This window comes from Phyllobates terribilis, unplaced genomic scaffold (assembly GCF_046119375.1).
Source record: "Phyllobates terribilis strain yellow unplaced genomic scaffold, ASM4611937v1 Scaffold_1__5_contigs__length_1240528914, whole genome shotgun sequence".
In the NCBI taxonomy this organism is placed as follows: Eukaryota; Metazoa; Chordata; class Amphibia; order Anura; family Dendrobatidae; genus Phyllobates; species Phyllobates terribilis.
Window position 1 is genome coordinate 796,598,521 of NW_027362761.1, and position 144,179 is coordinate 796,742,699.

Consider the following 144,179-nt stretch of genomic DNA (forward strand, 5'->3'; position numbering starts at 1 on the left):
ATTTCATTTTAAGGCATGTTCAGGCAAGCATATAAAAAAAATAATCTGATTTTTATTCAGAAAACTCGGATGATTTTTTTAAAATCAATATTGTCTTCCATATTTCAGCCGCAGTTTAAAATGTACATGATCAAATACAGTTTCCTAGATTAATAAAAGCAAAGTATCACTATAAATTGGATGCAATATAGATGTTCCATATGGGATCCGATTTTTTTTTTTTGCACACCTATAGACTTGGCTGCAGTTACACTGAAAGATAATCGTCAACGAGCATTCTCAAAAACGCTTGTTTCATGGTAATCTTACAGTGTAAACAGGCGGCTGATTAATGAGCAAAACACTCATTCATCAGAAGAAATGATCGCAAAAAAGAAACGTTCGTGTACGCCTATGTGCACTATTACAGATTACATCATTTAGATTTTTACCTATGCATTTTGTGGATTGATTGTGATCTATGCTTTTCTTCTTTGTCCTTTTTAGGTCTGTTATGGATCTCCATGCCATGTTTCACATACATGAGAAGAGTGCAGAGGAAAAACTATTACAGCAAGAATCCAATCCCAACCAGAAGCACAGAGAACGCATTTTTAGACCGCGGATATCCCTTTTTGGATTAAACGAAGAAGAAGTTAGATCTAGGTATCGCTTTAGTACTGAGGTTATCCTTGAGTTATATGAACAGATTCAACAAGATATAGAGCCAAACTGTGAAAGAAATCATGCCGTACCAGGAATGGTGAAACTGCTTAGTGCTCTACATTACTTTTCTTCTGCGTCGTTTCAGGGCACAGTGTCCGCTCTCTCTGGCATATCCCAGCCTAGTTTCAGCCGCCATTTAACACAGGTCCTAAAGGCCATAAACAAGTTGACGCCACATTATATTGTTTTCCCGTCAGATAAAGCAGCTATACAAACAGTGAAGGATGGCTTTTATAAAATGTCATCTTTTCCTAAAGTCATGGGAATCATTGACTGTACACATGTTGCTCTGTCACCTCCAACAGAAGATATCTACAGAAACAGTAAGAATTTCCACTCCCTAAATGTCCAGATGGTATGTGACTCTGACATGAGGATTCTTAATTTGGTAGCAGGGTACCCTGGATCCACCCATGATTCCTATATTCTAAAACATTCCAGTTTGCATACAATTTTGGCTTCCGGAAACCTTCCTGAGGGTTGGATTTTGGGTGAGTAGACTTCATTTTCAAAGTTCACCTTTAAATAATATTGAAAGATAAGGTTGAACATTTTGTAGAGGCAAAATGATTTCATTATCTCCATCACGTCTGGTACCCACATATGAAGCCAAAGCTCCTGAGATGAAAGGAGACATGATCTTTGTAATAAATTTGTCCCACTGTGATAGAGGGTGGAATCTTCCTGGTCCTCTAAACACTTTGAGACAAGTAGTTGTCTCCCCACTTCTACTCCATGCTTACAGAAAGCACTGATTTTTGTAGTATAATTGTCTAATGAGATTCTAAAGTAGCTGAAATTGTAGCTTCCCTGGTCAGTTTTAACTAGAATGAGTATTAAAGCAGATCTGTCAGGACCTCTCAATATCACAATACATTATCTACTTGCAGATCACTCATATACTTCTGGGTGGTCCACATTCTACACTGCAGTGATGTTCTAAAACGTTACTACATCGAAGAGCAGCTGCACAAGATCCTAAAGCTGCAGTAATGGGGAGGTGGCTGTCAGGCACAGCCAGACGCCCCAGAGAAGGCAAAGAAGATTTATTACGGTCTCTGCCTTTCCAATCGCTGTAAATATAGCGCTGAGCAAGCACTATGTATTGAGGATGGGAAGGACTGACCGCACTTCCTCCTATGGACACCATGATCATGTGGTCGCTGGGTTTAGGGAGAGAATAGGAGCTGCTGGGTCCTAACAGACCCTGTTTAGCTATGCAGGAGGCTGAATTTACCCTGTAACTGGGGCTAAAGTACCAGCCACAGTTACAGGGGAAATAGGATAAAAAATAAATTCTAAAAAGTATTTAAATGTTAAAATGCCCCTCAAAGCTCTTATGACAAGACACAAATGTGTGAAATAAATGAAAAAATAAATGCCTAAATAAAAAGCAGGAAACAAATAATTTCAAAACAGCTGTTGCCAATCCAATTTGCTGTTACTAGCCCATAAAAAGGGTCCTATATATAAAATAATTGCTTTCAAAAGGGGAACAAAATTTAAAATGTATGTCAGTGGCACTTTGTGGGGATAAAAAATGTGAATAACTGACATATTTCCTTTCCACCCGTATCTGCAAAGAAAAAAAAAAAGGAGTATGAAATAAGGCCTCGTGTATCATGGGGAAAAAAGTGCAAAAATCATTTACATATCTAAAAGAGAAACGTTTTTACAACTCAAACCACATGTACGGAAAAACTGAAAACTGTGCCTGGTCTGGAACAGGGGGGGAAATGATCAAACTATCTTAAATCTGATGAGACGGGTGTACGTCCTATGAAGGTCCACATCAGAATGGCTCCACAAGCTTGATATTGACATGACTCTAAAATGATATAGCTCATGAATCCAAGTGTATTCGGCCTCCACACTGATCGGCAGCACAGCAGTGTAAGGCCTCTTTCACAAGTACTTATATTTCCGTTACTGGGAAAACCAGTACTGAAGATATGTGTTTTATACGTGTGCCGCATCATTATCAGGTCTCCTTCGCTTAAGTGTGAAGGAGGTCTAAACCAGGGAAGTACTGCTGACACCATGCATGCTGTATTGGGAAAGAATGATCTCATTAAAGCTACGTTCACATTTGTATGTCCGTTTGCAGACCTCTAACGTATGCTTTATACAGTGCCTACAAGTATAATTAGAAAAATAGCCCAAATACTATAAATTGAGCGTAGGCAAGGGAAAATAATCCCCCCCAACACCCTCAAATACCGACTCCAAGGCAACATTTTTTTACTAAGAGAAAAACAGAGTCATCATGGTTTTTTAGAAAGAGACACATATTTTATTAACAATCAGTTAAGACCAATCTTATAATCAGAAAAACAAAAGAAAATTGATAAAGAACAAGTGAAAAGGCAAGGTGGACAATGAATTATCCACATAAGCCCAAACGGACCTGCCCCAATATTAGATGCTATAATCAGAAGTAAGCACAACTCTTGTAGCTAAAAATAAGAGGGGATTTCTCCACGAGAAAATGGAAAACCCGCTGCACTTAGAATTTCCAACCAATACGATTAAAATAGCATAAATGATGGACCAATAATTTATCTCAATGGAATAACAAGATTGAGGGACTGTCATTAAATTTAAACGCCTAGTGGCGCCCTATAGTATAATGAAAAACAGGCATCAAAGACAGACCCATCAATTAAGGTGCAGCGTGCATATTAATGTAAACTGTAGAGTTGGACAAATAGAAAAGCATCTCCACATATTTCCTCCCATCCCCCAAACGCCCACTCCTACAAAATAAAAGGAGGGGAGAGTGACCTCTTAGACATTTCAACATAAAGTGCCATAAAGGGCATGACACTCAAATAAACAATGAGGGAGATGTTACTCTTACCAGGGGTGGTGGTGGTGGTGGGCAGTCAAATGGGCTCTGGGACAAATAGTACGTCCCCCGACGCGCGTTTCGCGGCGATTACGGCCGCTTTCTCAAGGGGCAGTGCAGATAGAGAGGAACAAGCACCCTTTTTAAATCATTAGTGCCGGTCACGTGAGTGATCACGTGACCGGTCACATGTGTGATGGGGGCATGCACTGGTGCCCTAGCGACGCGACACCGGCGCATGCGCCCGCCGTAACCCGCGCCAGGCCACGCCCCCAAGCCGTCAAGACATCATCGCGCACGCGCGGGCACGCCGCTCATAGAGCGGAGGTGCCCGACCGTGCGCGGACGTCATAATGACAGCCGGAGGCGCGCCCACCAGCAGGGAGGCCGGCGCATGCGCACCACGTCCCAGGGCAGCAGTGCATACAACAAAGTAAATGTACACAAGAACCAAGGAAGGCAAGGCAGGAATTAAACAGGAAATTTCCTATCATGACACCATATCCATGACAATCTATCCATCAGGCCCTTTTCTTTGTCTTTTTCCATATTTCTGTCATCCCATCCTTAATTTCTATGGAGCATCTGCATCACATAATCATATTGAAATAAATGAAGATTGATCCGATAGGGTGCTAAGAGAGGAGTTATATGGTTATCTAAAAGAAAACTGAGAAATGTATACAGTTAAAAACACAAAATCGATTTAAAACCAAACAAAAAAAGAAAAACATGAAGACAGATATAACCCCAGACAAACATATATATCCCTCGAACACATATATGAGTGATCTGCCATGTATGTCTGAATGCAGTTTTTTTTCCAGTTTAGATGTATACATCCAACAGAATGTGCTGTATAAACATGAACCTAGCCTAATGACCATACTGGCCCCATGCAGTTTGTTGTAAGCCAGTGTGAACAAGGCAGTAAAGTGTGGCTATCTGCAAGCTTCTCCTAGGACTTGTTTTATAGGACGATATATGTGTGAAATGGATTTGTATACACTTTTAATGGATAAATAAAAAAAGTTGTTGTTTTCATGCTAGATCTAGATTTTGATTTTAATCTACCTATATACAGTCAATGGTCTCTCGTATAGGAGCATAAATCAGCCCCTATAAATGCACGTTAGGGCTCATTGAGACAAGGACCAATGCTTTTGATAGGACTGTTCAGGTGACAGTATATTCTGTGTGAAAAAAAAAAATCGCAGCATTATTCTCTTCCATATATCTGATAAGACTTTCCTATACAAGTCAAGTGCAAAAAATCCTGTTCGGATCATTTCTATAGCTTCCAATTTTTACAGATGCATTGCCTTTATTAACATAGAAAACAGTATTTGGTCATGTCCATTTTAAAAAGTGTTGATGTATAAATACGGATGTTATACAGATGTAAAAACCAAACACACTGATACAATGTGGATGGAAATTGGATATGCTCACCTGACCTTGGCCTTAAAGGGATTATCCACTACTAGGACATCCCCTTCTTGATCTGAATGTTTGGCCCCGATAAAATAAAAAAGCCTATACTCACCTCCTGTGCTGGTGCTGTTCCAGCGGTGCCGGTACTCACATTCCCGGGCCCCCATGCTGTTGTTATGACAAGTGAGCCCGGCGCCCAATCAGCTCTGGCATCACTGTCCCAGTCTCTTGTCGAATTGAAAATGGAGTGGAAATCCGTGCTGCAGCTGATCTCTAACTTCCTCTTCATGTTCAATTTGTCCAAAGGCGGAGAAAGTGACGCCAGCGCTGATTGGGTGCCGGGCTCACGTGTCACAACAACCGCACGAGAGCCCCGGGACCGCGAGTGCTGACACCGCTGGAAAGGAGCCGGCGCAGGAGGAGAATATAGGCTTTATTTATTTTATTGGGGCCAAGCGTGGGGTATGAGAAGGGGTTGTCCAAGTAGTGGACAACTTCTTTGATAGATGATGATCGCAGCTAAGTAATGACTCAAAATTCAAAGGCAATGTAGAGTTGCATTGCTACAATAGACAAAAACACGAAGCGACTTTATACCATCTCGTACTTTACCATGCTGATCTTTTTTTACATCGACTGCATATGTTTTACAAATGATGTTTATTTCACAGGCGATGATGCGTATCCATTGACCGAGTGGCTGTTGACACCAATTAAAGACCCTAAAACCAAAGTAGAAAAACAGTACAACACTGCCCACAAGTCCGCTTACTCAGCCATCGCACGCACTTTTGGGTCGCTGAAAAGTCGCTTCCGATGTCTTGATCGATCTGGTGGTGTCCTCCAGTATTCTCCAGAAAAAGGAGCGCAGATTATCCTGGCGTGCTGCATTCTGCATAACTTGGCTGTCAGTCGGAAACTAGATGTTGATATCGTGGATGATCTGGAAACGCCGCCTCCGATGCCGCCAGTCGCAAAAGATGAAAACACACAAGCCGGAAAACAGACCAGAACTAAAGTCATGAACAGATACTTCACATGTAAGATTCCCTCATATGTACAGATGGTATGTGCAGACTAGGCCTAGTGCACAGGGCAGCATGCAAATTCTAACATTTTATGTATTTTAGCATGTACATTTACCTATGGAAAGAAGAGGACCAGACAGGGGAGTATTGGTCACGAACCAAAACTAATACTCGCCGTTTGGTCCCCTTCTTTACGCCATCACGCGCTGCATCTCCACCATTTCTAGCCACATCCAGACTTTGACGTGGCAACCTTGTGACAGGTAGTAACACCTGAGTCTTGGATGTGGCTACAGGCCTATAGTGAAAGCTGTGTATGGACTATTTTATCCATTCATTGGACAATGCAGTTAATGCTCTGATCATAGATATGTCCAGATCTATCCTAGACAAGAAACAGCAAGTCCTAGGCAGTAGTTCATACATTTTTACACACAAGCTTACAAGGGGACATCTGCTCATTTAATACAAGAGTAGCTCTATTTTGTGTCTTTAAAGGGAACCTGTCACCATGAAAATGCAAACCAATATGCAGGCCCCATGTTACAGAGCAGGAGCTGAGCAGATTGAGGAGTATTTTCTCACAAAACTATACAGTATAATCTGTGTTTTGTACATTTAAACCTCTGCTCTTTCTGGGATTTTTGGGTCCTATCAGTGATTGACAGCTTTCTTTGTATATTAATGCATACAGAGACTGCTGTAAGTCACTGATGGGACCGCCCACTGGACCGAGAATACCAGAAGGAGTAGAGGATTAAATTAATAAAACACAGGTTATACTGAATTTTTTCTCACAAAACTAAAATATCAATATACTCAGCTCCTGCTCTATAACATGGTGCCTGCAGATGGGACTGCATTTTCATGGTGACAGGTTCCCTTTAAACTATGTGATCTCTTCTTTTGTGAAATAAATGTTGTTCTAGAATAATAGTGACGTCAAATATTAAATAATTTCAATAATGTTTAATTTTTTTTTCAGGAAATGTAAAGGTGGTGATCTCCAGTATTCCTTATGAAAAAATTATGGTTGTCTACACTCTCCACCTGCAGTCCATGTACCTTCAGCGTCTTGTATTTGACTCCATCCTATATAGATCCTGTACATCCAACAACATATTAGTTTAGATCTATAGAAAATGGAATCATCACTCACTTGCCCCCTCTTAAAGGGAATCGGTCAGCAAGTTTTGCTATGTCAACTGAGAGCAGCATAAATAGGAAAAGAGACCCTGATTCCAGCAATGTATCACTTACTGGTCTGCTTGTTGTTTCAATAAAAATCAGCGTTTTAGCATCAGGAAATCACTAGAGGATTAGTTGTCTTATGCTATTTAGTCCTCCTGCTGTGTAGTCACGCCCCTACCACTGATTAGCAGCTTTCTGCCTACGCATAGTGTACACAAAGAGCTGACAAGTGGTGTGGATGGGGGTTATACAAAGCTCAGCATTCAGAGAACTGGTAAATCTGCAGCAAAGAAAACAGTGATTGTATCAATACTACAGCAAGCAGTAATATCGCTGGAATTAGCGTCTCAGCCTTATCATGCTGCTCTCAGATTACATAACAAAAAACTGCTGTCAGATCCCCTTTAACATTTACGTGAATAGATCTCTATCTTGTAATACTCAAGCTTGGCTAAACTGCTATTTATTTCGTATTTTAGTGACTTAAGAAAATATTATTTTAAGGAAATTATTTAGCAGATCACCATTCCTATTCCAGATCTTCACTTTAGATCATATTCTATTTCTACAGCAGAGAACTAAAGCACTTGTCTTCCTGAAGCTTGGCTGCTGAGATTACTTCCCAGGCATTGTAGAGCCTATGTAGCCCAGTATTGTCATAAATGAATTGTTGAATGGAGGGATGGATAGTATTATTAGCCAGATTTTTCTTAAGATAGATGTGCCAGATCTCCTTTGCACATTGCTGAACTTCTGTACGCCAATGCACAGGCTTATTGTTCCAAGATGTTGTTTGTCACTCTTATCTTCACTTTTAGTAATGTAGTGAGTTCAGTTATGACCATTACAGTGTTCGAGTAGTGTACTTTACACCTCAGTGTATGTAGGATTTAGCCTAGACCTAATAGAGGTAGTCAACACTTGTACATAAAGTTGTCAAAAAAAAAAAAAAAAAATGAAAACTTGCCTTTTCTTTTTAATACATGGTTAAGAGGGTGCAATGTAAAAAAAATGTGAAAAACATTTTTCTCCAACAGTGGCATTCTTGGACCTCCGTGTGAAACAATATGCTGCCTCGAGTTGGTTGTGCAAGAGCTACCTGCCATATCCAACAAGACTACTGCACACTTCCAGTCCATCCACAATCACGCATGCACAACTGACAAACATTGGTCCGAATGCATCCCGTAGACAGCACACTGACCAAACACAAGCATCTGAACCCTGCCTTAGGCCAAGTTCATGAACTGAGTGAATTCTTGGGTCAGTCACACCTGCAAATTTCAGCCAGGTGGGTGCCATTCTGCAAAATTGAAACTGGTCCTCTCCTATACACAAAACAGATGAGACTGCATGCTAAATTGGCACTTGTGGAGACTTTTGTGCACACAGATCAAAATTATGCCTGTCTGAACTGAACCTAACAGCCATGAGCACCTACACATTTTTATACAGCTTCTTGCACTGTGGCTCTCATGGTCAAACTGACATACATTAAAGGGACTGTCAGCACAGGATGACTGTTCAAACTAAGTCCCGCCGCTCGGTGCTTCACGGCACGGCCAAATACTTAAATACACCTTACCACCTAGTTTTTTGCTTCTATCTCCACCCCTCATCTTTGATTGACAGCTCTGGCTTTATAGGGCCAGAGAAGGGGGGAGATAGATGGAAACTAAGCCAATGGGAAGGTGTATATAAATGTTTGGCCCCGCCATGGAGCACCGAGCACCTGTACTTGGTTTGATCAGTCATTCTGTGCTGACAGAGTCCCTTTAAGGTCATATTAGGACCTCAGCTTGCTGTCCATATTACAGTTACAAGTTATTGGCCAATTACAGGCCAAGTCACACACGCATACAGGATTACAGCACTAGATCTGAGGTTGGGCTAGGACCTCAGGGGGCATTACAGCTGGATGGATGAGGCGGACGGAAGCATGGACACCCCATTATGTGATATCCATTCATAAAGAACATGTTTAGGAGAGTGAAGGTTGCATAACAGGCGGTTTATGCATTGAACACTTAGGCTATATATGCATCCTACACTCATGTTGGTTTTGCATCTGCTTCTCTGCCATGAAGTTTCTGCTTTCATTCATTGCATAGGATGATCTGTGTGAATGAATGAGAAAAAGGCCCAGGGAAGCATAAGAGGTGTTAAACGGCCATTGCCTCTTGTGGGTACAACTCCCTTCCCTGCTAGAACTTGTTAACCCTGGATACGTCTGATGGATATGCATGAATAAAGACAGAGGCAACTAGATGGTGACTGAATGACACAGGTTGTAGCATGACAAAATGTCATCATCAAAACTGGTACTGCTTCTGCATCAATGTTTGAGCTTGTCACTTTAAGTATATGTCACATTGTTAGTGGCACATTTGCTATATCTGTTTTATTGTTGCAATGCATCTAAATATATCAAGCAACTTTATATAAAAACTCATTTTGTGATTCTTTTCCTACACAGACCTATTCTGTCTCCATGGTTACAGACTACAAACAAATTCTGCGTAGTCAGAGCCGGCAGTCATTTGGTGAAATCTGTTCAGACTTCCATTATAGTCCAGAATCACAACTATTATTAATATAAACTTGCAAGACAAGCAACTACCATCTTAGGTAATAATCATTCTAAGGCCACGGCCCCACTATCAGTATTTGGTCAGTATTTTTTCTCAGGAGTGGGAGCCAAAACCAGGTGAGGAGCAAGTGAACCAATTCTGCATTGATCACCCACTCCTGGCTTTGGCTTCCACTCCTGAGAAAAAAATACTGACCGAATACTGATAGTGGGGCCGTGGCCTTACTCTCGTTTCCCATGCACATATTTTGGATCTCTGCCTCCGCTCCCTTGCATCTTGTCTATGGTTCATTAGTTCTGGCCCTGGTGTATCAGACATAGAGCCATCAACACCAAAAATTGCTAATGTGACAATAGCCTTAATCAGAAAATGTCTCGTTAGATTCTATATTATATATGCTCCAGACGTACAAAATGCAGAAATAAAAAGTCAACTAACAAACAGGAGCAACATTTATTGATTCCAGCATTAACATGGTTGATTTTGTTATAACCAAATACCACAAAACTGTAAGAGGTTAATAAATGGCACCTTTCAATGTATTTTAGATTTATGATCAGCCTAAGAGGACTAGGACAGAAGCAAAAAACAGGCTTATAAATAAGGATGGAGTGTATGTGTGAGATTCAGTTCCCAGTAGACAAAATATTGCTCTCGAAATCACTACTCCTGGTCAAGGCACAAAACAACTTCAGCGTAGTGTGACCAATTCCTCTGAAGAAGTTGGGTGAATGGCAACTGTGTTATCAAAGTCTTTTTTGGTGGCTCCCATTTTGATAGCGACTGCAAATCCTTGCAACATCTCATCACATCCCAGTCCTTGCATGTGAAGCCCTACCACCTAAATGACAAAAAGCAAGTGTAAAGCTTGTATATAAGGCAGGGAATGTATTTGTGATAGATCAATGCTGGTACTGACAGCCAGCATGGGAGGTCTGTCTACTATGTTATCTGGAACAGAAATAATGTCCGTCAGGCCACGTTCACACACACGTATTTTGTATCGGAGTGTGGTCTGTGAATAAACTGACATCACAAAGACAGCAATGCTGTGCAGATGAGCGATTTCTATCACATACCGTAAAAAAATAAAAAAATTTGTTCTATCAGATGAGACTCACCCATTCAAGTCAATGGGTGTGCAAACAAAATCGGATCCCTTACGGATCAACCATATAGCACCCGATTTTAATGGATACATTGCAATTCTTTTGATCAGAAACTGCATTTGGTCTCGTAAATTGTAATAACTGCTGGTATATAAAAACAGATTGCATATGGATGATAATTCAGTTTATTTTTTCTGGATGAAACTAGTATGATTTCTTATATGCTCGTGTGAACTTGGCCTTAGAAGGACTTTCAAGACTACTGCAGGAAATCCAAAAAAATCAATCAAGAAGTTAAAGCCCCAAGCTCACCTTTTCCTCTTTGTCGACGCACACCAGCTTCATGACACATTTTGTTTTCCTTCTGGTTACAGCATGATACATTGGTGAAAAAGAAGTTGTATATATCTTTACATTTTCCCTACCCTTGGCTTTCACGGCTTCCTCTATAAAAAACAAAACAAAAAAACACATTCCAAGATATGCATTGTGCATTGATCTTCAAAGTTTATTAAACATGGGATTCATGGATCACAGTTTCTACTATCCTCGTTAGGGTTTTCTCACACGAGCAATGATTTTCTCATACAAGATTATGGTAATGATACTCGGCTCAATTTCTAATCCTGTTTGATCAGTGTCTGTTAACGGTGATCTGATTCTCGCACTCCGTTCAGCGTGCGATTTGCAAAATCAGACCAATTTTCTCAGATGTCAGAAAATACTGTGGTATGACCCTAGCCTAACAGACTAATATATCAGCCCCAGTTACAGAGGAAAATCAGCAATAATAATAATAAAAAAATGTGTATTAAAGGCTACATTCACACATCCATGTCTATTTTAAAAAGGACAGTTTTTCTCTCATATGTATTGCATTAATTTTTTTCACATCAGTTTAAAAAAAATTGAAGCTGGCAGATTGTCTGAACTCGTAATTTTTCCACTTATGCTTAAAAATGGATCAGTGAATGAACGAAACACAAATGGAACTAAGAAGTACAAAGTAGGTCGTCTAGGTTTCATCCACTTTATACGGATCCCCAAAGACGTTAATGGCCGTGTCTGATCGGCAAAGCGGACGAGGGGTCAGTGTGTAAAAAAAAATATAATATTTTATTTATACACACACAGCTGAAAAAAATAAAGGGAACACTCAAATAACACATCCTAGATCTGAATGAATGAAATATTCTCATTGAATACTTTGTTCTGTACAAAGTTTAATGTGCTGACAACAAAATCACACAAAAATCATCAATGGAAATCAAATTTATTAACCAATGGAGGCCTGGATTTGGAGCCACCCCCAAAATTAAAGTGGAAAAACACACTACAGGCTGATCCAACTTTGATGTAATGTCCTTAAAACAAGTCAAAATGAGGCTCAGTATTGTGTGTGGCCTCCACGTGCCTGTATGACCTTCCTACAACACCTGGGCATGCTCCTGATGAGGTTGCGGATGGTCTCCTGTGGGATCTCCTCCCAGACCTGGACTAAAACATCCGCCAACTCCTGGACAATCTGTGGTGCAGTCTGTTGGTGGATGGAGCGAGACATAATGTCCCAGATGTGCTCAATCGGATTCAGGTCTGGGGAATGGGCGGGCCAGTCCATAACTTCAATGCCTTCATCTTGCAGGAACTGCTGGCACACTCCAGCCACATGAGGTATGGCATTGTCCTGCATTAGGAGGAACCCAGGGCCAACCGCACCAGCATATGGTCTCACAAGGGGTCTGAGGATCTCATCTCGGTACCTAATGGCAGTCAGGCTACCTCTGGCGAGCACATGGAGGGCTGTGCGGCCCTCCGAAGAAATGCCACTTCACACCATTACTGACCCACTGCCAAACCGGTCATGAAGGATGTTGCAGGCAGATCGCTCTCATACCACCCTCCTGGAGTCGGTTTCTAACAGTTTGTGCAGACACATGCACATTTGTGGCCTGCTGGAGGTCATTTTGCAGGGCTCTGGCAGTGCTCCTCCTGTTCCTCCTTGCACAAAGGTGGGGGTAGCAGTCCTGCTGCTGGGTTGTTGCCCTCCTACGGCCCCCTCCACGTCTCCTGGTGTACTGGCCTGTCTCCTGGTAGCGCCTCCAGCCTCTGGACACTACGCTGACAGACACAGCAAACCTTCTTGCCACAGCTCGCATTGATGTGCCATCCTGGATGAGCTGCACTACCTGAGCAACTTCTGTGGGTTGTAGAGTCCGTCTCATGCTACCACGAGTTTGAAAGCACAAGCAACATTCAAAAGTGACCAAAACATCAGCCAGAAAGCATTGGTACTGAGATGTGGTCTGTGGTCCCCACCTGCAGAACCACTCCTTTATTGAGGGTGTCTTGATAATTGCCAATAATTTCCATCTATTGTCTATTCCATTTGCACAACAGCATGTGAAATTGATAGTCAATCAGTGTTGCTTCCTAAGTGGACAGTTTGATTTCACAGAAGTTTGATTTACTTGCAGTTATATTCTGTTGTTTAAGTGTTCCCTTTATTTTTTTGAGCAGTGTATATACACAGATTTTAAATCTTACTTTGCTTACTTAGAAATGTGTCCAAACATATCAAGAAAGAAGTGGCAAAAATTGAATAACTGAACAAGAAAATAGTATAAGAGCTCTTAAAGGGAACCAGTCATGTCAAAAAATGCTACTAACTTGCAGATATGGGGGTAATCTGCAGGTTAATAGTGTTCTAAAGCCATGCAGCCACTGCACTAAGAGACCGGCTACCGAGAGGAAATTAACTTTATTCATCCCGGGAGCCTCCAGCTTTCAGTCACAATAACGTGGCTGGTGCGGCTTCAGTCACAGGCTTAATATATAGTGAGAAGTGGCTATAACCATGCCCAGGCATTGACTGACAAACGGCTCAGCACTGATGCAGAGTAGGCTGTCAGTCCGTGTCGGGTGCGGTTGCAGCCACCGCTCTCTGTATACTGAGCGGTGACAGAAGCTGCGCCTCTATGACTGAAAGCCAGAGGCTGAAGGGAAGAATAAGGTTAATTTCCTCCCAGTAGCTGGGCTCTCAGTGCGGCGGCCACACGCCTTTAGAACACTGTTAACCAACAGATTAACCCCATATCTGCAGGTTTATAGTTTTTTATTTTCTTTACTTGCCAGGTTCCCTTAAAAAACTGCATGCATGGATAAAAAAAAATATGCATAGTCATGATCGAATAAAAATGGCTCTGTCTTGAATGGGTTAATATGAACAGTACACAGTAAGCTCCCCCTAGTGGTGACGCCAAGCAGATGGCATTTTATAATTATTTTGACATTATAGATAAGACAAGGCAGCATGTTATGGAACAGAAGGAGCTGAATGTAAATGTAAATATATATTTGTGTGGGAAAAATTCTGTTTAACTATAATCCAATGATAAACCTCACACTAACTAGTCCAGGGGGCGGGTTCAGGAAACGTGCAGAATAGAGATAGTGTCAATCATTGAGAAAGGCCCACCCTCAAGGGACTTAACTTAAAGCACTTCTCACCTTCTGTGAGTCCCACAGTTCCTATAGGGGGGTGGCTGAAGACCACTGTTGGAATGTTGTTATAGTCAAGCTTGGAATCTTCCTGGCCTTCAAACAATCGGTGGGCCAGTCTTCTTCCTGCTGCGATGGCGACTACAGCACAGAATAGAAGAGAGCTAAGTACGAATAGAAAACCATACAGCAATAACCATATTAAGTTGCACTCCAGGGATTTTTTATTATCTATACCCTTAGCCATAGTTATTAATGTGCATAGTGCAAGTATTAACCCCTTTTCACCACGGCCAATTTTCATTTTACCCTTCCTTTATTCCAAACGCTATAACTTTTTTATTTTTCCGTCCATATAGCCATAGAGGGCTTGTTTTTTACCGGACTCGTAGTTTTGAATGGCCCCATGCACTGTAAATTTTTTTTTTCATAATGTGCTGAAATTGTGAAAAATAAACCTGCAGTTTTGGAATTATTTTTATGACCTTATGTGGTAAAAAATGACCTGGTAACATAATTCATCACGTCAGTACGATTTGTACCGGGATTATTTTTTTTTTATTATTTTAGTCATAAGAAAAAAAGTTTTCTTGTTTGTGAGGCCACTTTTTGAAACTTAACTTTTTTATATTTATGTCGATGGAGCTGTGTGAAGACTTGTTTTTTTGCGGGGCAAGCAGATGTTTTTAAGGATACCATTTTGGGGTAGATACAAGGATTTGATCGCTTCGGAATGCATTTTTAATCAGCATTAAAGCAACCAAAAAGAACAAAAAAAAAAAAAAACCACCAAATACTAGCAGTTTGAATTTTTATCTCTAATTAACCCCATAAAAACCCTAAATTTATATTTTGACAGATTTAACTTTTATGGTCTAAGAAATATTACATATTTGTATTTTTTTCTTTCCTTTTGTTTATAAAGGGTAAGAACAAGGGCGATTTCACGGATAGCTGTAGACTTAAAAGAGTTCAGTTAAAAATAAGTCAATACTGACTTTATTTCACTTTTTTTTTTTTTTACCTGGTGTCAAAAGTGCTCTACCACACACATCACCGACAGCATAAATTCCTTTCCGGCTGGTGTTCTGGAACTCATCTACCACAATGTGGGCTTTCTCATCTAACTCAAGGCCCTGAAAGAAGTCAAAGTGTTGACAAGGATTTGTGTGAGAAAAAAAAAAGTTTATATAAACTTTACAAAAGAACATGAAGTATCTTCAGATAGGAAAATTCATTTGTGCCACTGACCAAATAGGAGTGTATAAATCTTCATTATCACACAGATGGCATAGGGAGTACAAATGAAGAGCACAAAGTCATATACTTCTACTGGGCGAGTGCCATTCACTCAATTTTCCTATATGAAGTGATTTCTAAGACTGTCTATAGCTGGGCTCCACTGAAGATATCTAGATGATCCTTTGCTGTATATCACTGTCCAAATACCACGAGACGTGCCGGCAAATTTTGCTCTAAAATTGCTAAAATGAAGTAAATCAGATAACAGCAAATTCAACAAAACACTATAAAAACCCTAGTCATACATAAATATTCATCTATTGTACATATCCCTCTAGTCTCTTCTTCACTGCCGATTATGGTTATACTTATGTAGATATACATAATGGGATGTAGTAGGATTTTTCTATATTCATAAAATTCTAGAACATTTTCAATTCTAAAAAAAAAAAATACTTTTTTATATGTATCTTCTAGGCTCTACAGTCAGATGACAATATTACCAGTTTCTCCAGGTTCAGATCTTCTGTGTTGGGGTCTCTTCCAATTGCCCACAGCAGACAGTCAACGTCCTGGATAGTTCGCACGGTTGGTTTTCGCCCTGGCACAGAGCATTGTACATTGATGTGTAGACCCGAGCTTGTCTTCTTAACGGACTTGACCTGTAGTTTCACCAAACCATCAGATACAATGGAAGTGTAAGATAGTCATCAGCAATAACTCATATATACTCTGATCATGGGAGGTCCTGCTGATGGGACTGTCACCAGTGTAAATCATCATTTTGCCTATACTTAACCCATCCAAATGGATAAACAGTCCATGCAATAAAGTAATCCATTCACAGTGAGTTGGTGTGGCCATGATAGATGGGGACTGAATAAACCCCACCCAAGTATTACCTTAACCCATTCATGATAGGAAAATTTTCCATTATTTTTGCGCTTGTTTTCCACCTTGTTAGTATGAGGGCTTCATTTTTTCCCAAAAAGCGGGGAAAAAAAAAATTCCAACTGTGGCAAATTGATAAAGAAAAAAACGCGCAGAGTTTTTTTAGTTCTGTTTTTACGGTGTTCATTGTACGGTAAAAAATAACCTGGCAGTATGATTCTTCAGGTCAGAACAAGTACAGTGATAAGGTCTATAAAAGTAAGGTTTTTTTTTAATCTCTCTTTTAGTGGCCAATAACAAAAAAAAAAAAAAAATTGTGCAGTCATTTTTGACGCTTTGTTTTCTGTCAATGGAGCTGTGTAAGTGATTTTTTGCACACTGAGCTTACATTTTTATTGACCCCACTTTGTCGTACATATGATGTTTTAATAGATTTTTATCGCATTTTTTGTAGCTGGTGCAGCCACCAAATAAAGCGGTTCTTGAGTCTTGAATATTTTTTTCCTGTCACCCATGACAACACGAGAGAGGGGATCCGCCCTTCAAGGACAGGAAACCTTCAAGATAAAAAGGGCGGCGCCTCTCTCCGAGGCGGCGACAGCAGCAAGTTCATCTTACCTGGGCCGGTCGGTTGTGGCAGGGCACAGTCTCTGCTGCGGCCAGTCCCGTGGGTCCTGGAAGCGCCGCGGAGGGCGCCGACATGTGGTCTCCCTGCGTGCGGGCGGGGGTTTGCAGCACCTACACAGCATGGTAACCGGGAAACACCGCGTCCCGCATGTGGCGTCACGGGGCGCGACCGGAAGTGACAAAACCGGAATGACGCGCCAGGACCCCTGACCCCCGGATGTAATTTTCGGGGGAGGTACCGGAAAATGCAGGAATGCCGGCCGATGATCTCCCTGGCACAATGAGGGTACTTAAGGGTAGATCACTGGCCAGGCAGGGGCACAGTGCACCGTAATGGCCTCACAGCAGCCCACCCCACTGCATCAGCAGCAAGAGCAGCAGTCCATGCTGCAGCTGCAGCAGCCCGAGGAGATTGAGCAGCCGCTGCAGCCTCGGCGCCAGAGGCGCACCCAGGAGCAGCATCCATCGCAGAGCAGGAGCAGTGGGCGTTCTGGGACACACAGCACCAAGGGTTCAAGATCCAGCTGGCACAGCTCCTGCAGGATCGATGACTCCGCGGTCTCCCAGGGAGAAGTATCAGATACCGCCCTGTCTCCCGTTCCGGTACCCTGTTTTTATCTACTGGGTAGTGAGTGAGCTACATGAAAGTCGACGTATTAATGTAGACTTTTTCCTGTTTTGTCTCTCTCTCTCCTTCCTCCTTTATATGGTCAGGATGTCCCTAAGAAATGTATGGAGAAATCCAAGTACAGAGTATGTGCCCTGTGTGAAAGGGGTCTGACTAAAGACTGGCCCAAAAAATTATGTCAGCCATGTATTGAGGAAACAATTTCGGAGGGAACCCCAGATTTTGCTTCAAATCTAAAAACCCTTATTAGGTCTGAGGTAGAAAAATCATTAAAATAGTTTTCCCAAGCAAAACAAGCATCCCAGACCCATAGAGCAAAAACCCCACCCACCCTGTCAGACTCTGAATCCGACGAGGGAATGCTGGATGACTCCACTGACTGTTCCTCTTCGGATAGCGAGGCAGGCACAGGTCATTGTTTTCCCCTGGAAAGTGTGGATAGCTTAGTAAAAGCCGTCAGGTCCACAATGGGGTTAGTTGACCAGAAGGCAAAAAAAAAAATAATAATAATCAGTACAGGATATTATGTTCGGCTGCTTGGATCGGAAAATACAGAGTTTTCCCCGATTAATGATACGGTGCAGGGACTTATCAAGAAGGAGTGGAATAGGCCGGAGAAAAAGGGTCCCCTTCCATCCTCCTTCAAAAGGAAATATCCCTTTAATGAGGAAGATACCGCTTCCTGGAATATAGCCCCGAAGCTGGATGTTGCGGTATCCAAAGCTTCTAGAAGATCTTCTCTCCCTTTTGAAGACACAGGGATGCTGAAGGACCCACTGGACTGGAAGGTAGATACCTTCATTAAGGGTACTTGGGAGTCATCAGCAGGGGCATTGAAACCAGCCATAGCAGCAACCTGTACCGCAAGATCCCTTATGGTTTGGTTAGACAGGTTAGAAGACCAGGTTAAGAACAACGAGTCACAGGATTCCATTCTGGCCTCTCTACCAGTATTGAAAGGAGCAGCGGCCTTCTTATCGGACGCCTCTGCGGATTCCACCAGATTAGCAGCAAGATCTGCGGCCCAGTCTAATGCCGGCCGTAGAGCAGTCTGGCAGAAATGTTGCTCATGGGATATACAAACGAAAGGAAAGCCATGTTCTCTTCCGTGTGAAGGAGGTTTTCTTTTTGGTGCCTCTCTTGACAATTCTGGAGAAAGCAGGTGACAACAAAAAAGGATTTCCTAAATCTTCCTTCTCAACTTTTAAGCAGTTCTTTCGGAGGAAGAAATTTGGCCGCAGAAGGACATCCACAGAACAATCTAGATGAGTGGATCGTTCCAGGAAAGGGAAAGGGTTTTTGTTCGGCGGGCCCAGGATAGTCGCAAACCGCCAAAATGACACTCTATCCCAGGTGGCAGGGAGGCTCTCTCTCTTCCTTCCAGCCTGGGAAAGGATCTCTTCCAGCAAGGGGATCCTCAATTTAGTAAAATCAGGTTTAAAACTGGAATTTCTGAGGAACCCATCAGAGAAGTTTATCCCGACTGCCTTAAGATCCTCTCTACCACAACAGCGGGCACTGGAGGAAGAGATTTCAGGTCTCCTGCAGAAGAATGTCTTGCGGGAGGTATCACCACAAGAGGAAAGAAGAGGGTTCTATTCCCCCTTATTCCTTATAAAGAAGCCCGACAATTCATACAGAGTCATCCTCAACTTGAAAGGCCTGAACAAATTCCTGAACATTCCATCATTGAAGATGGAAACAATAAAATCAACGATAAGCCTTCTATTTCCCAGCTGCTACATGGCAGTGTTGGACCTAAAGGATGCGTATTACCATGTGTCAATCCATCACGACTTTCAAAAATACCTCAGAGTAGCCATAACTGTACAGGGAGTCGTCAAGCACTTCCAGTACAGAGCTCTTCCCTTCGGCCTAGCAGTGGCGCCCCGCATATTCACAAAACTTATAGCGGAGGTTACGGCTCATCTCAGGGAGGAAAACAGATTGATCATTCCGTACCTGGACGACTTCCTAATAGTGGACAAAACTCACAATCACTGCCTGGCCAGTGGATCAGGTGTGCACCATCTTAAAAAACTTAGGATGGTGTTTAAACCTAGAAAAATCAAAGCTGATCCCGCATACAACTCAGATCTTTTTAGGCCTTACTTTGGATTCGGTTCGACAGGAATTCCGCCTGCCCGAGCAGAAAAGAGAAAATAAAAAAAATTTAGTTTCGACAGCCATAACAGACCCAGTAATGACTCTCAGGGGGGCCATGTTTCTGCTGGGGTCCCTCACCTCCTGCATCCCAGCAGTATGCTGGGCCCAATTTCATTCAAGAGTATTACAATGGGACTCCTAAAGAACAAAATCATCCTCAGGGGGCATCTGGAGGGCAGGTTAACACTCCCACAAAATGTAATTCAGTCTCTGTATTGGCATCCCCTGGGTTCCCCAATTTACCAGAGTGATTACTACGGACGTCAGCCCCAGGGGGTGGAGGGCACACCTAGACAACCAGCCGATACAGGGGACTTGGTCAGAGGAGGAGAGTCTGGAGTCTTCCAACATGTGGGAACTACGAGCAGTAGAGAAGGCACTAATCAGCTTCTTACCCCTTCTACGAGGACATCACATAAAAATTCTGTCCGACAACCAGGTCACGGTGGCATATGTGAACTACCAGGGGGGAACTCGCTCAAAATCACTAATGCAAGTTGCGGGGAGGATATTTTCTTTAGTGGAAGGAAAAGTTCTCTCTTTAAAAGGCCCTGCATATCAGAGGAGAGGACAACACGAAAGGCAGACTTTCTAAGTCGCAGGCTATTATTAGGGAGAATGGACTCTAAATCACTCAATCTTCCGTCAACTAGTGGCCATGTGGGGGCCTCCAGAGGTCGACCTGTTTGCGACTCGTCAGAACAGCAAATTAAAAAAGTTCTGCTCGCTGAATCCCACGGAAAACCCTTTAGTAGTAGACGCCTTCCAGTGCAGATGGGATTTCAGTCTGGCCTATGCCTTTCCCCCCAACGTGCCTAATTCCATCAGTGTTGAGGAAGATCCGGGAGGATCAGGCTCAAGTGGTCCTCATAGCCCCCTTCTGGCCCAAGAGACCATGGTTCTTTTTGCTAAGGAGCATGTCAATCACGAACCCCTGGATCCTTCCAGAGATTCCCGACCTTCTTGCTCAAGGTCCTATATTCCATCCTCAAGTGAAAGGATTGCACTTAGCGGCCTGGAACTTGAGAGGTCGTTGCTAGAGGGTCGGGGTTTCTCATCGAATCTAGTTACTACTCTTCTAGGTAGTAGGAAACCAATCACTACTAAAATTTACAGTAGAGTCTGGAAGAAGTTCTTGTCATCTCAGGGATTCTCCCTGGGGGGGGGGGGGGGGGGTTCCCATAACAGCCATCTTGGTATTTCTTCAAAAAGGGCTAGAAAAAGGCCTAGCGGTTAGCACCTTAAAAGGTCCAAATCTCTGCCTTAGGGGCCTTGTATAATTATAATCCGGCCGGTAACAAATGGATTTCCAGGTTCGTGAGGGCATGCAGTAGGGCCAATCCAGCCCCTATAATAAGGGTCCCTTCTTGGGATTTAAACTTCGTGCTAAACGCGTTAACAGGTTCTCCCTTTGTTCCCCTTAGCTCAGGGTCCATAAAATTACTCACCCTAAAAAGAATACTTCTGGAGGCCTTAACATCAGCACCAAGGGTGAGTTATAGGCTTTGTCTGCAGATCCACCTTTTACCTTAGTACTAGACGATAGGGTGGTTTTCAGACCAGACCCTGCTTTCCTACCTAAGATTGTTTCTAAGTTTCATATGTCTCAGGAGAAAGCCCTACCATCCTTCTGTCCTGAAACAAAAAATAGCAAGGAGGAAAGATTTCATACCTTGGATGTCAGGAGATGCCTTATACATTATTTAGCATCCACAAGCTCATGGAGGAAGCATAGGGCTCTATTTGTCTCCTTTCAGTGCTCCCAAAAGGGATCAAAGGTCTCAAAAGGCACTCTATCAAGGTGGATCCGGGAAGCCATCACGATGGCCTATAAGGGATCAGGCAGAGATCCTCCTAACAATCTGAAGGCCCACTCTACACGGGGCATGGCTGCTTCCTGGGCAGAGAGAGTGGACGTGCCCATTGAGCAAATATGTAAGGCGGCCACACTGTCATCTCCGTTCACTTTCTATATTCACTATAGACTTGACCTTTCTGCCTCCTCTGATCTCACATTTGGGAGAAGGGTTCTGCAGGCTGTGGTCCCTCCCTTACATACCTAGTTCTCTGTAATTCTCTCGTTGTGCAGTCATGGGTGACAGAAAAACACGTATGTTACTTACCGGTAATGTGTTTTTTTCAGAATCCATGACGGCACCTTTACATTCCCTCCCCAGCACTATGGTGTTCACCTTCCGGTTGGTGGGTGTTGAGTATTCACATGGGTGAAATTCGTTTATGGTTAATAAAATGATGTGCTCTAACCGGAGAGTCCTCTCATACTCTGTAATCCACTGAAGCGGGGAGAGGCGCCGCCCTTTTTATCTTGAAGGTTTCCGGTCCTTGAAGGGCGGATCCCCTCTCTCGTTGTACCGTCATGGGTTCCGAAAAAACACATTACCGGTAAGTAATATACGTATTTTTTCTTGACGGCCTTTAACATTTGGTTCAAATAAATTTATATCTAGATAGATCGGACTTTTTAGTTGTATTTTTTATTACTTCGTCCCCTTTGTAAACTTGAACCTATGGTTGTTTGATCGCTTATACTGTAGAGTTGCAGTATATGGTGCATTTTCGGCCTATAAGAGGAACTTGTAAGCAAAAAAAAAAAAAAAATCTTGCTAAAATGTGTGTGCATTGTATAATCCGGTGGCAACTTCTTATGATTGGGAAGCGGATATAATTTGAAACTTTGTTAAAAAAAAACTCCCATGTTTGCTTTTGTTACCATTTTCCGAGACCTATAACGTTTTCAATTTTCAATACATGGGCCTGGGCGATGGCTTATTTTTTTTGCGCCCTGAGTTGACGTTTTTATGGATACCATTTTTGGGGTAGACACGATGTTCTGATTGCATCTTACTACATTTTATTGCAATGTTGCAAAGGCCCCCCAAAAAATGTAATTTTAGCAATTTGATTTTTTTTCTCGTTACGCCGCTTACCGATTGAATTAATTTATTTTATATTTTGATAGATTGGACTTTTGTGAATGCAGCATTACCAAATATGCAGATTTTTTTTTATTGTTTTAATTTATAATGGGGCAAAAAAGGGGGGTGATTTGAACTTTTGTGTTCGCTCCACCTGCAGTTGGCAGAGGCAGAGGATGGCTAAATAATTCAGCCATCATCTGCCAGGAAAGATGCGGGTTCAGCTAGCAGGCTAGCATCAAAGTCAGGGAGCCGGCATATGACGGGCAGTGCATCATATATTGGAAATGGGTAAAATTACAATTCTGTGGCTGGATTTCATATGAGGACCAAGGTAAGATGTCAGCAGACCCATGATAACCCATCAGCACCCAACATTTGCATCGTGAGCGTGCGTATAGGCACCAATACATGCATGTACTGGCAACTTAACCATTTAAATGCTGTTAGCAGTGGCCACAACGTACTCTGCTACACGCACATGCTGTTGCGCGCAGGCATTTATTAGGTATGATGTGAGCTCAGGTCTTGAGCCCGTTCCATACACCTTTTGCAACCATGGGAAGTAATCACAAAATTTTTTAAAGGACATTTGACACAAAGCGACAATGAAAAGTTTTCCATGTAATTAGAAGGTTTCTATAACATACATTCGACCACATTAACAGAACACAGCTTTAGATTTCTGTTTATTTTTTAACCCCTCAACAACTGCTCTATTGTGTTTTCATAGTCGCTGTCAAAGGGGTTTACAGGCTAAGGATTATGATGATCTATCCTTTAAGTAGGGGGTCCAACCTCTAGTACCCACAGCAAGCAATGGTCAGATGTTACCTGTGAATGAAGCCGAACAGCTCCTACTCAGTGGGACTGAGCTCCAGTACCAGACAAAGCTTTCAGGAAAGATTGGTGTGGTTTCCCAAATCTCATCCAATCCCTTTAATTTCCATAATGCAGGTCACTACAGTGTAATAGCATCTTTTACATTACCTCTGCATATTTCCAGACATCAACTCCTGCATTTTCAAGCTCTTCTGTGCAGTTTGCACTGATCATGGAATCAAATGTCCTCAGCACCTGCACATATCACAGATGACAGACTAAATCACCTTTGTATCAGCCTTTCCGGGATTTAAATTGTGGCCTCATAATACAACAAATTTATACAATCTACTATTTATCATAAAAACAATATTAAATAGTATATATGCTGAGCCCAAAAGCTCCTAGAGTCCTGAAATCTGCATATTCATGCATGATGAAGGTTCCGAAAAGGAACCAAAACGCTGAAATTATATAAAGGACTCTTGACTTCAACCTTGGACTCCAGTGCCTTTCATTTGTATATGCAAGGGACCTAGTTGGGGTTATGGCTGTCACAGTGCTTCTTCCACCTTCTAAATACTGCACAGTCATATAGGATTTGCATGACTTAGCAGATTTGCCTTGGAGTCTGCAAAAAGCTCATGGACAAGAATTTTTGGCAACGACAGCAGAGCATAACTCAGAGTTTATTGTATGTTAGAAATAAAACTATGCATTCCCATTGATTTCCATTAGCCAGGATTGCTGCTTTGTCAATCATCTAGGTGTATAGTTTTTAGACTTTTTCGACAGCAGAAAAACTGCAGCGGGATTTCATTGCAGAAAATTATTTTTCTCTATATTTCACTCTTTGCATTTTTCTCCACAGCATATGCATAACAAATTTCATTCTCAACACAGCTTCTGTACAACACAGGATATGTTCCACATGCAAATCTGCAGCAAAAAATCTGCTGCCTTTTCGCCCCTTGTAATGTGAAGATGCAGAAAAGAATGGAAAAAAAAAAAAGTATACCTTATCTTGACGAATCAGCAATGCAGCTCTTGAACCTAAAGCTGAAAGTATCCCGGCTATTTCAACCGCAATGTAACCAGCACCGACTATAACACTCCGTCTAGAAAAGGAATATAATGTATGTGTGTTACCGAGAACAGCGAGATTAGAAATACTGAGCGTGGATAGACCAGATAAACTTCAAATTAGGTGCAGATCACAAAACAACAGCAACAGTCATCAAAATGCAATGTTACAAAACCTTTAAAATTGTCTGGACAGTTTTTAATAATTTTTTTTCAGACACTTAGATACTGTAATACAACAGTGAAAGAGGTGGGTCACGCTGCTGTCCACCATGTCTATTTGATTTAATACTGGAAATACCAGGGGTGCAAAGGCAAGAAGAGGCTGCTCACACTGCTGTCCACCCGGTCTTGCTAATGTAATGTGAGGGAGAAAGAGGTTTTGAAACCAGCTCACCTCATTCGGTCCTAGGCGAGCAGGAGCGGGGAAGCCGAGTGACCACACGTATAAAAGCTACCAGCTCAAACAAACGCGTTGCCTAATCACATGTGTGGATTCATGTTTTCAATTTTGGAAATAAATTTCAGAATCTTAGGAGCTGGAATCTCTCTCCTTTTTCTAATATAACACTGGAGATACCAAGATTGAGGTGAGAGAAGAGTAGCTCATACTTCTGTTCACCCTGTCTATCTTATCTAATACTGGAGATATCAAGTCTGCTGACTAAGAAGAGGCTGCTCACACTGCTGTAAGCCCAGTCTATTTTATCCAATATCAAAGATATCAATGGTGCAGTGTTAAGAAGAGGCTACTCTCAAGGTAGACCACCATGGCTTTCTGAGCTAATACTGGAGATAGCAGGGATACTGAGGTAAGAAGAGGCTGCTCACACTGCGGTCTACCCTCTCTAACTGATCTAATACTAGACGTACCAGAGATGCTGCAGTAAGACTAGGCAGCTCACTCTGCTGTCTACCTTGTCTATCTCATCTAATACTAGACATATTGGATATCCCCACCTACTGTATCCTCACCCATCCCTTGTAGACTGAGCCCTCGCGGGCAGGGTCCTCTCTCCTCCTGTACCAGTTGCTGACTTGTTTTGTTCAAGATTATTGTAAGTGTATTTGCCATGTATACCCCTTTTCACATGTAAAGCGCCATGGAATAAATGGAATAATAATAATATTATTAATAATAATATGCTGAGGTAAGAATAGACTGCTCACTCTGCTGTCTGCCCTCGCTATCTGATCTAATACTAAAGTTCCCAGGAGTGCTGAGGTAAGAAGAGTCCGCTCACACTGCTATCCACCCAGTCTAGCTTATCTAATATCAAAGATATCAAGGGTGCTGGGGTAGAAGAGGCTGCTCTCACTATTGTCCAGCCTGTCTTTCTAATCTAATACCGGAAATATAAGGGATACAGGGGTAAGAATAGACTGCTCCCACTGTTGTCCACCCTGTCGATCTAATCTAATACTGAAGATATCAGGAGTGCTGAAATACGAACATGCTGCTCACACTGCAGTCTACTCTGTCTATTTCATCCAAAACTGGAGTTACCATGGTTGCTGACTTTAAAAAAAAAAAAAAAAAAAAAAAAGGCCACTCACACTGTTGTGCACCATGTCTTTTTGATATAATAATGTAAAAAAGGGGAGTGCTGAGATATAGAGACTGCTCACATTGCTGACTACACAGTCTTTCTGATCTAATACTTAAGATGCCAGGAGCGTTAATGAAAGAAAAGACTGCAAACAATGATGTCATTTACGTCTTTCTGATCCAATACTGAAGATATCAGGAGTATTTGGGTAAGAAGAGGCTGCTCACACTGCTGTCCACCCTGATGAAATGCTGAGCGACTAATGTCTGTTAGCTCCAGTTCACACCAGTGAAGCTTCCTACTTACTGTACATGCTCACAGGAGTATTAATTATTAACATTCTTGGACAAGTTTCCGTCAAATTAACAATATGGCAGCTATTTCAATGTACTACCGTTATTAATACCCTAGGCAATACTAGTGTAATTGGCTAATTAATGATATTTAGTAAATTATTTACATATATTTAGATATTACTTTTCTGTTTCTATTTTTTTATATTCCTGGAGAACCCCTATAGATTTATCATGTACTACTTGGAACGTTTTATTGGCCATCGTTGAGCGTTGCAGAATCATTGTTGTCCAAGTGTCATTAATGGTTTCAGCAGTAAGTAATAGTGTATACCTGGGCAACTCTTCCAGCTCAAAAAATCCATCACTTGTTATTCCCAAACTGGCTCCTTAAAACAGAAAAACAAACAATGAATTAAGCCATGAGTAAATTTGGCTTGTAATCTGAAAAAAGTGCATTCTAATACAGATAATGGGCATCTGCATGCAATATAAAAGGTAATTATTTAAAACAATCAAAAAAATAAAAATAAAGCCACAAGGTGATCTAAAAGCAACACATTTACATCATTCAGAGACTCGTAACTAAAGGCAGCCTGTTAGCAGGATTTCACACCCCAAACTATTTATATGTGCATGTAGTTCTTTCAATGACAAGTCCAGCAATACATGGCCAGTCCGTTTCTCTGTTACTGAAACATCGGCATTTTAAATTTATATGCAAAGGAGGGTGAAGAGCCATTAGAATATCTGAAGCCTCTGTCACTCCAGCTCTATTCCCCACTCATTGCCGCCTCCTTCTGCTTGACTGACAGCATCTATGCTGTGTGATTTCAGGCAAATGAGCCGTCAGTCAAGCAGAAGTAGGCGGTGCTGGAAATATCCATGAAAAATCTACATGCACATATAATTAGTTTGGGGGTGTGAAATGCTGCTGACAGATTCCCTTTAAAGGGAACCCATCAGCTGGTTCATGCTGCCTGAACCACAGCCAGCATGAATCAGAATGGCTGGATTATTGCAGTTGTACATGTTTGACTCTGAAAGGTTGCAGTGTATCAGAGAAAACATCCTTTAAAAAGCCAGCCAGGGACTATAATGTTGCAGCCGACTTGTCTAAGGCAGGTTCATAGCTGGCTTCTCGCCACCTTGCTCCCCTAGACTGACAGGTCCCTCCCTACATTTTTTCAAAAGAGAACTGTCAGTCAGATGAATTGGGGTGGGAAGAAACCTACGGTTGCAGACTGAGTGTCTCAGCTGACTAGTCTAAGGCAAATGCAGGCTACATATTCAAGGAATGTTTTCTCTGAGACACCGCAGCGTTTCAGAGTAAAACAATACATGGGCGCAATAAGGCGGGCACAGTCTGATGGATGCTGGCTGTTGTTCAAGCAGCAGGAGTCAGATGATCGGTTCCCTTTAAACAAAACGTGGTATATATATTTATGTATACAAATGTGAATCCTGCAAAAATTAGTCTGAACAATCACATTTAAGATGGGTTCGGATCTGCATTCAGCAATTCAATTTGTGTCTTCCGTTTAGAGAAAAACAGAATTTATGTTCAAAACGGATCAATTGCTTGTCTGATACAATTGGAAGCAGAGGAACCATTGATTTTGATGGCGTCCATCTGGGTTCCATCATGTTTCTGTTTTTAGAGCAGAAGATAAAGCTCAGAATGCAGAACTTTTTTCCATTCGAAAAAACTGATAGAACCGAGACGAATCCCATAATAATCAATGGTTCTTCTACTTCTGTTTACATCAGCTATGCACATGAATTACGTTTGTTCATTCCTAAAACCGAATAGAGAAAACAATTCCCAGTGCAGATTCAAGTCAGCTTTAAAAGGGTTGTCAGACAGTAAAATTATTATTTTTTTATTCGTTCATTAAAAATAAAACAGAGGTATACTCATCTTCTAAATCTCTCGCAGAACCAGAGCATGCCGCGCTAGCTCCAGAAGCAGTGTTTACCCTGCTCGGAAGTCACAGCATCGCTGTTCTGATGTACTCTTCCTGCCACCTGACCGCTGCAGCCAATTACAGACTGCAGCAGTGCAGTTACACATACTGTTGCTATATTGTACATATCTGTGAAATATATAGTTGCTTACCTGGCACCTCTGCGTCTGATGGTATTGTGGGTTTGCCCCCGGTGGCAATGAGAATATGTGGGGCGGTGTATTTTTCACCATTCACTTCTACTGTTGGTTCTGGATCAGATGTAAAAGTTGCATGACCTCTGATAATTTCTACTTGGGCCTGGGTGAAACAAACAACATTTATAATTTGGTTCTATGCAGAACGTTTGCTTTCCCTACGCAGGACAAGAAATTGTCATCACATTTCACTTTGTATCAGTGTCTGTTGGCAATTTCTGAAGACCATTAGTAGGAGGTTGGTTCTCATCATAGACCAATAGAACCAATATTTGAAGACTAGACTCAAGGATAAAAGTTAGCCATTGGCCACTAAGCAGCCAAAAACATGTGAACAAGCTAGCAGAACATCTCGTTCCAATACCATGATTGTGATAAGGATGTTTTTCCACTTATTTTGGAACTGAATATCTGAATATGGCCATAAGGATATGAATCTATCCAAGTGGAAGGGCAGTTCATCTGTTTAAAACTTAAAAGCACGTTGCTTTAGTTTGTACAAGTGTTAAAGAAGTTTTCACTACTTGGACAACCTTTTCTCATACCCCACGCTTGGCTCCAATAAAATAAAAATCTTATACTCAACCTCCCGTGCCGGGGCTGTTCCTGTGGTGTCAGCATCCGCTCTCCCTGGGGCTCTCGTGCAGTGTTGTGACACCGGCGCCCAATCAGAACTGGCGTCACTGTCCCTGCCTTCTGAACATGAAGAGGAAGTCCGGACTGCGGCCGATCTCTGACTACTTCTTCATGTTCAATTCATACTAATGCGGAGACAGTGACGCCAGCGCTGATTGGGCGCCAAGCTCACGTGTCACAACACCGCACAAGAGCCCCCATGGAGAGCAAGTACCAACACCGCGGGAACGGTGCTAGCACGGGAGGTAAGTATAAGCTTTTTTATTTTATTGGGGCCAAACATTTAGATCAAGGAGGGGATTGTCCTAGTAGTGGATAACTCCTTTAAGTCTTCTGTGGGTTTTAATCTATCAGATTGTTGCCACACTAACCAGCTTAGAAATGTGAAAACATAATTAAGAAAGTAGAATTTCATCATAGTCCTGCAATTAAGGTCATCGAGCTCTTCACTAGGATTTCTTTTACTGCTAAGATCTAAAAATGGAGATTGCATAGCTATATGCTTAAAGGGCTGTCCGAGAGAAAAATAAATGAAGGTTCTTGTAGGAAATCTTAAAGTTCTTGTTTGACAGTGACAATTTTTATTCAGGCATGAATGCTTTTAAAATAGTAAATGGAGGCATACTGGTTTTCCAGCTAAGGCCACACCTGAGGCCTGTGCTGGAAACACATCTGCTTCATTCAGAAGTTACAGACCATTGCGTGCTGGATTGGCGGCAGCGGTCTGGTGACTAGAAGAGCACTTCATCACGTAAACATCTGATGATGCATTCTTTTAGTCACCTACATTCCAGGATACATGGGGGCACTGTAAAGCAAGTTTGCCTTTGTTTATTATTTTAAATCCACCCCTTTAAAAGTACTAAGCTCACCATTACTCACATAGAAAATCAAATATGGCTCCAGGTACAATGCTCCTAACTCATCATTTACATTTCCTTCATCCCTTCATGTCACGTGTCTTAAGTACCTGGGAAACCACTCTAGCTGCTAATACATGATGTATAGCCAGATACCAGGGTTCCTCAAAACCATATCAATAAGCCAGAGTTGCTTTGAGATTCTGTTCTGTTGAGCAATGAAACTGGCCTATAGATCAGCGATATGTCTGGAGAAGTAAGAATGACACAGAACAGTGTCTGCAGTGCATGGCAAAATGGATTTAATCAAGTATCAGTAAATCTTAGGAAAAAACATCAAGTCTTCTCTGAGGAAACCGAAGCGTGGACCATCCAACAGAACAATGATCCCAACTCATACCTCAGTGTGCACCAAGACTTGGTTTCAGAATAAGCCCTGAAAAATTCTGGAGTGGCTCTCACAATCTCATAACGCGAACCCCATAGAAAATTTTTGGTAGGATTTCAAGAATGTGGTTGCTGTAAACTAACCCAAGAACATTAGTGAGCTGGAGGCCATTGCCCATGAGAAATGGACTAAGATTCCTCAGGAACATTGCCAAAAGCAGGTCATAACAGCCAAAAAGTGCTCCACTAAGTACTAAAAGATGTTTCTCTAGGGGTTGAATTCGGAGACTGCAGTAGTCACTACAAGTGGTATTTAGTGTTTAATTTGGAGAAAACGTGAGTTATATTAGCTGGGTTGAGCTTATTACAATGTAATAAAATCAATCAAGAATAAAACAAAGTTTGTACAGTTTACCAATAAACCTGATTTGCCATAGGGGTTGAATAATTTTTATTGCAACTGTACATCTGAACAATGCAGCCAATCCCAGGCCTCAGCAGCCACATGCTGTATGTGGAAGCGGTACAGAGGAGGCCAGGGATCTTGTAAGCGGTACAGATGAGGCCAGGGATCTTGTAAGCGGTACAGAGGAGGCCAGGGATCTTGTGCTATGTAAACTATGTACAGCAGGTCACTGCTGAGGACAGGTGGAGTATCGGCACTGGATTCAACAGGTGAGTAATGGGTGTTTTTTTCTGTTTTATAACTTTTTATTATATTATCAGATAACCCTATTAATTTTACATCATAGTTAAACCCTTAATGACCGAGCCAATTTTAACCTTAATGATCAGGCCAGTGTCACTTTATATGGTAATAATTCTGGAACGCTTCAACGGATCCCACTGATTCTGAGACACATTGTACTTTATGTTAGTGGTAAATTTATGTCGATATGTTTATGATTTGTGTTTATTTGAGAAAATATTGGAATTTTGTTTGTAACATATACAAGCGTAGATCACATTGATGAACTTTGTTATCTTGGTACACAACCAATATTCTACATAAAGCCCCTCTGCACTGCTCAGAGATGGCTGATATTATGTTGAATATGCAGTATTTAAGCAAAAAATTCTCAAAAAACAAAGTGTTAATTTCATATACTATTTTCTAAATTGTTAATAGTTTGCTTCATGTATACCAGAATTACGCTTAAATACTGGACTGCAATAATGGGTAACATTATATACCTTATTAAGGTTATTTTGATAGATGTCATTGAGGCGACTCACGTATGCATCTCTTTTGTCTTTTATAACCCTGAGAAAAAAAATCAGAAAACACAATTTGCTTATGTAAGACAAGACTAGAACTAAGCTCTTATGCTAAAATTAAGAAAATGTATTCTCTAGATTGCAATATTATCAATTGGAAAAAAAGAATTCTGGATAATGCTGGCATGTCATACACAGTGTGATAGGCATAGTCACCATTCAGTTGTGGGGAAACATGTCACCCACAGTTCAGGAACACAGCAATGGAATCAGAAACATAAGGTAAAAGGCTTGTCCTTCTCCACTCACATCCGCATAGGGAGAGGAGTGGGTAGTGGGTCTATGACGGCGGGTGAGCACCAACAGCAGGTATTCTAATAAATGGGACAGCCTGGCATTAGCTTTCTCCCCTCTCTCCATACAGTACGAGCATACGGCTAACAGCACTGGTGTGTATATATGAAACAGTAGCTTTCACATTTTTCAGACTAAAGAATCAGCCTTTCTGGAACACACTTTACTTACTTCCAGGTAAACTTCACATCTGAAGTCTGAAATCCGTAATCTTCATGATCATGTATATATTCAGAATGAATTGCTGCATTCCACATAATCTGGTGAGAATATAAGAATATCACTATTTCAAAAAAGGAGTAACAAAAAAACAATAAAAATCATAGCACAGTGGGGAGATGGACTTGAAGGTCCACGACACAGTCCCAACAGATGACGATCCCTTTTATAAATTGCGAAGGAGAACGTGATCCACGGATCGCCGCACGACAAGATTCAGAAACTGGCAAACTCCTGTGTAGTCTGCAAAGAACATACATGTCCCCCGCAGCAGCTGGCCATGTAATACATGAACAAGCTGGGCGCCCAGGGCACACGCTAAGCTTAATGTGAACACCCGGCCTTTTTTTCCCTGGGAGCAACTTATTCCCATTTACCAGACACCTAAGATGCATGGGCACCTTTAGGACTGAACTAATCAAACTTTACCTTTTTCGGGACACATCCAACATTAACCTGGGGGATAAAAAAAGAAGTAAAATTTAGCAACACATGCAGGCATACTGTCACATAGGGTCTGTACTTTAGACTAATGGCGGCAGCGCAGGGAGAGAAGGCTGTGGTGTGCGGGGGGGGGGGGGCAGCGCAGGGAGAGAAGGCTGTGGTGTGCGGGGGGGGGGGGCAGCGCAGGGAGAGGAGGCTGTGGTGTGCGGGGGGGGGGGCAGCGCAGGGAGAGGAGGCTGTGGTGTGCGGGGGGGGGCAGCGCAGGGAGAGGAGGCTGTGGTGTGCGGGGGGGGGGGCAGCGCAGGGAGAGGAGGCTGTGGTGTGCGGGGGGGGGCAGCGCAGGGAGAGGAGGCTGTGGTGTGCGGGGGGGGGCAGCGCAGGGAGAGGAGGCTGTGGTGTGCGGGGGGGGGCAGCGCAGGGAGAGGAGGCTGTGGTGTGCGGGGGGGGGCAGCGCAGGGAGAGGAGGCTGTGGTGTGCGGGGGGGGGCAGCGCAGGGAGAGGAGGCTGTGGTGTGCGGGGGGGGGCAGCGCAGGGAGAGGAGGCTGTGGTGTGCGGGGGGGGGGCAGCGCAGGGAGAGGAGGCTGTGGTGTGCGGGGGGGGGCAGCGCAGGGAGAGGAGGCTGTGGTGTGCGGGGGGGGGGGCAGCGCAGGGAGAGGAGGCTGTGGTGTGTGGGGGGGGGCAGAGCAGGGAGAGGAGGCTGTGGTGTGCGGGGGGGGGGGGCAGCGCAGGGAGAGAAGGCTGTGGTGTGCGGGGGGGGGGGCAGAGCAGGGAGAGGAGGCTGTGGTGTGCGGGGGGGGGGCAGCGCAGGGAGAGGAGGCTGTGGTGCGCAGGGGGGGCAGCGCAGGGAGAGGAGGCTGTGGTGCGGGGGGGGGGCAGCGCAGGGAGAGGAGGCTGTGGTGTGCGGGGGGGGCAGCGCAGGGAGAGGAGGCTGTGGTGTGCGGGGGGGGCAGCGCAGGGAGAGGAGGCTGTGGTGCGGGGGGGGGGGGGCAGCGCAGGGAGAGGAGGCTGTGGTGTGCGGGGGGGGGCAGCGCAGGGAGAGGAGGCTGTGGTGTGCGGGGGGGGCAGCGCAGGGAGAGGAGGCTGTGGTGTGCGGGGGGGGGCAGCGCAGGGAGAGGAGGCTGTGGTGTGCGGGGGGGGGGCAGCGCAGGGAGAGGAGGCTGTGGTGTGCGGGGGGCAGAGCAGAGCAGGGAGAGGAGGCTGTGGTGTGTGGGGGGCAGAGCAGGGAGAGGAGGCTGTGGTGTGTGGGGGGCAGAGCAGGGAGAGGAGGCTGTGGTGTGCGGGGGGCAGAGCAGGGAGAGGAGGCTGTGGTGTGCGGGGGGCAGAGCAGGGAGAGGAGGCTGTGGTGTGCGGGGGGCAGAGCAGGGAGAGGAGGCTGTGGTGTGCGGGGGGCAGAGCAGGGAGAGGAGGCTGTGGTGTGCGGGGGGCAGAGCAGGGAGAGGAGGCTGTGGTGTGCGGGGGGCAGAGCAGGGAGAGGAGGCTGTGGTGTGCGGGGGGCAGAGCAGGGAGAGGAGGCTGTGGTGTGTGGGGGGCAGAGCAGGGAGAGGAGGCTGTGGTGTGCGGGGCGGGGGGCAGAGCAGGGAGAGGAGGCTGTGGTGTGCGGGGCGGGGGGCAGAGCAGGGAGAGGAGGCTGTGGTGTGCGGGGCGGGGGGCAGTGCAGGGAGAGGAGGCTGTGGTGCGTGGGGGGCAGTGCAGGGAGAGGAGGCTGTGGTGCGTGGGGGGCAGTGCAGGGAGAGGAGGCTGTGGTGTGCGGGGGGGCAGAGCAGGGAGAGGAGGCTGTGGTGTGTGGGGGGCAGAGCAGGGAGAGGAGGCTGTGGTGTGTGGGGGGCAGAGCAGGGAGAGGAGGCTGTGGTGTGTGGGGGGCAGAGCAGGGAGAGGAGGCTGTGGTGTGTGGGGGGCAGAGCAGGGAGAGGAGGCTGTGGTGTGTGGGGGGCAGAGCAGGGAGAGGAGGCTGTGGTGTGTGGGGGGCAGAGCAGGGAGAGGAGGCTGTGGTGTGCGGGGGGCAGAGCAGGGAGAGGAGGCTGTGGTGTGCGGGGCGGGGGGCAGAGCAGGGAGAGGAGGCTGTGGTGTGCGGGGGGCAGTGCAGGGAGAGGAGGCTGTGGTGCGTGGGGGGCAGTGCAGAGAGAGGAGGCTGTGGTGTGCGGGGGGGCAGAGCAGGGAGAGGAGGCTGTGGTGTGTGGGGGGCAGAGCAGGGAGAGGAGGCTGTGGTGTGTGGGGGGCAGAGCAGGGAGAGGAGGCTGTGGTGTGCGGGGGGGGGGCAGAGCAGGGAGAGGAGGCTGTGGTGTGTGTGGGGGGGGGCAGAGCAGGGAGAGGAGGCTGTGGTGTGCGGGGCGGGGGGCAGAGCAGGGAGAGGAGGCTGTGGTGTGCGGGGCGGGGGGCAGAGCAGGGAGAGGAGGCTGTGGTGTGCGGGGCGGGGGGCAGAGCAGGGAGAGGAGGCTGTGGTGCATGGGGGGCAGTGCAGGGAGAGGAGGCTGTGGTGCGTGGGGGGCAGTGCAGAGAGAGGAGGCTGTGGTGTGCGGGGGGGCAGAGCAGGGAGAGGAGGCTGTGGTGTGTGGGGGGCAGAGCAGGGAGAGGATGCTGTGGTGTGTGGGGGGCAGAGCAGGGAGAGGAGGCTGTGGTGTGTGGGGGGCAGAGCAGGGAGAGGAGGCTGTGGTGTGCGGGGGGGGGGGGCAGAGCAGGGAGAGGAGGCTGTGGTGTGTGTGGGGGGGGGGCAGAGCAGGGAGAGGAGGCTGTGGTGTGTGGGGGGCAGAGCAGGGAGAGGAGGCTGTGGTGTGTGGGGGGCAGAGCAGGGAGAGGAGGCTGTGGTGTGTGGGGGGCAGAGCAGGGAGAGGAGGCTGTGGTGTGTGGGGGGCAGAGCAGGGAGAGGAGGCTGTGGTGTGTGGGGGGCAGAGGAGGGAGAGGAGGCTGTGGTGTGTGGGGGGCAGAGCAGGGACTACATACAGGCTGCACTTAGACTAATGGCTGCAGTGCTGGCTTACATGCTGATACTTACACAGGTGCCTCCCAGCTTGTTGCTCTCCACCACGGCCGCCCTGGCTCCCAGCTCCGCAGCCCTGCGGGCACTGGCCAGTCCTCCCGAGCCTCCTCCGATCACCAGGTAGTCGAATGAGCAGTGAGGACGCCGTTTCGGGTCACTTCCGCACACAACACCCGAGTTCTGGGCATCCACCGGGCCTTCGGGAAGGTTGCAGGGCTGGGACATGGTGAAGCTGGCACGGCTGAGCCTTGGTAGAGGAGCCCGGGGTAGGAGGAGCTGGTTGTGTAGGGCAGCAGTACGGCTGGGGTGAGATGAGGCAGCTGCGCCCTGCAGACCTCGGGTGGGGCAGCGGATTGCCGGGCTGGTAGTTTGCAGTAACCGGATCAGGGGGCTGATGTGGCCAGGCCCACAGCGGCTGCTCCCCCGGTACCGTGTGCACAGCAGGACGGGTGACCCGAGGCCTCTGCTCCGGAGCACTAATGCCATAACGCGGAAGTCCCGTGCACATGTACTGGCTCCTGGCGGGGGCGGTGATGCCGGAGCTCTGCTTAGTCACAGTGACTGCTGGGGTTCTGCCAGTGCTGGCTCTGCCATGTCTGTGTGTGACCTTTGACCTTCCTGGTCTTAGTCTCTGCCAGGGGAGACCCATACAACCTAGGGCACAGTCATTACCTGTCTGTTATTGCAGATGGGAAACACTTGGTATGTAAGGGCACCTCATACATTATTATAATCCACCAGAATAAGTCCTTGTTCACATTGCGTCTTCACCACACGTCAATAGCAACGTCATGGCTTCTGGCCGAGCCCTGACAGCCAGGATTCAGGTGTATCCACCACTGTGGACGTAGTCACTTTGTACTGTCTGGCCTCCGTTTCAGCCATGTCTGCCATCATCGGGCACAAAGGAAAAGGCCACGATTTTGTGCCAACCTCAAAGAGCGGAAACTACAGAAATGGAGGTGAAATAGAGCACAAAGTGTCTCCGTCTGCTTCATTATAGTCGATGGTCCCCATGGCGGATCTGTGCAAATCGTTTAGACGGAAGCCCAGACAGAGCTTGAGTGGCAAAGAAGCAATGTGAACTGTGCCTAAGGCCGCGCTCACCTCTGTGTATAAACCGGACCCATGTTATTCAGTGAGTCCGTGCTCATCTGCCAGTTTTTCCTCAGCTCTAATTGGGCTGAGGAAAAAATCACAGCATGGATGCGAGAATCGGACTGGACTCGCCCATGTAAGTCAATGGGTGCGAGAAAAAAAACGGACGGCACATGGAATATGCGTATGTTGTCTGATTTTTACACACACACATCTCAAAGGAAACACCAAATTTCATCAGACAAGCACCGGAAGTTCACAGCTAGAACCGTCAGAATATATAGATATCCTGTAGATATAGTCATGGCCAACATCAGTAAGGAGTTTGTATGTTCTCCCAGTGTTTGGGTGAGTTTCCTCCGGTTTCCTCCCACACTCCAAAGAAATACTGATAGGAAATTCAGATTGTGATCCCCAATGGGGACAGCCATGATAATATATATAAAGCACTGCGAAATATGTTGGCACTAAATAAAAATAAAGATTATTATTATTACATTATATGGCTGAAAGTATTGGCACCCTTGAAATGGTTCCAGAAAATTATTGCAATTACACATGTTTTTTTTATTCATGTTTATTTCCTTTGTGTGTATTGGAACAACACAAAAAGCAGAGAAAAAAGACAAATTGGACATAATTTCACACTATATCCCAAAAATGGGCCCGACAAAATTGTTGGGTCCTTTCCAAAAATGGGGGTAAACAATTTTGTTTCAAGCATATAATGCTTGTTTAAACTCACCTGTGGCAAGCAACAGGTGTGGGCAATATGAAAATCACACCTGAAACCAGGTATAAAGAGAAGTTGGCTCAATCTTTGCGTTGTATGTCTGTGCGTGCCACACTAAGCATGGAGAGTAGAAATCAAAGAGAAGTCCTCTCAAATGAGGACTTGAGTGTCAAAATTGTTGAAAATATCTACAATATCAAGGTTACAAGTCCATCTCCAGAGATCTTGATGTTCCTTTGTCCATAGTACGCAACATAATCAAGACGTTTACATCCCATGGCACTGTAGCTAATCTCCCTGGACGTGGACCGCAGAGAAAAATTGATGAAAGGTTGCAACGCAGGATAGTCCAGATGGTGGATAAGAATCCCCAATAGAGTTCCAAAAAAATTCAAGCTGTCCTGCAGGCTCAGGGTGCATTAGTGTTAGCGCAAACTATCCGTCAACATTTGAATTAAATGAAACTCTATGGCAGGAGGACTCCAATGCTGACACAGAGACATAAAAAAGCAAGACTGCAGTTTTCCAAAATCCTTCTGGGAAAGCATCTTGTGGACAGATGAGACCAAGATAGAGCTTTTTGGTAAGGCACATCATTTTACTGTTTACCGAAAACGCAATGAGGCCTACAAAGAAAATAATACAGTACTTACAGTCAAATATGGTGGAGGTAAAAAGATCTTTTGGGGTTGTTCAGTTGCCCCTGGCACTGGGTTCCTTGACTGTGTGCAAGGCATCATGAGGTCTGAAGATTACCAAGGGATTATGGGTCACAATGTAGTGGCCATTATCAGAAAGCTGGGTTTGGGTCCTAGGTCATGGGTCTTCCAGCAGGACTATGACCCCAAACATACTTCAAGAAGCATCCAGAAATGGATGGAAACAAAGAGATTGTGGAGTTTGACATGCCTAGCATGCCAGTGTAAGGAGGCTTATCAGGGTATGCTCACAATGGCTTATGTTCTCTCTTACTAGAGAATCGAGCCGATTATGCTAATGACACTCTGCTCAAACTCTGAGTGTGATCCAATTCTTTTGCATGAACGAATTGTATCACAGGTGAGGAGAAGATGAAGAACTTGATTTATCCATCTTCTCCAGCGTCTTTGTGAGCGGACATCAGAGTGCAATCTGATGTTTCACACTCACCCATAGACTATTGATGCGCATGATCCAAATATCCAAGCCACTCGCAGCATGCAGAATCCTCATGAGAAAAAAATTGCAGATCTGCACTGCCCCTGGTATAACATTGGGCCGAGTGCTATGCGATAAAACATCGGAGAGCACTTGGCTGTGTTATACACCAATGTAAGAGAACCCTAAGCCTTGCGCTGCTCCTCTGAGAAATTAAATATGCAAAATTGTCTCTTCAGAGATGACGAGGACTTGAATAGGTGGCACTAGAGTCCAAGCCCTCTTCCTCTCTGAAGAGGCAATTGGCATATCCAGGTAAAGTGTCATGGGGAGGAAGAGGTTTATACACTTTAGGCTATGTTCCCATGATGAGTTTTTTTTAGTTTTTTTGCACTGCATTTTTTTGAAAAAAATGCAAGTAGCCTCTTTTACTTAATGGGTGCAGAAAATCTGCATCATCAAAAGCTCATCATGGCAAAGTAGCCTTAGATGATCAGACAGTCCATCTGCAGGTTCAGGTGACTTGTGTATGAGAGACTATCCTCTCTTCTCCCCTAAGGAAAGCACATACTCATATTGGGACAAACCTCAAGCTTTGAATTCAGGTGTTTCACTCAGTCCCATTTCAGCAGGTGTATAAAATCTAGCCCTGGGCCATGCATTCTTCCTTTATAGATATTTGGAAAGTTTGGTGGAGGAGGAATAATGTGGGCAAAAACAAGCAACTTTGCAATTTCCCAACTACAAATCTATTATGGAATATTTCTGTCTGTATTGTACAGCTTGTTACCTAAATTATCAGCCAGCCTGCAGTCTGAGAATGGACGGTTACCTAGGCAAAAATAGTGTGCCGCTGGCAGGAAAGCGCCAGATTGCTGGATCCGACCAGCCTCATTGCTCCTGTGCTTCTTCTCCAATGATGCATAGTCAAAGTTGACTGCTAGTGTTAGCGCACCATTAGGACCAGTGACACGACCATACTGCTGATCCGAAATGTCAATCTTCAGGAACACAACAGGAAGCCGAGAGGCAGAGCAGCGGTGCGCTCCTGAAGATAGGATGTGAGACATACCCTTTAAAGATCTCCGTACACATTAATGTCAGCAACATTGGCTGACCATCTAAGGCCACGTGCACACATTGAGTATTTGGGGAGTTTTTTACCTCCGTATATGTAAGCCAAAACCAGGAGTGGGTGATAAATACAGAAGTGGTGACGTGTTTCTATTATACTTTACCTCTTATTGTTCCACTCCTGGTTTTGGCTTACAAACACTTACATTTAGGCTATGAGCACATGTTCAGTATGGCTTCCCTTCTCTTCCCTGACAGATGAAGTTATGAGAGAGAAGAATAATCGTGCAGTTAGATTGAAATGCCTGTTCCTTTTCTTCACCCTGAAGATAAGCTAATGCATGAATGGCTAGTCTCCACTCTCCCCGTACAGAACCGATGCATGCTTGACCAAGCCCAATCTCCGTGTGTAGCTGCTACCTGACGTTTATAGGCTTAGTGTCCACAGAGTGGTTATTTTGCAATAAAAAGTGGAGTATGGTGGTTCAGAATCCGCGCTGCCCAATGGTTCAAATATGTGATCACAGACGAAGGTGAAGCATGAATGCGGTTCATCTTGTCAACGTGTTTCAAGGTTTTCAAAACCTCTTCATCAGGATCAAACCACAATGATAAGCCTTCATTCATGCTTCACCTTCGTGTGTGATCACATATTTGAACCAGTGGGCAGCGCAGATTCTGAACCACCGTACTCCACTTTTTATTGCAACATATCTCCTTGGTGGACCTGCAGCAGCCTTTATATGCCTCTATAGGAGTTGTGACTGGCACAACCCCATCAGGTGAGTGTACCATACCACTTGGTTATCAGATAAGACCCTATTTGCGATTTCTGTCTTTCCAGTTTTTCTAGTTTGGTTAACAGAGAAAGGGCTAGATAGACCACTGTCGCTTAGAAGAGGCTGGTTTCACACATCAAATGGCTGTGGGTCTCCTGACCCGAACCTTGCAGTTTCCTTGGCATATACGAGGCTGTGGAGTTCGGGTCAGGAGACCAGCATCATGAGATGTCAGGGTCAGGAGACCAGCATCATCTGTGCATCATGGTCCATATTTGAACACATCTCTAATGGAGGTGTGAAACTGACCTAAGGGAAATTATGGGAGTTGCCGCTGAGCAAGTTGGATGTAATAAGCAAATAGAAGGGCAGACTGCTATGCCAAGAGGGTTTATCAAGCGTCCTGTAGCAAGGTCTATGAAAAACAGTACCAGGATGGTATTCCTTTGCTGTCCATCATTTTCTTGGACCAATCACAGACCCATTTTTTTACCATCTGTATGTGATCAGTTTTTTACATACACTTTTTTTTCCATAAGAAATCCAAAAGAGGGAATTTATGAAATGTCTCCTAACTACCGGTTTGTGCGAAACAGAGAACACGGGTGGCTTCGGTGTGCTGTTTAAGGTTTTTGTGGACCTAATCACATGAATCAGAAATCAGACTAGATTAGGAAATCCAACTTTTTTTTCCATACAGACCACAGATCTGCGTGAAAAATTAGATGTGTGAATAGCTTCAAACACTATAATGGATGGTTGTGCTGTCCGTATACTCCTGTGGCTCCCATGCCTGGTCCTCTGGCAGTGCCAGTACAACCCGCTTCCAGTGATTAGATCTCGTTCTATGTGACCATTGCAGTGGGACGAGATGTCATTTGCAGGATATTGTACAGAGTACCAGCCACAGAAGTACCTGTGGATAATCCACAGTAAATGGGATTTGTTGCAGACTTTAGGCCCGATTCATCAAAGCTTTTACAACATTATTCTGGCGTGCTTGGAGAAATCACAATTTTGGCACTACTAGAGGATGCCCCAAAAAGTTTGCGACTTTTGGCGTTCTACCGTCATTTTCACCCAGCTCCAACAAATTGAAAGGAGCTGGGGTGAAACATGGGAGTGTGACCGCAGCTCGTCAAGTTTATGAAGAGCGGCGGCGTTCACTACGCCACATATCTTACTCCAGCAGGGACTGGAGTAGAATTTGTGGCATAGTGCGCCACTTGTCTGACGCTCCTGATTCATGACGACGTGCACGCATCTTCATGAATCAGAAACATAATGTGACATGGTGAGGTTTTAAAATCTGCAATGTATCTCAATTTCTACCTGGATTTTTCCCACACTATGTGGATGAGAGTTGCGGCTGCAATAGTATCCTGCAGTTTTTCCTCTCCATATGAAGGTAACCATAAAGTGATTTAAAGGTGGAAAAGGTTGGGTGCTGCCCATACACATTACAGCTACTCTGGCTTATATATGGGGCGCTGAGAAACCCCTTCTTACTCAATAACGTGCGCTAAAAGGGTATCTCCACAGGGACCGCCCCGATTTACCAATGCAAGCCAAATGTGACCTACATGTTCCCTTTGTTACAGCCACACAGTAAACGTGCACATTTTCACATTAGAAAGCCAGATTTATTTCTTATCGAGTACAGCTTTAATCTCATAGGCAGAACATCACATAATTCTGCATTACAGTAAATCCAGAACAGAAAAGGTCTAAACCTGACTGTCCTGTTCTCGCATTCAGTGTATATATCAGAATGTGACCACATGCTACAGCAGTAAGGGAAACGTATAGGATAGAATCTATGCACTTGTATTCTTTGCGTATGATTTTCCTTTTACTGTCAATTTTGATGGAAGAGGCATGGAGAGCTATTCAATCAATGGTTGTCTCAATGATCCCTTAAAGGGCTTGTCCACTACTGACAACCCCAGCTTATCCAGTTTAGGACTCCAATTAATATGAATACAAAGTATATGTGAGACCTGGAGTGGCGCCATTCCAGTAATGTTGGTGGCGCTGGACAGTAACTTGTGTCGTGTGCAGGCTGCGGTCAATTAGCAGCCACTGTTTGGCTGCAGCTCATCGATACTCCATCAGGGCAGACGTCTGCTCTGATGAAATGGTAAAGGCTGCAGCTGACGAGTGGCGCAAGCAGCACTTGACGCAACTAATCACTGTCCAGAAACAGGTCCACCGACAACGCAGGAACGGCACCGCTGCAAGAGGTGAGCATCCACTGTTCATTTTAATTAGGGTCCCAAATTGATTAAGCTGGGGTTGTCAGTAGTGGACAATACCTTTAAAATAAAAATGAGTGCTGGAATGTTGGATTTAGTGAATGCTTTCTAAAAATGTAATATTACTCTCAGAAAATCCCTTTAAAAGGGGTATATCCATCTCCCACCCCAACATGTAGTAGGTGAAATAATAATAGTATTAGCAAATACCGCCAATTAGAAATTTTGTGTAGTTCTTCTGATAAGCTATGTCGCTTACCCAATGTTCAGGGCATTGAAGTAGCTTACGTATCCATGGTTAGGACCAGTATCAAGTAACTGTTACCAGATCAGTGGTCGTAACCATGGATACTTAAGCTACTGCAATGCCCTGCACATGGGGTAAGTGACATAGCTAATCAGAAGAACTATACTACATTTCTAATTGGAGGTATTTGCTAATATTATTATTATACTTACTACATAAGATGGGAATACCCCCTTAACTCTATTACTCAAACGTAGCAATACAGTTATGTATTGTAAATGCACTCACCTTTAAAACTAAAGTGTGATTAAGCACATCACCTTTTTTTTAATAAATTTGGGCATCAGTGCAACGGAAGATAAAATCTATGCCAGCTATGAGTTGGTGAACATTTCTGATCTTTTACTCCAGTTTTCTGGTATACAATATGGTAAATGCATCGAGTAGCAGCTGGTCCCATCCCTTTTTGCTTAGCCCTTTCCCCTTGTAGAAAAATTACTGGGCCGGGCACAAAAAAAATCCCAACATTTTTGTTCCAAACTGTATAAGCTTCATGCTAAATCACTGAAGTGTAGATGATAAATTCCATGCCTTGTGTTTGTCATACATGGCTGATCTAAAGGAACTAAAACAAATGGAATAGAAGAAGCAAATCTATATATTATTCTTTAAAAAATATTTTTCTTTCTAAGTATTAAAACTTACTGTACCTTCAAACACAGACATTAGCAAACGCTTACAGTAGGAATGCAGCCAGCAGGTTGGTTTTACATAAAGCTTCATGAAAATATATTAATCTATTTCACAGTACAAAAAAAAGACACCAAGAAAATCACCCATAACACAACCCTACAAACACTCGCTCCGATACACGTTTAATAGAGTCCTGATCCCGCTCTTCTTCATACATGTCGAAGATTCCTCACTCATTCATCTTCTTTTTGTACCACCGAAACCTTAAAAAAAAAAAAAAAATGGGATTACGCCAACTACTAAGGATGGATAACACAGATGGCTGCCTCCTATTTTTTTCTATTAGGTAAAAGGCGTGATATACTATTTTAATTACATATAGAAAACCATATTACTGTTCAGTTAGGAGAACAAGACCTTCACAATTAAAAAAAAATAAAATAAATCATATTGTGATTTAACCCTTTCGTGGCCAATGATGTTTGTAATACATTATGACTTTTAATAGGATACCATAATTTGTAAGCATTTAAAGCCTAGAATTTTACCCAGGAACACATTTCAGGCCTCAGACGTCTGTGTTACACATATGTGTTCTGTCCTTTTTTTTTTCACGTATATAAGTGTCCACTATAATCCATGGTGCTGTTCACATGGCCGTGGGTCCGTGCAAAATTCACAGAGACATGTCCGTTCTTTTCATTGCATCACGGATGAAAAGGGCCAATACAAGTCTATGGGTCCGCGAAAAACATGTACAGCACACGGCACCTGTATGCTGTCCTTGTTTAACATTGCAAAATATAGGACAAGCTTAGTAATTTATTTCTTTATCCATCCCTGAAAAACACTTAAGGCAAAAAGGGACACACGGACCATACACTAGACATTTGTATGAGACCTAAAAGGGTTGTTCATTATTGGACAACCCCTGCTTAATCATTTCAGGGTGCCATTTAAAACAAAAGATACTGGCCTCCTTCAGCGGCGTCGTTCTAGCAATGTCTGTGACCCTATTCCTGCGTAGTCTCGTTACATTGTTGTGTCATGTTATTGCAAAAAACTGGTTAGTAGTCGCTGATTGGCTGCAGCGGTCATGTTACACAATGTCATGTCACCGGCCAGGAACGTCGTAGCCAACATTGCTGCAATGGCGCAATCACAGGAGGAGAGTATACATTGTTTTATTTTAAATTGGGCCCTGGAATGATGAACCAATGGTCTTCCAGTAGTGGACAACCCCTTTAAAGTCAACAGTAGCATAAAAGTTTTCCTGATTCTTGGTGTAATCTATAACAAAATGGTGTCAAGGAAAACTAACACCAGTAAAGAAGGTCATGGCCTGTTACTATCATACTCCTCCCCCTGTGCAACCTGCAGTGGAGAATACAGAAACTTTTCTTCAGGTTATCACCTTCTCTAACAATCAGGGAGTATATGCCCTTTCATTATCACATTTGAGGGGAGAGCTACAGTCCTCAACATTGAAATTGCAACACCAAGAAAAAAAATGTCATGGAATTATGGAAATCACAGGATTGATAGAAATATTAATATGCAAATGATGAAGAAATGGAAACAAAATTATCAGAACATGTCAATTTATTCAGTATAGAGTATGATGAGCACCACATGCAGAAATACACCCAGTTTCATGCATGCTGTCAATGAGGTTATTAGCGGTTGCCTGAATGTTCTGCCATCCTGAATGCACTTGGGCATGCAAATCATCAAGATCCACTACTGGCAGCTCCCTTTGCAATTGTCGACCAATGACTTCCCAGATGTGCTCGATGAGAGATTAGTCTGGAGACTCAACAGACCATGTTAGCACGTTTAGGCCAGGCAGGCTCCTCACAGTAATACAAGCAACATGCAGCCTGGTGTTCTATTGCAAAACAACTTCTGGATCACTTTCACGTTCCCTCAAGACCTCATTATGGCATTGCCCATCTGGTCTCCAGACCCATCTCTGGCTATCATTGCGTTCAAGACAAAAGCAGGACTTCTCACCGAAGAGGACAGCCCTTCATTCCAGCCTCCACTGCCGTCTTGCTCAGCACCATGTTAGCTTTTGTGAGCGGTGGCATGAGGTCAATAGAAGACCTGTAGCTGGACGTTTGGCTTGTAGTCCAATGCCATGCAAACTCCTTCTGATGGTTTGTGTAGAAACTGTTAAGACATCAAATTTCACTTGCAGTACAGAATGGATCACTACACGTCATTGTTATATCTGATGAGACCACATGGACACACTGGCCCTACTCCCAGGATTATGGTGCGGGGTTGCATAAGGTATAGTAGCTAGTCCCCTCTAATCTTCTTTCTAGGTATACACCCACGATGCGTATTTGGCAAGTTTGATGTTGCAGATTTTCTGCACTTATTAGGTAAAATAAGGTTACTTGCGTTTTTTCACTGTTTTTTTCTATGCATTTTTATCACTGTTTTGACTGCAGGTTTTGTCTCTTTTAGGTATGTCAGGCTTTAAATAAAGCTGCGTTGTTTTTGATACTTTCTGGCTTTGACAAAACTATTGATACATACAAAGGCGGATTACATGTGTTTTTAGTGCATTTTTGCAGCGGAAAGGCACTTAAAAACGCATGTGTTTTTTTTCTTCTAATTTTCTGCATCTAATTCAATTTTATGCAGTAAATGCACATATATAACTCATCATAGTCGCACTGGTCAGTTTACTCCGAGTTAAAAAAAAAAAAAAAAGCCCAGTCGGCATAACATTTCTATAAATCGCATCCACTTTGCTGAAGACACTGCGTTTTTGAAGCAGAGAAAATACACTGCCTCAAAAAGTCATTGCGGGCACACAGCCGAACAGCTCGGCATTACATTGATTTGATCATGGAACCAGTGGTACAGCCATTTCAAAGTTTCCCAGGAACCATTTTTCAATATGACAATGCAAGGCCGAGTGTTATTTGTGCTACTGTGAGCAGCCTGAAGACCTAAATGTGCTACTATGTCCCGTGGACTTGTCTCCTATCAAGCACATTTGGGATGTCATTGGTCGGCAATTACAAAGGGAGCTGCCAGCAGTGGATCTTGATAATTTGCACACCGAAATACATTCAGTATGGCAGAACTTTCCTCAGACAACCACCCTCATTCTCAACATGCCAAAGCCTGTAAGTATGTGTATTTCTGCAGGTGGCATTTATACTCTACACTGATTAAATTGAGAGGTTTTGAAAAATTTGTCTCTATTTTTTCATCATTTACATATCATTAACATGTCTATTGATCCTGTGCGTCCCATAATTCCACGACTTTTCATTCTTGTTGCTGTTTCAATATTAGGTGTATTTAGTTCTGATTATTTTATTTACAACTAGATGTACACATTATACTTTGTGTGTCAGATTTCTTTCAGAAAATAAATATGGGGCGGTCAATGTGTTTTCTTTATTTAAAAATTCAACTTTTTTGTGTTTTTCGAAATCAGTCAAAATTGTCCTACCAGCTTAAGGATTGATTTTATTAGCTTAAAAATGGGTCTAGGATTGTCCTACAATAAAAAAAAAAGCTAAACATACCTACCAGACCATCACTTCTCCCTTTCAAATGGAATCTGTCAGCAGGTTTTTGCTATTTAACCTGAGAGCAGCATAATGTAAGGGCAGAGACCCTGATTCCAGCGATGTATAACTTACTGGGCGGCTTGTTGTTTCAATAAAATGGTTTCAATTCCTTTCTACTACACGGCCTTGTGGGTACAGTCAGTATCATCTGAGACATATTCAAACTATATAAACATGTATAGAACCAGCCACATGCCAAAAATAATAAGGCTGGAGGGGCAAATCCCCAGGGACACTCAAAGATAGATATTTCCTACAAGAGACACAGAGTCAGAGTCCCAAAGAACAATTTCAAGCTTTTATTAAACCACATCATGGGTAAGGTTTACACTACTATTTTTTACCTATCCTTTATACTGTAAGTCTTTTATCAGCCTTGCAGATAGGGGACTATACATCATATGACTACTCCTGTTTTAGGCACTAGCACCTTTACATATATAGGGTACACTTACCATATTTACATTAGTTGTCATGCCATGGCCTGATTATTTGCCCCTAGTGGGGATTATGATGTAATACGATTGTTGTACATGCATGTGTAACCTCCCATGCCCGTTACTGCTTTGTGGATCATACACTACAAGTACCTGTGCCGTTGCTATTTGGTGACTGAGTTCTTTTATGTTTTGCCTACTTGTGTTTTTTTGTGGTTTAATAAAAGTTTGAAATAGTTCTTTGGGACTCGGCCTTGTGGGTGCAGTTATTGCTCTGCCCTACCTGCTGCAAGGACTAGAACTCATGGCACCAATCTCCACAGAGAGCCTACAATAGCCAACAAGCCCATATTTGCAAAGCTAGTCAGTGTTGTTCAAAGGTGAGCTTATTTCTTAAGAAGCCTTAGATTTTTTCTATGGTGGGGGTAGGGCAGAGATCACTTTTTTCTTTCTCCAAGCTGTTCAAACAGCAGGGACAGGCAGACTTTGGTTGGTGGCCAGCTGATGGGTGCAGTGACCTGTAATGACATGTGGCACGTAGCCGCCTCTCTAGAAATGCTCATGCAGCTAAAATACTCAATATTATCTACACTTCAGGAAGCAGCACTGGACTGTCAAAGTCACCAAAAACAAGTACTTTCTACAAATACAGTGCGCAGTGGCCTACAAGTCCGTGTAATAGCGGGTGCCAACAGCTTCTGATATATAAAATATGCATAAAAAAAACTAGCTACAAATAATAAAACTTGGATTACATTCATTTCTTTACATCACAAGGGTAAATAACCCCGTCTTGCACTGTAAGTGATTAGTGACAGTACCAAAAGGACTCAGCGCTTTATTTCTGATTTATCCCCTATCAAGGTCCTCCTTTAATGTTTAAGGGATCTTGCTGAGGTTTTCTTCTCACCAGGCCCCTGGGATTTAAAGGCCTCCAAATACATTAGATTAACAATAATCGATGGGTATGGCCAAACGTGTAATGTGAATGTGGGCACCTGACAGATGATTGTTGGGGGGAGATAAGGATTCGGCGTGTTTTGGACTGCTGATTCTCTTGCTCTCCCAGAGATGAGCTGCCACCAGAGATGTCTGGCAGTGGTGCTCTCAGAGCACAAAGGAGTGTGTGCTACTGGAAGAGGCAAGCAAAATATCTGCCGGCTGAATCATCACTATCTATAGTGTATGGGGGACTTTAGAAATCACCCTGCTATATTGCCAGTAGCTAGAACATATGTTCTAGATATGTATACTGTATGTGCTAATATATATACATAAGCTAAGTTGCCACAGTCAGTTTAGGCCTCCAGGCTGCATAATTTTTTTTTTTTCTTTTAATCCCCGACAGTACCCAAGATCACAAACCTAGGGGCCATTGTTAAGCCCCCCAACAGCAACCCACAATTGCATTACCTTTGCTCTAGCCCCCCCCCCCCCCCGGTAGACTCCCGGGGACTGCAATGCTCGGGCCAGTAGCTTCGTTTTGCTGGCCACCAACCTTCAATTCCTTCTTGCACTGCGAGCACGCGCACGGAGCATTCACTACTGGACACTGCGGTGTATGCAATGGAGGACTATTGTCCTGGCGCTGGCCAGTGCCAGCGTCACAACGTTCTTTGTGGGCGGAGTTAGCATGCTCTGCAGTCCTGTCCCACAGATGAGGACAGCAGCGGCAGCCCCAATGTTTCCTGTGATGTATATGCTGCAGCCCCAATGTCTCCCATTGTATATACTTCAGCCCCAGTGTCTCTTGTGATGTATATGCTGCATCCCCACCAGTGTCTCCTTAGATGTACAGTACAGACCAAATGTTTGGACACACCTTCTCATTTAAAGATTTTTCTGTATTTTCATGACTATGAAAATTGTACATTCACACTGAAGGCATCAAAACTATGAATTAACACATGTGGAATTATATACTTAACAAAAAAGTGTGAAACAACTGAAAATATGTCTTATATTCTAGGTTCTTCAAAGTAGCCACCTTTTGCTTTGACGACTGCTTTGCACACTCTTGGCATTCTCTTGATGAGCTTCAAGAGGTAGTCATCGGAAATGGTCTTCCAACAATCTTGAAGGAGTTCCCAGAGATGATTAGCACTTGTTGGCCCTTTTGCCTTCACTCTGCGGTCCAGCTCACCCCAAACCATCTCGATTGGGTTCAGGTCTGGTGACTGTGGAGGCCAGGTCATCTGGCGTAGCACCCCATCACTCTCCTTCTTGGTCAAATAGCCCTTACACAGCCTGGAGGTGTGTTTGGGGTCATTGTCCTATTGAAAAATAAATGATGGTCCAACTAAACGCAAACCGGATGGAATAGCATGCCGCTGCAAGATGATGTGGTAGCCATGCTGGTTCAGTATGCCTTCAATTTTGAATAAATCCCCAACAGTGTCACCAGCAAAGCACCCCCACACCATCACACCTCCTCCTCCATGCTTCACGGTGGGAACCAAGCATGTAGAGTCCATCCGCTCACCTTTTCTGCGTCGCACAAAGACACAGTGGTTGGAACCAAAGATCTCAAATTTGGACTCATCAGACCAAAGCACAGATTTCCACTGGTCTAATGTCCATTCCTTGTGTTCTTTAGCCCAAACAAGTCTCTTCTGCTTGTTGCCTGTCCTTAGCAGTGGTTTCCTAGCAGCTATTTTACCATGAAGACCTGCTGCACAAAGTCTCCTCTTAACAGTTGTTGAAGAGATGTGTCTGCTGCTAGAACTCTGTGTGGCATTGACCTGGTCTCTAATCTGAGCTGCTGTTAACCTGTGATTTCTGAGGCTGGTGACTTGGATAAACTTATCCTCAGAAGCAGAGGTGACTCTTGGACTTCCTTTCCTGGGGCGGTCCTCATGTGAGCCAGGTTCTTTGTAGCGCTTGATGGTTTTTGCAACTGCACTTGGGGACACTATCAAAGTTTTCCAAATTTTTCAGACTGACTGACCTTCATTTCTTAAAGTAATGATGGCTACTCGTTTTTCTTTACTTAGAATTTGTATTATGGCAATAAAAAAGCAGCTAACAGTCTATTCAGTAGGACTATCACCTGTGTATCCACCAGACTTCTGCACAACACAACTCATGGTCCCAACCCCATTTATAAGGCAAGAAATCCCACTTATTAAACCTGACAGGGCACACCTGTGAAGTGAAAACCATTTCCAGTGACTACCTCTTGAAGCTCATCAAGAGAATGCCAAGAGTGTGCAAAGCAGTCATCAAAGCAAAAGGTGGCTACTTTGAAGAACCTAGAATATAAGACATATTTTCAGTTGTTTCACACTTTTTTGTTAGGTATATAATTCCACATGTGTTAATTCATAGTTTTGATGCCTTCAGTGTGAATGTACAATTTTCAGAGTCCTGAAAACACAGAAAAATCTTTAAAATGAGAAGGTGTGTCCAAACTTTTGGTCTGTACTGTACATACTACAGCCCCAGTGTCTCCTGTGATGTATATGCTGCAGCCTCAATGTCTCCTATTATACACTGCTCAAAAAAATAAAGGGAACACAAATAACACATCCTAGATCTGAATGAATGAAATATTCTCATTGAATACTTTGTTCTGTACAAAGTTGAATGTGCTGACAACAAAATCACACAAAAATCATCAATGGAGATCAAATTTATTAACCAATGGAGGCCTGGATTTGGAGCCACCCCCAAAATTGAAGTGGAAAAACACACTACAGGCTGATCCAACTTTGATGTAATGTCCTTAAAACAAGTCAAAATGAGGCTCAGTATTGTGTGTGGCCTCCACGTGCCTGTATGACCTTCCTACAACACCTGGGCATGCTCCTGATGAGGTTGCGGATGGTCTCCTGTGAGATCTCCTCCCAGACCTGGACTAAAGCATCCGCCAACTCCTGGACAGTCTGTGGTGCAACGTGACGTTGGTGGATGGAGCGAGACATGATGTCCCAGATGTGCTCAATCGGATTCAGGTCTGGGGAACGGGCGGGCCAGTCCATAACTTCAATGCCTTCAAATTGCAGGAACTGCTGACACACTCCAGCCACATGATATCGGCATTGTCCTGCATTAGGAGGAACCCAGGGCCAGCATATGGTCTCACAAGGGGTCTGAGGATCTCATCTCGGTACCTAATGGCAGTCTGGCTACCTCTGGCGAGCACATGGAGGGCTGTACGGCCCTCCAAAGAAATGCCACCCCACACCTTTACTGACCCACTGCCAAACCAGTCATGCTGAAGGATGTTGCAGGCAGCAGATCGCTCTCCACGGCATCTCCAGACTCTGTCACGTCTGTCACATGTGCTCAGTGTGAACCGGCTTCCCTCTGTGAAGAGCACAGGGCACCAGTGGCGACTTTGCCAATCCTGGTGTTCTGTGGCAAATGCCAAGCGTCCTGCACGGTGTTGGGCTGTGAGCACAATCCCCATCTGTGGACGTCGGGCCCTCATACCACCCTCATGGAGTCGGTTTCTAACCATTTGTGCAGACACATGCACATTTGTGGCCTGCTGGAGGTCATTTTGCAGGGCTCTGGCAGTGCTCCTCCTGTTCCTCCTTGCACAAAGGCGGAGGTAGCGGGCCTGCTGCTGGGTTGTTGCCCTCCTACGGCCCCCTCCACGTCTCCTGGTGTACTGGCCTGTCTCCTGGTAGCGCCTCCAGCCTCTGGACACTACGCTGACAGACACAGCAAACCTTCTTGCCACAGCTCGCATTGATGTGCCATCCTGGATGAGCTGCACTACCTGAGCAACTTCTGTGGGTTGTAGAGTCCGTCTCATGCTACCACTAGTGTGAAAGCACAAGCAACATTCAAAAGTGACCAAAACATCAGCCAGAAAGCATTGGTACTGAGATGTGGTCTGTGGTCCCCACCTGCAGAACCACTCCTTTATTGAGTATCTTGATAATTGCCATTAATTTCCATCTATTGTCTATTCCATTTGCACAACAGCATGTGAAATTGGTTGTCAATCAGTGTTGCTTCCTAAGTGGACAGTTTGATATCACAGAAGTTTGATTTACTTGGAGTTATATTCTGTTGTTTAAGTGTTCCCTTTATTTTTTTGAGCAGTGTATATACTTCACAGCCAGTCTTGGTGTCTCCTATGTGATGCATATACAGAAGTCTTGGTGTCTCCTATGTGATGTATGCAGCAGTCTCGGTGTTTCCTATGTGATGTATGCTGCAGACCTCCCAGTGATTGAGTTCTATAAATGTAATGTGAACAGTTATTAATTACCCACCTTGAGGAGACGAGCGGTGTAATATACAATTGTGTTCGAAACAACTTACTGCTGCGATCAGTTCATTGCAAAACCTATCGCCCACGCTTCAGACTGATGCAAACCTGGAAAAGCAGTTGTGAGTAGCAACATAATCATTACCACCTAACATCACATCAGCACCGAAGAGAAGAAGTTCCAGCTATCACATTAAGGGTGAATTAATTAATTATTTTACCAAATATAAAGCAGGATCATTTAAGTTGATAATTTTGTATGGCCTCCGAATGATGGTATAAATATCCAAATGGCCCGTGGCCAGGGTCGAGGCCTCTACCGGGCGGCAAAGCAGAGCGGCCTGCGCGGTCATTTCCTAGAGCTAGGATCTAAAAGAAAATGGCCGCCAGAGCTACCGGACTGTGCATGCGCCGGCTTGGGCGGCCATTTTCTTGTAGATAACAGCTCTAGGAAGATGGCCGCGCACACCGGAAACCTGTGCAGGCCACACTGCTTCACCGCTCGACGCCCTCACAGTCCGACACCGGCCCCAGTCCCAGTACCGGCCAGGAACAGGTCCCAGCCCCGGCCCCAGCCGCTCTGCCTCACCTCTGCTGCAGCTACCACCACCGCGTTCCTGGAGGGCCCTGCGATCCCACTTCACCACCACCGCAGGTAACTTTCGGACCATAAGACGCACCCCCATTTTCATCCCAAATATTGGGGGAAAAAGGTGCGTCTTATGGTCCGAAAAATACGGTACATGTCACGGTCAATATTGATCATGGCATCAAAATCCAACCCCAGAGGTTGCAACAGTGTCTGCTACAATATACAGCTGGCATCCACTGCTAATGGGGCAAGCTCAACTCCTGAACCCAGGCCACCAATCGCCACACACTGGGAGAATAAAACCAAATAACACACATTATCCGTTGGTGAATACAAAATAGAAAATCTTTTATTTTCCAATAATATCTACTTTGCTCCAGCTTGTAACAAGTGCCAGTGCTGCCTATTCGGACAAGCTGGTGATGCCACTCCTCAGCACTTTCTTGCCAACTCTACTGACGTACGGAGCCAGAAGAGGAGCAGCAGAAAACAAGAGAGTGATGGATTTATATTCTCCAGCCCCATCAGTGTTAGTATACACCACAGAAAGCCAGTACTAACCAGACTACACCCAATTTTAACCCCTTCTCAGCCGGGCAATTTTTCCTTCTCTTCCAAAAGTCATAACTTTTTTTATTTTTCCATTGACAGACATGAGGTCTTTTTTTTTTGCAGGAAGAGTTGTACTTTTGAATAACACTATTCATTTTTCCATTTGTACTGAACAATGGGAAAGATTCCAAATGGGGTGACAAGGAAGCATTTTGTTTTTCCATTGATGAACCTATGTGATAGCTTGCTTTCTAAGCGGCTGGTTGTCTTTTATAGATACCGTATTGGGGGTACATATAATGTTTTGGCGCTTTTTGTAGCTTTTGTTAGAGCAAGTGGGGCAACAAAAAAAAAAACAAAAAAAAACAGCAGTTCTGGAGTTCTCTTACTTTTTTTTTCTTTATAGAGTTTACTGTATGCATTCATTTTTAATAGAGCAGACTTTTACAAATTATTCAAACACTTTTTAAATTGGGAGAAGGAGGGTGGTTTAAACTTTTGTAACTTTTTATGTATATTAAATGCCGCGGTCAGAGATGGACAGCAGCATTTCAATGGTTAAAAAGGAGTGATCGGAGCTAGTTCTGATCTGTGGCCGACCCCTGCCTTGTGTGGAGCCCGTTCAGCTCGAGCCCACTCCATACACTTGGATTAGACATGACGTACATGTAACAGACATTTTAACCCCTTAATAACATCTGACGTACTAATACGCGTCTGTGCCCTGGGACTTAAGAGCCAGACCCGTATTAGTACGTCATGGCGATCGCGCGCGCACACAGGCTATGCGGGCGCGATCGCCGCCGGGTGTCAGCTGATAGTACCGGGTGTCAGCTGTGACAATGTGCAGGGAGCGGTCCTGCACCGCTCCCAGCACATTAACCCCCGCGATGCTGCGATCGAAGTCGATCGCGGCATTGCGGGGGCAAGGGGAGGTGATCGGCGATACTCACCTCCTCTTCCGGCTTCCAGCGCAGTCTGCAAAGGCTTCCCGGGTGTTGCCATGACGACCCGATGTCGTCATGACAACATCCGGGTCACCAGAGAGCAGGAAGATTGCTTGGGCATGCGCAGTGCATCTCCAAGCAATCTTCACACTGTGCACTTCTGACAGCCTTCATGGCATAGGGATGGTGCTTCATTCCTGTGCCATGCAGGCGATCAGAAAAAAAAAAGTGAAAGTCCCAGAGTGGGACAAAGTAATAAAGTGTATAAACTGTGTGAAAGTGGAAAAAAAAAAAAAAAAATGTGCAAAAATATTATAAAAAAATAAAAAAAATAATACACCAAAAATAAAAATATAATGTACCCATCAATAAATATTATAAAAAAAAAAACAATAAAAGTACACATATTTGGTATCGCCGCGTCCGGAACAACCTGACCTATAAAACTGTCCCACTAGTTAACCCCTTCAGTGAACACGGTTAAAAAAAAAAAAAAAAAACGAAGCAAAAAACAATGCTTTATCACCATACCGCCAAACAAAAAGTGGAATAACACGCGATCAAAAAGACGCATATAAATAAAAATGATACCGCTGAAAACGTCATCTCGTCCCGCAAAAAACAAGCCGCCATACAGCTCCATCAGGCGAAAAATAAAAAAGTTATAGCTCTCAGAATAAAGCGATGCTAAAAAATATTTTTTTCTATAAAATAGCTTTTATTGTGTATAAGCGCCAAAACATAGAAAAATGATACAAATGTGGTACCGATGTAAACGTACTGACCCGAAGAATAAAGCTACCTCATCAATTTTACCACACGCGGAACAGAATAAAAAATAAAAAAAAAAAAAACAATTCCTGAATTGTTGGTTTTTGTTTATTCTGCCTCCCAAAAATCGGAATAGAAAGCGATCAAAAAATGTCACGTGCCTGAAAATGGCACCAATAACAATGTCAAGTCATCCCGCAAAAAACGAGCCGTCACATGACTGTCTGCCAAAATCTGGAAAAATTATAGCTCTCAAAATATGGCGATGCAAAAACTAGATTTTACAAAAAATGCGTCTTTTAGTGTGTGACAGCTGTCAGTCATAAAAACCCCATATGATTCTGGCATTGCTGTAATCACACCGACCCGAAAAATAAAGTCGTCTAATCACTTATACCGCACAAGGAACGGTGTCAAAAATAAACTCTTGGGTTAGGATTGGGCTAGGGTTAGGGCTGGGTTTGGGGCTAGGGTTGTGCTGGGGCTAGGGTTGTGCTGGGGCTAGGGTTGTGCTGGGGCTAGGGTTGGGGTTGGGATTTTTTTCAAAAGTAAGAAAAAAAAATGACGATATGGCGACTAGTGTTGAGAGCAAGTGCTCGCTACTTGAGTTTGCATCGGGTGCTCTGGTATGCATTGAGTATCGTGGGTATTTGAGTGACATGCTCGAGTCTCTGCCCCATATGCTTCGCGGCCAAAAAACTTTACGGGGATTGCCTGCCATGCACGAGCGATCCCCGCATGTTTTTTTTTGGGTGTCTAATAACCGTGAAACATGCGGAGCAGGGACTCTAGCATGTCACTCGAGCACACGCTGTACATGGTGCATACCTGAGTACCCGATGCAAACTCAAGTAGCAAGCACTTGCGCTCAAGAATAATGACAACTTATTCAATATGATGACCTAATGTAAACAAATTCTGTGCCGTACCTCTGGGTTCAAAATGTTCACTATACACCTTAATAAAATCCTTGAGGGGTATAGTTTCCAAAATGGGGACACTTGTGGGGGAGCTCCACTGTTTAGGCACATCACGGGCTCTCCAAACACGACATGGTGTCCGCTAACAAATTGAATGGAAAATCGGCTCAAATTGTTAGCGGACGCCATGTTGCGTTTGGAGAGCCCCTGAGTGCCCAAACATTGGAGCTCCCCCACAAGTGACCCCATTTTGGAAACTAGACCCCCCAAGGCACCTATCTAGATGCATAGTGAGCACTTGGAACCCCTAGGTGCTTCACAAATTGATTCGTTTTTATGAATCAATTTGTGAAGCACCTGGGGGTTCCAAGTGCTCACTATGCATCTATAAAGGTGCCTTGGGGGGTCTAGTTTCCAAAATGGGGTCACTTGTGGGGGAGCTCCAATGTTTGGGCACACAGGGGCTCTCCAAACACAACATGGCGTCCGCTAATTATTCAAGCAAATTTTACAATCAAAAAGTCAAATGGCGCTCCTTCCCTTCCGAGCCCTGCCGTGCGCCCAAACAGTGTTTTTTCCCCAAATATTGGGTATCTGCGTGCCCAGGGGAAATTGCACAACAAATTTTGGGGTCCATTTTTTCTTGTTACCCCTGTGAAAATAAAAAAAATTGGGTCTAAAGTAACATTTTTGTGAAAAAAGTTAAATGTTCATTTTTTTCTTCCACATTCAAAAAATTCCTATGAAGCACCTGAAGGGTTAATAAAGTTCTTGAACGTGGTTTTGAGCACCTTGAGGGGTGCAGTTTTTAGAATGGTGTCACTTTTGGGTATTTTCTGTCAAAAAGACCTCTCCAAGTGACTTCAAATGTGATGTGGTCCCTAAAAAAATGGTTTTGTAAATTTTGTTGGAAAAATGAGAAAATCGCTGGTCAACTTTTAACCCTTATAGCTGCCTAACAAAAAAAAATTTTGGTTCCAAAATTGTGCTTATGTAAAGTAGACATGTGGGAAATGTTATTTATTATCTCTTTTGTGTGACATATCGCTCTGATTTCAGGGCTTAAAAATTAAAATTTTGAAAATTGCAAAATTTTCAACATTTTCGCCAAATTTCCGTTTTTTTCATAAATAAACGCAAGTGATATCGAAGAAATTTTTCCACAATCATGAAGTACAATATGTCACGAAAAAACAATCTCAGAATCAGGGGGATCCGTTGAAGCGTTCCAGAGTAATTACCTCATAAAGTGACAGTGGTCAGAATTGTAAAAATTGACCCGGTCATTAACGTGCAAACCACCCGCGGGGCTTAAGGGGTTAAAGAGGGCGTAAAGGGTTAATTATTATCGGGCAATGTAGAGTGAACACTTTAATAAAAAAAAAAAAGCATTCCTACCATAGAGTTGAGTACTTTTTAAGAATAGTCATCCACAGATGAAACACAATAGTATTTTTACAACAACCCCCTGGTGGGAACTGGAGGGAGGGGAGTTAGTCACAGCCCATGAAAATACAATTCTGCACAAATGATCTTACCTGATGCGGTTCTGGCACCAGAACTTGACCGAGAGTCACCATGAACAGGTCCAGAATAAGAAGGTCCACTCCATGTGTTGTAATATGGTGAACTTGGTGAATGGTGTGTTCTAGCTCTAGGTGAACAAATAAAATGTAGATATATTATATACACACACATACACAGTATTGTATAACATTTTTTTGGTGGGTGTGAAAAAAAATGTTGCAAGGTAAGATTACTTTCTAAAATAGTAGTATTAATAGTTTATCCCAGATGCATCCCTTATGGTATGCATGATGGATAAGTATTTGCCTGTATTTCTCAGCATTGAGGGCTCAAAGAAATGGGCAAAGCAGAGGACAGTAGACAGAGTGGTCGGCCAAGGAAACTTAGTGCAGCAGATGAAAGGCACATCATGCTTACTTCCCTTCGAAATTGGAAAATGTCCAGCTGTGCCATCAGCTCAGAACTGCCAGCAACCAGTGGGACCCAGCAACGCCCATCCACTATTTGGACAAGTCCGGCCAGAAGTGGTCTTCAAAGAGGAATTGTAGCCAAAATCCATGCATTCCACATGGAGACAAGGCCAAGTGACTCAACTGAAAATCACAACAGGTACTCTGGACTGATGAGTCAAAAAGTGAAATATTTGGCTCTAACAGAAGGTAGTTTGTTCACCGAAGGGCTAGAGACTGGTACAATAATGAATGTCTGTAAGCACCAGTGAAGCATGGAGGATGTGGGATCAAGTGTGAGGCTGCATTTCAGCATACAGTTGTGGATTTGGTCAGGATAATTGTGTCCTCAATGCTGAGAAATGCAGGCAGATACTTATCCCATCATGAAATACAGTGCCTTGAAAAAGTATTCATACCCCATGATCTTTTCCACATTTTGTCACGTTACACCCACAAACTTAAATGTATTTTATTGGGATTTTATATGATATACCAACACAAGTATTGTGAAGTGTAAATGAAATTATACATGGTTTTCTAATTATTTTAAAAATGTAAATCTGAAAATTGTGATGTGCATTTGTATTCAGCCCCCTGTAGTCTGATACCCCGAAATAAAATCCTGAGTGACCAGAAGTTACATAATTAGTAAATTGAGTCCAACAGTATGCAATTCATTCTCAGTATAAGTACAGCTGTTCTGTGAAGGCCTCAGAAGTTTGAGTGAGAACATTAGGGCTCAAACCGCATCAAGAAAACCAAGAAACCCTCCAGACAGGTCAAGTATAAAGTTATGGAGAAGAGTAAAGCAGGGTTTACTCGTCTGATTGGCTCCAAATTAATTCTGCAGCAGGACAACGACCCCAAACATACAGCCAATGTCATTAAGAACTATCTTCAGCGTAAAGAAGAACAAGGAGTCCTGGAAGTGATGATATAGCTTCTGCAGACAACGGGTCTCAACATCATTGAGTCTGTGTGGAATAACATGGAGACAGAAGGGTTTGCACAAGCCTATATCCACAGATCTGTGGCTAGCTCATTTACATATTAAGAAAAATATGAATTCCTCTGGAATAAAACATTCAATCGCAGATATCAGGGTATCAATTTATTTAACTTTCAATGACCTGCATGTCCATATATTGACAGCATTCAAGGGGTGATCCTACCGACATTCCCTTTAAATCATATTTTTGGTGTAAACCCCTTTTAAATCAAGGAAAATGGTTTCACTAAAGACAACCCCATTGATGGGAGCTGCTGAGGCTATCAGATGAACGCTGCAAGTCCGCCAAAAGATGGTGTTGATTAATCATTGGCTGCTATATGATTTCTATGCACTATTTTTTTTTTTTTCACTTACATTATATTTATATAAAACTATTGTATATAATACAGATGAATGTAATGTATTTACTATGGATAATCTATGGATGTGTACACATATGTTGATCATTGTTTATTTATTTGGATATTATTCTTCTATTGTTTAGAATTTTTCCTATTTTTTTGCCCCCTTTTCTGATAATATGCAACAGATTGCATCTGACTTGCACTAAAATGATTAAGCCTGTATTGGTGAGTTATGGTTGGTACGCATGCGCTTTACCCATGGACTGGCCGCATCCTGCGCTGTGTCTTTAGCCAGGTGTGGGCCGAGCCACGTGATCATGAGTCCGCCCGCCCCCGGATGACGCGATGCATGATGTGCCCGGCCGCACTGGTGGATACGCTATGCGCCGGATAAAACCTGCCCACTTATTGATATGCAAGTATTGATTGGTCCAATGTCATATAAATGAACCTCCCTGCTGGTCGTGGCGCCATTCCAGCAGGAGGAGATGCCCTCAGGTTAGTGTGCATATTGTCAGCTTATGAACTCTAACACCACATACAGCCTGAGCAGCACATATGTAACTATACTCTAAATCATGCTGCTGGTCCAATTAACAAACACACATATATTATGTGTGTATGTGTGTATGTATGTATGTATGTATGTATGTATGTATGTATGTATGTATGTATGTATGTATGTATGTGTGTGTGTGTGTGTGTGTGTGTGTGTATATAATATATATATATATATATATATATATATATATATATATATATATATATATATATATATATATATATATATATATATATATATATACACACATACATACATACATACACACATACATACACAAGTACACATACATAAATACACATACATACAGTGAAGGAAATAATTATTTGATCCCTTGCTGTTTTTGTAAGTTTGCCCACTGACAGACACAAACAGTCTATAATTTTAAGGGTAGGTTAATTAACATTGAGAGATAGAATATCCAAAAAAATATAAAAAAAAGAAAAATCACATTGTATAAATTAGACAAATTTATTAGCATTTTGCAGTGAGAAATAAGTATTTGATTCCTCTGGCAAACAACACTTAATACTTGGTGGCAAAACCCTTGTTGGCAAGCACAGCAGTCAGACATTTTTGTAGTTGATGATGAGGGTTGTGCACATGTCAGGAGGAATTTTGGTCCACTCCTCTTTGCAGATCGTCTCTAAATCATTCAGATTTTGAGGCTGTCGCTTGGCAACTCGGAGCTTCAACTCCCTCCATAAGTTTTCTATGGGATTAAGGTCACTGGCTAGGCCACTCCATGACCTTAATGTGCTTCCTTTTGAGCCACTCCTTTGTTGCCTTGGCTGTATGTTTTGGGTCATTGTCTTGCTGGAAGACCCAGCCACGACCCATTTTTAATGTCCTGGTGGAGGGAAGGAGGTTGTCACTCAGGATTTCACAGTACATGGCTCCATCCATTCTCCCATTGATGCGGTGAAGTAGTCCTGTGGCCTTAGCAGAGAAACACCCCCAAAACATAATGTTTCCACCTCCATGCTTGACAGTGGGGATGGTGTTCTTTGGGTCATAGGCAGCATTTCTCTTCCTCCAAACACGGAGAGTTGAGTTAATGCCAAAGAGCTCAATTTTTGTCTCATCTGACCACAACACCTTCTCCCAATAACTCACAGAATCATCCAAGTATTCATTGGAAAACTTTAGACGGGCCTGCACATGTGCCTTCTTGAGCAGGGGGACCTTGCAGGCACTGCAGGATTTAAAACCTTTAAGGCGTAATGTGTTACCAATGGTTTTCTTGGTGACTGTGCTCCCAGCTGCCTTGAGATCATTAACAAGTTACCCCCATGTAGTTTTAGGCTGATCTCTCACCTTCCTCATGATCAAGGATACCCCACGAGGTGAGATTTTGCATGGTGCCCCAGATTGATGTCGATTGACTATCATTTTGTATTTCTTCCATTTTCTTACTATTGCACCAACAGTTGCCTCCTTCTCACCCAGCGTCTTACTTATGGTTTTGTAGGCCATTCCAGCTTTGTGCAGGTCTATGATCTTGTCCCTGACATCCTTAGAAAGCTCTTTGGTCTTGCCCATGTTGTAGAGGTTAGAGTCTGGCTGATTAATTGAGTTTGTGGACAGGAGTCTTTTATACAGGTGACTATGTAAGACATCTGTCTTTAATTCAGGTAACGAATTGATTAGGAGTGTCTAACTGGCAGGGCTGTGGAGTCGGTAAGCCACAGTTGCGACTCCGACTCCTGGATTTTATCAGACTCCGGCTCCTTCATAAATGGCCAATTCGTAACAATAAATTTACTGTTGTAAAATATTAACATCGTGCTTATTCAGTTTCTCACCATCATATAAGTAATCAGACCACTTAGAGCAAAAAAGGAGATTTTTGTGTACTCACCGTAAAATCTCTTTCTCTTAGCCTCTAATTGGGGGACACAGGACCTTGGGTGTTATGTTGCTGTCCACTAGGAGGCGACACTATGCTTATCTGAAAAAGATTAAGCGTGGCTCCTCCTCTGCAGTATACACCCCCGGACGGCATCAGCCTGCTCCAGTTTTGTGCAAAAGCAGTAGGAGGAACGTAACATAGATAACATAACCATGCCTATAAGAAGGCAACTATGTAAGAACTCAAAGGAAAACCAATATGACAACTCAACTTAACGGCCCGGAACGGGCAAAGGGTGGGTGCTGTGTCCCCCAATTAGAGGCTAAGAGAAAGAGATTTTACGGTGAGTACACAAAAATCTCCTTTACTCTGTCGCCTCATTGGGGGACACAGGACATTGGGACGTCCCAAAGCAGTCCCTGGGTGGGAAGCAATGGACAAATATTGTGTAGACGGGTCCCTACAATTGGGGCACCGCCACCTGCAGAACACGTCTGCCCAGGCTCGCATCTGCTGAGGACTGGGTATGAACGTTGTAGTGTTTTGTAAACGTGTGTAGGCTAGTCCAGGTGGCTGCCTTACACACTTGTTGTGCCGAGGCCTGGTGCCGAATGGCCCAGGAGGCCCCTACCGCACGTGTAGAATGTGCCGTAATACCTGCAGGAATAGGTGAATTTTTGAGGCGGTAGGCCTCTTGTATGGTGGATTTGATCCACCTGGCAAGGGTAGCTTTGGAAGCTGGTAGACCCTTGCGGCCGCCTTCCAGAAGAAGGAAAAGAGAATCAGACTTCCGGAAGGGCGCAGTCCTAGACACATAGATACGCAGTGGCCTGACAAGGTCAAGCGTATGCAAAGCCTTTTCCACTCTATGAACCGGAACCGAACAGAGGGATGGTAGTGAAATTTCTTCGTTGAGATGAAAGCTGGACACAACCTTCGGAAGGAAGGATGGAAGGACTACCTTGTCCTGGAAAAAAATCAGGAAGGGCTGTCTGCAGGAGAGTGCCGTGAGTTCAGACACCCTACGTAGCGAGGTGATTGCCACGAGGAAAATCACTTTCTGGGATAGAAGACGGAGTGGGACTTCCCTAAGGGGTTCAAAGGGTGTTTCCTGTAATGCTGTCAGCACCAGGTTGAGGTCCCAGCTTCTAGAGGTCTTCTGTAGGGGGGAACCAATCGGGAAACCCCCTGGAGAAATGTTCTTACTTGCGGTTTATGAGCAATGCATTTTTGAAAAAGCACTGAAAGAGCTGACACCTGGCTCTTAAGAGAGGCCAGGGATAGTCTGGCTTCCAGACCCGATTGGAGAAAACCGAGCACCCTGGGTAGGGAATAAGGGAGTGGGGTCTGGTTACGAGATTCGCACCAGGTAAAGAAAGTTTTCCAGGTACGGTAGTAGATCTTGGCAGAGGTTGGTTTTCGTGCTCCGATCATGGTTTTAATGACGTCTGGCGAAAAACCTGCCTGGGTTAGAACCCAGGTCTCAATGGCCACGCCGTCAAATTGAGGGCCTCTAAGTTCTGGTGGTAGAACGGGCCTTGTGACAGAAGATCCGGGAACGTCTGCTGTGAGTCGCACGATGTCGGCGTACCATGTACGCCTGGGCCAGTCCGATGCGATTAGGATGGTTGGAACTCCCTCCTGTTTGATCTTTCTCACCACTCTGGAAATCAGAGGGAGAGGTGGAAAAATGTACAGGAGCTGGAACTGGGTCCAGTCCTGAACCAGGGCGTCCGCCGCTAGCGCTCTCAGGTCGCTTGTTCTGGCCATGAAGTTGGAGACTTTGGCATTGAGGTGAGACGCCATTAGGTCCACGTCCGGAGTGCCCCAACGATGGCAGATCTGTTGGAAGATTTCGGGATGGAGAGCCCACTCTCCCGAGTCTATTCCTTGCCGGCTGAGGAAGTCTGCTTCCCAGTTGTCTACACCCGGAATGTGGACCGCAGAGATAATGGAGCTCGTTTTCTCCGCCCAGTGAAGGATGCGCGTCACCTCTCGCATCGTTCTGGCACTGCGGGTTCCCCCTTGGTGATTGACATATGCCACGGCCGTGGCATTGTCCGATTGTACTCTGATGTGAGAGGCTGCCAGTAAGTGATGGAAGGCTCTCAATGCCAGGAGGATGGCACGAATCTCCAGGATGTTGATGGGCAAGGTGGCTTCCGCTGGGGACCACTTGCCCTGTGCTCTGTGGTGTAGGTGTACTGCACCCCAACCAGTTAGGCTTGCGTCGGTGGTCAGGACCTTCCATTGACCTGGGAGAAAAGATTTCCCTTTTGTTAGAGAGGTCCGGTTGAGCCACCAGTGAAGGGACTTCCTGTCGAGAGAAGAAGGGTTCCTGTCCCATGACTTGAGAATGTCTAGTTGGAGAGGTCTGAGGTGAAGCTGGGCAAATGGAACCGCTTCTATTGCCGCCACCATCCTGCCAAGGACTCTCATTGCAAACCGGAGAGATCGAGGGGGTTTGCCGAGAAGGGTGCGAACTCCTCGACGGAGAGGCAGTGCCTTGTCTTTGGGGAGAAGCACTAGGCCTTTGGAGGTATTGAATAGCATTCCCAGGAATGTCAGAGACTGGTTTGGGGTTGGTGATGACTTTTGTAGGTTGACTACCCAACCCAGGCGACTCAGAGTGTCGATTGTGATAGAGACACTGAGCTCGCAGTCCTTGAAGGTAGAAGCCTTGACGAGAAGATCGTCCAGGTATGGAAAGACTACTATGCCTCTGGAGTGTAGGATGTGCATGGTGGCTGCCATGACTTTGGTAAACACTCTGGGAGCCGTGGCGAGTCCGAACGGGAGAGCCACGAACTGGTAGTGGTCCTGGTCGATTGCGAACCTGAGAAATCTCTGATGGGCCGGCGCAATCGGTATATGCAGGTATGCATCTTGTATGTCTATGGAGGCGAGATATTCTCCTTTTTCCATAGATGCAATGATTGACCGGAGGGACTCCATACGGAAGGGACGTATTCGTACATATTGTTGAGTTGTTTTAGGTCTAGTATGGGGCGTACCCCTCCTCCTTTCTTGGGGACTACGAAAAGATTGGAGTAGAACCCCTGGAAGTGCTCGGCTGCGGGAACAGGTATTATGACTCGTGCTTGAAGAAGCGATGAGACCGCTTGGTGGAAGGCGCGAGCTTTTACTGGCGATTTTGGGGGAACAGATATAAGGAGTCTGTTTGGTGGGTTGGAAGTGAACTCTATTTTGTATCCTGAAGACACTAGTTCCCTGACCCACTTGTCTTCTGTAATAGGTAGCCAGACTTGATGAAAGAGTAAAAGTCAGCCTCCTACAGGTGGAGTGTCTTCCTGAGTCCGTGAGTCATGATGAGGAGAAATTCTTAGATTTTCCTCTCTTTGATTTCGAGTGGCCTGCCTTTGACTGCCAGGATCTGTCCGACTTTTGTGTCGGCCTAGAGAGTCTTCCCTGCGTGTAAAGCGGCTGTAATTTTGTGGTGGTCGTGAAACGGACCAGCCGGAAGAGTTCCGAAAGGATCGGAAGCGAGCTTGGTTACGCTTGTTATAATTGCGCCTGGGTTTCAGTTGGGGAAGAGAGGTACTCTTACCCCCTGTGGCATTGGATATCATCGTGTCCAAGCTTTCACCGAAGAGTCGACCGCTGAGGTATGGAAGGTGCGTGAGGGACTTCTTTGAGGCTGCGTCTGCTTTCCATTCACGCAGCCAAAGGATACGCCGAATTGTGATGGCGTGTGAAATTGCGGCCGCTGCGCCCCTTGCAGAATCCAGAGCTGCATGAAGCATGTAATCTGCCACAACTGCTATCTGAACTGCTTGGTCCGACAGTTCAGGGGCAGGAGCTTGGAGGCCGGTTTGTAAATTTTTTAGCCAAGCCAGTATGGCCTTGGCAGCCCAGACTGAAGCGAACGCGGGGGCTAGGGAGGCCCCTGTGGTTTCGCAAATTGAGCGAGCCATACTTTCTACCTGCCTGTCTGCTGCATCCCTAAGGGTTGAGCTATCTGGCAGAGAAAGAAGTGTCTGTGCTGCCAGTCTGGAGACTGGGGGGTCCACTGCTGGTGGGTCTGCCCATTCTTTGGTGGTTTCCTTTGGAAAGGGGTAACGGGCCTCCAGAAACTTGCGATTGTTAAGCTTCTTGTGAGGCTGTGAGAATTGTTTTGTAAGGATAGATTTAAATTCTGGATGATCCAAGAAAACCGTAGGTGCTTTCAGAGCTCCTTCAAATGAAATCTTATTTTGTGGTGCGTCCGGGATCGGATCAGAGATGTCCAGCACCCGATGTATGGCCGAAATAATGTCCTCAACTAGCGCTGCATTGCTAGGTGGGATTGGAGTTAGGGATCCATCAGTTTCCTTGTCTGAGTCAGAATCGCAGACGCCTTCTGACTCCTGTGTATCACTAAGGTGTGTCCTAGGTGACCCAGAATGGGGGATTTCTCTGGACGGCGATTGGTGTGGAGAAATATCATGTCTGTCCCTGGTAGGGGACTGTGTAGATGACCTGTGACTACGGTATCTCTCCCTAGACAGGGATGACGCAGATGAGCGTGACCTATGGGTGCGCTTGCGTCCTGACCTTGACATGGATGTGCCTGGGTCAGTATGTGACTGAGTCCGGCTTTCCCTTTGTTGGGTAGCATTCACAGTCGAGGTATGGCTTTGCAGAGCCTGAAGCAATTTGGAGGTCATGTTATCTATGGACTGTGTCATAGATTGTGACATTTGAGTGACCCATTCCGGCGTAGCATTAGACACTGAAGGGTTGGTAGGGGCTACTTGGGACTCTGGCACAGTAGTCTGAGTACAATCCTTGCAATGCGGATATGTGCTGCCGCTGGGAAGAGCATTACTGCAGGCTGTACAGAAAGCGTAAAAGCAGTCCTGCCTGGTTTTCTTAGACTTTGAGCCCGGCATGGTGCACCTGGAGTGGCTATGCAAGGGGGCTAACTATGCAGAGGAGGATACAGAGTAATAAAATTCACAGCTGAGGTAACTCAGACTGTGAACTTACCCCACCAATGTGCGCCTGTGAACAGCGCTGAAAGAGCCTGGTCCTGTGCCTCCCCGGAGACTTGGCTGGCCTGTATGCGTCCTGCAGCTTAATATGGCCAGCGTAGCTCTTCTCCTGCTTGCAGGGATGAAGGAGAAGGGGGGCGGAACGCTGCAAGGGCGGCAGTTGCTATGGAGATGCGCGCCCTGCAGCCTAGATCCGCCCCCTGTCTGACACCGCAGTGAGTCAAAATCGTCATCCGGGGGGCGGAAAATGGGCGGCGGCTTCGGCAAGGCCGAGGCCGCGGTGTAAATTTGTTTTCTATGCCCAAAAGGGCTCCAGGCCAGCGCGGTAGTCCGGGGTGGGGGTGGGGTCGGATCAGAACAGGACCCCCCCCCGGATTGAAAGGCAGAATGGCGGTGGGGACATAAGTGGAAGGAGGTCTCTGAAAAGAGTCCCCCTTAGGCGCTTAACATGAAAAGCTGCCGCAGGTGCAGGGCCTGTGAAGGCCTGTGCCTGTGTGTGCCATGGCTGCCTGCACTCCCCCCGGCTCCTACAGGGTCCCGCAGTCAAGCTGGGGTTCCTGTATTGCTGCTGGTTCTCGGCTGCAGTGTGCTGGCTGGTGAGAGCTGCAGATGCTGCCGTCCAGGCCCTACCTGATGGTGTCTCAACCTAATACCCCCAGGGGGGATTAGGGAGGGTGCCGCTGTCACCTGTCAGGGGGCTTTGTCCTCGCCTCAACTTCGGACCAAGACCAATGAATTGGGGAAGGAGGGAGGTTCTCAACTTCGAGCCTGACCCGAGGGGCCGGAGAAGGAGCAGCATGGTGGGTACGCCATCTCAACTTCAACTGTGCACCCCTAGTAGGGGGCAGAGGAAGGAGCCATGAAGGGGGTCTATTTAGAGACCCTCTTTTCTTCATCTGTAATCCCGTGCTGAAGCGAGGGACGAGTGAAGGTCTGAGGTGTGCCTCCTTGCGACACTAAGCAAAAACTGGAGCAGGCTGATGCCGTCCGGGGGTGTATACTGCAGAGGAGGAGCCACGCTTAATCTTTTTCAGATAAGCATAGTGTCGCCTCCTAGTGGGCAGCAGCATAACACCCAAGGTCCTGTGTCCCCCAATGAGGCGACAGAGTAACTATATTTATTAGAATATAGCAAATAACTTTTATAAACTTTTCTAAACTCTTGTAAGTAAATATGCAATAAACACTGTCCTCAGAAAAAGTATTGCCTCTGTCAGATCCTCCTTCATGGATGCCCTCAAATCTGATCTAATTATTTTGAGAGCAGAGAACAACCTCTCTACACTAACTTGGGTTGGTGGCAAAGCAGTAACCACTCGGGCAACATCTCTGACAATGTCAGGATACAGAGGAATCGCTTGTTGCACTGTTATTTTTGATGAACGGTCAAATTTCTCAATTTCTTTTAGTGCACATGAAAAATTCTGCTGAAATGTACTGGCTGTGTTCTTTGATGGGGATGACTCCTCTTCTATGCGGGAACGCTTTGCACGGTCCTTGTGATCCAACTATTTTTCGAAATTAAATTCTTCATCAGTTGATGATGAGGGTGAAGATGTGGCAGGACGACCAAATTCTTCTTGTTCCTCCTGACTGTTCTGCAACCCTTTCATCCTTACTGCTATTTCAAACAGAGCTTCTTTTCCTTTAGTTAGCTGTTGATCATCTAGAAGAATCCGATGCATTGGGTTTACATAAACAGCTGCCAAAAGAATGTTATTTTGTAATAGTAGCTCCTCTCTCCGTTTCATTGATGTAGCAATGCCACTTGCAATTAACCCTCCTCTTTGGGACAGGCGAAGCATCAGGTTCTTCCACTCCTTTAAGAAAATACCTGGAGTTAAGTCCTCTGCTTGTAATTTTTTAGTCACTGTAAATGGGTGCTCTAGCAATTTTTCCAGCTCAGTCATCTGATTCCACTGACTTTCATTTAGCGTCAGTTGAGGGTTAGCCATGTCTACAAGAAAGGTTTTAAGTTCAACCAAGCGCTGAATCATTAAGTAAGCACTGCCCCCTCATGTGGCTTGATCAATAATTGCCCCTTTTCCAGCACGTCTCTTCAAGATTGAGTCAACTTTAGGGGTTCTGGCAACAGAAGCCAATTTTCTCACCTTGCCAATCAGTGCAGCAGCATGTCCTTCTTGCAGACTGTCTCTTATAGCCAGCTGTAGCGTATGCACAACACAGCGCATGTGATGAATGAAAGAACGTATTGACACAGTTTCAACAAGATCATCTAAACTATCATGTTGCTGTTCATCTGAAGCAACTTCAGTTTGCTCCACAGTTACAATACTGTGTTCCTCTATTTCAAACATTTCTGTGTCTGTGGACCCAGAATGTTCTTCTAGCTGCTGGTCACCATCATTACTCTCATTCATTAGCTTAATAGTACTTATCATATTTGAAGCATTGTCAGTTACGACAGAAAGAACTTGCTCTTTTTTAAGTTCATAGACTTGCAGAACCTTTTCCACCAAGACCTGGAGAAACTCACTGGTGTGATGAGCTTTGGTGTCTTTTACTGCCAATGTCTTGGTAACGATTTCATTTTTGTCACAAACAAATCGGACATTGATGGCAAAATAGTTCACTCTGTGACGTGTGCAGGCATCCATTTTAAGAAACAGAAAGCGTCCCTTGAGAGTTTTTTTAAGTTCTTCTTTTTGTTTAAAAGCTTCTTCGATTACTAATTTTCTAATACTCTCTCTCTCCAGAGAAACACCAAGCTTGCGGGCCATTTCCCCATTCAGACACATAAAAGCTGGTCGTGAAAATAATGAAATAGGCACACTATCCTTTACAACAAGCTCTATGATCTGTTTTTTAAATGTATCTACTGTCTTTGTCACTGACAAAATATCTTGCAACTGATGGCTGCAAAGTTCTCTGCTCCTTTGTTTGGCTGGAAGAGCTGGGCACTGGTTCATTGGTTTGGATGCAGTCTTTCTCATCCACTGCTTTCAGTACTTCTGGATGAAAGCGCTGTAAATGTCTCTTTAGATTAGAAGCTCTGGTAGGAGCATTTTTATCTTTGCCCGAATATGCACTGATCTTGGCTTCACAGCATTTGTTTTCGTCTGGATCATTTGTCATACACTGACAGACATAATGTTTTCTATCTTGAGTGATAGTGAAATGTTCAAATACAGCTGATTTAATGTCACGCTTCTTTGACATTCTCAGGTTTTTAATTCTGCATTCACAATCCAAATGACAATTGTTTTTCCTAAAAACAATTGTACAAAATTATTGCCAGGTCGTACAACTGATATAGTGGTCAGTAATACTGTTATTCCTCATGTACTCACAGTTAACTGATGCAAAGTTTGTTGAAAGGATAATACTTCTTACAGTCTTCCTCTTCTGAGTAGCAGCTGTGAGATGCTTGGAAGACGCACACCTAGTAAACATCTAGTCTAGAGGAGGAGCTTTACTACTAAGGGCCCCGTCACACTAAGCGATGCAGCAGCGATCCCGACAACGATACGACCTGTCAGGGATCGTTGCTGCATCGCTAATACATCGCTGGTGAGCTGTCAAACAGGCAGGCTTACCAGCGATCAGGGGAGCAGCGATATCGTGGAAAGAATCGTTCCACGATGTCCTGCTCCCGTTACCAGCCTGCTGCAAGCAGGAGCAGGCTGGTAACTATGGTAAACATCGGGTTACTAAGTGCGCGTGTGCCCCTAGTAACCCGCTGTTTACCATGGATACCACTCTGCTACGGTGTGCGGGAGCCTCCGCGCACCGTAGCAGAGTGGTATCCATGGTAAACAGCGGGTTACTAAGTGCGCGCGTGCCCCTAGTAACCCGATGTTTACCATAGTTACCAGCCAGATCGTTGGTCCCGCTGGTCACACACAGCGATGTGTGCTGGCCAGCGGGAGGCCAACGACCAAAAAATGGTCCAGGACACTTTGCAACGATCAGCGACCTCACAGCAGGGGCCTGATCGTTGCAAAGTGTCACACACAGCGACATCGCTGGTGAGGTCGCTGGTGAGTCACCAAAACCGTGACTCAGCAGCGATATCGCTATGCGAGACGGGGGCTTAAGAATTTGCAACACATTTTCACTTTCAGTTTCATACATTGTAAGTAGGGGGGTTGGGGCAGCATGAGGTTAACCAAGTATAAGATTAGATAAGGGCAGTGGAGAACAGAGAGACATTTCTTACTTCTTGTGTGTCAATCTCCAGCAGAACTGCTTATCACTGTTGTTCATAGTTTGATAGAACATATATATTTGAGTAACATTTATAAAATTCATATGAAAGTTCAATTATGAAATATTAATACATTTTTTTTTAAAGCTGGAGTCGGAGTCGGTACATTTCTACCGACTCCGACCAAAACTAACTCAGACTCCACGACTCCGACTCCACAGCCCTGCTAACTGGTCTGTAGGAGCCAGAACTCATAATGGTTTGTAGGGGATCAAATACTTATTTCTCACTGCAAAATGCAAATAAATTTATCTAAATTTATACAATGTGATTTTCTTGATTTTTTGGGGGGGCTATTCTATCTCTCAATGTTAAAATTAACCTACCCTTAAAATTATAGACTGTTCATGGCTTTGTCAGTGGGCAAACTTACAAAAACAACAAGGGATCAAGTAATTATTTCCTTCGCTGTATATATCACACTGCAAACCCGATTTCTCCAACAATGCTCAAGGAGTGCCGAACGCCTATGGAGGAAAACTCGAACACTAAAAAACTTTATCCACTATAAATTTACAGTACAGACCAAGCTTGGACACACCTTCTCATTTAAAGATTTTTCATGACTATGAAAATTGTACATTCACACTGAAGGCATCAAAACTATGAATTAACACATGTGGAATTATATACTTAACAAAAAAGTGTGAAACAACTGAAAATATGTCTTATATTCTAGGTTCTTCAAAGTAGCCACCTTTTGCTTTGATGACTGCTTTGCACACTCTTGGCATTCTCTTGATGAGCTTCAAGAGGTAGTCACCGGAAATGGTCTTCCAACAATCTTGAAGGAGTTCCCAGAGATGCTTAGCACTTGTTGGCCCTTTTGCCTTCACTCTGCGGTCCAGCTCACCCCAAACCATCTCGATTGGGTTCAGGCCTGGTGACTGTGGAGGTCAGGTCATCTGGCGTAGCACCCCATCACTCTCCTTCTTGGTCAAATAGCCCTTACACAGCCTGGAGGTGTGTTTGGAGTCATTGTCCTGTTGAAAAATAAATGATGGTCCAACTAAATGCAAACCGGATGGAATAGCATGTCGCTGCAAGATGCTGTGGTAGCCATGCTGGTTCAGTATGCCTTCAATTTTGAATAAATCCCCAACAGTGTCACCAGCAAAGCACCCCCACACCATCACACCTACTCCTCCATTCTTCAAGATGGGAACCAGGCATGTAGAGTCCATCCGTTCACCTTTTCTGCGTCAAACAAAGACACGGTGGTTGGAACCAAAGATCTCAAATTTGGACTCATCAGACCAAAGCACAGATTTCCACTGGTCTAATGTCCATTCCTTGTGTTCTTTAGCCCAAACAAGTCTCTTCTGCTTGTTGCCTGTCCTTAGCAGTGGTTTCCTAGCAGCTATTTTACCATGAAGGCCTGCTGCACAAAGTCTCCTCTTAACAGTTGTTGAAGAGAGGAGTCTGCTGCTAGAACTCTGTGTGGCATTGACCTGGTCTCTAATCTGAGCTGCTGTTAACCTGCGATTTCTGAGGCTGGTGACTCGGATAAACTTATCCTCAGAAGCAGAGGTGACTCTTGGTCTTTCTTTCCTGGGGCGGTCCTCATGTGCGCCAGTTTCTTTGTAGCGCTTGATGGTTTTAACAACTGCACTTGGGGACACTTTCAAAGTTTTCCCAATTTTTCAGACTGACTGACCTTCATTTCTTAAAGTAATGATGGCCACTCGTTTTTCTTTACTTAGAATTTGTATTATGGCAAGAAAAAAGCAGCCAATAGTCTATTCAGTAGGACTATCAGCTGTGTATCCACCTGACTTCTGCAAAACACAACTGATGGTCCCAACCCCATTTATAAGGCAAGAAATCCCACTTATTAAACCTGACAGGGCACACCTGTGAAGTGAAAACCATTTCCGGTGACTACCTCTTGAAGCTCATCAAGAGAATGCCAAGAGTGTGCAAAGCAGTCATCAAAGCAAAAGGTGGCTACTTTGAAGAACCTAGAATATAAGACATATTTTCAGTTGTTTCACACTTTTTTGTTAAGTATATAATTCTACATGTGTTAATTCATAGTTTTGATGCCTTCAGTGTGAATGTACAATTTTCATAGTCATGAAAATACAGAAAAATCTTTAAATGAGAAGGCGTGTCCAAACTTTTGGTCTGTACTGTAAGTCTATGGGAAACTCAAGCATTTTTCAGACCGCTCCCCCCGGCGGTCTCCAGAGGGCGTAAAAATTGCCCAAATAGATCGGAACAGTGCTCAAATGACATGGGAACAGCATGGGGAAGACCCCTGGAAGCATTTCTGACTCCTAGGTCACTGCTGTCAACAATGTTGTCAGAGTATTACACCACTTTTACGGACTCACAATAAAACATACAAAAACGAAACCAAAATGGATTTTCCTGGGAAATATGTTAAGGAACATCCTTTCCAGGGTAATGACTTGTATATAAGGCAAAATAAATAATCAAAAACAAAAATGATCTTCCACACCTTGGGCTATGTTCACTATCCATTTACTAATGATAATCCATTTCCTATTTATTTGTGGTACAATTGTTATATTATCTATTAAAGGAAACCTGTCAGGTCCGTTAACACTATTGACCTGCAGATATAGGGTTAATCTGTAGGTTAGTAGTGTTATGAAAGTGCCCGGCTGTAGTTCTGGAAGTGCGGAACCTGGGAGAAAATTAACTTTATTTTTCCCGGGAGCCGCCGACTTTGTCATGCAGGTGTGCAGAGGGAGCGGAGAAAGTAGCATGCACCAACCTTGACTGACAGTTCACTCTTAAGTGCATCAGTACAGAGCTCGCTGTCAGTCACCTGCCACTCACCATGCTGTGAGCGGCGACTGTAGTTGCTCTCAAGAGAAATAAAGTTCATTTTCTCCCATGTGCCACACTTTCAACCCTGTGGCCAGGCACCTCCGTAACACTATTAATATGCAGATTAACCTTATATCTGCAGGTCAATAGTGTTATGGGACATGGCAGGTTCCTTTTAACTTTCTAGTTTGGGGTGAATTGCTCTATTTTATATAGACATAAATGATCCAATACTGACCTCTGATTGCCAAACAGGTAGCCGAGTACACCACCAGTTCCCAAACCAGTCCAAAACCCAGGTCCTTGACCTGCTTGTCTGCCAAAGGATGATGTACCTCCAAAGTTACCAAATCCGGATGAAGTACCTTAGTAAGATAAACTCTGTTAGAATTATACATATAGCCTGCTCTGAAGAACATCATCAATATCAAAAGGAAAACTTATCTTAAATACACTACATAAAATGTTTATTAACTTTGAAAATAATTTGCTTTACTTAGCTTTTGCTACTTTTTAGTTATGGGGTTACGCCACCCCTGATATTACATTTGACTTTTTGCCAAAAATGCCCATGACAGTGACATGAGAAGTTATGTGAAAAGTCTGAACCATGCCTTCCCTGCCCTTCCTATGCCTGCGAGAACCATAGACAATGGCAACATAAAGAAGGTCACCAGAAATGGTGATTGTACATCAGAAATGTGTAGTCAAATCTAAAAAGGGTTCCTTACAAATTTTGCGGAACAGAAAAATAAAAATAACAACATTTACCAGTGAAGTCGGATTTGAAACCAGGAGGTGGAGGTGCGCTGGCCTGGCTGTAGCTTTGGTGTTCTTGTCCATAATGATCGGTGTCAGGATGCTGTTGCTGGCTAGCAGGCCCGCTTAGGAACAACTTGTACACACCATAAGCCAGCCCCAAGATGACCACAAAGACAATGACTCCACTGGTGCCATCAGAGGAATGCGGTGTGTTCCAGCCACTTGATTTGTCTTGGAAAAATCCAGAGCCAAATCCAGTAGACCTGTAGCCACTTTGAGATCTCTTTCGTCCTTCCTCTGTGAGCTCCAGAGTGTACTCCAGCCCACAAGAGCCACGCAGGATGTACGGGTCTTCAGGGTAATCAAAGCCCTCACAGTTCACTTCTACTTTCCCAAATCTGTAAGCGTTGTCCATGTCAACCTTGCATTCCCACTGGCGTTTCAAACAGAAATATCAGTGTCAAATATGAATTATCACTGTACAATCCTTAACAGACTATTTATAGGTTCACATCATGTTTGCTAATCACATCTAGTAGGAATTGTCCAAAAAATACAGTTCCAAGTGTCTGCTACTGACTTACATGGGAAAAAACTGTGCGTATTGAGCGGTAGACTTTGCTTCAATACAGTTGAGGCAAAAAAATAGAAATTATTACCGATATTCACTGATTCACTCAAGGGACTGCTATATTAAGTGGATCAATGAAAATTATTGTTGGCGTATGTCAACCTCATATTGAACATTGAAGCATGGCTTAATTATCATTTGGGAAAGGAACAAGAGCTAGCACTACATCTGCTTTATGACCTCCTGCTGTGAACAGGTAATCGAAGTGGGTTTCCTCTCTTCAAAGCCACATTTGGCCGAGAGTATAAGACATTGGGGCACCGAAGTCCAGATATGAATATTAATTTTTTCTGTGAACGGAGTAGGTCCTACAGTTATGGGAGACATATTTTCAAAGTTGTGACGCAGTGGAGAGCGTAACACATTTAATTTCATCACAAGGCGGCCTGCACTTCAGCTCCAAAATCATATCAGACAGATGGATAACAATATATTTGCCATGTTTCCTAACTATGGAAAGCTAAAATCATGATAGGAAATATGGCATTCATATCTTCCGCCTGGGATCTCCAGGTGGGGCGATATCCTGAAAAATCAAGGATTCCATAATTTTTTTGGGACCTAGCCACATCTCACTGACCAGCCCCAATCTGAGGTCATGCAGGGGAGGTATGTGGGTGTGACTTTTATCTGATAAGTACATTGGAATTATAATCATTGTCAGTTCTGAAAGACTCAGTTCACTATAGTTCTGTACTATTTTCCTAAAAGGAGAGCTTCCCTCCGCTAAGATCTGCGACATTTCCGTGACACAGGTTTAGTGCCTTTCTTTTTTTTTTATCCCATTTTATTTTATGCAATTGTATATACTGTATTGTTTTTCCCCTTTTGTAATATATTTTGTATATTTTTGTACTATACTATACTTTTATACACTGCCTACTTTTCTATATTAAATATAAAATGTAATCGCTTTGTTCCTCTTGCTCTATGAACCGCACCCCTGAAGCCATACGCTACCTGTAATGGGTGTCCAATTGGCCTGTATAACTGATTGGTGGTGGCAGCTAGTTTTCTTGGGTTATTGTGGAGCTAAGCAGTGACCGTACCGGAGTATATGTATATATATTCCATGAGTAGGAATCGAGGTATATATTCTATACATTCACTGAGTTCCTTAATAACCGTCCTAGTAGTGAAAGCAGCCATGTCCTCATACATCCATCGTCAGTCGACTGCGTAACTGTCCTGACTATTGGGGGCAGCAGAGTGCTGTTAATAACAACTTGGTAACAGAGGGGGGATATCGGCGTGATTCCCCAGCTGTGTTCCTTGATAACTGGTAACAGCGTTGGGATATCTGCAGGATCCCCCGGCTGTTCCCCTGACAGTGTAGAGAGGAACAAACCTATTTATATTAATCCCATTGGGTTGGGGGTTTCAGTGACATAGATCATTAAAGGGAATCTGTCACAAAGTTTTTCCTACCTCATCTGAGAGCAGCATGATACCCTGATTCCAGCAATATATCACTTGCTTGGCAGCTTGGTGCAGATTTGATAACATCACTGTTTTCTCTGCTGCAGATCTAGTAGTTCTCTAATGTTGAGCCCTATATAACCCCGCTCACACCACTGATTGACAGATTTCTGTGTACACTGTGCATAGCCAGAAAGCTGCTTATCAGTGGTGGGGGCAGGGTTACATAGAGCAAAAAACAAACAAAACATGGCACCAGGCAACTAGTCCTCTAGTGATAATCCTGTTTTAATAAAGTACTGATTTTATTGAAACCACAAGCAGCAGCCCAGTAAGTGATACACTGCTGGAGTCAGGGTATCTGCTCCTATATCATATTAAAATGGCAAAATCCTGCTGACAGACTGTTATGAATATGTTCACAAACACTTACACGGGTAACGGTAAAAGGAAAGGACTTACAAAGAGAGATGCAGTACCAGCACCCAACTGGTCCCTATAGAGACTAGGAAAGTCACTACCCACACAACTGAAAACACCACCTGGCTACCTTAAAGGCCTTCGAGGAGTTTCTCATACCTCCTGAGGAACCAAAGGGGAACACAAATCCTACAAAGGGAAAGGAGAGGGTGCAAGGAGACACAAGAACCCAGGGTAAGAAACTAAACACGTTCAAATAGGGAAAAATACAGTGAACCAAAAAATGAACCAAGTGAAAAATCTCCCAGACCCCCAAACTTAAAAGAAAGGGAATGGTGCTGGGGAGGAGGACTCACAGTCAGACTACGGGAAAAGCAACTGGGGTTAATCAAGCAAGATGATCCCTAGTTAAGGAGCTGGAACTCCTAACACCATCTACATAGAAGTATACACCCCAGTCCAGTCACCAGACATGAACATCATTGAGCATGTTTGGATGAAAGAGGAAGCTTGGAAGACAAAAAAAAAAAAAAAAGAATCTAGATGAACTCTGGGAGGCATGTAAGACTGCATTCTCTGCTATTCCTGATGACTTCATTAATAAATTGTATGAATCATTGTTGAACCGCATGGATGCAGTCCTTCAAGCTCATGGAAGTCACACAAAATATTAAATATGACTCTAATAGCACCACAACTTCATTCACCAATGTTATGCAACATATATTTGTATTTTAAGATAATTATTTGTTTGAATATCACATTACTTTCTGAGGGCGACAAAACTTTTGTCTTGCCAAAATCTGACCATTCTGTGTTCATTAAATGATCAATATTTCAGCATTGATGCCAAATTATTTTCTTAACCTAAACCAAATTTGGGAGGGTTTCAGCTTTCAAAAGATTAATTTATAAAACCAATGGATGAATTTAACGTCAGGTTATAAGCTTTTATTTACATAACATGGATAAGCGACATAACTTCTGTCAGGGAGTGTAGCCATCAAAGAAAGTCAGTGAGAAGGGATTATATAAAGCCCATCCCAAAATGCACTTTGCTTTCCCATACTTGAAGCAGATCAAAGTGCCCATGCGCTTTAACGGCTTATAAACAGGTTGATAGATTGCGGAAATAGAGCAGCTAAAGGTGGTTAGTTCATATTTGGAAAAACATTGTGACAGGTTCCTTTAAAAAAAAAAGGCTTTGTTTTTATAAATCCCAGTGTTCAATGTGTACAAATGTACCCAGAAAAATTCAATGGGCGGTCACAGCAAATATTGATCTGACTTAGATTTCTCCTTTGTTCATTCACTTTTTACATTTTGTCACTTGATAAAAATAAACTACAAAACGTGCATTTTTAAGGCTGTGTGCCCACTATGCATTTTTAAGCATTTCCGCAGCGACAATTCCACAGCAGAAACGCTTAAAAAACGCTTGGTAGAAGGTCTGTTATGTTCCCCAATGATAATCCGCATGTGTTGTGTACATGCTGCGGAAATTTCCGCTGCGGATTATCATTGCGGAAAAATCTGCAGAACTACCAATTATTTCGCGGAAGCGTGGCGTTTTCGCTGCCATTGACTTGCATTGAATCGCATGATATCCGTATCACTACATGTGCACATGTGGATATCATGCGGTTCAATGTACGAATGGTACCCGGGTTTGGAGAAGAGGAGACTCTCCTCCAGACCCAGGTACCATAGTACCTGTAAAAAAAAAAAAAAAAAAAGAAATATATACTTACCTTCTGATGGCCCCAGGTCTCCTTACTAATGCGTCCTGGCTCGCCCGCAGCTCACGATTGTCTAAAAGGACCTGCCATGACGTAATTTAGTCATGTGACAGGTCACACGACCGCTGATGTCAGCGGTCGCGTGACCCGTCACATGACTAAATGACGTCATGGAAGGTCCTTTTAGACCACAGCGAGACATCGGACGGATCAGATAAGGACACAGGGGCCATTAGAAGGTAAGTATAGATTTATTTTTTTACCATTCTTTTACGGTCACACTATATAAATCCATGCCACTTGAATGGATTTATATAGTGTGACCAAGTTGTCAAGCACTTTCCAAGTGATGCTAAAATCGCTTGGAAAGCGCTTGTCAACCCGCATGCGGAAATGCATGTGAAGAACGCTTCACATCCCCTTGTCCCTGGCAGGAAAACGCATGTACAGTCCGCATGCGTTTTGTCTGCCAGGGAGGTGTAGAAACGCTCAGGAAAAAATCCGGAGCATTTCCGCATCGTGGGCACATAGCCTAAAAGCACTCTTATTCTGCAGCATTATTATCTGACTAAAACTTTTGCATAGGGGTGTGTGTAAGAAATATACACACATATATACACACCCACCCAAGGGACTAGCAGAAAAGAGTTACTAATAAATTATATATATATATATATATATATATATACACAGTCATATGAAAAAGTTTGGGCACCCCTATTAATCTTAAGCTTAATGTTTTATAAAAATTGGTGTTTTTGCAACAGCTATTTCAGTTTGATATATGTAATAACTGTTGGATACAGTAATGTTTCTGCCTTGAAATGAGGTTTATTGTACTAACAGAAAATGTGCAATCTGCATTCAAACAAAATTTGACAGGTGCATAAGTATGGGCACCTCACCAGAAAAGTGACATTAATATTTAGTAGATCCTCCTTTTGCAAAAATAACAGCCTCTAGTCGCTTCCTGTAGCTTTTAATGAGTTCCTGGATCCTGGATGAAGGTATTTTTGACCATTCCTCTTTACAAAACAATTCCAGTTCAGTTAAGTTTGATGGTCGCCGAGCATGGACAGCCTCTTCAAATGATCCCACAGATGTTCAATGATATTCAGGTCTGGGGACTGGGATGGCCATTCCAGAACATTGTAATTGTTCCTCTGCATGAATGCCTGAGTAGATTTGGAGCGGTGTTTTGGATCATTGTCTTGCTGAAAGATCCATCCACTGCGTAACTTCAACTTTATCACTGATTCTTGAACACTATTGCCAAGAATCTGCTGATACTGAGTGGAATCCATGCGTCCCTCAACTTTAACAAGATTCCCAGTGCCGGCATTGACCACACAGCCCCAAAGCATGATGGAACCTCCACCAAATTTTACTGTGGGTAGCAAGTGTTTTTCTTGGAATGCTGTGTTTTTTTGCCACCATGCATAACGCCTTTTTGTATGACCAAACAACTCAATCTTGGTTTCATCAGTCCACAGGACCTTCTTCCAAAAAGAAATAGGCTTCTTCAAATGTGCTTTTGCATACCTCAGCCGACTCTGTTTGTGCGTACTTGCAGAAACGGCTTCTTTCGCATCACTCTCCCATACAGCTTCTCCTTGTGCAAAGTGCGTTGTATAGTTGACCGATGCACAGTGACACCATCTGCAGCAAGTTGATGCTGCAGCTCTCTGGAGGTGGTCTGAGGATTGTCCTTGACTGATCTCACCATTCTTCTTCTCTGCCTTTCTGATGTTTTTCTTGTCCTGACACTTCTGGCCTTAACAAGAACTGTCCCTATGTTCTTCCATTTCCTTACTATGTTCCTCACAGTGGAAACTGACAGGTTAAATCTCTGAGACAGCTTTTTGTATCCTTCCCCTGAACAACTATGTTGAATAATCTTTGTTTTCAGATCATTTGACAGTTGTTTTGAGGAGCCCATGATGCCACTCTTCAGAGGAGATTCAAACAGGAGAGCAACTTGCAAGTGGCCACTTTAAGTAGCTTTTCTCATGATTGCATACACCTGGCTATAAAGTTCAAAGCTCAATGAGGTTACAAAACCAAAAAAAGTGCTTTAGTAAGTCAGTAAAAAGTAGGCAGGAGTATTTAAAACAAGAAAATGATAAGGGTGCCCATACTTATGCACCAGTCAAATTTTGTTTGAATGCAGATTGCACATTTTCTGTTAGCACAATAAACCTCATTTCAAGGCAGAAACATTACTGTGTCCAACAGTTATTACATATATCAAACTGAAATAGCTGTTGCAAAAACACCAATTTTTATAAAACATTAAGCTTAAGATTAATAGGGGTGCCCAAACTTTTTCATATGACTGTATATGTATATATATATATATATATATATATATATATATATACACACACACCAGATGTCATTAAGAGCTTATAAACAAACACACGTCCCATGATTTCCACACTGGACAACTTACCTGGACATCGATGCCGTCCCATCCTCTGTTGTGACACTGCACCACCTGCGGTACCACGGCACCACAGCCAGCACTACCTCCGATACATTTCAGCTGTGGGACAGGCGCTGCCCGGCGTCCATTGGTATATCTGTCAGCATGTAATGTGATCGCCTGGATCTCCCTGAGCAATACTCGCTCTGAAAGAAATCAAATTCCGGTTTATTTTCCATTTCTAACACATCAGATCACTGGGATATGATAAGAAACCTGTATAACATTTAGCATTCATGACACTGCAGGACACAAAATCAGCGGTGAGATATCTCACTACATCTCTAGTAAGGGTCTATCGCACCCATCACACTGGATCGGTGCTGAATATGTGATGTCAGGGGGGCTGTATCACCGGGACCCTATGTTCACGAGAATGTAGCGTCACTGCAAGTGTGATCACCCCTATAGTCAGGGGATTTAGAGGTGGTCCCGACACTAGACCCCCATTCTCGAGGGACCATCACACATTTACCGCCTGGTGATGACTATCATGGTGGGATATCCAATAATACGCCCACATTAGGGCACCATGGAAGACATATGTCAGTTTGATATGGGACAAGCCTGAGGGGCACACACCGAGACTGGCCTCGTCTTACCGTGCTCATTCCAGCCAGAGACCCCCGACAGGTGCAGTGCAGCCAGCATAGGGAGAAGCAGCAGTCCCGCAGGCGCCATCGTGCTCACCAGCAGATACAGACGCAGCAGCAGGCCAGGCAGACTGAGAAATGGCGCATTACACAGAGTTTCATCAGTTTCCTCTACCAGCAGCTTGTCAAAACTCTATTGGTCGAGCAGCCGGAGGGGGCGTGGTTTTCTGGACGTTTGTCTGTTTACTAATAAAGTTGTACAAAAGGATAAACAATGCAGGGCTGAGGGGAAGTACGCTACTTCCGGCGGAAGCGGTGTGGTCTTAGCTTTTACAGAGCTGAGATTGCCGAGTAGCAGCTGTGACTGGCCGCTGTGTGAGCAGGCAGTGCGGAGCCAGGAGGTCACAGGGCGCCATTACTGCAGCCATGGCTGGTATTAAAGGTAATGTGGTGGGCTCGCGGCTGGAGCCCTGAGGGATGTGTGTGGGGTCTCTGTGCCGGCGACCACTCTGGATATAGTACATGGACCCTGGTGATGCCTCTGGTCTCATCAGTTCTCTGCTTCTCAGCGGTCTGACCACTGGTCGGGAGACATGGCAGTGATGGGCACTTATAAGACACAACCAGAGGAGATGCATGGCCAGTGGGGAAGGGGCAGAAACCCTCTCGGGGGGCACATGCCAGCTTCACCCTTGTATCTGTGTCTGGTCGGTGTGATGCTTGTGGAGCAGCTGGCACAGCCCCATTCTCGATCACATCTTCCTTGCCCCATTCTCACCATGACCAGTTTTTGCATTTTTATTTTCCTCCTCTTCTTCCAAGAGCCATAACTCGTATTTTTACACTGGCAGTCATGAGGTTTTGAATGACTCCATCCATTTTACCACACAGCGCAGTTGTCAAGAAACACAATTCTGCCATTCATTTATTTTTTTTTTTTATGGCGGCCAGTGTTTTTGCAATAAACCGGGGGAAAAAAGCTATTGTTTTAAAGAAATTTTGTTTAATTAAAAAAAAAAACTAAAACACAAGTTCCCTGTTGCGGCTTGCAATTGTTTGATTGCTAATACTTTATACCACAGAATCTCAGTGTTACAGTATGTAGTGAAAATCAGTCTCTGAAGCCTGATTGGTGGTTGGATTTCATGGGAGTACCAGGGTGGCTTCAGTGGTGTCCTTTGACATTCCCCGGGCACCATGGCAACCCAACAGCATCTTGCGATCACTTCACAGTGAGGGGGAGGTGGTCAGCAGCGATAGGCACCAGAATGTGCAACCCACTAGAATCGCACAAAGGGGTTGTCTTCTCCTCTTAGTCCAATCCGTGTGTCGCATGCGGTCCGGAATGGCAAATAAGCCCAACACAGATTACCAGTGGGTCGCAACTCTTAAGTGCATAGTAGACCACTGGCCTAGTTTTTCAGACTACTGACCCTTTAATTGTTGTGCAGAGAACTGTTCGCTTACACACATAATGTTTTTTTACTGAAAGCTGCTGTGGGGCACACAAGACTGGAATAAGTCCGACACGGGCTATCATCTTGTTAACATTTGGTGAAGAGACCTCTTTGAAGTTGGCAAGAATTGTTTTACATTTGTATTCATGTTAGACTATGGATACTAAATTGTAGCAGCTCACGGCTGATACATACCATAGATGCGCAAGGTTAAGCTTCCTATGGTAGGATAGATTTGTATAAATGGTGTGAACGATGCATTATGTGAAATAACTAAAGTGAAAAATTGATTAATCTCTATATTTTTCATTTGTCCATTCGTGTCTCTTTATTTTAGTGAACATAGTCCAGCTCAGAGGTATAGAAAAAATATGTGGTTCCTACATTTTAAAGGGATTGTCCACTACCTGGACAACTTATATTATTAATGAAGTAGTCACTGACATTGGGGGACAAGCAGCCACTCCTTTCACTTGCAAAAACCCGTTGACAAGTTCCATTTAAATGGTCTGTGACCAGTGGCAGATGCCAAATGTTAAAGGGGTTGTCCATTACCTGGACACCCCCTTTTTAGATTAAGTGAACCACCATGTATGTATGTATATGTGTATATATATATCTCTATATCAGACCAAAACTTTGGACACACCTTCTCAATTAAAGATTTTTCTGTATTTTCATGGCTATGACAATTATACATTCACACTGAAGGCATCAAAACTATGAATTAACACATGTGGAATTATATACTTAACAAAAAAGTGTGAAACAACTGAAAATATGTCTTATATTCTAGGTTCTTCAAAGTAGCCACCTTTTGCTTTGATGACTGCTTTGCACACTCTTGGCATTCTCTTGATGAGCTTCAAGAGGTAGTCACCAGAAATCTTCCAACAATCTTGAAGGAGTTCCCAGAGATGCTTAGCACTTGTTGGCCCCTTTGCCTTCACTCTGCGGTCCAGCTCACCCCAAACCATCTCGATTGGGTTCAGGTCTGGTGACTGTGGAGGCCAGGTCATCTGGCGTAGCACCCCATCACTCTCCTTCTTGGTCAAATAGCCCTTACACAGCCTGGAGGTGTGTTTGGGGTCATTGTCCTGTTGAAAAATAAATGATGGTCTAACTAAACGCAAACCGAATGGAATAGCATGCCGCTGCAAGATGCTGTGGTAGCCATGCTGGTTCAGTATGCCTTCAATTTTGAATAAATCCCCAACAGTGTCACCAGCAAAGCACCATCACACCTCCTCCTCCATGCTTCATGGTGAGAACCAGCCATGTAGAGTCCATCCGTTCACCTTTTCTGTGTCGCACAAAGACACAGTGGTTGGAACCAAAGTTCTCAAATTTGGGCTCATCAGACCAAAGCACAGATTTCCACTGGTCTAATGTCCATTCCTTGTGTTCTTTAGCCCAAACAAGTCTCTTCTGCTTGTTGCATGTCCTTAGCAGTGGTTTCCTAGCAGCTATTTTACCATGAAGGCCTGCTGCACAAAGTCTCCTCTTAACAGTTGTTGTAGAGATGTGTCTGCTGCTAGAACTCTGTGTGGCATTGACCTGGTCTCTAATCTGAGCTGCTGTTAACCTGCGATTTCTGAGGCTGGTGACTCGGATAAACTTATCCTCAGAAGCAGAGGTGACTCTTGGTCTTCCTTTCCTGGGCGGTCCTCATGTGAGCCAGTTTCTTTGTAGCGCTTGATGGTTTTTGCAACTGCACTTGGGGACACTTTCAAAGTTTTTCCAATTTTTCGGACTGACTGACCTTCATTTCTTAAAGTAATGATGGCCACTCATTTTTCTTTACTTAGCTGCTTTTTTCTTGCCATAATACAAATTCTAACACTCTATTCAGTAGGACTATCAGCTGTGTATCCACCAGACTTCTGCACAATACAACTGATGGTCCCAGCCCCATTTATAAGGCAAGAAATCCCACTTATTAAACCTGACAGGGCACACCTGTGAAGTGAAAACCATTTCCGGTGACTACCTCTTGAAGCTCATCAAGAGAATGCCAAGAGTGTGCAAAGCAGTCATCAAAGCAAAAGGTGGTTACTTTGAAGAACCTAGAATATAAGACATATTTTCAGTTGTTTCACACTTTTTTTTGTTTAGTATATAATTCCACATGTGTTAATTCATAGCTTTGATGCCTTCAGTGTGAATGTACAATTTTCATAGTCATGAAAATACAGAAAAATCTTTAAATGAGGTGTGCCAAACTTTTGGTCTGTTATATATATATATATATTTTACATGCTTGCTGTAGTTGGTATAAAATGGACTGACTCCTAAAATATATAATAAACTGGGTACAGTAGTTCAATGTAGGATGTGCTGTAAATGTTTTCATAAGAATTTGGGAAAGTTATGAAATGTTCTGTTCCTGATCTAAGGATTTAGGCTTTTAGTTGACATAAATCTGTTCTGCAATGTCTGTACATGCTCAGTACTGAGGCCGTGCTGTGGAGTCAGGGAAATTGAGTCGGCACCGTTCCAGCAATGTTGGTGCCACGGTTTGAGTTACATTATGTCTCGTGAGCAATGCAGCCAATCAGAGGTTATTATTGGGCTGCTGCGCTCTTACTTCACTCTGAAAAATATCAGACAAACAGAAGGCGTAAGAACGCGGGAGCCCAAGTAGTGGACTCTGGCTGCATTGCTCACGAGGCTTAACTACGGGCGTAACAACACTTAGAAGAAGCAGTACTGGTTCGTCTAAACTGATAATTCTGCTGACTTCTGAATCCCCTTCAGCACACGCACTATGCCCTGCGAGGATTTGCTGGCTTCTGAGCCGGGAACGGTGATGTATGCGTTATGTTCATACTCCCGGTCAGGGCCCATCTATTGGGCGTGGCCTCGCTCCATACACTTGTATAGAGCAAGTCCGTGCCAACTGGACTTCCGCATCGCTGCGGCCTTACTCAATAGACGTGTATTGAGCAATGCCGCGCCCACTAGATGGGCTTATGTGGGGAGTATGTATAACGAATACATCACCGCCATTCCCGGCTCAGAAAGCACACAGTGCGTGCGCTAGGGGGTATTCAGAAGGCTTCATCAATTTAGACCGGACAACCCCTTTAAAACCCTAGCAGTTTTGGCACAGGTTAGATGGCTATTTAAGTTCAGGGACATAACTGCTGCATCTCCCTACAACTTCTCCTGTTACCATAGGAATAGAGCTATACGGCACTTGAGCTAAATAATCCTGATGAATACTTAGCCCTACTATGAATTGCCCCCACTTATGTTCTCTATATGCAGCCTGCAAAGATAGTCTCCCCCCGATACTCCCTGCCCCCCCTACACTTGGCCCTGTAGTCTTTCCATCTTTATTCCATGCCCTCCATAAATTGTAGTAGAGATAATTTTTGACCCCTTGCCTGGCTTTCTTTGCTACACTAGTTTGACCAGTTTAATAAAAATTGAACCTAAAAAAGACTACAGATGCCATAAATCTAAAAACCTATAGCTTTATTATTAGCATGTATGGACATTTAAAGCATGTGCGGTCATACAGACATGTTTAGTGATGGTCTCTGTATCCAGGCCGTCAGCAATAATGTGTCATCACATGAGATTGCTGCATCTGTCATGTTGATATAAGAAAGAATTAGAAGCAGCACAGAAGTCACAAAATAAATTCAGTGATAACAGAAATGCGAAAAATCCATCAAATCTGTCCATGTGGCATACAACAGTGGAGTGGAGCCCTGCCTGTGGCTGTTAACCTGCTAAATCCTGCTATCAATCTCTGAAAGCGGCATTTAACCACTGCCGACAGGTGGTTTGTCATGACAGCTCGGGGTCGTCTGAAGACCCCTGTACCTGTCATTACGATCCTCCTGTGAAAGCCAGCCCGTGGCTGGCGTTCATAGGAGATTGTGATTTTTCTCTATAGCACAAGCAATCAGATCATTGCAGCTTCAAGTCCCCTAAAGGGACTATTAAATCCAGTAAAAAAAAAATCCACCCAAAAAGCAATTATGAAATTGCACTTTTTTTCAAACCCTCCATAAGCCATATGGCCATATAGATGGAAAAATAAAAAAAAGTTATAACTCTTGGCAGATAGGGATGATAAAAATAGAAAAATGAAAAATGGCCATTGCAAGAATGTATGTATGTATGTAATTTTTTTTTTTTTTTTTGGGCCAAAAATGTCCAGCCCTAACCCCCCCCCCCCCCAGTGCAGGTACATATGGTTTCAAAGTTAGGTTTCGTATGACTTTCACATCAGATGTCATTAAAAAAAGCTATAATTTTTATTGGGGGACAAGCACTTATACAGCTTTACCACTGCTTCCATATGTAAAAATGTGCTGACAGGTTCCTTATAAGCGCTGTTATGGAGTATGTCCGAGCATTTCTACTACAGATCACAGTTCTCTGACCAACCCCCTTGTCCTCCCTGAACCTGGCACAACATGGCATTTGATAAAATATGCCCTGCTTATAAGTCACTGCCATGTGCTTCATTCCAAGGAAATGAATTCACAACTGATCTAGTACATTACACCTGGGTTAGGAGTAAGTGGCCGAATACCCTACAATGAAGGAGTGAAGTGTTCATAAGATTCTTATAATGTGGCTTTCTACAGGGAGGGCAGAAATCTGCCATGACGCTTATTGAAGTGAGTTCCTCTGCCTGGAGGGATTAGAGCAGTCAGATGACGGCCTGCTGACTGGTCACCCGGCTCATCACCTGAAGCTCACATCCTCCAGCCTTAGCTGCTGTCTGGATTTTATGCTCAGGACACCAATAAATCGCAGTGTGACCAGTCATATTTGTGTCTGTTTCTAGCTATGGATGGTACTAGACAGGAGAACTGTGGTAGGCATCTCTTCATTTATTCCCATCTTAGTTTAATCACAGCTGTAAATTTGACTCTTCCCTAAAAGAGACTAACTTGCTGTCCTTTTTCTCCCCATGGCAGGGAGACTGGATGTGATTTACTGATCTCAGTTTACTATATTCTTGCATAGATATGACCTGCATCTGAGATTTGCCTTTTTTTCCTCTGTGAATGATTTTGAGATTAATTTCCAGTAATTGTCGTCTGTTTTTAGCTCTGATCAGCCTCTCATTTGGCGGAGCCATTGGTCTGATGTTTCTGATGCTGGGGTGTGCGCTGCCTCAGTATAGGTAAGTGGCCTTGATCCTTATTGACCCTTGCTAAATATGTATTGTAGTTTCTGGTGGAAGTTAGTAAATACGCCTATATATAGATGTTATATATTCTATTATATAGTACAAATGGAAGAAAGGGATAATTAGGATGGGGACAAGGGGTATAATAGTACTGCCAAGTAACAGAAGTCTTGGGCCACGGCCCCACTATCAGTATTCTGTCAGTATTTTTTCTCAAGAGTGGGTGATAAATGCAGAATTGGTGACTTGTTTCTATTATACCTTTTCTCTGATTGTTCCTCACCTGGTTTTTGCTCCCACTCCTGAGAAGAAATACTGATAGTGGGGCCGTGGCCTTTTTAAAAATTTCTGAACTTAGGATTTTAAACCATCGATGATTAGAAACTGGAAATCCACCCATAAGTGATCTTCATCTACGACTCTATGGAGTGGTGCCTTTGTCTGTATCTGGAGGCATGTATTGTGGGATGCTGTTTCACTCTTTAGCCTTGTTATAATGTGCTTCTCAGCTTTTCTTGTGTCCTTTTTTCCCCTTATCTTCTGCAGTCAGTATCTGCCACTGTTTGTCCTGTTTTTTTACGTTTTGGCACCGATTCCATACTGCATAGCAAAAAGAGTGGTAGATGACACGGATGCTGCAAGTAATGCATGCAAGGAGCTGGCCATCTTTCTCACAACTGGCATCGTGGTCTCTGCTTTTGGACTCCCTATTGTTTTTGCAAGAGCAAACTTGGTAAATACTGAACATGTTTTGCATCGTAGTTTGGGTTTTCTATACATATAATGTGTAATATTGTTCTGTGTGCTGGAAACTAGAGCAATTTCCTGCTAGTTTGATATTCCTTACAGCGTTGATTTGTTACTTTCAATGTACTTTTACTGGGTTCTTGTGTGCTGACAATCCACTCCCTGTATTAGTTTGACTTGGGCCTTTTAAATGTGACTTAAGGGCCCTTTCACGCAGCATTTTTTGGTCCTGTCGGAGCTTGCGTCCAGGCAGCCCACAACCTCTCCCTCCACCCCACCTCCCCCCGCAAAACAAAATTTGGACAAATGTGCTACGGGGCCATAGACTATAATGGTGCCCACAGAGTCAATGTGAGCTCTGACGTGCATAATTCTGGAGTCAAACACTCAGACATAGTAGACTGCATCTGAGGTTTGCCTCCAGTAGGCGTATATGCCCAAAAATGATGCACGTCAGAGGACAGATTGACTGACTGTCGGCATCTTTGTAGCCTATGGCCCATAGCGCATATGTCCAAATATAAATTTGCGGGGGAAGAAAGGGATAGTGGGGTTTCAGTCATAAGCCCCGACTGGACCAATGAATGTGGGCAGTAACACTGTGTGAAAGGGCCCTTAGTTTTCTGACCTCTTCAGTCAGTGATCTTCAGTATGCTGTAACATAGAAATATGCCTCTGATATCCCAATAGTCCTTAGTATTCAAGATTGCATTAGATTCACAACTTTGGTGTGTTCTATTATCATTGTAATCTAAGTTCAGTTTATTAGGAACAGAAGGGTTTTACTTTTCTGTTGAAAACACATGGCAGTCTTTGTTTTTTTTTTTTTTTTTGAACAAGCTCTTTATTTTGTGCCATTTTATTCATGCACTCTTCAAGTTCTGTTGTGGAGCCTATGAATAAAAAAGTTAGCAAGAAATGCCGTACACAAAGCTGCAATTTGTTAAAACGAGGCATAAACCTAAACACGATTGGGGAGGTTATGATGAGCCCTGCACCTCAGTTGTTTTTTCTGTCCAGCCACATGTGACAAACCTTTTATCATTTACCTTTTTCCACCAGCCTCATGTTGAAAGGTTTTATGATGAATGTAATGAAGATTATTTATTTATGCCACTAATCTCTTGTCCACAGATTCGCTGGGGAGCATGTGCGCTTGTCCTGACGGGAAACACGGTCATCTTTTCTACCATTTTAGGCTTCTTTCTAGTGTTTGGTAACAATGATGATTTCAGTTGGCAGCAGTGGTGAAGTACAATGCCAGAAATGAACTCTACAAAACGACCATGATCCTGACTCCAGCGACAACCCATTCAGCCAGTGAAGGGACTAAGCACAGATCTAACTGGCATCAGCATGTGGAGTCCCGTCATTGTTTAATCATGCTTTTGCCATGAACATGCAGAATGGCTTACCAGGAATCTACTTAAAGAGATAGAAACCTGCTTCCTTGATGTGTTCTGTTCAGTGTTCATACCTCTTATGTAGCTTTAAATATTTATTTTTTTATATATAATTTTTTTTTTTCATTCCATTTCATAGTCAGTCTCTATGTATTAAGTAGTTGTCAAAGAAAAATGCCATAGAAAATGCACTTTTTATTTAGGGTGTTAATATAATTTTTGTGTTTCATTCTATCATAGCCATGCTTATGACTGAAATAAGCATTGTACTTTTGTTTTTTATTTATTTTAAGAAGATTTTCAGCCTGAATGTGTGCCCTACTTTTTTGTTTGTTTTTTGTTTCTGAGAATTGTAAATTTTAAATGAACTAATTCCCTTTTCCGTTAGCTTAAATGAAGTAAAAAAAATAAAAATGCCAGTAGAAGTAGTTTTTGCAGCGAAGCACATTCATAAGGACAGAAAAAATGGACTACTTCTAGGTTGGGAGGAGGGGTGGTGGTAGGCGTTGAATTAGCTGGTACTCTGAGCAAAGACTGTCCAAATCTGTAGAAAGGGGGAACGGATTTATTCTAGCCTGGGCTGATCAACGACGATTGGGCTGGTTTCTCATAGCCATAGTATGATTACAAATTAGGATCCATATTACATATGTAAACCTTATCCCCAGTCTGGCTCAGTAGAACCGTGGCAGTTTTATCACAGACTTCTATATTGATTTAAGTAGAACTATAAGGGATCAGGTTTCTGTCCATAATATCATGGTCATGTTAAAACGGTACAGGAAGAGTTTAAAGGGAGTGTCACCCCCCCCTGGGCGACATCAGACCTCTACTATGGGCATACGGGGTATGGAAAAGTAAATCTATACTTGCCTGTATGGTCCATAGCAGAGGTCTGATTGCAGAGAAATCTGGTTTTATAAAGTCTGTTTTCCAGAGGCAAACCCCTCCTATCTGCTTACTAGTCTCCTAAATCGCTGCCTCTATGCTAAATTACCATATCCCCCTCTCCCCTGCACGTCGTAGAGCAGGGCACGTCACAGGGCCCTATCTCCCCTTATGCGCAAAGCGCCGATTCCATGGAGCACGCTTTGTTTCCCTGCGGCCCCGTTTGGCTGCGTACTGCCAGCGGAGCAGAAGTCTCAGTGACTCGACTCACCGTCGATTGCACAATACAAGTCTGCGGCGCAGTACGCAGCCAAACGGGGCTGGAGGGAAACAAAGCGCGCTCCATGGGAGTGGCACTTTGTGCAGGAGGGGAGGCAGAGCAGGGCACGTCACAGGGCCCTCTGATGTGCAGGGGAGGGGGGAATATGGTAATTGAGCACAGAAGCGGCGATTTAGGGGAATAGTAAGCAGATAGAAGGGGTTTGCCTCTGGAAAACAGACTTCATAAAACCAGATTTCTCTGCAATCAGACCTCTGCTATGAGCCATACAGGTATGTATAGATTTACTTTTCTATACCCCGTATGCCCATAGTAGAGGTCTGATATAGCCCAGGGGGGTGACACATTCCCTTTAAATAAAACGCCCTGTATCTTGGGTCTGTCGTTAATTAGCTACCTGATGCATACATTTATATTAGTGGGATGATCCTTGCATACAGATATTCCTCTGAGTGTACCATAATAGTCAGGACGCACATCTTACAGGTTTTTTTTTGTTGGTTCCACTTTCACTGATTTAGGTTCAATAGCCAATGAACAAATCATGCATACATGTCACAATGTCACCAATTTTCTAAGAAAACATTTTTCTAAAGGTGCTCTTGACATGAAATTCTCACCAGAAGTCGGTAACAACCCATCCAATCCACACAGACAAATCAAACCGTAGATCTCCATAAATTGTGGGTAATAATGAGAAATGACACAGGGAAAAAGTATTGAACACGCTTACTGGAATTTATTTATTTAATACTTCGTACAAAAACCTTTGTTGGTCATGACCGCTTCAAGATGCTTTGCGTATGGAGCAACTAGTTGCATGCATTGCTCCGGTGTGATTATGGCCAATTCTTCCACACAAACACTCTTCAAATCCTGAAGGTTCAGTGGGCTCCTACTATGAACGCTGAGCTTTAGTTCCTTCCATAAATTTTCTATTAGTCAGGTCCGGTAATTGGCTGGGCCATTTTAGCAGCTTTATTTTCCTTCTCTGAAACCAATTGAGTTTCCTTGGTTGTGTATTTGGGATAATGGTCTTGCTGAAATGTGTACCCTTGTTTCATCATTATCCTCATCCTGGTAGATGGCAGCAGATTGTTATCAAGAATGTCTCGCTACATTTGTCCATTCATCCTTCCTTCAATATGAAGTTTGCCAGTACCGTATGCTGAAAAACAGCGCCACACCATGAAGTTCCCACCTCCAAACTTCACTGTGCAGTGCCTTTTGGCCTCCAAACATGGTGTGGATTATAGTATCAAAAACGCTCAATTTTGATCTCATCTGACGAGACTATATTCTCCTAGTATTTCATAGGCTTGTCTAAATGTTGTTGAACAAACTTTAAACTCGCTTGAACATGCTTTTTGTTAAGCAATGGAGTCCTGCGTGGTGAGCATGCATACATGCCATGGAGGTTCAGTGCATTACTTATTGTTTTCTTTGAAACAGTTGTTCCTGCTGTTTCCAGGTCTTTTTGTAGCTCTCCACAGGTTGTCTTTGGCTCTACAACTCTTCTGATAATTCTTTTCACTCCTTTGTCTTAAATCTTGCGGAGAGCACCCAGTTGCAGCCAGTTTATCGTGGAATGATGTTCTTTCCACTTCTGGACTATGACCCAAACGGTGCTCACTGGAACCTTCAGTAGTTTAGAAATTCTTCTGTAACCAATGCCATCAGTATATTTTGCAACAATTAGGTTGCAAAGGTCTTGAGATGGCTCACTGGGTTTACCCATCATGAGATGTTTCCTGTGTGGCACCTTGGTAATAATACACCTTTTTATAGACCATCAGTCGCACCATCTGCTAGAAAGCAATACTGCCACTTATTTTTTTTTTTACTAATTACAGATAAATTTCAGCTGGTGTCATTACTTTACATGTGTTGGTTTGTTTTTTTTTTTTGGGGGGGGGGGGGGGGGTTTGCACCTCTTTCTTCTTATGGTCAATACTTTTTCCCTGTGTTATTTCATACTGTTAATTTATGGACATCTATGTTTTATTTAAGTATTTGCCCTTGTGAATTGGATGGGTTTTTACTGACATCTGGTGAGAATTTCATGTCAATCGTACCTTTAGAAATATGTTTACTTAGAAAATTGGTCACATGTTCAATACTTATTTCACCCGCTGTGTATATTAGGTGGTGACAATTGACTTGCTTGGCAAACTTTCATCTAACATGTATTTTTGCCACCTATAAAGCATTGTCTTAATAATGTGACTATTATCTACCTATTGAGTGGTTGTTTAGGTACTGTAAGTAATTTTCATATGAAAAAAGGTTTAAAAACACCACACACACACACACACACACACACACACACACACACACACACACACACACACACACACACACACACACACACACACACTACTGTTCAAAAGTTTGGGGTCACCCAGACAATTTTGTGTTTTCCATGTAAACTCATAATTTTATTTATCAAATGAGTTGCAAAATGAATAGAAAATGTAGTCCAGACATTGACAAGGTTAGAAATAATGATTTTTTTTATTTGAAAGAATAACTTTCTTCTTCAGGCTGCGTGCCCACTATGCGTTTTTCAAGCTTTTTTGCCGCGGAATTTCTGCAGCGAAAACTCTTGGTAATACGTGCCCTATGGTCCCCAATGATAATCCGCATGTGCTGTACACATGCTGCGGAAATTTCCGCTGCGGATTATCATTGCGGAAAAATACGCAGCATGTCCATTAATTTTGCGGACACTAAACATAATTGCCGCCATTGACTTGCATTGATTCGCTTAATATCCGCATGACTACATGTGCACATGCGGATATTAAGCAATTCAATGTGCGGATGGTACCCGGGTCTGGAGAAGAGGAGACTCTCATCCAGACCCGGGTACCGTGGTACCTGTTAAAAAAAAATAAAATAATTAAAAAAAAAACAAAAAAAAAAAAAAACATTATACTCCCCTTCTGATGGCCCCTGGTCTCCGTAGCGATGCGTCCTCGCTCCCCGGCCGCTCGCGATGGTCTAAAAAGACCTACCATGACATCATTTAGTCATGTGATTGGTCACGCGACTAAATGACATAATGGAAGGTCCTTTTAGACCATCACGAGCCGTCGGGGAGACCGAAGAAGGCGACCGGGGGCCATCAGATGGTGAGTATAATGTGTTTTTGTTTTTTTTTTTTACTAACTTGGTCACACTATATAAAATCCATGCTGGTTGCATGTAGTGTTACCAAGTTGTCAAGCACTCTCTAAGTGATGCTAAAATCGCTTGGAAAAGCGCTTGATAACCCGCATGCTGAAATGCATGCAAAAACGCTTGACAAACGCTTCTACCTGGCAGGAAAAAACGCATGTAAAATCCGCATGCGTTTTTCCTGCCAGGGAGATGCGGAAAAAATCTGCAGCATTTCTGCATCGTGGGCACTAAGCCTAAAACTTTGTTTTCGTCAAAGAATGCTCACTTTGCAGCAATTCCAGCATTGCAGACCTTTGGCATTCTAGCTGTTAATTTGCTGAGGTAATCTTGAGAAATTTCCCCCCATGCTTCCTGAAGTCCCTCCCACAAGTTGGATTGGCTGGATGGGCACTTTTTGCGTACCATACGGTCAAGCTGCTCCCACAACAGCTCAATGGGGTTGAGATCTGGTGACTGCGCTGGCTCCATTACAGATAGAATACCAGCTGCCTGCTTCTTCCCTAAATAGTTCATGCATAATTTGGAGGTGTGCTTTTGGGTTATTGTCCTGTTGTAGGATAAAATGGGCTCCAATCAAGCGCTGTCCACAGGGTATGGTATGGTATGGTATGGCATGGCATTGCAAAATGGAGTGATAGCCTTCCTTATTGAAAATTTCCATTTACCTTGTACAAATCTCCCACTTTACCAGCACCAAAGCAACCCCAGACCATCACATTACCTCCACCATGCTTGACAGATGGCATCAGGCACTCTTCCAGCATCTTTTCAGTTGTTCTGCGTCTCACAAATGTTCTTCTTTGTGATCCAAACACCTCAAACTTTGATTCGTCTGTCCATAAAACTTTTTTCCAATCTTCTTCTGTCCAATGTCTGTGTTCTTTTGCCCATATTAATCTTTTCCTTTTATTAGCCAGTCTCGGATATGGCTTTTTCTTTGCCACTTTGCCCTGAACGCCAGCATCCCGGAGTCGCCTCTTCACTGTAGACGTTGACACTGGCATTTTGCGTGTACTATTTAATGAAGCTGCCAGTTGAGGAGCTGTGAGGCGTCGATTTCTCAAACTAGAGACTCTAATGTACTGGTCTTGTTGCTCAGTTGTGCAGCGGGGCCTCCCACTTCTCTTTCTACTCTGGTTAGAGCCTGTTTGTGCTCTCCTCTGAAGGGAGTAGTACACACCATTGTAGGAAATCTTCAGTTTCTTGGCAATTTCTTGCATGGAATAGCCTTCATTTCTAAGAACAAGAATAGACTGTCGAGTTTCACATGAAAGTTCTCTTTTTCTGGCCATTTTGAGAGTTTCATAGAACAAACAAATGTAATGCTCCAGATTCTCAACTAGCTCAAAGGAAGGTCAATTTTATAGCTTCTCAAATCAGCCAAACCATTTTCAGCTGGGCTAAAATACTTGTGCAAGGGTTTTCTAGGGTTTTCTAAACATCCATTAGCCTTCTTACACAGTTAGCAAACACAATGTACCATTAAAACACTGGAGTGGTGGTTGTTGGAAATGGGCCTCTATACACCTGTGTAGATATTGCAATAAAAGCAAGACGCTTGCAGCTAGAATAGTAATTTACCACATTAATGTAAAGAGTGTATTTCTGATTCATTTAATGCTAGCTTCATTGAAAAAAAAAAGTGCTTTTCTTTCAAAAATGACACTTCTAAATGACCCCAAACTTTTGAACGGAAGTGTATATATATTTTTTAAACATTTTTTTTTTTTTCATATGAAAATTACTTACAGTACCTAAACAATCACTCAATAGGTAGATAATATAAAATTTGGTATATATATATGTCTCCCAGTATGAACTTATCTCCAGAATTGGGGTACCCCCAATCCTCAATTCTGACTGATACCCAGTTGCTGTGACAGAGTGGCCATGCATGCGCCAGCTCTGTTCACTTCGATGGGAGTTCTCAATACAGCTAAGCTAACTCCCACAGCGGTAAATGAGGGAGCTGGCATGTGTAACTGCGGTTGGGGACCAGTCAGGCCAAGGCACCCTTGTAAATTAGACAGGTTCTACTACTCGGCTTGGCCCTGCATCTATTAGACAATTATGGCATATCTTGTTGATGTGCCATAAGGGGGTTGTTTCACAACAGACATTTAAGAGTGTTTTTGATCTGCTTAGAATCACTGACTGAAATAGTAACTTTATTAAAAATGCCCCATCTAACCCAGGGCTGTCTGTGAAGTCTGTATAAAATAGACCGACTCCTAAAATACATAATAATTTGGGTTCACTAGTTCAATGCAGTATGTGCTGTAAATTTTTTCTATTCTTGATCTAAGGATTTAGGCTTTTAGGTGAGATGAATCTTTGCTGCACTTTATGTACATGCTCAGTAGGGGGACAGGGCTGTGGAGTGTGAGTTGTAGAGTTGAAGGTTTGGCTTACCAACGCCACAGCCCTGCTCTAACCAGCGGAGTCTTGCTAAAGATACGATCACATGCTGGTCATGTAACCACATAAATGTGATGTTGCAAAGGGCAATCTGTACCTGCTGCCATATTGTTTCCATCTGGCTGTAAGTTGTGTGCACCAATTACCTAGGACATTTTTGGTTAAGGTCTGTATAGATTGGGAAGCGGTGTATAGCGTGATGCAGGTTGTGTTTCACTAGCTTTTATGTTCTGTTACATCTTTACATGTGCACTTCTATTATGTAACCATGTCAAACGTGGTCCATACACGCTGAAGTGAGTATTGTTATCATGACTGAATGTTCTACTCTTGGATGAAGCACTTGCAAATCCCTGTGTCTAAATGCAATCTGACCAAAAAATCTAGGTTGGCCTAAATATAGAAGAGCTGCTTTTATTACTTCTAATGTCTCTGCCAAAATGGTGGCCATTTGTCCTGCTCGCAAAAGTGAATGTCTCGTGTCCTGTCCATTAAAGTGTTTTGCATATTATCATTCTTCCAAGAATATTACTCTCCAGCGCCACCTATTGGAGATAGTTACTGTAGGTCACTGTGATCCCTGTAATTATCCTAACTTTGGATATTGATCCAAAGCTAAAGAATGATTTCTCACACCCAGTCAAGCAGTATCCTACTCTGCACTGATGAGTGTTACAAACCCTGAAACAGCTGTCTACAGATGGAGGTGGTTTCCTTTTAGGAGGAGACTGGTTTGTGTGAATATCCTCAGTCATGTAGTAAGGCCTAGATATAGGATTGGCTTTCACTTATAGAGTAGCTATCTCCAATTGGTGACTCTACCGGGCATTTTCCTCTGGAACAAGGCTAGATTGCAACCCAGTTTCAAAGTATTGTCTAGGGCTGGTGTGGGGAACATTTTTTTTTTTTTTTCTGCCAAGGGCCATTTGGATCTTTCGGGGGCTGTACAAAGTGCACTTTAACTCTGCCCACTAAGTACATCCTGCCGTTGGCACAGGTGTCAGTATGTAATCTTTATGGCAACGCTCCTCAGCGTTCAGTAGTGAACACTGAGTACATGCTCACAGAGCAAGAAGAAATTATACGGCCAGTCGCCATCAAAATACAGCTGCTGGCCCAAGTACTATGGTCCCCGGCAATCTGCCCGAGGGCCAGGTAAGAGTGGCCCATGGGCCTGAGGTTTCCCAGGGATGGTCTAGGGGGTAAAGTTTCGCCTTGAGAATGCTGAGCTGATGTAGGCAATGCTCCCTGGGAAAAAGATATGCAAAGTAGTCCTGGAGCACTTAAAGTCTAGATGGATTACCATAGTCAAGCTTTCACACCCCAAAGTTGAAGCTGGCTTTTTGGGTCCATGTTAGGGTTTTAGACTACACCCTTCCAATGTAGAAATGCCTACTATATGCTACCGTCCATCTGAAAATGACTTTTGTCTGCATTTACAGAATTAACATAGATTTCTCTCTGACTGTGGCGACTATGTAGGGGTCACTGAGGATCTCCTTTCCAGCATTAGTGATAACATACATGTGTATGTGTCCTGTATACTTCTGATATATCCTGTAGTTTTTACACTGACGCGCTTAGTAAGTTTGCACAGCACAACTTTGTATTTAAAGTTCTCTAGTCTTTCATGCTGAAAGCGATGTTCAGACACGTTCTCAGGGCTACGCAGAATGGCTGTTGGCTTTCATGCAGTACATATTTTGCGTGTGACAAGCAATCGAGCCATGCGTTGGAAGCACAGCAGCTGATCATATATTGCAGCTTATAATGGCTCGCATGTTATTTTTTTGATTATTACTGCCTATAGCTTCCTATATCCTGTGTCTTCATCTCTTGTTCAAGATGTATTTATCCCTTAGAGTTGAATTTAAAGGGGATATGCGGGACTGTGCGTCAGCACTAGCAGGCAGGTAGTTGCTACCTACCTGCCTGTTGTGCCTGGCGCCATTTATTGCTGGCACAGAATGGTCATGGACTGCTCCTACCGGCGATTCAGCTGCCTGTGCTGACGTCACGTCGACAGAGCGGAAGATTCTTTTCCGCTCCGCTCTGTTGATGGGGTCTGATTCTGATTCCCGCTGCCTAACTGGGGGAGCTGACTGTCAAAGAGAATGATGTTGGAAGCCACATCCTGTCGACAGAGCAGGGTGGAAAAGATGCAGGAGCGTTCTGTACCGGCAATGTACGCCGCCGGGCACAACAGGCAGGGAAGTAGCAACTACCTACCTGTTTGTGCTTAGGCACATTTTTTGTTTTTCACAAAGTCCCGGATATCCCCTTTTAAGTTTATATGGCTATTTTAGGGTTTTGCCATTATTATCTAAGTTACCTAGTGCATGTTTTTCATAGATCTGGTGTTTCATAACTGTTTTCTGGATGTACAGCTTGGTTTGACTCTTGATACCCAGCTGCTCCTCATTGGTTTGTTCTGAATCATTGGCTCCTGTCTTGTAGAACATGGATTGTGTAGATGGGGGGCCTCTCTCTAATCAGCCAGAGCTTCAGCAAAGCCGACTCTGTATCATGTTGGCACTGGCATAGACTGATTATTACCAGGGCATCAACATTTAGTAAGATCATTGTTGAAAAACTATAGATGTAGCCAGTAGGTGTGTTACAAAAGCATTTACTCCTTAGTGGGGTTGTACTGGAGTAGATAAACCTAGCTTCCAGGAATAGTCACACGTGTCTACAGGTAGTGTCTCATACTGTAGCCCAGGTGCATTAAGTAAGCGGATATTTGCTACAGTACCATACACAATCTATGTATAGAGATGGCGCTGTTTTTCTAGTTTTGCGTAACCACCTTTAAAATTTGAGAAAGTAAAGTAATTGTCTTCTATGTTTAGTAATTATACTAAAGAGTCAGGAATAGAAGGGTTGTCCCACGATTAAACATTCATTTTCTTTGTTGGGTCGTCAAGCAATTTTCCGTCTGAACTTTTTTTTCTTAGAAGTTTTCCTGTGTATAGTTATTACTGTTACGTAGTTGTAATAAAGCTCGCCACTCAGAACATCTGCCGCCGCTGTTGAGAAGAAGCTGATTCTAAAGGCCCCCAGGCACGTTAGATGGGGTATCTATCAGCGACTTTCTCCTCACTGTCCATTTAAAACACATGAATTTTTAGCCGAGGCGAATGTTTATGTGCATGGGTGAACCAGGGGAGGGATGTCGGCCGAACATGGTTATCACATGGGAATGACAAGCTTTCTGTGACCTGCACAACGGCAAAAATTATTTTGCTATAAAACACCAGTGATGTAACCTGAAACAGTAATATTTAGACTCCAGATCATTTTTTAAATTATTCCTATTCAACAGTTATTTATTTTGTTTGATCTAACCAAGAACTATTATTTAATAATCGTCTGACGAGCCCTTTAATTAGAACTGCGAAAAATGTAGTGGAGCCCTAAAACAATGTGTATTATAGTTCTGGTACTGCTGTGCACGGTACATACATATCCACAAAGTTTTCCTGTAATATGCACTGAAATATGCTTGTCTTCTATAAATTAATTTTTGGAAGAAATAAAGATTTACATTTTTTTGTTTTCAAGAGTTGTGTTTTACGTCTGCTCTGGTATGGAAAGAAACGTATACTTAAGACTGGAACTTCACGGCGACTTCGACTGCAATGCCTGTCGTGCAGCCATACTTTGCTATGTGTCACTGCTACCGGATCAAATGGGTCCCAAAAAGTCTGACGTGGTTGGACTTTTTGCCATTTAATTGTCTGGGTCAAAATGCAAAACAATTCACTTGTATTGCACTTTAATATAGCAGTGACACATAGTGAACTTTGGCCACGGCCAATGTCACCACACTTAGCCCTAGCCTTAACCTTACTAGTCATTTCAGGTGACTTCAAAATAAGCAGTCATGTGAAAATGAACAATAACACCATTTCTGGCCTTTGCATTACTTATATCCAGTAGTTGTCTCTATGCTAATGAGAAACACTTTGCTGTGATGTCTCCCATACACTGCACATACCTGCAAGAGTGATTCTAGCTCTCTTGTGCCTATGGAGGACATTCTAAAGCATCACTACGCAGTTTAGAGATGAATCCAGCACTGGGGTGAAATAAACACTAAAATGACGTAGCCCAAATTCAGTCATCTGTGAAAGAGATTCTGTGTATGGCATGGGCACGGGTTTCCCAACCAAAACTCAACAGCTTCATGTATGCCTAGGAGTATGCTGACTTCAGGTCAGGAGACCCGCGACCAGTCCATACATACCTGTCACGCAAGGTGTGGGAAAGACTAAGTGCAACACAGAGGGAAGAGGGGAAGGGAGCCCAGACGGCAGGGTAAGGTTGGAGTGGAGGAAGGAAGAGGGTGAGCACTAGTCAGTCCCCACTAGCAACTAAAGACGACACGGGGGGGGGGGGTAACTTAGCTTGAGCCGACTTCAGAGAGATTACACCAAACATCCTCCTAGAAGCAGGGAGGAAGTAAGCAGATTGCAGAAGCTCCAAGCCTTCACAAGGAAACTTGTGAATATTACCGCCACCACCCTGCTGCAAACAAAGTATTTAAACACCCAGGCCTAGGTGTCAATTAGCAGGAGGGAGGTAGCCGCTGGGTCCTACAGTGAGATTGATTTAAGAAGGTGTCTGTAATGTCAAACAAAGAGATCTTCTGCAAACAACTGCAGGGAGACTGTCTGTCACATCTGACACACCCGTGACAATACCAGTCTGAACACGGAAATTCAGCCTAACTGCTTTTTACTATTACGCGACTGTCCCGGATCTGTGTTTTGCTTCCCTCACTCCGGTCCTCTAGTAGCAAGTAGTTTGGCATGCTCTCGTGTTGTATTTCCTAGCTACATAAGGACTCCCAGGATACAAACCTGGGTCTTGGTATTAAGACTATGCGGTAACTCTTTGTTTTCTGTGCATAGTACTGGTCAGTGGTTTTCAGGACTTCGCCTTTTTGCAGCATCCAGTAGCCCCAATACATGTCTGGTCTCCAGAACTTCATGTTTGCTGCTTCCAGTAGTCCTGCTTCATGTCATCCTGCGGCTTCCAGGACTTTATTAAGACTTTTTGTTTGCCTTTGCTACGTGTCCACCTGTGACTTTCAGGATGCACCAGCATGCTGCACAGATGCCGTGTGCCCACGTAGCCCTTGGGCTTAGAGGATCCACCTCACCAAGTGAGCCTGCATTATTTAGCATTCACTGTGTACTTCCCTCCTTTTTCCATAGACCTCTTTAGGTAGCTGTAATCTAATCCCTCAGTGAGCTGGCAGTCCCTTCTTGATTTGTCCAAAATTATTTTAGCTGCTTTTCAGAGTTATATTGCAAAGTTTCTTATTTTGTAAGTTGAAACCGCAGTGGCCACTGAAGGTGCTCTAACACATTAGATAGAAAAAAAAATAGTGTTTCCACCATTCACAAGAGAATTTGGTTAGGCTGAGCACTTGTGTTTTCTGTAGAGAGAGCAAAATTAAAGGGGTTGTTCACCTTTTGGGGACTTTTACCTAAAACATGTATTTAGGGACAAAAGTAATTGGGTTTCATTAAAATTTTGCACCGTTTTGCTTTCACAGGATCTTTGTTTCCCTTCACAGTTAACTTTGGTCATAAATCAAATCAAAGGAGCTCCGAAAAAGAGAAAAGAGTTAGAAACTCTCCCATTGGAGAAAGAGTTCACTGATGGGTTCTCAGTAGTGTTGAGCCAGCATGCTCGACACTGCTCGGTACTCGCCCGAGCATCTCACTACTCAGGATGTTCGGCGAGCACCGAGCATTTCCGGGTTACTCGGGCGGGAGCTCTGGTCTCCGCCCTGCACGTTTTGTGCTTTTTACAGAGCCAATGAACATGCAGGGATTGCCAGCCAGTCACTGTAATACCGCAGCCATGTTGTTTGTGGGCATTACAGTGATTGGCTGGCCGCACAGCGTCACCTCGAGTATTTAAAACCGGGCGCCGCCATCTTGGACACAGTCGCTCCGGATCAGACAGTGTAGGGTCAGTGCTGCTGAGCTAGGGAGAGATTTATTCTCCGAAATAGTTAGTGTAGGGTCTCTAAAGCCTGCCAAATCAAACAAACAGTCCTTCTCAGGACTAATATCCATCCCAGATAGGCAGGCTGTATAGGAGACGCAGTGGTTATACCAGCAAACGCTGCATTACAGTCCTGTGTGCTAGACTTATCACCCCGGTCTCAGGGGCCAGGAAAAAATATTTTTTTTTCATCTAAATCCTGTATTTTTTTTTCCTCAGTCAGACTGTCCAAATACGCATCTTATTAACCTTTTGGTATCCCCCCCCAAAAAAATAAAAATTACGCCAGTAAATTAGAACTGTGATTTTGCAGTTCCACGGTTCAAATCTCCGTATTATCCAGCTTTTTACCTGTTTTAGGTAAAAAAAAAAAAAAAAAAATAGTGTCTCCCTGTCTGTTCAGTCACAAATATATCTGTTTAAAAGATTCTGGTGTAGGCCAGAGAAATAGAACTGTGGTTTTCCTCTTCCACGGTTCTAATCTTTTTATTACCCTTTTTCCATTGATAGTGCGAGTGTAAGCTATTTTACTTCATTTACAATGGGCAAGGCGCGTGGCAAGGGACGTGGAACTGGACGTTCTGGTAATGGTGCGTGTATAGGACGGGGCCGTGGTCAAGGTGAAAATGTGCCACAATCAACAGCCACATCTTCTCGCTCCCACTTCTTGACCGAATTACTAGGGAAGCACTCTACAACACCAGTATCGCGAACTGATCAGTGTGAACAGGTTATTAATTGGATAGCAGATAATACTTCCAGTTACCTGGGCACCACCACCTCCGGTCTATCTTCCACACGGTCAAGTTTTAGTAGCCGTGAGTCTCGACCGCATACTCCTCCTCACCCTGATGCTCCTTCCTCCCACCATGCCGAGTGTCGTCAGACAGCAACTGATCCCATACTTGGACACTCTGAAGAGCTGTTCACTGGTCCATTTCCATATTTGTGCCCCTCACCTGCTCCGCTTGAAGTGGTGGAAGAGTAGATCCCATGTAGCGATGCCCAACTATTTGAACAGCCATGGCCAGAGGAAGTCGACGCTGGCAATTTGTCACAAGAGGTGGACGATGACGGGACACAATTGCCACGAAGTGAGGAGGAGGATCGTGGTGCGCAAGTGGAAGAGGAGGAGGTGGTGGATGATCTAGTAACTGACCCAACGTGGAAGGAGGACACGCAGAGCGAGGCCAGCAGCACACAGGGGGAGGGAGGCAGAGTACCCCAACAGGCAGAAAGAAGCAGTGTGGTGGCCACACAAAGAAGGCAGTCAACAGTTCCCCGTAACACCAACACGAGGGACATTGCCAGTTCAACCGGTAGGTCTTCCAGAGTCTGGAATTTTTTTAAAGACTCTACTGATAACCCCAAAAAGGCCATTTGTAACATCTGCCATGCCAGCATCAGCAGGGGTGACAAAACTACCAGCCTGACCACCGCCAGCATGATCAGGCACATGTCAGCAAAGCACCCGACTTTGTGGGGCGAACCCCAGAGTCCACGACCAGTGTCAGCGGGTGTCACCACTGCTTCTTCCGCTGTTGTGAGTGTAATAGATCCCCCTGTTGTGCGTGCAAGGCAATCCCATGTAAAGATGCACCCTCCTCTCAGTCTTCACTTGTTATGGCAGTTTCTCAAGAAACAGCATCAACGTCCACGTCCCACCGCAGCGTTCAATTGTCCATATCCCAGACCTTTGAACGAAAGCGCAAATTCGCAGCCAACGCCCCACAGGCCACAGTCCTAAATTCTCACATTTCACGACTGCTTGCGTTGGAAATGCTGCCTTTTAGGCTGGTGGAGACTTAATCCTTCCGCAACCTTATGGCCGCGGCCGTCCCTCGGTACTCGGTCCCCAGCCGACACTATTTTGCCCGGTGTGCCATCCCCGCACTACACAAGCACGTGTCCCAAAATATCTGCCGTGCCCTCAACAACGCAGTTACTGGGAGAGTCCACCTGACAACGGACACGTGGACAAGTGCTTGTGGCCAGGGACGGTACATCTCCCTGACGGCACACTGGGTAAACATAGTGGAAGCCGGGACCCAGTCGGACCTTGGGACCGCTGAACCTACATCCAGGCATGGTCGTGTGTGACAATGGCCATAGCCTGGTGGCGGCTCTGAGGCGAGACGAGATCACACACGTACCATGCCTGGCTCATGTGCTTCACCTCGTGGTTCAGCGGTTTCTTAAATCGTACCCCGATGTAGAGTACCAACTGCAACAATGCCGTCGATATTCAGGTCAGACTCCACACATAAGACCTCAGAAGTGGACCTGGATGTCTGACATATGTACCATGCTGACAAACTTTGAGGAGTCCACCAAGATGGTGAGTGGCGATGACGCCATCATTAGCGTCAGCATCCCACTTGTCTGTCTTTTGCAACGTTCTCTGCAGAGAATTAAAGAGGAGGCATTGCAGCCAGAGTATGATGAGATGGATCAAGAGGCCGTAGCGGGCGATTACACACAGCCCAGCCTCATCTCATCCCAACGTGCATTGGGGGACAATGAGGGAGAGGAGGAGGAGGAGGAGGAAGAACAGGAGCTGGTATCATGCGCTGTAGACAGTAGTACATGTACAACTGTCATACCGTCGGTTCAGCGTGGGTGGCCTGAAGACAGGGGGGAGGAGGAGAGCATGGTCAGTCGTCATCTTGGTGAGGACACGGAAGTCTTGCCCGTTACCAGTCTGGCACGCATGGCTGACTTTATGTTACGCTGCTTTAACCGTGACCCTCGCGTTGTAAAGATGTTGGGTGACAGTCATTACTGGTTGGTGACACTTTTAGACCCCCGCTACAAGGAGAACTTTCACACTCTTATTCCTGAGCTGGAGAGGTCTACAAAAATGGGGCAGTACCAGAAGGCCCTTGCTGCAGAACTGTTAAAAAAAATTCCCATCTGAACACGCTAGCGGCAGAGGTCACAGTTCGTTGACCAACCAAGGCGTACAGGCGAGAGAGACGCAACTCCAATCCAGCAGAGGCAGGGGAACACTGTCTACATTCTGGGACAGTTTTCTGAGACCCGCCCAGCTTACCGACCCTGAGGCGCGGGGTACTCTCACAAGGAGTGGAAAGTTTCAAAAGATGGTGAGGGAGTACCTTGCCGACCGTACCAGCGTCCTCCGTGATTCCTCTGTGCCTTTTAATTATTGGGTATCCAAGCTGGACACTTGGAATGAACTCGCTCTGTACGCCTTGGAGGTCCTGACCTGCCCTGCCGCTAGCGTGTTATCGGAGCGTGTTTTTAGTGCCGCTGGGGGAATTATAATTGATAAGCGCACTCGCCTGTCAACTGACAATGCTGACAAGATGACCCTTATCAAAATGAACAAGGGCTGGATAGGGCCAGACTTCTCATCACCACCAAATGACAGCAGAGAAACATAAAGTCAAATCCACTGTGTTATTTCAAGAGGTGTATTCCCATGCAACGCTTCACACCCACACATGGGTATACGCTTCCTCATTTCGGCTGTATTTTGATCTTCTCCTTATCCTGAGCCTCCACCACCACTATACCACCAGGGTGACCTTGGTCCGTGTTGCCAGCATTGCAAGTTCCTCCCTCCTAATTTTTGGCAGCTTTTGCTTGGAAGGCATAGGCAAAGACTATGGGAGACCCACTCCCCAATAATAGGAATAATGTTTTTAAGATGCTGTATTGCATGGCTCTTCCAAGGGGCATTAAAACTGTCTTGTTAAGCTACTGCGACCTTCACCATTCTTCCAAGGGGCATTAAAACCGTCTTGTTAAGCTACTGTGACCTCCACCATTCTTCCAAGGGGCATTAAAACCATCTTGTTAAGCTACTGCAACCTCCACGTCTCTTCCAAGGAGCATTAAAACCATCTTGTTAAGCTACTGCAACCTCCACGTCTCTTCCAAGGGGCATTAACACCGTCTTGTTAAGCTACTGCGACCTCCACCACTTTTCCAAGGGGCATTAAAACCGTCTTGTTAAGCTACTGCGACCTCCACCACTTCTCCAAGGGGCATTAAAACCATCTTGTTAAGCTACTGCGACCTCCACCGCTCTTCCAAGGGGCATTAAAACCGCCTTGTTAAGCTACTGCGACCTCCACCACTTTTCCAAGGGGCATTAAAACCGTCTTGTTAAGCTACTGCAACCTCCACGTCTCTTCCAAGGGGCATTAAAACCGTCTTGTTAAGCTACTGCGACCTCCACGTCTCTTCCAAGGGGCATTAAAACCGTCTTGTTAAGCTACTGCGACCTCCACGTCTCTTCCAAGGGGCATTAAAACCGTCTTGTTAAGCTACTGCGACCTCCACGTCTCTTCCAAGGGGCATTAAAACCGTCTTGTTAAGCTACTGCGACCTCCATCACTTTTCCAAGGGGCATTAAAACCGTCTTGTTAAGCTACTGCGACCTCCACCACTTTTCCAAGGGGCATTAAAACCGTCTTGTTAAGCTACTGCGACCTCCACGTCTCTTCCAAGGGGCATTAAACCGTCTTGTTAAGCTGCTGCGACCTCCACCACTACTCCAAGGGGCATTAAAACCGTTTTGTTAAGCTACTGCGACCTCCACCACTTCTCCAAGGGGCATTAAAACTGTCTTGTTAAGCTACTGTGACCTCCACCACTTTTCCCAGGGGCATTGATATTGTGTTTTTATTCCACTGTGACCTCCACATCTCTTCCAAGGGGTATTAAAACCGTCTTTTTAAGCTACTGCGACCTCCACGTCTCTTCCAAGGGGCATTTATACCGTCTTTTTAAGCTACTGCAACCTCCACCGCTCTTCCAAGGGGCATTAAAACCGTCTTGTTAAGCTACTGCGACCTCCACCATTCTTCCAAGGGGCATTAAAACCGTCTTGTTAAGCTACTGCGACCTCCACCACTTCTCCAAGGGGCATTAAAACCGTCTTGTTAAGCTACTGCGACCTCCACCGCTCTTCCAAGGGGCATTAAATCCATCTTGTTAAGCTACTGCGACCTCCACCACTTTTCCAAGGGGAATTAAAACCGTCTTGTTAAGCTACTGCAACCTCCACGTCTCTTCCAAGGGGCATTAAAACCGTCTTGTTAAGCTACTGCGACCTCCACCACTTTTCCAAGGGGCATTAAAACCGTCTTGTTAAGCTACTGCGACCTCCACGTCTCTTCCAAGGGGCATTAAACCGTCTTGTTAAGCTGCTGCGACCTCCACCACTACTCCAAGGGGCATTAAAACCGTTTTGTTAAGCTACTGCGACCTCCACCACTTCTCCAAGGGGCATTAAAACTGTCTTGTTAAGCTACTGTGACCTCCACCACTTTTCCCAGGGGCATTGATATTGTGTTTTTATTCCACTGTGACCTCCACATCTCTTCCAAGGGGTATTAAAACCGTCTTTTTAAGCTACTGCGACCTCCACGTCTCTTCCAAGGGGCATTTATACCGTCTTTTTAAGCTACTGCAACCTCCACCGCTCTTCCAAGGGGGATTAAAACCGTCTTGTTAAGCTACTGCGACCTCCACCATTCTTCCAAGGGGCATTAAAACCGTCTTGTTAAGCTACTGCGACCTCCACCACTTCTCCAAGGGGCATTAAAACCGTCTTGTTAAGCTACTGCGACCTCCACCGCTCTTCCAAGGGGCATTAAAACCATCTTGTTAAGCTACTGCGACCTCCACCACTTTTCCAAGGGGCATTAAAACCGTCTTGTTAAGCTACTGCAACCTCCACGTCTCTTCCAAGGGGCATTAAAACCGTCTTGTTAAGCTACTGCGACCTCCACCACTTTTCCAAGGGGCATTAAAACCGTCTTGTTAAGCTACTGCGACCTCCACGTCTCTTCCAAGGAGCATTAAACCATCTTGTTAAGCTGCTGCGACCTCCACCACTTCTCCAAGGGGCATTAAAACCGTCTTGTTAAGCTACTGCGACCTCCACCACTTCTCCAAGGGGCATTAAAACCGTCTTGTTAAGCTACTGTGACCTCCACCACTTTTCCCAGGGGCATTGATATTGTGTTTTTATTCCACTGTGACCTCCACGTCTCTTCCAAGGGGTATTAAAACCGTCTTTTTAAGCTACTGCGACCTCCACGTCTCTTCCAAGGGGCATTTATACCGTCTTTTTAAGCTACTGCAACCTCCACCGCTCTTCCAAGGGGCATTAAAACCGTCTTGTTAAGCTACTGCGACCTTCACCACTGTAGCATCGGCGTCTCTGCCCCATTCTAGGCAGAGACGCCGTCCCTCTCACCTCCCCGCTCCTGGCGCAGCGTCCTCCAGCGCTGATCTCCCCGCTGCTTCCGGCACGCGCTCCTTCCCCGGCAGTGTGCTTAGGGCGCGCGCGCGCTCCCCCTCTCTTAAAGGGACCGCGCACGCCGTCCTAAGGAGTCCCCGGCCAATTGCCGGAGGACCTCCCATATAAAAGGCACCTCCTCCAAAATGGAGGTGACCGAGCAATGTTGTAGCACTGTTCACTACTCTGCTTCAGCCCTCAGGTCCCGTTGCCAGTTACCTGCCAGATTCCTGCCAGTCTGCTGTCTAATTCCTGCCTGATATCCTGCTACCTGCCTGCTAGCCTGAGGTCCGACGGTCTGCCTTACTACTCCTGTCAGTCTGTCTAAGGACCAGCTTGCCCGCTCACCTGGGAGCGCACATCAACTACCTGCCTGCTTGCCTGAGGTCCGACGGTCTGCCTTCCAACTCTTGTTAGTCTGTCTATGGACCAGCTTGCCCGCTCACCTGGGAGCGCACATCTGCTACCTGCCTGCTTGCCTACCTGGAGGCTCCGCCGTCACGTGATGTGACCACCTGCCTGTCCATTGACTCCTGCCCGCTCACCTGGGAGCGCTCATCTGCTGCCTGTCTGCTAGCCTACCTGGAGGCTCCGCCGTCACATGCTGTGACCACCCGCCTGTCCAGAGACTTCTGCCCGCTCACCTGGGAGCTCACGTCTACCATCAGCCGCCACAGGTCGTACCAACCCTTTACCCAGAGACTGCCCCGGTCACTTCCCGTGACCATCTGCCCGTTCACCCAGAGACTGCCCCGGTCACTTGCCGTGACCATCTGCCCGTTCATCCAGAGACTGCCCCGGTCACTTGCCGTGATCTCCTGCCCGTTCTTCTAGAGACTGTCCCGGTCACCTGCTGTGACTGCCTGCCTGGTCGCCACCCGCTCCCTTACAAGGACCGCCCCCTTGTATAGTAGCTCAGAGGTTCCGCCTCCCAGACCCGTTACAGTTTGCTCGGGCCATGGAACCCGGTGGCACCCAAGCTCCCTCGCTCTCTGACCTATACCATGAACTCTCCCGTCAGAGATCCCAGCAGGAGTCCATCCTGAACCACCTGCGGAATGTCAACTCCCGCCTGGACACACTGTCTGCTCCACCAGCAACCACCGCTAGTGTCACGACTCGCACCCCGGCAGCACCGTTGCCCACCAATACCATGGCATCCTGTCTCGGACCCCGGCTGTCTGCACCTCCTCGCTTCGGAGGGGACCCCGCTCAAGCTCGGGGCTTCATAAACCAGTGCACCCTGCATTTTGAACTCTTGACTCACCAGTTTATCTCCGACCGGGCCAAATTGGCATTCATCATGTCCCATCTCACTGGGGAGGCACTGGCATGGCTTAACCCCCTGTGGGAGAGAGGGGATCCCCTGGTGTCCGACCTGTCGTCTTTCCTCATTGCTTTCCGGAGAGTCTTCGATGAACCGGGACGAAAGACCTCATCTGCCTCCTCTTTGCTACGTCTCCGTCAAGGGAGTCTCACCGTGGGCCAATATGCCATACGGTTCCGCACCCTCGCTTCTGAGCTTGCCTGGGATAATGAGGCCCTGGTGTCCGTCTTCTGGGAGGGCCTTTCCGGTCGGATTAAAGATGAGCTCGCCGGTCGGGATATTCCTACCACCCTGGATGACCTGGTGTCGTTGGCTACCCGGATTGACATCCGGTTTCAAGAACGCACCAAAGAGACCACCCGAGAGAGAAGGTTTCCCCGCCTAGCTCCCACTTTCCAGAAACCTGTCTCCTCTTCTGTCACTCCCCGGGCACACTCACCCGAGCCCATGCAGGTCGACCAGACCAAGATGGTCAAATCTCGCCAGGAGTCTCGCCGAGCCGAGGGGAGCTGCTTCTATTGTGGCAGTAAGGAGCACTTAATTCGTTCCTGCCCGGAGAGGCCGGGAAACTCCAGTGTCTAGGACCGCTCGGAGAGGTCGCCCTAGACAAAAATAAATCCTCTCCAACCCTGACTTTGTCTGTATCTATCTCCTGCTGAGAGACCCGTCACTTTGAACTCGCCCACCTGGATTCTGGATCCGCTGGAAACCTCATCTCCCAGTCCCTGGTTGAGAAATACCGTATTCCCACCAAGTCTCTGGCTGAACCCTTGTCGGTCGCCTCAGTGGATGGAAGACTCCTTCCGGTGACCATCCTGCTCGCCACGGAACCCATAACCCTGCAGGTGGGAATGCTGCACTCTGAGGTAATCTCCTTCCATGTGTTGCCCGGACTCTCCCACTCCCTATTGCTAGGTCTACCTTGGCTCCAAACACACGAACCCGTGTTGAACTGGCATTCCGGTGAAGTACTCCGGTGGGGGCCGGAATGCCATAAGACCTGCCTGGTTCCGGTTCGTCCGGTTCGTCCTCCACCTACCCCAGCTAACTTACCCGGTCTTTCGGCTCCTTACTGGACCTATGCTGACGTCTTTGGTAAGAAGGAAGCAGAGACATTGCCACCTCATAGGCCATATGATTGCCCGATTGACCTGGTTCCTGGCGCCACTCCACCCCGTGGGCGTATTTATCCGTTGTCTGCGGCCGAAACCCGGGCCATGTCTGAGTACATAGAGGAGAATCTGGCCAGGGGATTCATCCGGAAGTCTACTTCCCCGGCTGGAGCCGGATTCTTCTTCGCTACGCCCCTGTATTGACTATAGAGGACTCAATCAGATCACGGTTAAAAATAAATACCCCCTTCCGCTCATCTCCGAGTTATTTGATCGCCTTAAAGGCGCCAGGATCTTTTCCAAGCTGGATCTACGTGGAGCGTATAACCTGGTCCGTATCCGTCAGGGAGACGAGTGGAAAACGGCATTTAATACCCGTGACGGACACTATGAGTACCGTGTGATGCCCTTCGGTCTCTGCAATGCTCCCGCCGTCTTCCAAGAACTGGTCAACGACATCTTCCGTGACCTTCTTTACTCCTGCGTGGTGGTATACCTGGACGATATCTTGGTCTTCTCTCCGGATCTTCCCTCACACCAGAGGGATGTTCGTCAGGTCCTGCTGAGGCTCAGGCAGAACCACCTCTATGCTAAATACGAGAAGTGCCTTTTTGAGCAGACCTCTCTTCCATTTCTGGGCTACGTTATCTCCCAGACGGGTTTGCGAATGGATCCCGAGAAGCTCTCTGCTGTCCTAAAGTGGCCCCGGCCGGAGGGCTTGAAGGCGATACAGCGATTCCTGGGCTTCGCTAATTACTATCGTCTCTTCATTCCTCACTTCTCGTCTCGGACTGCGCCCATATCTGCGCTCACCCGTAAGGGAGCAAATCCCAAGGTATGGCCACCCGAAGCTGAGGAGGCCTTCCTTTCCCTGAAGCAAGCCTTCTCCTCTGCCCCTGTGCTGCACCGTCCGGACTGCAACAAACAGTTCTACCTGGAGGTTGATGCTTCTCCTCTGGAGCCGGAGCGGTGCTCACCCAAAAGTCTTCTTCCGGGAGAATGGTAACCTGCGGCTTCTTCTCTAAAATCTTCTCCTCCTCTGAGCGCAATTACTCCATTGGAGACCGAGAACTGTTAGCTGTTAAATTGGCGCTGGAGGAGTGGCGTTACCTGCTTGAAGGGGCTCTATACCCGGTGATCATCTACACGGATCACAAAAACCTGGCATATCTCCAAAATGCTCAGAGACTTAATCCACGTCAGGCCCGGTGGTCTTTGTTTTTTGCCCGCTTCGATTTCATCCTTCATTTCCGCCCGGCGGACAAGAATGTCAAAGCTGATGCCTTGTCCCGATCCTTCCTGTCCTCCGACCAAGAGGAGGAGCCTATGCACATTATCGACCCCTCCAAGGTGATGAATGTGGCCCCCCTGGATTTGACTCGTCTTCCACCCGGCAAGACGTTCGTGGCGCCTCCTGACCGTGAGAAGGTTCTTCACTGGGGTCATTCTTCTAAACTTGCTGGCCATGCCGGCCAAAAAAAGACCTTCCTACTCATTTCCCGGCATTACTGGTGGTCTACCCTGCGTAAGGATGTGGTAGACTTCGTCTCTGCATGTTCATCTTGTGGCCGCAACAAGGTTCCCAGACACTTACCAGCTGGTCATCTCCTGCCGCTTCCCATACCTGTTGCCCCGTGGCAACACATCGCTATGGACTTCATTACCGATCTTCCTGTCTCTGCCGGGTGTACTGTCATTTGGGTGGTCGCTGACCGCTTTTCTAAAATGGCCCACTTCATTCCCCTGCCTGGTCTTCCATCTGCACCTGAGCTGGCTAAGGACTTTATCCGCCATATCTTCCGTCTTCATGGCCTACCCCTCCACATCGTGTCGGATCGAGGAGTTCAGTTCACCTCGCGCTTCTGGAGAGCCACATGTAAACTGCTGGACGTCACCCTGGACTTCTCCTCCGCTTACCACCCTCAGTCCAATGGTCAAGTGGAGCGGATCAATCAGATCCTTACCAGCGATCTCCGGCACTTTGTTAATGCCCACCATTCTGATTGGGTGGACCTCCTACCTTGGGCCGAGTTCTCTTACAATAACCACGAGAGCGAGTCCTCTTCCAAATCCCCGTTCTTTGTTGTCTTTGGCCAGCACCCCCGGATTCCGTTTCCCGTCTCCGCCTCTGTGGACAACCCTGCCGCGCAGTCTCTTGTCAGCGAGTTTTCTACCATTTGGGAGAGTACTAGATCCGCACTTCTTCTGTCCTCCGAGCGGATGAAGAGATATGCTGATATGAGACGTCTGGATCCGCCTCAATTCCGTCCGGGAGACAAGGTTTGGCTCTCCTCCAAACATGTGCGGCTCAAGATACCCTCCTACAAGTTAGGTCCTCGCTTCATCGGCCCATTCGAAATCCTCAGGCAAATAAATCCGGTGGCCTACAAACTAAAACTCCCGGCCACCTTACGGATTCCTAACTCCTTCCATGTGTCTCTCCTCAAACCTGTTGTCTTTAACTCTTTTTCCAATAATCCAGGTGCCCCTCCTGCTCCGGTTTCCGCTGATGACGTCTTTGAGGTAGAGAGTATTCTGGCCTCAAAGAGGGTAAGAGGAAAGACCTTTTTTCTGGTAGATTGGAAGGGGTTTGGTCCTGAGGAGAGAACTTGGGAACCCAGGGAGAACATCAACGCCCCGCTTCTCCTTGAGAAATTTCTTTCTGGCCAAAAAAAGAGGGGGCCTAAAGGGGGGGGTACTGTAGCATCGGCGTCTCTGCCCCGTTCTAGGCAGAGACGCCGTCCCTCTCACCTCCCCGCTCCTGGCGCAGCGTCCTCCAGCGCTGCTCTCCCCGCTGCTTCCGGCACGCGCTCCTTCCCCGGCAGTGTGCTTAGGGCGCGCGCGCGCTCCCCCTCTCTTAAAGGGACCGCGCGCGCCGTCCTAAGGAGTCCCCGGCCAATTGCCGGAGGACCTCCCATATAAAAGGCACCTCCTCCAAAATGGAGGTGCCCGAGCAATGTTGTAGCACTGTTCACTACTCTGCTTCAGCCCTCAGGTCCCGTTGCCAGTTACCTGCCAGATTCCTGCCAGTCTGCTGTCTAATTCCTGCCTGATATCCTGCTACCTGCCTGCTAGCCTGAGGTCCGACGGTCTGCCTTACTACTCCTGTCAGTCTGTCTAAGGACCAGCTTGCCCGCTCACCTGGGAGCGCACATCAACTACCTGCCTGCTTGCCTGAGGTCCGACGGTCTGCCTTCCAACTCTTGTCAGTCTGTCTATGGACCAGCTTGCCCGCTCACCTGGGAGCGCACATCTGCTACCTGCCTGCTTGCCTACCTGGAGGCTCCGCCGTCACGTGCTGTGACCACTTGCCTGTCCAGTGACTCCTGCCCGCTCACCTGGGAGCGCTCATCTGCTGCCTGTCTGCTAGCCTACCTGGAGGCTCCGCCGTCACATGCTGTGACCACCCGCCTGTCCAGAGACTTCTGCCCGCTCACCTGGGAGCTCACGTCTACCATCAGCCGCCACAGGTCGTACCAACCCTTTACCCAGAGACTGCCCCGGTCACTTCCCGTGACCATCTGCCCGTTCACCCAGAGACTGCCCCGGTCACTTGCCGTGACCATCTGCCCGTTCACCCAGAGACTGCCCCGGTCACTTGCCGTGACCATCTGCCCGTTCATCCAGAGACTGCCCCGGTCACTTGCCGTGATCTCCTGCCCGTTCTTCTAGAGACTGTCCCGGTCACCTGCTGTGACTGCCTGCCTGGTCGCCACCCGCTCCCTTACAAGGACCGCCCCCTTGTATAGTAGCTCAGAGGTTCCGCCTCCCAGACCCGTTACAACCATTCTTCCAAGGGGCATTAAAACCGTCTTGCTAAGCTACTGCGACCTCCACCACTTCTCCAAGGGGCATTAAAACCGTCTTGTTAAGCTACTGCGACCTCCACCGCTCTTCCAAGGGGCATTAAAACCGTCTTGTTAAGCTACTGCGACCTCCACCACTTTTCCAAGGGGCATTAAAACCGTCTTGTTAAGCTACTGCGACCTTCACGTCTCTTCCAAGAGGCATTAAAACCGTCTTGTTAAGCTACTGCGACCTCCATCACTTTTCCAAGGGGCATTAAAACTGTCTTGTTAAGCTACTGCGACCTCCACCACTTTACCAAGGGGCATTAAAACCGTCTTGTTAAGCTACTGCAACCTTCACGTCTCTTCCAAGGGGCATTAAAACCATCTTGTTAAGCTACTGCGACCTCCACCACTTTTCCAAGGGGCATTAAAACCGCCTTGTTAAGTTACTGCGACCTCCACCACTTTTCCAAGGGGCATTAAAACTGTCTTGTTAAGCTACTGTGACCTCCACGTCTCTTCCAAGGGGCATTAAAACCATCTTGTTAAGCTACTGCAACCTCCACGTCTCTTCCAAGGGGCATTAAAACCATCTTGCTAAGCTACTGCGACCTCCACGTCTCTTCCATCGGGCATTAAAACCTTCTTGTTAAGCTTCTGCGACCTCCACGTCTCTTCCAAGGGGCATTAAAACCGTCTTGTTAAGCTACTGCGACCTCCACGTCTCTTCCAAGGGGCATTAAAACCGTCTTGTTAAGCTACTGCGTCCTCCATGTCTCTTCCAAGGGGCATTAAAACTGTCTTGTTAGGCTACTGTAAGTGAATGCGAATAGCGGTACCAGAGCGCCAATAACAGGGCAAAAATATTAATAAATCAGTCCTTTTAATATTTTTGCCCTGTTATTGGCGCTCTGGTACCGCTATTCACATTCACTGATTTTCCCTTTCCCCCTGTTGGGGTGCAGTAGAGCTGCCTTTAATTTATTGTTCTTTCACCTGTGGGAGGAATTTAATTAGAATTACTACCCTGGTTTTCCAAGCTGCGCTGCCCTAACCCCTCCGTAGCGCTGCCGGGGGTGTTGGTGAAGCTGGGCGTCCATCTCGGCGTTACATGCAACTAACCTGACCACGTGATCCACCACGCCGCTGGAAATAGATGACAGCCACCAACAGAGCGGAGCTTGTGGAGCTTTACACTGGGGTTGTGCAGAGGTGCACAACTTCATAAGGTTAGTAGCCATCCCCACACCCTTCTAACAATTGCAATACTGAGTCACCCATTGCACCTTGTTCTCTCCTCTCTTTACATATTTCTTAGGCTACTGTGACCTCCACGTCTCTTCCAAGGGGCATTAAAACCGTCTTGTTAAACCATTCTGAACTCCACAGCTCTTCCAAGGGGCATTGAAATTTAGTTTTTAATTAACTCTAACCTCCATGACTCTTCCAACGGGCATTGCATTTCCTCCTAATTTTAGTCAGCTTTTGCTTTCCAATGCATAGGCGAACACTAAGGGAGACCCACTCCCCAATAATGGGTAGAAGGTTTTTAGTATGCTGTAATCCACGTCTGTTTCAAGGGCCATTGCAGTTCCTCATAATTTTTGGAAAGCCTTCCATTCACTGCTTAGGCCAACAGTGCACAGGAGACCCAGTTGCTATAAATGGAAAAAACGGTTTCGTTAAGGCCCTCTGACCTCCATGTCACTTCCAAGGGGCATTGGAGTGCCTCTAAATTTTTGGTAGGCATTGCACTCACTGTATGCCCTATAACTGTGTAGTCGAACCGCTCCTTTTGGTACAGAAACATATCCTACAAGACATGTGTGGTTGACTGGCCTGATATTGATGTGAATGGTCCCTGTTCCTCCTGCTCTTTCTCCTTTGCCACCACCTCATCCATCATTCATCTCCTGAAGCTTTGTTTTAACGGGAGTCATAGAACTGGGATAGTAGCAGGAAAACATCCAGCAATCCTCGGAGGAAGTAGGATATGCGCCAAAACACTGACCACCTCAGGCCTAGCCGCTACTACATACATGCGCTTGCATTCCAAGGAACAGAAAGCTAAGGAGATGGATGGCCTCATGATCATGAATAATTTACTCGTTGTGTAGGAGGCCGACCACTGCTGCTGTCTACCTTTTCAACTTTGTGTTGAAGCCTGATTGACCCAGGACCCGCAATCCTCTATGTCTGGAGGACGTGTTGCATCCCAGTATCCAACTGTGTCCCGGCTTCCACAATATTAACCCAGTGTGAAGGCGTGAGATGGACCATCGCTGGCCACATTCACTTGTCCACGTGTTTGTGGTTAGGCTGTCCTTCAAATAGGAGCGGCTGGGGACCGTTTATGGGCAGCCGGCCACCCCCTGATGGCTGAGGACCGAGCGTGGACACCGACTGAGTATGGATACCAGGCCGCTGACGCAGCCATGACGTGGTGGCCAGATTCCGCCTCCACATGCCTAAAAGGCCCAATTTGAAGTGCAAGCAAGCTAGCAGTGTGGTATTGCAGCCTGGGGGTGGGTGGGTGGCAGGTTGCACACTTACGCTTGCATTCCAAGAAAACAAAGCAGATGCTAACTTCTATCATCATCATGCTCCTCACCTTGGCACTTTCAACTCCCCTGATGGAGAAGCCAGGGCCCACCGGTGGAGTCTGGTTCTCTGGTGGGCTTGTCCAATACTGCCCTAAAGCAGGCCGGGCTAAGAAAAGTGTGTGGGGGGATGTTCCAAGGAGAAATAGGGGTGGCTGGGGACCGTTTATGGATACCTGGCCGCCCCCTGGTGGCTGGGGACCAAGCGTGGACACCCGGCCGCCGGGTGCCTGGGGACTGAGTATGGATACCAGGCCGCCGACGCAGCCATGACGTGGTGGCCAGATTCCGCCTCCACATGCCTAAAAGGCCCAATTTGAAGTGCAAGCAAGCTAGCAGTATGGTATTGCAGCCTGGGGGTGGGTGGGTGGCAGGCTGCACAGTTACGTTTGCATTCCAAGAAAGCAAAGCAGATGCTAACTTCTATCATCATGTTCCTCACCTTGGCACTCTCAAATCCCCTGATGGAGAAGCCAAGGCCCACCGGAGGAGTCTGGTTCTCTGGTGGGCTCGTCCAATGCTGCCCTAAAGCAGGCCGGGCTCAGAGAAGTGTGTGGGGGGAACTTGACAGGAGAAATAGGGGCGGCTTGGGACCGTTTGTGGACACCCGGTCCCCCCCAGGCAGCTGGGGACCGTGTGTGGACATCCGGCCCCGGGGCGGCTGGGGACCGAATATGGACACCCAGCCGCCCCCTGGTGGCTGGGGACCGAGCGTGGACACCCGGCCGCCGGGCGGCTGGGGACTGAGTATGGATACCAGGCCGCCGACGCAGCCATGACGTTGTGGCCAGATTCCGCCTCCACATGCCTAAAAGGCTCAATTTCAAGTGCAAGCAAGCTAGCAGTATGGTATTGCAGCCTGGGGGTGGGTGGGTGGCAGGCTGTACACTTACGCTTGCATTCCAAGAAAACAAAGCAGATGCTAACTTCTATCATCATCATGCTCCTCACCTTGGCACTCTCAACTCCCCTGATGGAGAAGCCAGGGCCCACCGGAGGAGTCTGGTTCTCTGGTGGGCTCGTCCAATGCTGCCCTAAATCAGGCCGGGCTAAGAAAAGTGTGTGGGGGGATGTTCCAAGGAGAAATAGGGGCGGCTGGGGACCGTTTATGGACACCCGGCCGCCCCCTGGCGGCTGGGGACCGAGCATGGACACCCGGCCGCCGGGCGGCTGGGGACTGAGTATGGATACCAGGCCGCCGATGCAACCATGACATGGTGGCCAGATTCCGCCTTCACATGCCTAAAAGGCCCAATTTCAGGTGCAAGCAAGCTAGCAGTATGGTATTGCAGCCTGGGGGTGGGTGGGTGGCAGGCTGCATACTTGCGCTTGCATTGCAAGGAATGGGGGAGGTACAATTGAACACTGCCCTGGGACAAGGCCTTGCACGGGGATAGTTGCAAGTCTGCATCTTCTGATGGGCACACTTTTAGGCAGTGACCTGGGTGTCAGAGATGCTTCCAGGGGTCTTCCCCATGCTGCCCCCATGTCTTTTCAGCACTGTATGAATGTGTCACACAGCACATGGCCAGATAAGGTTGTAAAATGTTAAAATGACATTTCCCGGTGAATGCGTTTGTCACTGTTGAAAGCAATACAAAAGTGCAAAAACGCATAAAAAATGCTACTTGTGAACATAGCCCAAGGTGTGGAGGAGTATTTTTGTCTTTAGTTATTTATTTTACCTTATACACAAGTATCTACCCTGGAAAGGAAGTTCCTTAACATATTTCACAGGAAAACCGTTTCAGTTTTGTTTTTGAACGTTTTATTGTGAGCCCATAAAAGTGGCTTAATACCTCTGACCACGTTGTTGACAGCAGTGACCTGGGGGTCAGAAATGCTTCCTGGGGTGATCCCCATGCTGTTTCCATGTCATTTGAGCACTGTCACTATCGTTTTGGGCACTTTTTAGGCTTTCTACAGACTGCCGGGGGTGCCGCCGCAAAAATGCTCGGGTCTGCCATAGACTAACATTGGGCTCGTTGCTTCGGTCGAGCACCCGAGTATCACGGCAAGCTCGGCCCGAGCTTAGAGTACCCGAGCATTTTAGTGCTCGCTCAACACTAGTTCTCAGTTAACCCTTTTTCCAGTTGGCAATAGACAGTGCAACACAGAGGCTATAGTAGGCAAACGATGCAAAATGAAGCAATAGTAAAAATTATTTTTAGCTTCAACTACATGCAATTCAGTAAAAAATAAAAATCTTTCCATAGGCAGATAAGCCCTATATCCACCTCCACACTCAGCTGGCAGAGGCTTATCTGCCAGGAGAACAAAAGGATTGGACGTTTGACCTCCAACCGCCTGATCCTTATCTCCTCAGTCATCATCTGTTGGAGGAGAGTCAGGTGGCCCTCATACACATTAGACGGCAGTCTGGCTTCTCTGTTACTGGCACTCCTTGATTCATAATACCTTTGCTTTACGCTCATTCTGTTCCTTGGGTGCATTCACATTTCTATGGCAGAAGTATTCCAGTTTCCACAATGTCTATAGCAAGTATTAGAGATTGTTACATCTACTCAACCTGCTTAGTATGATCATATTCACAATTACCACGAGAGAGTGTAATGTGGGCTTTTATTAATCTTTATTATTGTAGTGAATCATCTGCAAGAAAACAAAAAGGACAAGGAATGGGTGATGGTCTACTAAGGGGAGCATTGAAATGTTGAAAAGGAATAAACCGTAGAAGATGTGTGCGTGACAATGAGACTGGCAGAAGTGACATTTGTAGCTGTCCTTTTTAAGTGGAAAGATTTATTTGCTAATAAACATTCATTAAAAGGCTCTAGTTCAGGATCGTGGCTAAAACCGCAGCCGTGGTCTAAAGCCTAGAAGCGTGACACTCGTAAACTGGATTCGCACATCTGCGTTTCACAGGCCGAGTTTGAAATGCGATGCCCGGAATGGCCACAAGTCTCCAGGCTCAAACTCAACAGTCTTATATACTTACAAGGCTGTCAAGTTCTGTTCAAGAGACCCACGGCCAGTCCAACCTCGGATTGCAAATCATGGATGTGAGTCCGGCTTTAGCCTACGTCCACACTCGGTCTGTGCACTTACCATACAGTATTTGCCATGAGCTTTTTTCGACTTATGCTGTAATGTTCACATAGGCCCCCATTCACCAGGCGGAGGCCAAAAGTGTGTTCTTTTGGCCTCCGTCTGGGAGGTATACATCTGCACACCATTTGTTTAACTGTATAGGACAGTGCTGCAGATTGTGCTTTCCCATACAGAGGGACACTGCAAAGAAATGAATACCATAGTATGATTTTTTACAATCCTTATGGTGGATGGATGCCAAAGCATCAATCTGACTATAGCCAATGTCGGGCACATACACTCAGTAGGTATGTGCCTGACAGTTGGCAAAGATGCAGTGTGGACCCAGCTTTACTTTAGTTTGTGTGGGGTTCTACAGGTAAAGTGTTGGCTAAGGGCTCATTCACATGTCCGATTTCTCCACGTACGTGAAAAAAGGACTGATTCTGATCAGAGTGTGGTCGAAGTGTCATTCATTTTTGTTGTACTTGGAGAAATAAAAAAAAAAAAGTTTCTCCACCTTCCCCATTTTAACAGTCTGTGAAACTTAGACCGCACTCAGATGTCATCCTATTGCGGTCCAATTTTTCCCGGCCAATTGACCTGCATTGACGATTTTGATCCAACCCTTGGATCAAAATCAGATACATCTTTGAGATTTTCTGTGAATCTCTCGGCCCGCAAAAAAACACCGACATGCAAATGGCCCCATAGACTATCACAGGTACTAGTGCTATTCGTGAAAAACATGGATAGTACTTGTACGTGAAAATCGGACATCTCAATGAGCCTCTCCTTGTCCTTGTATGGTTTGAGGCTCCAATGGGAAGGGTAACCTGAACTTTTGGTTATCATCCCATTATTAAGGAGTATACTTGCTCCCTAATTGTCACATACAGTTAGGTCCATATATATTTGGACAGAGACAACATTTTTCTAATTTTGGTTCTAGACATTACCACAATGAATTTTAAACAAAACAATTCAGATGCAGTTGAAGTTCAGACTTTCAGCTTTCATTTGAGGGTATCCACATTAAAATTGGATGAAGGGTTTAGGAGTTTCAGTTCCTTAACATGTGCCACCCTGTTTTTAAAGTGATATCCGGGGCAGAGGAAGGTGCTCCAGAAAGAAATTCGAGCCCTCCTGTACCAGCAACAGGTAAAGCTAACAGGTGGTGAGATTGGTAATGTACGGGTGACAGACCCGATACCCATTGTGATTCCCCCCATGAGTGAAATGCTGATTTGGTGTAGGGCAGCAATAGGTCTCAAGGGACAGAACTACCAGGCGGTAGTGGAGCCCATTAGCTCAGAGCACAGACCTACACTCCTAACTGCTAGAGCGGTAGTTGATGTACGCAATGGGAGGGTACCCGTGCGTCTCCTAAATTGTGGGGAGGAGGAAGTTAAATTGCCAAGATACACCACTGTTGCCAGATTGTATACTGTGAATAATGATGTCATACACACAGTGGAATCCTTGACCCCACCAGATACAGTGGAGGACAATGACTCCGAAGCTCAGCAGGAGGAATGGTGTCAACAGCTCCATGTTGGGACTGACGCCACCCCTGTCCATCAGAAACACGGTGTTTACAGAGTGGTTCAGGAATATGAACAGGTGTTTAGTAAACACCCACTTGATTTTGGAAGGGTTAAAGGGGTACAACACCACATACCCAAAGGTAACCATCCACCCATTAAAGAGCGTTACAGACCCATACCACCAGCACATTACCAAAAAGCCAAAGAAATGTTGCATGACATGAAAAAGGCAGGGGTAATAAGGGATAGCTATAGCCCCTGGGCAGCTCCCCTGGTCCTGGTCAGGAAAAAGGACGGTAGCATGAGAATGTGTGTAGATTATAGACAAATTAATCGAATAACACATAAAGATACATACCCTTTGCCCCATATAGAGGAATCCCTGGCTGCACTAAAATCTGCCAATTACTTCTCAACATTGGATCTCACTAGCGGGTACTGGCAAGTCTCTGTTGCTGAGGAAGACCGGGAGAAGACAGCCATCACCACCCCGATGGGACTGTGCGAATTCAACAGCATGCCGTTTGGACTCTGCAATGCACCCGGAACGTTCCAGAGGTTGATGGAGTGTTGCTTGGGACACCGGAACTTTGAGACAGTGCTGCTGTACCTGGATGACGTTATCGTGTATTCGAGGACGTATGAAGACCATCTGAAGCACCTGGCGGAGGTATTTGAAGCATTGTCCCGGTATGGGATGAAACTAAAACCTTTTAAATGCCACTCAAGCAGAAGGTTCAGTACCTGGGACACGTAGTCAGCTCAGAGGGAGTAGCACCAGACCCGGAGAAGGTCACTGCCATCCAGAAGTGGCCTGAACCGAGAAACATCAAGGAAGTACGTCAGTTTCTGGGACTGGTCGGGTACTACAGGAGGTTCATAAAGATCCACACACAGCACACTAGGCCAAATCCCTGCCAGGTTTAGGGATTAAAATACAAAATGCCTAAAGTATAAATAGTTACCCAGTTGGGTATTGCCTATTGTTTATTGTATGAACTGAAAATAATATGTGTTCATTTAGTTGCCCGTAAGGGTACAAAGACTTGTAGGCTGAGGACTGTGAGCAGCCAAAAACTGTCCTTGTAAATAGTTGCACTCATCAAAAGTGCCCCCTTATTTGACCACTGAACAAAAACCTGTTTGGCGTGGCCAAAGACGTGGTCCAACACCTGGATCACTTATGCCCTGTAGCCACGCCCAGGGCCTACGTTGAGGGTTTAGGAGGTCACGGCAGTCGGCTCCTGGGCCCGTACTCTGGGTCTCTCTTTAAAAAGGGGTTTTAGTGTACAGTTTGTCTCGTGACGCCACCTGTGGTTTCCGGTAATGGTTACCGGCGCTGCTGCAGACCTCCGGGGGTGATGGGATGGCAGCTGGGATGTTTCTGCTCCCCACAGGCGGAGCGGGCCCCCGGGGCAGTGTAGGTGCAGATGGTGGTGATGCTGGGGCTTGTAGTGCAGAAGAGATGGCGCAGCAGGAGTAACTGACAGAGACAGGGGATTCACTTCAGTACCTTTACTGGTGCGGATGTCAGGTACGGTCCAAGGTACTTGGTAGGAAGGGTGCACTTCAGGACTTCTCCCCAGTGAGCGGGTATAAGGCCTCCTGGTCTGTGTCTCCCTCTCTCTAAGCTTCTGGCCAGCCTGCAACTGGGCCTAGCTTCTGTGTCGTGCTGTTCCTTCACCTGTCGCTTGGTAGTAGGACCTTTTTCTGGCAATCACTATCCCTGGATGCCGGGGCCTTCGTGGTTCCTAGTCCTGTCAAGGGTTTAGCTTCAGGTCGGCCAGTGACTTGTAGTCCTCCTGGTATGCCAGTGATCCCTACTGGGTATAAAGGACCCTGTAGGCGTGGACCCGGTGTCCGGTTTGTGTCTTGGGGTGAGCCTATGAAGCTCCTCTGCCCCCTCAACTCCTCTCTCCTCTCCTCTTTGCCTCCGGCCACACTCGGGGCCCTCAATTCAGCAGCAGACATGCTGTGTCTTCACTGCTCTCAGTGGCAGCACACTCTCTGAACAACTAGCTCATCTCAACTGCCTGGCTCCACCCTCCAAATATATATATCCCTAACGGGCTCCCTCTGGTGGTATGAGGTGGAAGGGTGGAGGTGTTTGTTTGTAATGAGGGCCTCTTGTGGAGAAGTCCATCCATGCACCCTTTTGGGTCCTGTGGTACCTGTGAACAGCAGGGTGCCACAGTGGTAATGTCTAGAACCAAAATTAGAAAAATGTTGTCTCTGTCCAAATATTTATGGACCTAACTGTATATGAGCGGTAAATGGTTAAATCTTTTTTCCCTTTACTATTAGTAATATAGAAGGACTGCAAAATTAGGATATTTTGGAAAATTTCATTGCTCTGATCAGATGCCCACTAAACACTTGTTTCACTCTATAATATTTATTACTTCTACCTTAAGAAGGTCCTGGACCATTTCTGCATTTCAGCAAATAGAGGACAGTGATAAAATCGCCTGCTAAGATGCGTGCACAATCGCCATGTATTGTCCCCAGGTCTCTTCACCATCACCGTTCACCTTCCCAAGGGGAAATGAGCAGCTCAGGAGACTCCCTTTATTGGCATCTTATTAGATCGACTTACTTTTAACCATTTTCAGGTGGAGGTTGGTGTTCCAGGAAGCAAGAATTACATGTTCCAATTTGTTGTATTGAAATATTGGTAAGTGAGTAAGAAATATTGGCACTACTTAGTTTAGGCACAGTGATTTTTTTTTCATCATTGCATTCTGAAAGCCATAAGAATTTTATTTTACCGTCAGTATAGCTGTATGAGGGCACGTTTTTTTAATTCATTTTATTAGATGGGAAATGGGAGAAAACATTAAATTCCGCCATAGTTGAAATGTATTTGTAGCTATAAATGACTTGTTAAGGTTACGCTGTGCGCCAGTACAATTACAGCCATACTAATTATATGTATTTGATTTTGTTCTTTTTCTTTTTAATGAAAAATATTGTTTTTCATTTAAAAATATTTTAACCCCTTTACCCCCAAGGGTGGTTTGCACGTTAATGACCAGTCCAATTTTTACAATTCTGACCACTGTCACTTTATGAGGTAATCACTCTGGAACACTTCAACGGATCCCACTGATTTTGAGATTTTTTTTTATGGCAAATTGTACTTCATGATAGTGGTAAAATTTCTTCAATATGACTTGTGGTACTTTGTGAAAAAATCGGAAATTTGGCGAAAATTTTGAAAATTTCGCAATTTTCAAACTTTGAATTTTTATGCCCTTAAATCAGAGAGATATGTCACACAAAATAGTTAATAAATAACATTTCCCACATCTCTACTTTACATCAGCACAATTTTGGAACCAACATTTTCTTTTGTTCAGAAGTTATAAGGGTTAAAAGTTGACCAGCGATTTCTCATTTTTCCAACAAAATTTACAAAACCATTTTTTAGGGACCACATCACATTTGAAGTGACTTTGAGGGGTCTTTATGACAGAAAATACCCAAAAGTGACATCATTCTAAAAACTGCAACCCTCAAGGTGCTCAAAACCACATTCAAGAAGTTTATTAACCCTTCAGGTGCTTCACAGGAATTGTTGGAATTTGGAAGAAAAAAAATGAACATTTATTTTTTTTCACAAAAATTTTAGTTTAGACCCCAATTTTTTTATTTTTGCAGGGGTAACAGGAAAAAATGGACCCAAAAATTTGTTGTGCAATTTCTCCTGAGCACGCCAATACCCCTTATGTGGGGGAAAACCACTGTTTGGGCGCACGGCAGGCCTTGGAAGGGAAGGAGCGCCATTTAACTTTTTGAATGTAAAATTTGCTTGAATAATTAGCGGACGCCATGTTTAGTCTTAGTTTAGTTTTTAGTTTTTAAGGTTCAAGGAAGACTAAGTCCATCTAGTTCAACCCATAGCCTAACATGTTGATCCAGAGGAAAGCAAAAAAAAAACATGTGGCAAACACTAAGTTCCACATTGGGGAAAAAAATTCCTTCCTGACTCTATACGACAATCAGACTAGTTCCCTGGATCAACGCCCTATCGAGGAATTTAGTATATATAACCTGTAATATTATACTTTTCAAGAAAGGCATCCAGGCCCTTCTTAAATTTTAGTAGTGAATCACTCTTTGCAACATCATGTGGCAGAGAGTTCCATAGTCTCCCTGCTCTTACAGTAAAGAATCCACGTCTGTGATTATGATTAAACCTTCTTTCCTCCAGGCGTAGAAGATGCCCCCTTGTCCCCGTCTCAGGCCTCAGAGTAAAAAGATCAGTAGAAAGGTCTTTGTACTGCCCCCTCATATACTTATACATAGTAATAAGATCACCCCTAAGCCTTCGTTTTTCCACAGTAAATAACCCCAAGTGTAATAACCTGTCTTGGTATTGCAGACCCCCCAGTCCTCTAATAACCTTGGTCGCTTTTCTCTGCACCCACTCTAGTTCAGCTATGTCTTTCTTATACACCGGAGACCAGAACTGTACACAGTATTCTAAGTGTGGTCGCACTAATGACTTGTATAGAGGTAAAATTATGTTCTCCTCATGAGCATCTATGCCTCTTTTAATGCATCCCATTATTTTATTTGCCTTTGCAGCAGCTGCCTGACACTGGCCACCAAACGTGAGCTTGTCGTCCACCAATACACCCAGGTCTTTTTCAGTGACAGTTTTGCCCAGTGTTTTACAATTAAGCATATAATTATACATTTTATTTCCTCTGCCCAAGTGCATTACCTTACATTTATCCCCATTAAAGCTCATTTGCCATTTATCAGCCCAAGCTTCTAGTTTACATAGATCCTCCTGTAATATAAAATTGTCCTCCTCTGTATTGATTACCCTGCAAATACTACTCTGTATGCCCCCTACAAGGTCATTAATAAATATGTTAAAAAGAAGCGGTCCCAACACTGACCCCTGTGGTACCCCACTGTTAACTGAGACCCAGTCTGAGTGTGTTTCATTAATAACCACCTTTTGTTTCCTATCACCGAGCCAGTACTTAACCCACATTTTCCCCTATCCCCATTGTTCTCATTTTATGCATCAACCTTTTGTGTGGAACCATATCAAAAGCTTTTGAAAAGTCCATATACACAACAACCACTGCATTTCCTTGATCCAGTCCGGAACATACATCTTCATAAAAGTTGATTAGTTTGACAGGAACGGTCCCTCGTAAACCCATGTTATTGGGTCATGAGGTTATTCTTCTTCAGATACTCTAGTATAGCATCTCTTAGGAAAACCTCTAGGATTTTACTCACAGTAGAGGTTAAGCTTACTGGCCTATAATTTCCAAGTTCGGTTTTTGTCCCCTTTTAGAATATTGGCACCACATTTTCTATACGCCAGTCCTGTGGTACAGACTAGTGTTGAGCGAGCACTAAAATGCTCGGGTATTCGAAGCTCGGGCCGAGCTCACCGTGATACTCGGGTGCTCGACCCGAGCAACGAGCCCAATGTTAGTCTATGGGAGACCCGAGCATTTTTGCGGCGGCACCCCCGGCAGCCTGTAGAAAGCCTAAAAAGTGCTCAAAACGATAGTGACAGTGCTCAAATGACATGGGGACAGCATGGGGATCGCCCCAGGAAGCATTTCTGACCCCCAGGTCACTGCTGTCAACAACGTTGTCAGTGGTATTAAGACACGTTTACGGGCTCACAATAAAACGTTCAAAAACGAAACTGAAACTGCTTTCCTGTGAAATATGTTAAGGAACATCCTTTCCATGGTAAAGATTTCTGTATAAGGTAAAATAAATAACCAAAAACAAAAATACTCCTCCACACCTTGGGCTATGTTCACAAGTAGCATTTTTCATGCGTTTTTGCACTTTTGTATTGCTTTCAACCGAGACAAATGCATTCACCGGGAAATGTCATTTTAACATTTTACAACCTTATCTGGCCATGTGCTGTGTGACACATGCATACAGTGCTGAGAAGACATGGGAACAGCATGGGGAAGACCCCTGGAAGCATCTCTGACACCCAGGTCACTGCCTAAAAGTGTGCCCATCAACTATCCCCGTGCAAGTCCTTGTCCCAGGGCAGTGTTCAATTGTACCTCCCCCATTCCTTGCAATGCAAGCGCAAGTATGCAGCCTGTCACCCACCCACCCCCAGGCTGCAATACCATACTGCTTGCTTGCACTTGAAATTGGGCCTTTTAGGCATGTGGAGGCGGAATCTGGCCACCACGTCATGGCTGCGTCGGCGGCCTGGTATCCATACTCAGTCCCCAGCCGCCCGGCGGGCGGGTGTCCACACTCGGTCCCCAGCCGCCAGGGGGTGGCCGGGTGTCCATACTCGGTCCCCAGCCGCCCCGCGGCCGGGTGCCCACACATGGTCCCCAGCCGCCTGGGGGTGGCCGGGTGTCCATAAACGGTCCCCAGCCGCCCCTATTTCTCCTGGAAACTTCCCCCACACTTTTCTTAGCCTGGCATGCTTTAGGGCAGCATTGGACGAGCTCACCAGAGAGCCAGACTCCTCCGGTGGGCCCTGGCTTCTCCATCAGAGGAGTTGAGAGTGCCAAGGTGAGGAGCATGATGATGATGATAGAAGTTAGCATCTGCTTTGTTTTCTTGGAATGCAAGCGTAAGTGTGCAACCTGCCACCCACCCACCCCCAGGCTGCAATACCATACTATACGGCTAGCTTGCTTGCACTTGAAATTGGGCCTTTTAGGCATGTGGAGGCAGACGCCGGCCACCATATCATGGCTGCGTCGGCTGCCTGGTATCCATACTCAGTCCGCAGCCGCCCGGTGACCAGGTGTCCACGCTCGGCCCCCAGCCGCCTGGGGGCGGCCGGGTGTCCATAAACGGTCCCCAGCCGTCCCTATTTGAAGGACAGCCTAACCACAAACACGTGGACAAGTGAATGTGGCCAGGGATGGTCCATCTGACTGACGCCTTCACACTGGGTTAATATTGTGGAAGCCGGGACACAGTTGGACACTGGGATGCAACACGTCCTCCAGACATAAAGGATTGCGGGTCCTGGGTCAATCAGGCTTCAACACAAAGTTCAGAAGGTAGACACAATGAGTAAATTATTCATGATCATGAGGCCATCCATCTCCTTAGCTTTCTGTTCCTTGGAATGCAAGCGCATGTATGTAGTAGCGGCTAGGCCTGAGGTGGTTAGCGTTTTGGCGCATATCCTACCTCCTCCGAGGATTGCTGGATGTTTTCCTGCTACTATCCCAGTTCTATGACTCCCGTTAAAATAAAGCTTCAGGTGATGAATTATGGATAAGGTGGTGGCAAAGGAGAAAGAGCAGGAGGAACAGAGACCATTCACATCAATATCAGGCCAGTCAACCACACATGTCTTGTAGGATATGTTTCTGTACCAAAAGGAGCAGTTCGGCTACACAGTTATAGGGCATACAGTGAGTGCAATGCCTACCAAAAATTTTGAGGCACTCCAATGCCCCTTGGAAGTGACATGGAGGTCAGAGGGCCATAACTAAACCGTTTTTTCCATTTATAGCAACTGGGTCTCCTGTACACTGTTGGCCTAAGCAGTGAATGGAAGGCTTTCCAAAAATTATGAGGAACTGCAATGCCCCTTGAAACAGACGTGGATTACAGCGTACTAAAAACCTTCTACCCATTATTGGGGAGTAGGTCTCCCTTAGTGTTCACCTATGCATTGAACAGCAAAAGCTGACTAAAATTGGAGGAAATGCAATGTCCGTTGGAAGAGTCGTGGAGGTTAGAGTTACTTAAAAACTACATTTCAATGCCCCTTGGAAGAGCTGTGGAGTTCAGAGTTGTTTAATAAGACGCTTTTAATGCCCCTTGGAAGAGACGTGGAGGTCAGAGTGGTTTAACAAGATGGTTTTAATGTCCCTTGGAAGAGACGTGGAGGTCACAGTAGCTTAACAAGACGGTTTTAATGCCCCTTGGAAGAGTGATGGAGGTCACAGTAGCTTAACAAGACAGTTTTAATGCCCCTTGGAAGAGTGGTGGAGGTCGCAGTGGAATAAAAAGACAATATCAATGCCCCTTGGAAGAGTGGTGGAGGTCGCAGTGGAATAAAAAGACAATATCGATGCCCCTTGGAAGAGTGGTGGAGGTCACAGTAGCCTAACAAGACGGTTTTAATGCCCCTTGGAAAAGCGGTGGAGGTCGAAGTAGCTTAACAAGACGGTTTTAATGCCCCTTGGAAGAGCGGTGGAGGTCACAGTAGCTTAACAAGACTGTTTAATGCCCCTTGGAAAAGTGGTGGATGTCTCAGTAGCTTAACAAGACGGGCCCCTTTGAAGAGCTGTGGAGTTCAGAGTGGTTTAGCAAGACGGTTTTAATGCCCCTTGGAAGAATGGTTGAGGTCACGGTAGCTTAACAAGACGGTTTTAATGCCCCTTGGAAGAGACGTGGAGGTCACAGTAACTTAACAAGACAGTTTTAATGCCCCTTGGAAGAGTGGTGGAGGTCACAGTAGCCTAACAAGACGGTTTTAATGCCCCTTGGAAGAGTGGTGGAGGTCACAATAGCTTAACAAGACGGTTTTAATGCCCCTTGGAAGAGTGGTGGAGGTCGCAGTGGAATAAAAAGACAATATCAATGCCCCTTGGAAGAGTGGTGGAGGTCACAGTAGCTTAACAAGACGGTTTTAATGCCCCTTGGAAGAGTGGTGGAGGTCACAGTAGCTTAACAAGACGGTTTTAGTGCCCCTTGGAAGAGCTGTGGAGTTCAGAGTTGTTTAACAAGACGGTTTTAATGCCCCTTGGAAGAGTGGTGGAGGTCACAGTAGCTTAACAAGACGGTTTTAATGCCCCTTGGAAGAGACGTGGAGTTCAGAGTGGTTTAACAAGACGGTTTTAATGCCCCTTGGAAGAGACGTGGAGGTCACAGTAGCTTAACAAGATGGTTTTAATGCCCCTTATAAGAGCCATGCAGTAGAGCATATTAAAAACATTATTCCCATTATTGGGGAGTGGGTCTCCCATAGTCTTTGCCTATGCCTTCCAAGCAAAAGCTGCCAAAAATTAGGACAGAGGAACTTGCAATGCTGGCAAACAAGAGCCATGCAGTACAGCATATTAAAAACCTTATTCCCATTATTGGGGAGTGGGTCTCCCATAGTCTTTGCCTATGCCTTCCAAGCAAAAACTGCCAAAAATTAGGACGGAGGAACTTGCAATACTGGCAACACGGACCACGGTCACCCTGGTGGTATAGTGGTGGTGGAGGCTGAGGATAAGGAGAAGAGCAAAATACAGCCGAAATGAAGAAGCGTATACCCATGTGTGGGTGTGAAGTGGTGCATGAGAATACACCTCCCGAAATAACACAGTGGATTTTGTGTTGAGAAGTCTGGCCCAATCCAGCCCTTGTTCATTTTGATAAGGGTCAGCTTGTCAGCATTGTCAGTTGACAGGCGACTGCGCTTATCAGTTATAATTCCCCCAGCGGCACTAAAAACACGCTCTGATAACACGCTAGCGGCAGGGCAGACCAGGACCTCCAAGGCGTACAGAGCGAGTTCATTCCAAGTGTCCAGCTTGGATACCCAATAATTAAAAGCCACAGAGGAATCACGGAGGAGGCTGGTACGGTCGGCAAGGTACTCCCTCACCATCTTTTGAAACTTTCCACTCCTTGTGAGAGTACCCCTCGCCACAGGGCCTGTAACCAGCAGAGCGGAGAAAAGCGCAGGTGCAGTGAACCAGCAGAGCGGAGCAAAACCGCCGGTGCGGTGAACAAGCAGAGCAGAGCAAAACCGCCGGAGCGGTGAACAAGCAGAGAGGAGCGGAACCGCAGGTGCGGTGAACAAGCAGAGCGGAGCAAAACCGCCGGAGCGGTGAACAAGCAGAGCGGAACCGCAGGTGCGGTGAACGAGCAGAGCGGAACCGCGGGTGCGGTGAGCAAGCAGAGCAGAACAGAGCCGAAGGTGCAGGCAGACAGGACAGGGCTCTGTTCACATGGAACAGACTGGAAAAGACAGGAAGATGGTTAGAACACAGGAGGTAGATACGGAGGAAGGGAAAGGGGACAAGCAGAACCAGATACACACAAGGTACTTACAATGAAGTAGCAAGTGGACACAGAACTCACAAACAGAAGTACAGAGACAACGAGTTGGAGTTAGGTGCAGGTTCAGACACTGCAGGAAAAGGGAGGATTCGGACATAGAGACAAACAGGTAATGGGCTAGGACACTGTTCAGAAAGGAACTGAACCGGGAACAAGATACAGGAACGAGCCTGGGAACTCAGCCCCCAGGGTGGCGGAAACAGACTAGAAGTCAGAAATACAGGTAGCGTCCCTGGGTACTCGGCCCCCAGGGTGGCGGAAACAGACTAGAAGTCAGAGATACAGGTAGCGGCCCTGGGTACTCGGCCCCCAGGGTGGCGGAAACAGACTGGAAGTCACAGGTACAGGTAGAGGCCCTGGGAACTCAGCCCCCAGGGTGGCGGACAGACTAGAGTCAGGACAGGACCTGGCAACTCACAGTTGCACAGAACAGACTGTAAGAAAGTGTTGCTCAGGCACCTCCCACTGGGTGGAGGGGGTTTAAGTATCCAGTGACTCACAGCAATAGGCTGGGGACTCATTAGGACTGCGCACACTGTAGCTTTAAGAATCAGAAAGCAACAGTGCCGACGCCCTAAGCCAGCAGACAGGAGACATACAAACAGCAGGTACTGGAGCAAAAGTGTGCAGCCTGGCCTGAAAGGTAAGATTGCGGTCTTGCATGGTGGGAGATGGTAAGCCATGCAAGCACGCCGCCAGCAATGTTACACACCCAACTTTTTGACAACGCGAGGGTCACGGTTAAGGCAGCGTAACATAAAGTCAGCCATGCGTGCCAGACTGGTAACGGGCAAGACTTCCGTGTCCTCACCAAGATGACGACTGACCATGCTCTCCTCCTCCTCCTCCTCCCCCCTGTCATCAGGCCACCCACGCTGAACCGACGGTATGACAGTTGTACAGGTACTACCGTCTACAGCGCATGATACCAGCTCCTGTTATTCCTCCTCCTCCTCTCCCTCATTGTCCCCCAATGGACGTTGGGATGAGATGAGGCTGGGCTGTGTGTAATCACCCATTACTGCTTCTTGATCCATCTCATCATACTCTGGCTGCAATGCCTCCTCTTTAATTCTCTGCAGAGAGCGTTGCAAAAGACAGACAAGTGGGATACTGATGCTAATGATGGTGTCATCGACACTCACCATCTTGGTGGACTCCTCAAAGTTTGTCAGGATGGTACATATGTCAGACATCCAGGTCCACTCCTGAGGTCTTATGTGTGGAGTCTGACCTGAATATCGACGGCCTTGTTGCAGCTGGTACTCCACAACTGCTCTCTTCTGCTCACAAATCCTTTGCAACATGTGGAGGGTAGAGTTCCAACGTGTGGGGACATCACACACCAGTCGGTGTGCCGGAAGCTGCAAACTCTGCTGCAACACAGCAAGGGCTGTGGAAGCTGTAGCCGACTTCCGAAAATGAGCCGACAGGCGGCCTACTTTGACGAGCAGATCTGGCAACTCGGGGTACGATTTTAGAAACCACTGAACCACGAGGTTAAGCACATGAGCCAGGCATGGTACGTGTGTGATCTCGCCTCGCCTCAGAGCCGCCACCAGGTTACGGCCATTGTCACACACGACCATGCCTGGATGTAGGTTCAGCAGTATCAGCCACAGATCTGCCTGCTCTTTCACAGCTGTCCACAACTCACAAGCAGTGTGAGGTTTATCACCTAAGCTTATGAGTTTCAGCACAGCCTGTTGCCGCTTGGCAGAGGCAGTACTTCAGTGCTTCCAGCTTGTAACTGATGTGGTGATATCTGGGAAGGAGGCTGAAGAGGAGGAGGAGGCTGAGGTGCAGGAGCTGTACACTGTGGGGGCAACTCTGACTGACATAGGGCCCGCAATCCTCGGTGTGGGGGGGATGTGTTCCGTCCCAAGGTCCGACTGGGTCCCAGCTTCCAATATGTTTACCCAGTGTGCCGTCAGGGAGATGTACCGTCCCTGGCCACAAGCACTTGTCCACGTGTCCGTTGTAAGGTGGACTCTCCCAGTAACTGTGTTGTTGAGGGCACGGCAGATGTTTTGGGACACGTGCTTGATGGCACACCGGGCAAAATAGTGTCGGCTGGGGACCGAGTACCGAGGGACGGCCACCGCCATAAGGTTGCGGAAAGATTCCGTCTCCACCAGCCTAAAAGGCAGCATTTCCAACGCAAGCAGTCGTGAAATGTGCGAATTTAGGACTGTGGCCTGTGGGGCTTTGGCTGCGAATTTGCGTTTTCGTTCAAAGGTCTGGGATATAGACAATTGAACTCTGCGGTGGGACGTGGACGTGGACGTTGATGCTGTTTCTTGAGAAACTGCCATAACAAGTGAAGACTGAGAGGAGGGGGCATCTTTGCATGCAGTATGGACAGAGGATTGCCTTGCACGCACAACAGGGGGTTCTGTTACACGCACAACAGCGGAAGAAGCAGTGGTGACACCCGCTGACACTGGTCGTGGACCCTGGGGTTCGCCCCACAAAGTCGGGTGCTTTGCTGACATGTGCCTGATCATGCTGGTGGTGGTCAGGCTGGTAGTTTTGTCACCCCTGCTGATGCTTGCCTGGCAGGTGGTACAAATGGACTTTTTGGGGTTATCAGCAGAGTCAGCAGACTCTGGAAGACCTACCAGTTGTACTGGCAACGTCCCTCGTGTTGGTGTTACGGGGAACTGTTGCCCGCCTTCTGTGTGCGTCCACCACATTGCTTCTTCCTGCCTGTTGGGGTACTCTGCCTCCCTCCCCCTGTGTGCTGCTGGCCTCGCTCTGCATGTTCTCCTGCCACATTGGGTCAGTAACTAGATCATCCACCACCTCCTCCTCTTCCACTTGCGCACCACGATCCTCCTCCTCACTTCGTGGCAATTGTGTCTCGTCATCGTCCACCTCTTGTTACAAATTGCCAGCGTCGACTTCCTCTGGCCGTGGCTGTTCAAATATTTGGGCATCGCTACATGGGATCTCCACTTCCACCACTTCAAGCGGAGCAGGCGAGGGGCACAAATATGGAAATGGACCAGTGAACAGCTCTTCAGAGTGTCCAACTGTGGGATCAGTTGCTGTCTGACGACACTCGGCATGGTGGGAGGAAGGAGCATCAGGGTGAGGAGGAGTATGCGGTTGAGACTCACGGCTACTAAAACTTGACCGTGTGGAAGACAGACCGGAGGTGGTGGTGCCCAGGTAACTGAAAGTATTATCTGCTATCCAATTAATAACCTGTTCACATTGATCAGTTTGCAATACTGGTGTTGTAGTGTGCTTCCCTAGTAATTCGGTCAAGAAGTGGGAGCGAGAAGATGTGGCTGTTGGTTGTGGCATGTAACATACCTGGCGGCGTCCTTGCATGGTGGTCCATCTCCCACTGTGCAAGAGCGCGCACTTGATCTCCAGTCCAGAATGTCTCTCTGGCTTCCCTCCTTGCTGTCTGTTTGTCTGTTTTGGCTGCATAGGGCGACGCCCGCTGAACTTCCTGTTTCTTGTACCTGCTGCGGACACGCCCCTGTTGCACCTTCAGCCTATTGCTGTCCATCTTTGGGTATTTATACCACCTTCTTCCTCAAGATGGCGCCTGAGCATTGTGTCCTGTCAGTCGGCTTTTTGTCTCTGACATGCCAGGTCCTATCCTGTTTTCCTGCCTGTTTTCCAGTTCTGTGTCTGAACTGTGGTCTGTTCTTGTGAACACGCTTCTTGCCTGTTCTTTCGCCTTCTAGGGGCCGTATTCCTAGATCTGCCTGTCTGTGCCTTGCGGTATCTGTTCCCGGCTGAACAGAGTCCTGTTTGTGTCCCTGCCTTGCGGTATCTGTTCCTGTCTGAACTGAGTCCTGTCTATTTCTCCTGTCTTGCAGTATCTGTTCCCGTGTCTGAACTGAGTCCTGTCTATGTCTCCTGCCTTGCGGTATCAGTTCCCGTGTCTGAACTGAGTCCTGTCTGTGTACTCTTGCCTGCTGCCTTTCCTGGAGGCTGTATTTCCAGGCCTGTCTGAACACGCTCCTAGCCTGTTCCTCCCGCCTTCTAGGGGCCGATTACCTAGATCCGTTCCTGTATCTTGTCTGTCCTGTCTGAACACGCTCCTTGCCTGTTCGTCCCGCCTCTCTGGGGGCCGTATTCCCAGACCCGCTCCTGTATCCCGCTGCAGTGTCGGTCTCTTCCGTACACTCAGTTCCAGTCTGAACTCTCTCCTATCCTTTACCTGTTTTGCCTCTATGTCCGTTCCTTTCCTTTTTCTGCAGAGTCTGAACTCGTACCTAACTCCTGCTTGTTGTCTCTGTACTCCCGTTTGTGAGTTTGTGGTCCCCTCGCTACTTCACTGCAAGTACCCTGTGGGTATCTGGCTCTGCCTTTCCCTTCCTGTCTGTTCCGTGTGTACAGAGCCCTGTCCGTCCTGCTCTGACTCCTTGCTCACTGCTCCGGCAGCCTTGCTCCGCTCTTACCCTTTTGCTCACTGCTCCGGCAGTCCTGTCCTGCCCTGCTTCTGCCCGCTGCTCCGGCAGTCCTGTCCTGCCCTGCTTCTGCCCGCTGCTCCGGCAGTCCTGTCCTGCCCTGCTTCTGCCCGCTGCTCCGGCAGTCCTGTCCTGCCCTGCTTCTGCCCGCTGCTCCGGCAGTCCTGTCCTGCCCTGCTTCTGCCCGCTGCTCCGGCAGTCCTGTCCTGCCCTGCTTCTGCCCGCTGCTCCGGCAGTCCTGTCCTGCCCTGCTTGTGCTCGCTGCTCCTGCAGCCCCGTCCTGCTCTGTTCTTGCCCACCGCTTTGGGCGTTCCCTCTCTGCTGTGGTTGTCTACCGCATCTGCGGTTCTGTGACCCAGTCTGTACTGGGTCTTAACCTTTCTGTGCTCCAGCCCATCCTTTCGGCCAGTACCTCCCTGCCTGCATACTCGCCTGTATCCACCCCTCTGCATACCTGCCGTGTTTGCTTACATCCACCAGTCTGTGCCAGCCTAACCTGCCTGTTCCAGTAATTCCAGTGTGGGTCAACCCCCGTGTCCGGAGTTTGACCTGGAGTAGCACCTGGTCCCTCTGCCCGGTTTCTCCCTGGTGCACTGGCGTCGTATGCCGTCGTGCCACCTTGGTCGGATCGGCCAGATACTTAGTCACGCCCCTCCAGGCACTCTCCGGTCCATGGTCCAGTGGAACCACAACACCCGCACATGCCAGTCAGTCCGGGCATGTGCATAACATGGCACATTTTCACCTTGGCCGCGGCCCCGTCCTCTACACGCACCATCACCAGAACGTCCAGTTCCACGTCCCTTGCCACGCGCCTTGCCCATTGTAAATGAAGTAAAATACCTTACATTCGCACTATCAATGGAAAAAGGGTAATAAAAAGGAGATTAGAACCGTGGAAGAAGAAAACCACAGTTCTAGTTATCTGGCCTACACCAGACTCTTTTAAACAGATATATTTGTGTCTGAATATTCAGGGAGACACTATTACTGTTTTTTTTTTTACGGAAAAAATGCCAAAAGCAGGATAATACAGAGATTTGAACTGTGGAACTGCAAAACCAAAGTTCTAGTTATGTGGCCTACACCAGAATCTCTTAAACAGATATATTGGTGTCTGAACAGTCAGCGAGACACTATTACTGTTTTTTTCTATGGAAAAAATGCCAAAAGCAGGATAATACAGAGATTTGAACCGTGACCGTGGAACTGCAAAACCAAAGTTCTAATTATCTGGCCTACACCAGACACTTTTAAACAGATATATTGGTGTCTGAACAGTCAGGGAGACACTATTCCTGTTTTTTTTTACGAAAAAATGGCAAAAGCAGGATAATACAGAGATTTGAACCGTGGAACTGCAAAACCAAAGTTCTAGTTATCTGGCCTACACCAGACTCTTTTAAACAGATATATTGGTGTCTGAACAGTCACAGACACACTCAATTTTCTTTTTTGGGGGGGGGGGATACCAAAAGGTTAATAAGACGCGTATTTGTACAGTCTGACTGAGGAAAAAAAAAATACAGGATTTAGATGGAAAAAAAAAAGGATTTTTCCTGGCCCCTGAGATCGGGGGATAAGTCTAGCAATTTGACCAGCAGGAGCACACAGGACTGTAATGCAGTGTTTGTTGGTATAACCACTGCGTCTCCTATACAGCCTGCCTGCCTGATATCTGGGATGGATATTAGTCTTGAGAAGGACTGTTTGTTTGATTTGGCAGGCTTTAGAGACCCTACACTACCTATTTCGCACTATATATCTCTCCCTAACTCAGCAGCACTGACCCTACACTGTCTGATCCCGGGCGACCATGTCCAAGATGGCGGAGCCCGGTTTTAAATACTCGAGGTGACGCTGTGCGGCCAGCCAATCACTGTAATGCCCACAAACAACATGGCTGCTGCATTACAGTGACTGGCTGGTAATCCCTGCATGTTCATTGGCTCCGTAAAGAGCGCCTAACGTGCAGGGCGGAGACCCGAGCTCCCGCCCGAGTAACCCGGAAATGCTCGGTGCTCGCCGAACATCCCGAGTAGTGAGATGCTCAGGCGAGTACCAAGCAGTGTCGAGCATGCTCGCTCAACACTAGTACAGACCTTGTTATTATGGAATCTTTAAAGATTAAAAATAATGGTCTATCTATGACGTTACTTAATTCCTGCAGTACTCGAGGGTGTATCCCATCCGGGCCCGGGATTTGTCAACTTTAGTGATTTTTAGATGCTGCCGTACTTCCTGCTGGGTTAAGCAAGTGACATTAAATGGAGAACTTTTGTCATCACTAATCATGTTTTCTGTCATGCGATTTTCTTGTGTAAATACTGTTGAAAAAAATCATTTAGCAAATTGGCTTTTTCCTCATCCTCATCCACCATTTCACCCAGACTATTTTTAAGGGGGCCAACACTATATTTTTTTAGTTTTTTACTATTTATGTAGTTAAAGAATATTTTGGGATTATTTTTACTTTCTCTGGCAATGAGTCTCTTTGTCTCAATCATTGCTGCCTTGATTTGGTTTTTGCAGAATTTATTTAATTTTCTGTATTTATTTAATGCCTCATCACTACCTACTTGCTTTAGTTCTCTAAATGCTTTCTTTTTGTCACTTATTGCGCCCCTTACAGCTCTATTTAGCCATAGTGGTTTCCTCCTATTTCTAGCATGTTTATTCCCATAGGGTATATATTGTGCGCAGGTCCTATTCAGGATGCTAATAAATGTCTCCCATTTGCTTTGTGTAGTTTTATGTCTCAGGATATTATCCCAGTTTATTGCACTAAGATCATCTCTCAACCGTTGGAAATTTGCCTTCCTGAAGTTTAGTGTCCTTGTAACTCCTCTTCTACACATCTTATTAAAGCATACATGTAAACTTATTATTTTGTGGTTACTGTAACCCAAGTGACCCCCAACTCGTATATTTGACATGTGGTCTGGCCTGTTGGTTAATATTAGGTCTAGCAGTGCCCCCCTTCTTGTTGGGTCATGAACCAGTTGTGAAAGGTAATTGTCTCTCATAGTTGTCAAAAACCTATTACCTTTGCTTGAACTACAGGTTTCTGTTCCCCAATGTATTTCAGGGTAGTTGAAGTCCCCCATAATAGTCATGGCTCTCGTCCAGCCATGTCTCAGATATCCCCACCATGTCATAATTATTTTCCAACAAAATGAATTCTAATTCCTCCATTTTGTTGGTGAGGCTTCTGGCATTAGTATAAATGCATTTTATGTATCTCTCTGTACCTCTATTCCTTCCTACTATATTGATTGTTCTAACACCAACCCCAATTTCTTTATTTGTGCCCAGGTCATTATCTTCCCCACCTATAAAATGAATTCCCTCCCCCCCAATCCCTAGTTTAAACACTCCTCCAACCTTCTAGCCATTTTCTCCCCCAGCACTGCTGCACCCTCCCCATTGAGGTGCAACCCATCCCTAGCGTAGAACCTGTAGGCAACTGAGAAGTCGGCCCAGTTCTCCAGGAACCCAAACCCCTCCTTCCTACACCAATTCCTGAGCCACTTATTTATCTCCCTAATCTCCCGTTGCCTCTCTGGCGTGGCACGTGGTTCAGGCAGTATTTCAGAGAATACCACCTTGGAGGTCCTTGCTTTAAGCTTGCAGCCTAATTCCCTGAAATTATGTTTAAGGACCTTCCACCTACCTCTAACTTTGTCATTTGTGCCAATGTGCACCATGACCGCTGGGTCCTCACCAGCCCCTCCCAGTAATCTGTCAACCCGATCAGCGATGTGCCGGACTCGAGCGCCAGGTAGGCAGCACACTGTTCGACGATCCCTGTCTTTGTGACAGATTGCCCTATCTGTTCCCCTAATAATTGAGTCCCCCACTACCAGCACCTGCTTGGCCTGCCCTGCTCTCCTATTTCCCCCCTTACTGGAGCTGACACTCCTCCGGCTTTCAGAGGACATGCCTTGCTGTAGCAGTGCTACCCCTGTACCGACACCCCCCTCATCTGCCAACTTTGCAAACTTATTGGGATGTGCCAGATCAGGACTAGCCTCCCTGGCACTCTTCCCTCTACCTCCCCCCTTCTAACTGTCACCCAGCTAGCTGCCACACTGTCCTGCAGCTCCCTACTACCACCCTCCCCCACATCTTCCCCAGTGAGCAGCTGCTCAGTGAGCAGCAGACTCCTTTCCATATTGTCAATGGATCTCAGTGTTGCCAGCTGCTCATTTAGATCCAGTACCTGGGCTTCCAAACGCACAACGTGCACACATCTCGCAGCAGTATGCACCCACGACCGGCTGTTCAAGGATTGCATACATGTGGCAAGATGTACACTGGATAGCATTGTCAATAATGGAGCTAATTTCCTTATGGGGATTGCACTAAACAGAAATGTTAAGTAAAAAGAAATGTAAAGAATTAATAAAATACAGACAGCAATTCAGTCCAAATTCCTCTCTTCCAAACTCCCTGAATACAAAGTCACTGAAAAACAAGTCACACACTTACTTCCGTTTGCACTTAATCTCTGGTCACACTCAGCTCGTTCACACTCGCTAAGGAAGAAGATTTAAAGAGTTTTTTTTTTTTTTTTTTCCCCTTTAGCAGCAATCCAACCTACAGGTCAATGCACTTGCAAAGGACTGGATGCCCCAACCAGCTGCCCCTTATAAACCCTTAATTATGACCCTTCACCCTAAATTAACCCCTTGTGAGTATAGCTACACCTCAGGATTTAAGTGCAATTTAGTTAACCCTTAAATACACAGGTAGTAAAATAAGAGACTGTAAAACTATAGAGAGAAAATAGGTTTTAAAAAGCCCAATAAAACTAAACAGGTAGAAAAGCACTCAGCAGTTCACAATTCAGCAACTCACAGCAATTCACACATGTTGCGTTTGAAAAGCCCCTGATGTGGAAACCCTCCACAAGGGACACCATATTGAAAACTAGACCCCTCAGGGAACTTATCTAGATGTGTGGTGTGCATCTTGAACCCCCAGGTCCTTCGCAGAAGTTTATAACATTGAGCCATAAAAATTAAATTTTTACATTTTTCCCACAAAAATGTTTTTCAGCCCCCAATTTTGCATTTTCATAAGGGTAACAGGAGGAATTGCACCATACCATTTGTTGTGCAATTTCTCCTGAGTAAGCCGTTACCCCATATGTGGGAGAAAACCACTGTTTGGGCGCAAAGTAGGATTCGGAAGGGAAGGAGCGCCATTTGACTTTTTGAATGTAAAATTTGCTTGAGTAATTAGCAGACGCTATGTTGCGTTTGAAAAGCCCCTGATGCGCCTAAACATGGGAACCCCCCACAAGTGACTTCATTTTGGAAACTAGACCCCTCAGGGAACTTATCTAGATTTGTGGTGAGCACCTTGAACCCCCAGGTGCATCACAGAAGTTTATAACATTGAGCCGTAAAAATAAAATTTTCACATTTTTCCCATAAAAATGTTTTTCAGCCCCCAAGTTTGCATTTTTATAAGGGGAACATGAGAAATTGCACCATACCATTTGTTATGCAATTTCTCCTGAGTAAGTTGATACCCCATATGTGGTAGACCCTTCAGGGAACTTATCTAGATGTGTTGTGAGCACCCTGAACCCCCAGATGCTTCACAGAAGTTTATAACATGGAGCCATGAAAATGAAAAAAATAAAACTTTTTCCACAAA

General features: G+C 45.4%; 3 protein-coding genes across 4 annotated transcripts; 1 reads left to right on the top strand and 2 right to left on the bottom strand.

Moving 5' to 3' along the window:
• Positions 1–10,231: 10,231 nt before the first annotated feature.
• GSR (glutathione-disulfide reductase) lies at positions 10,232–36,473 on the bottom strand. Its single transcript, XM_073637061.1, has 13 exons — positions 35,914–36,473; positions 32,910–32,936; positions 32,433–32,521; positions 31,884–31,953; positions 28,762–28,909; positions 26,977–27,031; positions 24,735–24,834; positions 23,885–23,971; positions 16,150–16,308; positions 15,429–15,540; positions 14,414–14,545; positions 11,219–11,352; positions 10,232–10,638 (listed from the first exon to the last, which is right to left on the bottom strand). The coding sequence occupies exons 1-13, from the start codon at positions 36,382–36,384 to the stop codon at positions 10,489–10,491; spliced, it is 1,734 nt and encodes a 577-aa protein (XP_073493162.1). The 5' UTR covers positions 36,385–36,473; the 3' UTR covers positions 10,232–10,488.
• A 5,867-nt stretch (positions 36,474–42,340) lies between these two features.
• SARAF (store-operated calcium entry associated regulatory factor) lies at positions 42,341–82,983 on the bottom strand. The gene is made up of 6 exons (XM_073637062.1): positions 82,785–82,983; positions 82,150–82,328; positions 75,498–75,921; positions 74,965–75,091; positions 58,495–58,610; positions 42,341–44,177 (listed from the first exon to the last, which is right to left on the bottom strand). The coding sequence occupies exons 1-6, from the start codon at positions 82,861–82,863 to the stop codon at positions 44,152–44,154; spliced, it is 951 nt and encodes a 316-aa protein (XP_073493163.1). The 5' UTR covers positions 82,864–82,983; the 3' UTR covers positions 42,341–44,151.
• Positions 82,984–83,049: 66 nt separating this feature from the next.
• LEPROTL1 (leptin receptor overlapping transcript like 1) lies at positions 83,050–91,968 on the top strand. 2 transcript variants are annotated; one of them, XM_073637064.1, is made up of 4 exons: positions 83,050–83,217; positions 89,309–89,384; positions 89,937–90,123; positions 91,272–91,968. In XM_073637064.1, exons 1-4 carry the CDS (start codon positions 83,202–83,204, stop codon positions 91,386–91,388), a joined length of 396 nt encoding a protein of 131 aa, XP_073493165.1. In that variant the 5' UTR covers positions 83,050–83,201; the 3' UTR covers positions 91,389–91,968. The 2 variants fall into 2 exon arrangements, with proteins under 2 accessions (XP_073493165.1, XP_073493164.1); XM_073637063.1 differs by lacking the exon at positions 83,050–83,217 and adding an exon at positions 88,936–89,072.
• The last annotated feature ends 52,211 nt before the right edge of the window (positions 91,969–144,179 follow it).

Coding starts and splice junctions, on each gene's coding strand:
- GSR (XM_073637061.1), bottom strand. CDS start 36,384: ATGGCATTAGTGCTCCGGAGCAGAGGCCTCGGGTCACCCGTCCTGCTG. Junction 32,522..32,909: donor TTGGATGTGTCCCGAAAAAG/GTAAAGTTTGAT, acceptor TATTCTCACCAG/ATTATGTGGAATGCAGCAAT. Junction 23,972..24,734: donor TGCTGATTCGTCAAGATAAG/GTATACTTTTTT, acceptor TGATATGTGCAG/GTGCTGAGGACATTTGATTC.
- SARAF (XM_073637062.1), bottom strand. CDS start 82,863: ATGGCGCCTGCGGGACTGCTGCTTCTCCCTATGCTGGCTGCACTGCAC. Junction 82,329..82,784: donor CTCTGGCTGGAATGAGCACG/GTAAGACGAGGC, acceptor GATTTCTTTCAG/AGCGAGTATTGCTCAGGGAG. Junction 75,092..75,497: donor TTTCAAATCCGACTTCACTG/GTAAATGTTGTT, acceptor TATCTTACTAAG/GTACTTCATCCGGATTTGGT.
- LEPROTL1 (XM_073637063.1), top strand. CDS start 89,045: ATGGATGGTACTAGACAGGAGAACTGTG. Junction 89,385..89,936: donor TGTGCGCTGCCTCAGTATAG/GTAAGTGGCCTT, acceptor TATCTTCTGCAG/TCAGTATCTGCCACTGTTTG. Junction 90,124..91,271: donor TTTTTGCAAGAGCAAACTTG/GTAAATACTGAA, acceptor TCTTGTCCACAG/ATTCGCTGGGGAGCATGTGC.